The 125,866-nt window shown below is 36.4% G+C and overlaps 1 protein-coding gene and 1 long non-coding RNA gene across 2 annotated transcripts; one reads left to right on the top strand and one right to left on the bottom strand.

The window, feature by feature from the left end:
- Window positions 1-48,484: 48,484 nt before the first annotated feature.
- On the bottom strand, window positions 48,485-84,383 carry LOC122532532 (ecdysone-induced protein 78C-like). The gene is made up of 7 exons (XM_043661347.1): window positions 84,365-84,383; window positions 84,046-84,170; window positions 57,631-57,772; window positions 53,330-53,727; window positions 52,229-52,528; window positions 51,450-51,846; window positions 48,485-50,470 (listed from the first exon to the last, which is right to left on the bottom strand). The coding sequence occupies exons 1-6, from the start codon at window positions 84,381-84,383 to the stop codon at window positions 51,454-51,456; spliced, it is 1,377 nt and encodes a 458-aa protein (XP_043517282.1). The 3' UTR covers window positions 48,485-50,470; window positions 51,450-51,453.
- Window positions 84,384-97,651: 13,268 nt separating this feature from the next.
- On the top strand, window positions 97,652-114,874 carry LOC122532533. The gene is made up of 4 exons (XR_006307527.1): window positions 97,652-97,665; window positions 109,403-109,409; window positions 112,914-112,920; window positions 114,761-114,874. It is a non-coding gene; the product is annotated as an uncharacterized LOC122532533 (long non-coding RNA).
- Window positions 114,875-125,866: the final 10,992 nt, after the last annotated feature.

Raw genomic sequence — 125,866 nt, 5'->3', positions numbered from 1 at the left:
ATAATAACATAATTTAATGATGCTATATATATATATATATATATATATATATATATATATATATATATATGTGTATATTTATAACAAGTAAATATACTTGCAATAAGTTTCTATAGTACATTGGTCTCAAATTCGACCAATACAATCGCGACAACCGCGTCTCGTTATATAAATCGCTAGCAAAATCCCCGAAATGTGCACGCGGGAGATGTGTGTAAAATTTGTCTAGTGCGACGAGTATTCAAATACTTGCAAATACAGCGACCGTGGGAAACATTATGCTGAACAGAGCGTCACGTCGTGTTTCTTTTTGCTCGTCTGTTCTTTGCGTCGCTTCTTGTCCGTCGGTGAGGGAGGTGTTAAAATTTTCGCAAAAAGAAAAGAAAAAAAGGAAAATAAAAGAAAAGAGGAAAGACGGCGCAGAGAGAAGAAAGATGAGAAGAAAAAGGAAAAAAAAAAAAGAAATGAAGGAACAGCACCGCGTTGGAAAATGCCTCGCGATTTGACATTGTTAATAAAGGACGCTCGCCCCGCGATGTTCACCATGAAAATATAATAACGACGTTACTTTTATCAGGATGGAACTTACACACGTCGCGTTTAACAATGCAAAAGCGCGCGAGCGCGTTAAAAGCGGATAACGCTGCGGAATAGTTGACGAAATACTTCTGAACTCGCGCATTCTCGCCGACGACTGGGAAATTTTAATCACGTACCCCGCGGATCATGTGTTTTCCACATGATTATAAAAATACAATAAAAATGCCAACGAAAACTAACGGCGAAAACTATTTTTTACTTTGACTATCTGCTCTCTGGTGCTGTAACCAGGTTGTAGCGCGCCGTGTAATAACTAGGCTTTTCACGAAATTCAAATTTATGCAAACATGCGCAAAACTATAGGAAATGTTCAAAGCAGAGTGCTCGTTAATCCTTGTACGTCAATCTGACACTTTTCTCACAATGTGCTACGCTATTTCGCAATTACTGAACGTAGGTATAGTTACAGAAGTAAGAGGTATGTCGTGACATGTGTAAATATATATTTCTGATATTCTTTTGGTAAATTTTCTTGTTGCAAATAATTCCAAGTTCAACAGGCAGAATGTATACAATATAATGTGTTCTAACGAGTATATAGGCGTTTATAGTTAATAAATGAATGTTATACCTAATTGTAGTAGAAATGCAAACTACTTACTATTATTAGTAAAAGATAAGATTATACTACTTACTTACTACTATTAGTAAAAGAAAGTGCAAGTTATTTATATTCTCGCAGTCACCCGTTGCCACTGTAAACTGATATCAATCTCGGTACCAAGTTAATTAAATTAAGTTCGAATTAAGTAAAAAAAGAAAACAGAAGAAACAAGAAACGGTGAGATATTCAGTTATTAAACGTTATTTGAATCTCGTTTCTTTAATTATGAATAGGCTCGTTCAATTACTATAAACTGATCGATGGTTATAGGTAAATTTTCCTGTTGCAAATAATTCCAATTTCAACAGGCAGAATGCATACAATTATGTGTTCCACCGAGTATATAGGCGTTTATAGTTTTGAATATGATTAATCATATCTGTGAATGTCATACCTAATTGTAGTAGAAATGTAAACCACTTACTATTAGTAAAAGAAAGTGCAAGTTATTTATATTCTCGTTGCAAGCACTCACCCGTTGCTTGTAACTGTAAACTGATATCAATTTCGGTATCAAGGGAAGTATCAAGTTAATTAAATTAAGTTCGAATTAAGTTAAAAAAGAAAACAGAAGAAACAAGAAACGGCGAGATATTCAGTTATTAAACGTCATTTGAATCTCGTTTCTTTAATTATGAATAGGCTCGTTCAATTACTATAAACTGATCGATGGTTATAGGTAAATTTTCCTGTTGCAAATAATTCCAATTTCAACAGGCAGAATGCATACAATTATGTGTTCCACCGAGTATATAGGCGTTTATAGTTTTGAATATGATTAATCACATCTGTGAATGTCATACCTAATTGTAGTAGAAATGTAAACCACTTATTATAAGTAAAAGAAAGTGCAAGTTATTTATATTCTCGCAGTCACCCGTTGCCACTGTAAACTAATATCAATTTCGGTACCAAGTTAATTAAATTAAATTCGAATTAAGTTAAAGAAGAAAAAAGAAGAAATAAGAAACGGCGAGATATTCAGTTATTAAACGTCATTTGAATCTCGTTTCTTTAATTATGAATAGGCTCGTTCAATTACTATAAACTGATCGATGGTTACAGGTTATACTCGATAAAAAAAAGGGGTGCACAGCACACAGGGTGTAAACGTAGCACGCAACGAGTGAACGTCGCCGGGATCAGTAATCGAGATACGTGACAAAACGCAGCCAAGGAATAAGCTTACCGGCGATTAATTCTCGGTGGACGTTCCATCGCGATTATTATCTGGAATTAATATCGCGAAAGAATTGAAAAAAAAGAGAGAGAGAGAGAGAAATTCGCTGGCTCACATCGAGCGATCGCCCATTGCCATGAGTGTAAAAGCGTGATCGATACGTCGTCGCATTTTATAAATTACCGTGCGCATCCCCCTTTCGCCCGTTTAGATCGCCGCCACAGGCGAACACATTCAAGTGGCCAGGCTAAACGAAATGGAATGCCGATACTCACGCGACCCTCCTATCTTCCCGAGAGTTTATTTCTTTCGTAGTCACGATCGCATGAAAGTTCATCGCGTTTTCCACTTCGTTTCCAATGAAATTTCCATAAAATTCACGCGTGGCACGCGACCCGCCCGCGCCTCGTTATCGTTCAATTTCGTTTCCTATCGAATTTTGCTACACGCGGTACGTCTGCGTCGGTTCTCTTATTTAGAAAATATACCTAGGTACGTGTTTGTACGATGTTTGCTCGTGTCGGCACGGTTACGTGGACGATACAAGGAAACTTGTGGAGAAGATCGAGAAAGCATTCGAGCGGTCCCAACATTTTCTCGTCTAATTCTTCGACGGTTTAATAAAATTACGAATTTCGCAACTCGAAAATGTGTGTAATTGTTTCGTGCGATGGCAAATGTAGAAGAACATATTTTCCTTCTTATTAATTATAAATATTTATTATAAAGATATATTATAAAAATTTATTAATTACAAAACATTATTATAAAAATTTATTTAATCATAAAACATTGTTATAAAAATTTATTTAATCATAAAAAATTGTTATAAAAATTTATTATAAAAATTTACTAATTATAAAACATTATTATAAAAATTTATTTAATCATAAAAGTAATTTTTCAGCAAAACTTTATTATAAAAATTTATTAATTATAAAACATTATTATAAAAATTTAAAAATTATAAAATATTATTATAAAAATTTATTAATTACAAAACATTATTATAAAAATTTATTTAATCATAAAACATTATTATAAAAATTTAAAAGTTATAAAACATTATTATAAAATTCATTCAATCATAAAATATTATTATAAAAATTTACTAATTATAAAACATTGTTATAAAAATTTATTAATTGCAAAACTTTATTATAAAAATTTATTTAATCATAAAACATTGTTATAAACATTTATTATAAAAATTTAAAAATTATAAAACATTATTATAAAAATTTATTAATTATAAAACATTATTGATTTGAAGACATAATATAAAAAAATAAATAATGATGTAATATATAAATGAAATAAAAATGAATAACATAAAAAATTAATGGTATTAAAACACGTAAAGAATGATAAAGAAATATAATAAAAATAATAAAAAGATTTACATATAATTGTAATAATAGTAATAAATTAATCGTTAATAGTAAAAAATATTCCTCTTTTTACCTCTCTACAATTCTAAATGTAAAAACATTGTTACAATGCAAGTCTACGAAGCTTCAGCTATAATCAATGAAAGGAATACTCAACGATCTGCCAATTAAACTAATTTTCTTACCAATCAAATGGAAGTCACCGCGAGAGATTCACTGTCAATATACGATCGCGTTAAGTATATATTCAGTCGTATGAAATTCAAATTCATTCAACGCGCGATCGTAACTCCTCAAGTGTAAGAAAACGAAATATAAATACGTGACGACGTTTTCGAGTTGTCGAGGCGCGGGCGAAAAGATCATTCGAAGACAACGTTGAGTCACGGGGCGTTGGAAATTTGGACAATTCAACAAACTCACTTCTTCCTTTCCTTCCTTCCTTCCTTCCTTCCTTCCTTCCTTCCTTCCTTCCTTCCAGAAGCGTTTTAAGGCCTCGCGCGACGAATGCCGATGATTCTGAACGCAGCGTTCAAATATTTGGATCCCACGGCACGTACGATTCGAAAAGGAGGCGTATTCCGCTCGAGAGAGCGAGTCGAGGAGAAAAGAGGCCTAAGACGGAGAACTCCGGAATCGTCTTGTGGAGGATGAAAACGAAAACAAAAAGAGAAAAAAAAAAAAAGGAAAAGGAGAAGAGAAAGAAGAGTAAAGAAGAGTAAATCAAAGTGCGTGGACTTGACGACGCGCCGATATGATTACAAACGCTGGAACAACCGAACCCAATCCAATAAATGGATTTCAGATTTCCTTTCTTGTTTCGCTGTTACTTGAAAGAATGCGGACACTTTTGTCGAACGTAGACTTCCTTTTAAACACAGACACAATTTATTTTAACGATTATTATTTAATTGTAACGATTAATATTCTGATACGTTTGATCGAAGGTTATGGTCATTCTGGCGTTAACACTGGGACAGTTGGCCTTCCTGCAGTTGGAAATTTTAGGTATTAAGATAAACAATCTTTATGATTATAATCATAAAACATTGTTATAAAAATTTATTTAATCATAAAAAATTGTTATAAAAATTTATTATAAAAATTTACTAATTATAAAACATTATTATAAAAATTTATTAATTGCAAAACTTTATTATAAAAATTTATTAATTATAAAACATTATTATAAAAATTTAAAAATTATAAAATTTAATTGTTGTAGATTATTAAAATTATCGAACTATTTTATTAAAATTATGGAACTATTTTACTATTATTAGATAGAACTATTTTATTATTAAAATTATAGAACTATTTTACAAAAATTGATGTAATTGTGATAGAATATTGTGCGTAGAGTAATTACTATATAATAAAAGTAGAGAATATACTTTGAACTCGAGAAACCTGCTCCTATCAGTGTCTTAAATATTTCAAAACAGTTGAACGATACAGATTCTTTCTTTAACAGAGTGATGCATTTCTATTTCTAATTTAAGAGTAATTTATTATCATTGACGAGTAGCAATCCTTGTTCGAAAAAATTAGCGAATGACTTCGTCAATTTTGACATTAAAAAGAAATTTAAATCTAGTCAGAAAAATTGAAATTCATCGTTCAATGACTATCCGCCTTGAGAACTTTATTTTTGATTAATTTATTATTAAATTAATATTAATTTAATATTTTTTATCAATTTATTTTTGAACAATTCAGGATGGATGCTGTTAAATTGTTTCTTGGACGCAAATACTGCAATTTTTAGTAAATCTCTGTTAAATGAAACGTGAACTTGGTATCTATATGTTTATAAAAAGAAATAAGTTGATGAAATTGCATAAATAAGCGTGAAATCCGACTATCAGCTTTATCGCCGGATAAACGTAGGTTTTAATCCATCGATTCGGTGAATTTAACTTTCGTGTTCGAGATAATAATCCAATCTACGAAACGAGAGGCAAACTTATACATGTGATTAATATCTTAGATTTCAAAGCGTTATAATCTTATACTCTTGCATTATGTAATACAAAGCTCGTATTATCTTGGCTGAATAATGTCAAATTTAATTCTGCGTTTGTAACGAAACTGTGTGCCAATGTATTATAAAAAAAAAAGAAAAGGATGTGACAATAGAAACATTTAATATTTAATGGAAATACTACGTAATAAATATTTAAAAATAAAGAAAGGAATATTTAATATTAAATTTTTCATTATACTATCCCATAGCGTTTGCCAGATACAACAAAGCTGCAACTTGCAATTAAGTGCAATTTAATAATTTAATAATTCAATAATTTTCATAATGGAATAATAAAAAAAAGTTTCGAAATTAAAATATCGCCGAAAGCAACGATGAAAAAACGCGCGGAATTTCGAGCGCAGAATTTCAATTAGCCCGATATTAATAAAATGGTAAAAAAAAAAAAAAAAAAGAAAAAGAGAGAAACATTTACATTAAATTTCAGATATCAAATATCAAATTAGCCGGAATATTTGCATTCAAGCTGTTTTCTCAACGTTCATCAACGAACGAACAACTGAACATCCAAACAGGATAATGTTTATCCCGTGCTTTAAAAAAAAAAAAAATACGTACACCATGCAAACGGGGGGGGGGCCAAAAATATTCGTCGGATTAATTTACCGTTGTAAAATGTTTTTCCCGGATCGGGGGTAGCGTTCGCCGAGCTTCCTGAAATTTCGGGCGTGGGAACGGAGAAAAACAGCGCAAAATAAATCACCACACTCGGCAGAATGTTGAAACTCATCAACGTTACTATCCTTCGTTAGCAGGATCCCGTCTTTTTCCCGCAACAAATACCGCCGTTGGAATATCCGTGGTTTTGATATTAAATGAGGTGGATTTAACAGGTTCTTTCTTTTTTTTTTTTTGTGGAAAATTAAGAAAAAAAAAAAGAAAATCCCCTCGTTCACCAAGTTTGGGTAATAACCGAAACTCGGTAGCTGGCGACAGCTTCTTTGTCTCGCAATTCCTTGGAAATTTCCCCTCATTCGGTAAGACGGGCCGGGAGGAAAGAAGGAGAAAAGAAAATTACGAGGGTGAGGAAAACGTCGACGGCAATAAAGTCGAACGCGACGTCCCCCGATGAATTTGCGACTCAACAACCCCAGGATTCGATCTACGCCACCGTCAACGCCACGTGTTTCCCATTAGGTGTACGTTAGGTGTAGAAACAGGAGGCTGATAAATAATACGCACGCTTGATTACTTCAACAACGAGACGAGATTCATTAAGGGGATGTTTGAAAAAGAAATGGAAACGGGACGAAAGTGATAACCAGTCAGATTCGATATTTCAGACGTGAGAGATTGCACCCGAAAAATAAAATGAGAATAATTTCGGAATGAAAAGAATTATTTGAAGGAAAACTAAGAATGGAATTGGTTGATTAAAAATCGTCGTTAGATTCTTATTTATGGAACCATTGTTCTATTTGTATTATAGATAAAAAAAGTTTTTATTCAAAGAATAAAACGAAAATAAATGGCGCGCATGTTCGATTGTTTGAAGAATTATTTAAGAAAAAATTAAAATGATAGAAATTTGTGAAATGGTTGTCTTCTTATTTCGGAGTGCAAAAATTAAAATTATTCATGAAAAAATGCATCTAAATATAAGTAATGAAGGAGAATATAGAGAGAATATGATTTATGCATAAAAATAATAAAAAAGTGAAAATAAAAATAATATAAATATAAAAATAAATATAAAATAATAATAAAAATATAAATATAATAATATAAATATAAAAATAAATATAAATATAATAATATAAGTATAAATATAAAAGTAAAAATAATATAAATATAAAAATAAAAGTGTTTCGTACAAAAATATGAAAATAAAAAGTAAAATCTGACAAGAAAATAGTTCACATCAGATAATTAAAATCTACGGCATTTGATTTTATTTTACATCCTATTTTTGCAGGAGGTATCGCAATATATTCAGGGATGGTATATGAAGTTCGGTTGAAATTAACACGTAAGTCAAACATGAAAGTCTGTATGCTGTTTACGTTCAATTACAAAGTATCAAAGTATTAAGGGCGGGGCAAGTTATTTAAGAAAAGCAACTTTATACGAGCAAGCGAATCTCTCAGTCGACGGGCACGTATCATTACACGAGTTGAATTCTCTTGTTATTAAAATTAAAATCCTCTTTTGGAATCATATAAAGAATATTCAGCTTTCCATTTGAAATTAAATGGTACTCTCCGTCGATTTAATTAATTTAAATGGACGATTGCAATATGCATATCAGCAGTCCGCTGAAAATGAAACACACTCGTCATTATAATTCTTTGATTCATAATATAAACGTACAATTTATCCGGCTAATAATTATAACATCGGTGATTAACGATACGGAGTGCAGGAAAATAATTGAACAGCAGAGAATTGACAACAGCCGTGTACGAGTCGGCTAATTTTGAAAATCGAGCGAAACTAGAAATTTAAAAAAAAAAAAACTTTCGCGATTAAACGTGGCATAAATTAAATTCTGCATTCACCGTTGAATCCCCGGTGTTTATGCAAATTTAGTTCTGTCGCGAGTTGTCCCCGTTAAAGCTTATTTTCGTTATTATCTCTGCGCAGGGAGGATCACTGCAGGAGATAAAACGAAAGCAAAGTAACAGAAACAACGAGAGAGAGAGAGAGAGAGAGAGAGAGAGAATTTTTATGGTAAATATAAAGTTACAAGAGTGAATCGTTGTAAAAATTACAGTATAATACAGAAGTATTATATAGACAGAAAAATATGGCGTGATATCGATTGACGTTCTCAGGTAAAATGGCATCGAATCTGATAGAGGGAAGTAATAAAGAGACGAAAATGGAACGTATTGACGGGTTTATTGCGACCGACTGTACATTATTCGAACAATCAAACGTAATCAGAACTCGACGACCACGCCGGGCGAGGAACTTTCCCTCAACTTCGGACGAAGTTATAATCGAAGTCAACTTAATAGAGCTTGGGGATGGAAACTGATAATTAGGACATCGGCCCTCGATACTTTGCCACCCCCTAATCGAATGGCACTCTGGTAAATATTCGAACGATGCCTCGGAGTTTACGTCACAATTGCCCCTCTTGCACGATCTTACTTATTTGTCATTCTCTGACGTTCGAATAAAATTGTATAACAAATAAAATATATAACCGATATGTTAATAAATTAGATAATTGTAACACGTATAAGAAAAAAAAAATTATAATTATGACTATATAAATTGTATAATTATATAATTACAAATACATTTATATAAATTGTATAACTATAACACGTATAAAAAAACATAATTATAACTATATAAATTATATAATTATAAATATGATTATATAAATTAATTATAACACGTAAAAAAATCATAATCATAACTATATTAATTGTATAATTATAAATATATTTATAAATATAACTATATAAATTGTATAATTATAAATATAATTATATAAATTATTTAACTGTAACACGTATAAAAAAATTATAATTATAACTATATAAATTATATAAATTATATAATTATAACACGTATAAAAAAATTATAATTATAACTATATAAACAATATAATTTATATAATTATAAATATAATTATATAAATTATATAATTATAACACGTATAAAAAATTATAATTATAACTATATAAATTAAATAAATTATATAATTATAACACGTACAAAAATTATAATTACAACTATATAAATTATATAATTATAACACGTATAAAAAAATTAGAATTATAAATATATAAATTATATAAATTATATAATTATAACACGTATAAAAAAATTATAATTATAACTATATAAACAATATAATTTATATAATTATAAATATAATTATATAAATTATATAATTGTAACACGCATAAAAAAATCATAATTATAACTATATAAATTATAACTATATAATTATAAATATATTTATAAATATAATTATATAAATTATATTTATAAATATATAATTATATAATTATAACATTTATACAAAACATTATATAATTATAACATTTATACAAAAAAATTATATTTTTTACTCTGTCACATGTTTGTAATAATATTGCATAAGTTATTTATCTAATCTTCATCTTCGCTTTAATTCACACTTATTTTCCATCAATTAGGGCAGAATTACAGAAAGAGAAAATAACAGTGAATTTTTCAACTCGTCATCGTAGATTTCTCTTTTCCTTTTCACAGTTAGGCATTTGCTCGGTTCACTTTTTAAATTATAAAATTTCGTAGAAACAATCGCGTGACAGTAACGTTGCACGAACGGTTCCATTAGCTGGAAGACAATAAAGATCGAATTGCAGATATTTCCACCTGTTTCAGAATATTATATTAATCCACGCGAAAGAACGGCAAAAAACAAATCGAAATATTTTTAAAAGAAGGAGGACGCCCGGTAAAAAGCACACTAAATCATCCTTGCGATTTCACGATCCGAAATCTGAAAAACTGCCGAACCGTCAATTTTTTGGACATTCGTGGAAATTCGGCAATTTGGAAAAACCCATGGAAACGCGAAAATGTACCAAATAAGCAGATAGAACGACGATATGAGTTCTATCGTATTCTCGTGTTCAACAGGCGAAACGAATCCATGGTCGAGTCCCTCCTTAGTAATTATTTTCAAAAGGAGGTAAATTTGCGTAAAAGTGCACAGCGCGGCGATTGCGCAGGGTGATTACGAGTGACGTTTAAAAGTGGTCGGATGGGTAATTTAGCAGGTAAACCGGTGGCCGCGGTAGACACACGCGGAAGGTGTTAATGGGAAACGATCCAGCCGGCGATATATATATATATATAATATATATGCGGAGGTATATATTGAAATTGTCACGTGACAGAGTATACACAACATACTGGCGGCAGAATACGCCACAGGGAGACACGTGAAACGCGGCAGAGCGTGAGTGTGCGCCAGGAATGGCACAATGGCAACGGCACTCGACTGACAATGAGCACGAGTGGAGATCGAGCTCTCCCATTGGAGACCGTCTTGACGTACTACACACCACCGACACTACGAGCATTGGGTTAATGCGCTATTGTCCTGCGTGCGTACCTGCCGAGGATTACACGCGTTTCCTCACCGGCTCCCCTAAGGTGCTTGCATAATGCACGTACATACGTACACGCGAATACCTGCACTCCACCGGATTCTGCCGTATCCTTTCAGCCGACACGTGACCCTGGCCTCCAATCACTGTCCGCTTTTGTCCACCGTTTGTTCGGTGCAACTGCTGAAAGCTGAGTCCCTTATTATAGCAGCCAGACGTAGGTACGATGCGAAACAGCCAGATAATTTCATCGTCAGCCGAATGATAAAAATAAATTTTCTATAAACTTGTGTATATTTCACATCGAGGAAATTTATGTGTGAGGAGGATGTCTTCTCGCTCTAGAAATTTGAAACGTTTGCTAAAATTTAAATAAAAAAAAAAAAAAAATGAATGAACAATGAACTCCTCAATTATAAATCAAAGTTACGATTGTAACGTTTCTGCTTTTAGCAGAAATATAAATTGTATAAATTTATGTTATATATAATACGACATTTAAGTTCGAAAGTTTGAAGCACGTTAAAAATTGAAACGAAAGAATAAATAAATAATGAACTTTTGTTTCAGAGAAAAGGTTCGTTGCGATTGAAACCATCGGTGAACAAATAAAAATTTTCTACCGAGGAAATTTGTACGTGTCGAGTTTACATTTGTCGCTCCAAAAATTTCAAGCACGTTGAGATTGAAACGAAAGAATAAATAAACAGTGAATTTTTCAAGCAAATTAACTACATTTCAAAATCAAAGTTACGACTACAATGTTTCTCTGCTTCTCTAGAAAATGGGTAAGCGAGAAGTTCGTCTTCGTAAATTTGGAAGACTTGCTTCGGAGCGAATTACAATAGATGAAACTCCTGTTTGCGCGATGCCTCAGCACGTATTACAAAACACGATCCTGATACCGATAGGGAAACAGTTCCGTATTATTTTCAATTAACGGCGTTGCCCGCGGCACATTCGTCTCCGTTATCGATCAGCTGTTTCCTCTTCACTGTGCTTTTCTTCGGGACGTCCGGCTAATACGGGCCGTCGACATTCACCTAGGGATGGGCTCGAGTCCAACACGCACTCACGAGTCCGAGTCAAAATAAATTTCGTTTCATGGATTTCGAACGTCACATTCGGAGATCAAAATATTTTACAAAGCACAAAATTTACGCAGGCCGCTTTCGAATCCTGGAACGAGTAGCTGCAAGTTTAGAGCACAAGACGTTCATGAGATTCGAAACTTTTACGAGTAGTAGGCGAATTTTGGAAATCTTGTTCTCGCAGAACCCAAAGGAAAAACCCGAGGATTCGACATGAAAATGGTAGCACCTGTGTTGTATATCTGTGATTCGTTTAAAATAAGATTTCCTTTCAGTTCTCACGCCGAGTGAAGCCGATTGAAAATAAAGAATTTCTTTAAATAAACTTCAAGTGGAACATATTATTGTCATATCCAGTGTAGAAAACAGACATCAACTGAACGTAAATCCCTTTTTGAATGACGTAACCTGAGAAGATAAAGAATCGATTCCAAAACTGATACATAACCTCTTAAAACAGTCTAACCTATACAACAAACTGTCGATTTAATTATAAACTGCTAATAATTCACGCAAGCAATTGATGCTAAATAATGAATTTAGCGGTTGACTGAAAATAACGAGTTACTTTAAATAAGCTTCAAGTGAAACATATTATTGTTCAGTGTAGAAAACAGACATCAACTGAACGTAAATCCCTTTTTGAATGACGTAACCTGAGAAGATAAAGAATCGATTCCAAAACTGATACATAACCTCTTAAAACAGTCTAACCTATACAACAAACTGTCGATTTAATTATAAACTGCTAATAATTCACGCAAGCAATTGATGCTAAATAATGAATTTAGCGGTTGACTGAAAATAACGAGTTTCTTTAAATAAGCTTCAAGTGGAACATATTACTGTTCAGTATAGAAAACAGACATCAACTGAATGTAAATCCCTTTTTTAATGACATAACCTAAGAAGATAAAGAATCGATTCTAAAACTAATACATAACCTCCTAAAACAGTCTAACCTATACAACAAACTGTCGACTTAATTATAAATTGCTAATAATTCACGCAAGCAATTGATGCTAAATAATGAATTTAGCGGTTGATTGAAAATAACGAGTTACTTTAAATAAGCTTCAAGTGAAACATATTATTGTTCAGTGTAGAAAACAGACATCAACTGAACGTAAATCCCTTTTTTAATGACATAACCTAAGAAGATAAAGAATCGATTCTAAAACTAATACATAACCTCCTAAAACAGTCTAACCTATACAACAAACTGTCAATTTAATTATAAATTGCTAATAATAATAATTCACACAAGCAATTGATGCTAAATAATGAATTTAGCGGTTTATTGAATATAATGAGTTTCTTTAAATAAGCTTCAAGTAGAACATATTATTGTTCAGTGTAGAAAAGAGACATCAACTGAACGTAAATCCCTTTTTGAATGATATAACCTAAGAAGATGAAGAATCGATCCTAAAACTAATACATAACCTCTTAAAACAGTCTAACGTATACAACAAACTGTCGATTCAATTATAAATTGCTAGTAATTCACACAAGCAATTGATTTTTTAAAATAATGAATTTTAAATTTTAAATTTTTTAGAATAATAAATTTTAAATTTTAAATTCTTTAAAATAATAAATTTTAAATTTTAAATTCTTTAAAGTAATAAATTTTTAACTTTTAATTTTTCAAAATAATTAATTTTAAAGAAGTACGCAGATAGATAGAATTATTGTTTCTGTTCGAGACGCTGCTTGCGAGATACTCAATCCCATCTCTACTTGCATTCAACGTGTTTCCGCATTGCGGTGGGGAATAAAGTCGAGCGTCGTCGTCGTCGTCGTCGTCGTCGTCGTCGTCGTCGTCGTCGCGGGTTAAGGAGAGAGCTTTCGTGGCTACCTGTCAGAAGGGCAGCTTAATGAAAGAGCTGAGGGGCGTCTCTCCTTAATGGCCTCGACTTATCCTCGAGACAATCTTCTCCTTCGCTGTCCGACTGCCGGCCCGTACACTAGCAGAAGGCACGCGATTCTTTCGCACCCGACGCGCCCACCTAATGCCATTACACGCCGCGCGATCCTCGATGATCTACAGTCTCATTTCTGGCCGGTTTGCATCGAAAGCTGCTCCGCCGCGGAACTGATCCGCCGTTCACCCTTAGCTCCCTCAAAAACCGAGATTTAAACTATTTTTCTCCATCCCATCTCGCGAACCCTGCTGACCTTATTTCTTCGATTAACTTAATCCCCAAAGTGATATTACTTTACCGGAGGGACGAGGGAAGACGTTATTGTATCGAGGATCACGTGGGTTTGCTTCTTTCAGCTAGCTTCATGGGCAAGCTTTTACACATATTTCTCGGATGGTAATTTTTGCGAATGTTGTGTAATTTTTGCGCAATGGTTCGTGAAGTGGTTTGTGAAAGTATTTGTTTAATTTACAGAGCTTCTGTTGTAGAAGTAGCTCTCTTCTTTCTTCAAAAGAGAACTACACTTTGACATTTGAAGCAACATTATTTAACACTGGAACTACCGACGATTAAATATTGAACCAGGTATAAATACTTGTAGCAGAGAAATTAAAGTGTAAGGTGCAAGAAAAAGTTGACAATTTTATTAAAAATCAACTCGTGAAAATGAAAAAAAGCACACTGTTGCAAATATATAAAATTTCCATAGAAAATTATCAAACTGGTCACTTTGGTAGTTCTATTGTTAAGTATACACGACAAAGTCATTCTCTTCGAATCTCGTTCACCTCAATCGATTTCAACTAATTCAGCAAACTACACAAATCTGAGAAGAGTGAATAAATTTACAAAAAGCGTTCCTTACAAATTTTCCAAAATATACGTTTGAATATTTATGTATCTGCAATATATGTTCGATAAAAATTCAATACAAAGTCGAAACAAATAATCGTAATAAACGTTTGCAAAGACGGTTGAACAACGATCCGACAATTCTTCCCTTCAGGGTAGAAAGTTGTTTTTACTCCGGCAGACACACAGTTCGAGTTCCAAGTTCGAGTACCCGGCGTAAGCCGAGAACAAGACTCCCTCTCTCTTGGTTCAGGCTTGAGTAAAGACGCGTGGAACTACCACGGGGGCCAGGTGGTTAACTAACTGCGAGCCGGGGCCATTAGCATTTATAGTGCAAAGTTGTTCGGGCGTTAAATCCACTTTACGTTTTATACGTTTTTCTCTTGGCACGCGCGATCCCAATCTGTAATTACCCTCATGGAACACTTTCGAATGACTTTCGAATAGCGGGCGGCGCAATAATTTGAACGTTAAATCGCGCTGATTAATTTTCTCCACGGCCGCTCTGACCAATTACGCTCACGGCCAATTAACAGTGTAAGTATATCGGCACCTGTCTCTGCTTCTTTTTTTCTCTGCCCGTCTAACTTTGTCCTACGCATTTGTCGAAACGAATATTTATTTATTTATTCTTTACTTCAAATTATGCGAGATTAATGCCATTAAATTGGCACGGAAATTCAGCGTGTATGGAATCAAGATACGTTTATTCGAGGTACTCGAGGACAAATTTTAAAAGTTGCGGTGTAAGAGTTATTCTGCGACTTGTGATAATATATCTAATATACTTGTACAACTATTTATATAATATTTAATATCGTACAATATTTATTTAATATTTAATATTGTATATTAATATGTTATACACATTAGATATTTTATGTGTATAATATATTCTATATTAATATAATATTAAATATATTATATTTATTTATATATTTTAATTATTATATATATATATTATAATATTAAATATATTATACTTATTTATATATTTTAATTATTATATATATATTATAATATTAAATATATTATATTTATTTATATATTTTAATTATTATATATATATTATAATATTAAATATATTATATTTTTATATTATATATTTAACATTATGTTATATTATACAATATTTGATGTATCACAGCAATATTTCCAACTTAAAAAGTTTCGATTAAGAAACAAAACATCGCAAGTAACTAGAAAATGACTATAAACATTATAAACAACTAGGCTTACACTACAAACGACTGTAACACGAATGACAAATTACAAATGACAATAAATAGTCATTATAATCGAGATTTCTTCTCTCCACTAGTTGTCAAAAGGTAATTAGGAATCGTCTTGATTCGAATTTTATTCCCGTCCCTCAAATTCCCCAAAATTCCAACTCCAAGGTCTCCAGAAGAAAGGAATTTCCACCGTTCATAATGGTTATTCCTATAAATGATCGGGACAATTAAAAAAAAAAAAAAAAAAAAAAAAAAAACAGACAGAAAATCAGCGTGCAGAGAGTGGATTTCTCGTTCCACTGAGATATTCATCGCAGCGGCCCTCTGCACGACCGTAATTTCGCTGACGAGGCGACCAGCGACGAATTACTCGAACCTCTCCCCGTACCCCGTGGTAAAGACCGAAACGAGCAAGAAAAAAAAAAGAAAACAAATGAAAATTCCGATCGTTACACGCCGAGTGCTTCCAATCTCTGACAATTTTGTTTCGCCAAACGCTCCGTCCGTTATTGCAATTCCAGATTTCAGATGAATTTTTTTCTTTTTTTTGGCTCGATCGAATTCAGATAACTTCTTGATTGAACGAGTCGTTGCGGGATTGATACGAATGAAAGGCAGACGTGACGTAAACAAAATCAACTCTGTCATATATAATGATAAATTGTTAATTTCAAAGACAGACCGTGGAGATATCTTCGTGGAGAGTGATTTCGATCTTTCTCCAGGGCCATTTCACGGATCACGATTCTTGCTTGTCAATTACACATAGAAATACTCGAGAGGTATTCCAAATACCTTTCGTATTCCAAGAGTTATGGACATATTCAGATATTTCGTACAGATCTGTCCTCTGCAAGGACAAAGAGAATCGATCGGCAAATTCGAACCACTTGGTTGAATTATTAAATTTTACATCAAATGTCAAACGATGCAAAAGCGGCACGAAGCTATTGGCGATTCTGTTAGCTATTGCGTACAACGTGTGTCAAAGTGGTCAAAGTAGAGTTTCAAGTTCCTCGGGGAGATTCGACCCTCTAACCTGTCATCTTGGAAATAGTTCATATTATTCTTCAAGATCCTTTGAGATCTCTTTCATTCTTCCGGCTCCTGTCGGGAAACGCAAATTCCCCGAAAAGAAAGTCAACGCGAAAGGCGTGCTGTTAAAGCATTTCGAAGAGCTTACGAGGGGGATAAACTCGGGGTCGCGCGGTCGATAAACGGGGGCTTCGATTTCTATCGAGCCTTCGTGACAAAGCGGCGTGGTTAGCTCGCCTTGCAAATCCGGAAATCGAGACGACCCGGGCCGGGAGTTAGATCTAATGGCCTCGCGTATTATTTCCCACCGAATGTCACTGGCAGCGCGTGATAATCAATAGCGGTCACCGACCGCCTGTATAATACGCACAGCCAATCGTCTGGAACGTGGCGTGATGCTTCTGCAACAGCCTGCCAAATCGGCCAGCTAAGCTTGACAAATCGATGTCCCGTTGCTAGTCGGAGGCAGCCAGAGTCTCACTCGTCGATTGCAACGAAGTCTGCTGCACGTGTAAACATATTCAAGACGCGAGGCAAACGAGGATCTGAGATCAGTGTAAACTGACGTACTCGACGTAGGAACAAATGCTGCAAAATTCTCGAATCCATTAAGGGCTGAGCAAACAATTTACATTCTCCCAAATGTTGCGATTAACGTACACGCGTTTTTATAATAAAAATTTTTCCGAATATAGATCTTGGGTCTGCTATTTCTTCTTTCTGGTAGAAATGTATCACTTCCTCAATTGGTTCCGAGGCCTAACCTCAATCAACTCGATTCCGAACCTCACGAGGCAATATCGTAAATGTCCCTCCTAGAAACATCGAATTTATCCGACGTTATAAATCCGAATTTCTTTCGAATTTTTTACACCGAAAACTTTTTAATATACTTCCACGCAGACTTCGATAAGATTTTACAGTTTTGTACACGCATTGTGGACGCATTAATTAGCGTAATTAATTCAAATTAGTTTCTACAATTTCATTGTAGAAACGTATAAGCACAGGCGCGTGCTCGTAAAGAAATTCACGCGTATGGAGAAACATGATTTATAAATTTGCTTGTTGAAAGATTGAAATATGTATTCCAGCGACTTGGAAGAGAGTTCATTGGGGGTAGGGTTTTGTGCAGATATACTGGGGCTGATACGACGTTATCGATCGAACGCTGCAATGTGACTTGAATTCTCACGCTTCTTTAAGGATTACTTATTTCGAGGGAGAAAGTACAAGCGATGGATAAAAATCTGGTTTACGGATTTCAGTTTTTGTTCTCGTTTCCTAGAAAATAGCGGCTGATCTAGTTTACCAAGGTGAAAGGTGGCTTCGCCATCTCGGCTAGGAGACAAGCGTCTCGGGGCAAAATCAGGGGACGCCAGTTTCGTGAAAAATTTAGAGGAACCTAATTTCTGACACACAGGCATTTTCGTCACGTTTGAACGCCGAGCTCGTCCCGAAAAATCTTGAAAATTTAATTCGGGAAAGTTCCTCTGTTTCCTAATTCTAGTGAATCTGCGCCGCTGCGCTCTATAAATAGTGCATTATACGTTGGCTGCGAGAGAGCCAACGAAAATGTGATTTCATACGACTTTCTGAAAAGCTGTCCAGCGCGGACAACCTTGGAGAAGCTACGCTGCTTTTCTCTCGGTTCTCGTTCTTTCTTCCTCTCGACATTCTCTCTGTTTTGCAATGTGGCGTGGCACGAAGGTTCGAGGAAAGGAACACGCAACATCGTGTAAGAGGAAATACCCGAGCACAGAGAGTCACCACCGTACAATCCTCCTAAAGTCGATATTCTTCAACCCTACGACGAAACTATCCTCAATTACAAAACTACCAAGATACGTGCACACGTCTTTGTCGTAAAGAAAGGTAAAATCTGACGCCCGTGATCGTTTGTGCGACAACGCGTACCTTCCCTCTTCAATTCATTAAAGATACCGGCGTTCGACTGCAACTCAAAGCAACGTTGAGGCAACAATACGATGAAACGAAATACCATCGGGCTTCTTCATCGTCCGCTTTGAGTCCGTGTTTCATCGGTGTTCGTGCGCGCGCGCGCGTGGTAACAGTTCTCAACCGCGTTTATTCATGATTCGATTTCGATGAAACGCGGTGTACTCCCTTTGAGGGAACGTTGATATTCACGAGTGATTGAATTGGGACAAATGCGCCGAGAGGGAACACTTTGGAAACCGACAACGTATCGGCAGTTACATATACGCTTTCTGCACGGTTACGTACGAGTCTGCCTCTGTGCGTACTTCGGGCGAACTTTGCACGCGATCGACAATTCGTTGGATAAGACAGAAAGCCAACTAACTGAGGCTGTGTTTAAACTGGTGTATAATTTAGGCTAGAGCCAATCTCGGTAGATTCGTATCTTCTTAACACTTTATCTAACGCTCGTGATGGAAATTGTCGTTCACTAATGACCGACTCGCGTGGTATATACACCCTACTTTGCCCGTTCAGCGAGAAAGATTTGAAAATAATGAAATAAATCGAGATTCTATTTTATCTGTAATTTGTGTTTGAACATATGGCATTCATAAACGAATGTTCAAGAAAATTTGTTGACATTTGCTTGGAAGAATTTATCGAAAATACGATTTTTTAAATATATTGTTTAAACAGAAGATTTTTTTTTGCAAAACGGTATACAATTAAAAAACACTAATTTTCATCGATTTACACAAAAACGATATCTTCAGTAATTTCCGAGCTATTTGACGAGATATGTTCCGCAATTCCAACTTTAAGGGTAGTTTTCACCTCTTTTATTTTATAATAAGTATTGTTTAAATCGAATATGTTTTTGAAAACTACATTCGTGCCAAATTTCATGAGAATCGGCGATTCTAGGTTCGGTGTATTCCCTTGTCACTTCGGCGCGGATTTGTCAAGCTACTAAGCTCAATATAATTATTTGTAAACTAATATTAAGGTACAATAGCTTGAACCTTCACTAAAATGAACTAACTTTTTAAATGTTTCTGTAAAACGTGATCGTAACAATCACCCTTATGTAACAGCATACTACAAAATGTACAGACAAAAAATGTTCCGATGCACATTACAATAGTAATTAATAAGCTATCGATCGATAATTCACCACCGAAAAGCCGATTAATCGTTTAGCGGTCGATGACCATTAACATAAAAAGAGTCGATTCATAAGCTTCCAATAGGCAAAGTGTAAAAGACGGTTGTGTTTTGCCTCGACGAGTTTCCTTTCTTCCGGAGGCAGGCGGCGATCTATCGATCGCGATTGTGTGCACCGTTCCTGACGCGAGTCAATACGAGAAAAGCTCTAACAGGAGATACGCCTTTTCAAGGCGAAACGTTTCGAGCCACTCTCCGAGGTTCCATCACGATCGCACGAGAAATCCTTTTCGCGCTTGGTCAACTCCGAAGAACGATCTCTCTCTCTCTCTCTTTCACTCTCTCCCCCTCTTGTTATCTTTTATTTTTTCTCCTCTCTTTATCCGCCATTGCTTCCTTCGCTGTCTCATTGCCCAGTTATCGGTAACGTCGAAGAAGTTTCCATCCCTGAGAGATAAACGCGTACCTTGCAACACCATCAACCATTTTTCTTTCTTCTTTTCCTTTTTCTTAATCCCTCGCGCTGGCAATTGTTGCGCGAAGGCGCGTGACCAAATCATACTTGTACAATTTTCGTCCTTCTCGTTAGACTTATCAGTCTACATCAGTCTTTTCCTTTTTGTGATGTGACAAAATATTATTTTTTGTTATCGCTTGTGATTTGTCGTTCCTTCTTTTTTCCCCCTTCGAAATCCGTTGGAATTGATATCACTATCGTAAGTTCACCGTCGCTTTCGACTTTCAAGTACGCGTAGAAATTATTTTCAGAAGTAACAAATTTATTATTTACGCCTGGGTTGTAATTAAATCTGTTGAAAGTTGAGGGAAGATTTGCGATAGATGTACATACTCTATGAAAACTATAATGTGTTGCTTACTGTATCCCTTGGAAAAGTTTTACATTCGTGGCGAGTAGGATACAATGCAAAAAGAAATTTTCACCTTGAATTTCTTTCGTATCGCTTCGAAAAATGATCTCAGTCGACAAGTTGTTCTTATCCTCGAGATCGTTCTCGTCATTTTTAATCTTGAACTGATTGAATCGACGTGCGTAGCACGTCAACTCCAATTCTGAGACAAAGAAGAAAAAAAAATTTTTTTTCGACGTTATTCCAGCGCAAGGGGTTAAATTATAATTATAAGCGGATCGTTCGAAAAAGTTAAGTAACAACGATAACGATAACGCGCTTAGACCGGGCAACTGCAAGTTTAAGACTTGGTCGGAGACGAATCTTTCGCGATTGGTAAAAGGGTTTCCCAAGGTATCCTAATTTGCGAGAGCGCAAGCTGTGCCGTACACCGCAACGCGGTTACAAAGGGAGAGCCGCGCCATTACATCACCGTGTACACAGCGTGCCGCGCTAATGAACGATAAATTATTATCGCCGAAACTTTCTCCCCCTTGCTGTTCCATTTTCGTTCGACGAAACCTCAAACGCGATTCCCTTGGTTTTCTTTCTTTTTTTTTTTTTTTTTACTACGTCGAGTCTGTTTTCTGTGTTATTAGATATTAATTCAGGGCGACACCTTCTTGACATCGTAAATCTCGTTTGCCAAGTGACGTAGCCGAAGCAACAACTGAAATACGTATAAACCGGATATTGGAGAAAAAGGAAACATTGAAATTTCGTGCACGCCAACAGTCTTCCCGACTTTGAACGACCGCCGCCGGAAATCTTCGATAAGTCGAATTTGAATACCGTTACCATCCACATTGATTGTCCATGATGATTAATGAGACGTTCGGAGAACATGCTCCGCTGTAACTACAGTACTTGACAACCGAATGCAAATTAGGTTAACATGCCCTCGGAAATGAAGGATCGAGCCAGAGCTACCTGACGTCCCGTATATTGCGTCCCGTCGAACAAGCTAGTATGGAATTCTCAGTGGATCATTAAGATCGATCCATCGACGGGCTGGTATTATTCAGAGGACTCCTAGGATCTTCTCCTTCGTCGGCGTGATTTCATTAAGCGGAAAAATGATCGTTTTACCGAGCTGAGACTCTCGTGGTAATTATCTTCGTGAAACGATTGCGTTATATCGATTATACGATGAGAAAATAAATTAATTGCTCTTCTTCTTCCTCTTCGGTGAAGCATCCTTGCTCAATGCTCTTTATTTACGAGATATATATTCAGTGGAAAAATAAGTTTTCGTTCACTGTGAACTTTGAGGCTCACCACGAACGTTTTAGCTTCGGTTTCTTGTTTAAGTAAATAAGAACACTGAATAGAGTAAGTTGATTACGTTCGAGAGATATACAGTCACGCATCTTCATTCATTGGTTTGAATTATCCGCGACTGTTAATGCAGCGAGCGGTTGCATTTTCAATTCAGAGGCATCGAGACGACGCTTCTTCCGTGCACCTGCATAATCGATAGTTTCATTAAGGAAGACAAAAAGCAAGAATCGGGCCACTCCGAATGGCGTCTCTGCTTTCCATTACGGATTCGTATAATAGGTTTACATGCGAACGGCAAATTAGATCGCGGTGGATCGTACAGGTTAAGGACCTCTAACGCGCACACACACACACACACACACACAGAGCTTTGAAAGTTTCGTGGGCACAACTTATAATTACCTTCGAATGCAATAAGTGTCTGTCACGATTGAAGTGGGTGAAGATAATTACAGCAACTATCTCCCAAGTACTCTGAAACAATACCTGCTCGTTTTAAAAGTTGGCCCTAATCTCTCAATTATTGAGTATCAATGACTTTCGCGAATCCAAGTATAGCAGATCGCGGAGCTGAAAATTAACAGCTAACTGATAACAAAATATTGACAGTATGGATGAATCGAGAACAGGAACTTCGTGAACGTTCTAAATAATTTTCGCACTCGAAATGTCCGTCTGCCGCGGACGTCTGATAAATTTGAAAATCAAGGAACGTCGTGCAAGCGGTACGAGTTTCGTCATACTGGGCTACGTGTCAAATCAATACGATAATATATTGAAATAGCATGCATTGCTCGTGACATAATTGCTGAGAATGTACATACACACGATGGAATATAACGACGTAGATAATTCAACGTTAAAAGCGCAGGAGAATGAGTCCTGTCACGAGTTTAATCTCTAGGACTCTCATATTTCGTACTTCCAGAATTTCATTGTCCGGAATTTGTTCCAATCTTCTAGGCTTTTGGATCTACAGTTAATCTCTGACTTTTTACGTTTCTGGTTTCAGAGGTCTTGAATTCTCAAAGTCTTCAACTCGTTTATTATCTGTGTCCTGTCACCTTCCTGTACCCAAACATTCTTGAATTCTTGAACTCTTTCGAATTTTGGAACTTGCAACTTTTGGTCTCTGCTTTCATATGTTCTTGGTTTCAGAAATCTTTGACTCTCAAAGTCTTCAACTCGTTTATTATCTATGTCCTATTACCTTCCTGTACTCAGACATTCTTGAATTCTTGAAATCTTTCAAATTTTGCAACTTTTGGTCTCTGCTTTCTTATGTTCCTGGTTTCAGAAGTCTTTGACTCTCAAAATCTTGAACTTTTTTATCATCTGTGGGCTCTATTACCTTCCTGTACTCAAACATTCTTGAAATTTTTTCAATTTTGAAACTTGCAACTTTTGGTCTCTGCTTTCTTATGTTCCTGGTTTCAGAAGTCTTTGACTCTCAAAGTCTTGAACTTTTTTATCATCTGTGGGCTCTATTACCTTCCTGTACTCAAACATTCTTGAAATTTTTTCAATTTTGAAACTCGTAACTTTTGGTCTCTGCTTTCTTATGTTCCTGGTTTCAGAAGTCTTTGACTCTCAAAGTCTTCAACTCTTTTATCATCTATGGGCTCTATTATCTTCCTGTACCCAAACATTCTTGAATTTTTGAGATCTTTCCAATTTTAGAACTCGTAACTTTTCTTTGTGTTCTTCGGTACAAGTTGACTTTTCGACCTTTGGATTTTTGGACTCGTGAATTCTCAGATCCTTGTATTTCTGGTTTTCAGATGGTCACAAATTTTCAGTATCCGTCTCTCTCGAATCAGTGTATTTGGTACGATACTTTTATCAGGTTTCATACGTATATATTCGATAGCGTCTCCAAGAGAATCCACGTTCCTAATATCGTCCGCACGAGCCCAGTTCCATATTGTCCTTATTGGGTCACACATGTGTCAGGTCATTTCAGAGGGACCATATGGTCTCTATTACAGGTCGGGTTAGGTGTACGCCACATATCAGAATGTGAAGATTCACTTTTGAGCAAAAGTCTATAATGCATCACCCGTTCGGAGAAATATCTCGAGAGTCGAACTGTAAAAATACACAATGAATTCCATTTGCTTTTCTTTACTTTTCACGTACAATGTACAAATTTCACGTGTATACACATTCGTTCAATCATTCATAGCGACCTTCTTTTATACTTCTTTTACACCTTCTTTTATATTTATATTCCATAATCCTCGTGATATAATCCATCGCGTTGTTTAATCTAATAACTCTCCAGAAAAAGAAGTTTCGGAGAAGGAGTATCTGAATTTGATTCACTAGCCACGCTGGTTATCTCTCACCTTTGATGTTTCGTTGATAAAACATTCAGTTCGTTCATATCTCGCGGAATGTCTCGAGGAGAAACGTTTCACAAACGAAACCAATGGACCATTGGATCAGAGAAACACGCGCTTTGAAACGAAAACGGCGGAACGGTGGCAAAAATTACGACGTTTACGTGTTTTTCCCAAACTCGACACCGTTTAAAATACGATGCAGAGGTTACCAGGCATTATCCTCGAGATAGAACACGATTATAATGGGCACGAACGCAATTTTCTTGGACCGCAGGTTCGCCAGGTTCATTAATCTTTCTGCTTAGAAATTATACGTACGTACATTGTACTGATGCGAAAACTTTGGGGATCGTTCGTTGCACACCTCGCAACGTTGCGATCTCGCCGGAGAACTGCATCATCAAGATAACGTCGCGAGCGTGACTGGCATGGTTATTCCGCTCTCGCGTCACGAATTTGCATTTCTACGGGTAATTACGGGATCAAGTATCTATGTTTCCAATTCGCGTTGCAGCAAAATCGAGATTCGAGCCGCTTTCAACGACACGTGCGCCTCTGTTACGCGTTTAAGACGGGGCCTGCGAGACGTGTCTCAAACTTTGCGCGTTTGTACCTTTCAGCCGATGGCTTACGTCTGTTTCGTCCGTTCGATATCAGCGTGATCTGCAACGTGTCAGGGTTTTAGTTTTCGATACTTTATCAGGATGTTTGTCTGACATTGCTAAACAAACACTTCTTCGGAGATTGGATGACCCAGTACCCAGTATCCAATATGTTCTCGAAACTACATATGCAACGTGTGTGTAACGTTATCGATAACCTGCCCCTGATCCTAATTGCCGGGATACATTAAACCGCGACCGCGAGATTCACGCAGCCAGGGAATAGCAGATTGATTTATCTACGATTCAACTTCGCTGCTCCGCTCCGCGTGTAATATTTAAGCAGCTCCGTCGGGAACTGGCAATGAGTTGAGAAGCGTTATCGATCACTCTTCGATGAAACGAAGCTCGAAGGAGAAAACCAGCGAGTAGTTGCTGGCGATAGAATATTCCCAGATTGCGAGGAGTGGCCGCAGTGGAAATCGATACTCGAAATTCTCTAATTTCGCCGACAGTCAGAAAAAGAGAAAAGAAATTGAAAATCGAGGAGAAACTCGAGGAAGCGCGACGCGCGTGACAATTCTCACGGCGAAGAAGAAAACACTCGCGATGGTGCCATTCTCTGGGCGACGTTCGATCGATCGTCGATGCAACGAGGGCGTGCGAAAACGAGCGGATCGGATAAAAGGGGATTACAAATCGCGCCCCTGTTACCAAGATGGAACGCCTTTGAATATTTTATATCTCCGCGGGGCTACGTTATCGATTGGTTTTTCGCACCATTCCGCGGTCATTCAATTAAAAACTCGGTCAAGCCTGTATTAACAAGTGCCGCGTTATCAGCGGCCGTGTGAAAAGAGTAAAGCGGCCGGAGGCGCTTAAAAGAGAATCGGCGGAAGGGAATAGGGAAGCTCAACGAAATTAGTCCCGCGGATCCCCATCTCGATGAATAGATACGCTCTCTCTCTCTCCTCTCTCTCTCTCTCTCTCTCTTTCTCTCTCTCACTGCCTACTCTATTCATCGGCTTCCAATTTTTCTTTTCCGTCTTCCCTTCCATTTTCTCCCGGTTCTTTCCATCTCCCTCCGCCTCCTCCTGCCGCTTTATTCTTTTCTTCCATTAAAAGGTCGCCACGGCGTCGAACGGCCGGCGCTCGACCCGAGCATCCATCTCGGAGAAGAATCGCTCGCCACATCCGGCGCCAAGTAAACTGCACAAAACGCACAAATTGCCGTTCATTCGTCATTCGCCGAATGAAAAGGAAAGAGAAAAAAAAAAAAAGAAAAATGAAAATGTCCCGATGTCGCGTGGACGCGCGATCGCGGAAATTTTATTTTACGGCTGTACGCTCGCCAGCCACGAAACTCTGTCTCCTTCGAAGAGAACTCCTGCAAAATTGATAGGCGTATCAATCTTGCTTGCAATGCGCGACGACAACGCAGATAGAGACGGCCGTGTTTGTACAGTTAACGCCTTGAGCGTTTAGTTTGAGTATACTCGTCGCGAGATTTTTTTTGTTTAACGTCGAATATAATATACTCGTCGTGTGGAAGAAACATTCGTTTTTGCTGTTTATTGTAAAATTTAGGTAAGAGATTTATATATATATTTGTAATTTTAGACGTTATATATAGAATCATGTATATTTGTAATTTTAGACATTTTAGAGTATTTCAAGGCGAAACAAACGTAGAAAATACGCGCTTGAAAATAACGGGAATTGTTCGGGAGAAATTTGACGCAATCGATACGATGCGAAAACAAATTGAATTTATCTCTAATCATTTTAATTTTGCAAATATTTGATCTTTTACTTCGTTTTACGAATTAATGAAAATTCAAGTTCTTCTCTCTGCATTTTGAATTTTTAATGGTTTTTTTTTTTAATGCAATAATTTTCAAAAAAAACATTTTTAATGTTTCCACGCGCGTTTGAATTCTTACGATTTCCAAGACAAAAAGAAAGAGCATCCTCACTTAGCCATTACGCGATGTAAAAATTATTTCCAAAAAAGAAAGAGGAAAGAAACGAGCTGACGACTGTCAAAGTAGAGGCTTGATATTGAAATCAAGAGACCCAGCTGATCGTTGCGCGATCTTTCTTCACGGAATTTAATTTTTCGTAATTTTTTTAAGTTTAATTTTAATCTTTTTCATTGTCGTTTGTAGACAATATCTTCGTGCAACTCGTAAAGTACGAAGCAATAACACGAGCGATCCGTAAATAAGTGGACAAGCGTCTTGATACTTCCGTGCGCGGTACACGAAGCCCGTGAAGTATCGCATAACTTTTCGACTCTAGAGATTCGAGAGAGGGTTTGCCGGGTACGGCTTCGGAAAACGGCGAAACGCCAATAATCATCGACTTGTTCTTGATCTGTCGCGACGACACTCGGAAATAACTACGAGGATAGAACGACAAGAGTAACGCAAAATAATACTTGCTCTCCGTTTCAAAATAAGTGTCCCATTTACACGTTATATTTGTTCCGAAATAAGTGTCCACCTTTCAGAATGTAATTTGATTTGTTATTATCTTCTCTTTCAACAACTTTTTATGGATTTAAATATTCTTGAGCTACGAGAGTTTAACACTAATTATTGACAATCTGCCGAGCAATTGTGATTGCTTCCTCGCTACAAATGATATGATTCTCTTGATAGTGTTAGGTTAGAGCGTAATCTACTTTTGGTTAGAGCGTAATCTACTTTTGGTAACATGTGGTAGTTTATAATTATTTCCTCTTTTGTGATCGTAATAATTTGTAACAATAATGTGATATATTTATAATAATAATTTGCAATCATTTCTGCTGATAGCTTTTGCAGACACACCTCATTCTCCGCTGATGCTTTTTATACAGCCATATTGCGGTTTGTTGGTTTTCAAATTTTGAAGAAGACGTTGCAAAACACTTTCTCTTCGTTATTATTATCAATAATGAAAGAAATTGCAACAACAGCGGGCAATATTTGCAAACCACACTTTTTTGAAGCTTGTCGACTCTTCTCACATAACCTAACCTTCAGCTGGAATGAACATTTATAGGTTAGAATGTAACCTATAAATCTTGAAAGTCTGTGTGCTTGCTACGCATAGCATTTGACAACTGATTCCCTTTCAGTCTCAATATAATGAAATGTGGACATTATAGGACATTTATATATTGTGGACATTTATATTTTGGAACGGAGGGAGTAATAAATCGAGAGGTACGAACTGTTTTTATAGCTATCGGAATTGCAACGCTTTGCACGATCGAATAAAACTAACAGAAACAAAAACTTCTAAAACGTGACGTACGTGCGTTCGTCGACCAACGATCTGTCAAATAACAATTTTTTCCTTTTTCAACGAATGAGGCATTGCGCGTCGCGGTGACGTTCGCTTTCGACAAGCTTCAGCCAGTGAAAGTTTATACTGGTCTCTTTCGTTTCAATCGCAATATTACTTCGAATCTATTTTCGAATAATCGTTTCCAGTACTTATAACAGCCGTGAAACAAAATTACGAGTTAACGAAGTTCAGCGATTATTATCGCTGCGGCAGCTATAAATGCTCTAAAATTTCTAGTCATTTGCGAAACGTTGCACAATTGTTTAAACGAGCTTTATAGCTGACAACGTTGATCATTAACGAAAGACTATGCCACGCAGACTGGATATTAAACAGCATGCAATTATTGGCTGGGAACTTTGTTAAAATGCGAAACGTTTGAAATTGGAAAATCATCAGAGAATAATTAGTAGACGGCAGATTGTTGCATGCTCGTTTTGAAAATAGCGCGTGTACGTTCATTTGGGAAATTCGTTATCTTCACAGGAACGTGTAATTTGCTAGTTAAAATTTTGTTACAACGCCAAAGAACGCGCTATCGTTTCAACAAAGTTTTACAATTATAGTAGAACTTTGATTATGGGAAGAATCGATCATCTGGCTGCAGGGGAGGATCGAGAAACAAGTACAGGAACTAAAACGAAATTGTTAATTGTTCGACTGTCTGAAAAATACGTAAACAAATTGAGTTTTGAATATCGTGGTCACTGAGAAACCGAAGGGTTTGAAATTCAGTCCTAACTTGTTCATTTTTATTTTCTCTTATAGTAGGTTATAGAAAAAAAATACTGAAATAATAAAGAATTAAAAAAAAACATGTGTTTGTAAGTGTTATTTTTGTTTTATATCATTCAGTCTTTCAGTGATCACCCTATAAACAAACTAAAAGCAAATTGTGTACGCGTCATGCACGAATCCAAATCTGTTGGCAATAACATCTTACGGCAGTTATAATACAGCGTCTCGTAAATGTCCTCCAGTAGGTTGTAGTTCTCCTCCGTGCCGACGTTGCACAGCAGCTTCTCACTGGAATATCGAGAAAGACAGTTTACGATTACGAGAGACAGAACCCTGCGCTCCAACAATAAATTCATTCGACTAGTTTGCTTCGAACACGGCGCATAAACAATACGAGTTAACGAGTATTCGGACAACGTTTCACTCGCTTCTCGGTGAAATTCATTTAACACGGATCAGCTGTTCGTGGAACGATACCTTTCGTTTTCACCGGGGTGATCTTGTTACACGAACGAGCGTAACTCACTGTGTAATTCACTGTGTCGATCGTCGGAAGAACGAGGAGGGAAAAAGAAATGGAAACCTTTCCGTTTCGCGTGAATTTCCAGAGTGGTACGAAGTAATGTACAGACGACGTGAAAACGATTGATCGAAATTTCAGAGGGAGAAAGTTGCCCTTTCGTCATTTCCGAGCGTCGAGGAACAAATTCATGCAAATTAAAGTAAATGTATTCTCGCGGAATATATTGCCTGCCAATATTAAATTTCAATGCGCGTATTTCGGATTCGATGTTCGATTTGTTTCTGCGCCGGTCGAAAGCAGCTGAAAGTTGTCGAGCTCCAAGCGTCCAGAAAACAGTTCTTTCTACCGATACAATTACCTTAATTAGCGTCTATTATAAATTTCCATTTGCAGGGATATTTGTTAAGCTTCCATGTATTCGAGAATATCTCAGAATGAATTTGCAAATCGACGACAAAACAGCATGTGACGCCGCGTTTAATATGTATCTCGTGGAGTGTGCTTTAAGTCGAGTTTGTTCAATCGATGATAATATAATTCGTCGAGTGAGAATTTTCAGAAATAAATATATCAATCCTCTGTTTCTGTTGCTGCGTTCTGTTCGACGAGTTCGACGATTCGACGTGTTTTAATCGACTCGTCACTCGTCGACCCGCGTAGAAGAATACAATTTGCATGATGAAAATACTTACAGGGACTTACTCGTGGTTGGAAACAGTTCCTCGCCTTTGCTCAAGAGAGCTCCCAAAGCCACGGAAACTACCTCGTTCTGCAACAAAAGCGAAAGTCGAAGTGACTGTACAGACAGATAGAGGAGGAAGATATCTCTCGAGTCGGACTCGAGACGTGCGCTGCGTACGGAATTTACGCTCGAATGATAGTGATTACCGACATTGCGACACTTATCGCGGGATACTTCGAGGTAAATTTCGAATGTTTACACTTTTAACAGACTCAGTAGATTCAATGTCTCGCATCGGGATAAAAGATTGATCCAATCATTGTGAGTTTCAAACGTTTTTTGAACAATATATTTCGTAACAGAAAGAAATCGAAGGAAACTTTGTACTTTGTTTATTTATACTTGGAGTGGATCGCGATAGATGCTTTTAATTGGAAGCAACCTGTTAAGAGATATCGAAATACTTGTACTCGCTTGGTGAACACGTATCCACCTGTGTGTGCCACGTGCGCATACTCAGCTGTTTAACATTTAAACTGGAAATCGAAGCAATTACACTTACAATTACACTTATAGAGAATTAAGTCTTACTTTAACTCTATTTAGAACGTAAAAGAACTGTTGGTCGATCGCATTTTTTACCAATTGTTCGCTACTGAAGGAAATCAATATAACCGTAATAAGAAGAACGGCAGTTTTTTCTCGCGGCAGTTTTCTCTCGAGATGCTCGCATATACTGCATCTGTCACTGGAGGAATCAGACTCGTAAGAAACGTCCGTTCGCTTCCATCCTCTGGAGAACCTATAAAACGATCCTGCTGTCGGGAACGATTACGACCGAACGATTACTCTTTTTCCTACTTTCTTCGCAGGTGTTTTTTTTTTCTTCTTTTTTTTTTTCATCTGCGTAAACGTAACTTCCCTTTACGTAGATCGCAACGGAATTGATAATCACTCGATAGAGGTTCGCTCGCGAACCAATCCAGCCTCTAATCGTAAATCATGACCGAGTACTTCGCGCCAGAATTTATCGTTCCACTTGGCGGAACGATAACCACCGTCGGGTAACTTTCCATTCTCCGAGGGCGAAGGAAAGGAGAGAAGGCAGAGAGAAGGGAAGCAGTGAAAATTTCTACCCGCGAAGCAGTTATGTAGGACATTAATTTGCCCGGACGACCTTCATTGCTCGCCAGGGTTAAAACGCCGACTCGCTCCCTGACCGGTTCGCCGTGCTCAGTCACATTGAATTACGATTTGCATTATATCTCGCCGCCCATCGACGAGAATTTTCCCCTTAACTTCGACATCCGATCGTGCCTCGTAAATGAACTTCCGTTCGAGAGTAAGCTCGCTCGCGATTCATCGAATTAACCAGCGAATCGATCCCTCGTTATTTACGATTTCGTCGGAGTAATTTGATCAAACTCTGATAGGTTATTCTCTGCGATCGTCAGCAATAACAATAATGAGAAATTATTATCGCTATAGATTATAGACCGTTATTAGTGTCTCACTGTCGTTAGAATTAACAGGTTTCGATTCCAAAAAAAGAAAAAAAAAGAAAAAAAAAAAACTGGAGCTTCGGTGAAGAGATACGCGCACACTGGGAAAAGTTTCTACGTACCGATGTTGTGTCGCGCAGCGTGCGGCATAAAATTCTAATTCGATGGCACCGGTTCGTAAATCCTCGTTACTCGCCGGTTACGCTTGAAGCAGCCGCAAGTATATCGCGACGTATAAATCACGAACGAAAGGAAAAAAAAAAAGCAGAGAGACAAAATCGTATATATATGGGAAAGAGTTTCGAGGCAGAAATTGAACGGTTATCGCTGGTGAACGGAGATTCCTAATGACGTTCGCCGTCGTTTGAGATGTATCAAACGAAGAACGCCGAGGAACAAACATGAAAAACAGTAACGCTTAATCCTCGCGAAATTGGAACCGTTCACCGTTTTAAAACGACCCAAGTTGGCTAACGAGCATCTCATGGCAGAGTTCCCAGAATTGCGAGTGGAGAGGGGTTTAGTCAACAAGCTAGCAGCTCCGGGGAAAATGTACCACGTCGATGCGGGTGTGGCGACGTGCAAACGCGTTTGACATCTTGTAAAAGCAGATCGGGCGTCCCTTTGTGCGGCGGCTTTGCTCCCATCCGATGTCTTAGATGGAAATGGCGAATTTTCAGCGGCGAACGGCTGGGATACCAGGAGACAGGAGGTCGTGAGTGAGCTCGATCGATAACATAATCTCTATTGTCGGCCGGGTTCCGTTACTTCTGTTTGACTTCGGCACGATCGCGCTTGATGGAAAGTTCCTCTGTTTAAAGGCAAGGGGCGTTTCCGCGACCTGGCTAACTTCGAGTTGATTAAATTTCTTTATCGCTGGCGGGACTGTTAAAAAGGAGGGTAAACAGCCGAGTCGGAGGCGGGCAAATTGACGAGAATTTTATTTCCTCTTCCTCCCCTCCACCGGTCGCTTTGGTTTCGGAGTACTCGGAACCAGATCAAGAGAGTGCCGCGCTCCGATCGAATCTCCAGCTAAACTTCAACCCCTGATCAAACAATAGCTCTCAGCGGAATTTTCAGCTCGCTAAAAGCCGACCATCTTCCCGATGGGTCTCGAAAGAGGGAAAGTTTTTTCATTGGATGGTCGAAGGCATTGTCGACTGTCGCAAGTATTTGAACATCGGTGAAATTCAAAAGTCTTCTCATCCTTTTTGAGGGAAAGGAGCACGTTCGCGACGAGAAAGAAACGAGAACGTCGCTGGGTAAATTTACCGAATTTTGTTATTCGATCTCGGCCTATTTCTGCCTGTCCGTCGAGATAATGTATGGGAGCGGTTATCGAATTTATTATGTTACGTGCTCGACGACATCTTTTACACCTTCTCCCTGTGGGGCGTGACAGTTTTTCGATGCCAGTTCGCAACTGTTTTCGCGCATGATTGATGACAACCGTTCAACCATCGACGCGTTACGCGCCTCGCGGTTGCCACCCATCGGGAAGAAATATTCGAATTTCCACCAGTTCTGCCGGATCGCGTCATCAATCGTTCGACATCGAACGCGACCGTGGTCATAATTAATTCGCGTGGCGACTGATCACTCTTCGATCGACGAGAATTTAAAATTTAAAAGCTCGCGGGATGTCGAGACCGACTAAATAACATGATAACTCGCCGGTGACTCTTCGAGATCGGATGGACTCGATTCGGCTGAGACGGATTGGCGCGATCGACGAAACAAGTGAGAGGCAACTTGCAACAGTTGAATTTCGTGGAATTTTTCACGCGATCATCTTGCGCGCGACACTCTACGCCGGTTGTTAACGTGCAGCGCGTTAAATCGAATTTGGCAGAAGTAGGGATCGTTCGGATACGCAAAGTCTCGACGAGCGATGCTCCAATTTTAGGGCGAAAATCAATAGGAACAATGGGAGAAGGTCGCTCGAAAACCATTCGCGTTTCATCGTAGACCGGTTTTTACGATTGAACGGATTCTTTCGAAGTTTTTTCCATTCCTTTCTTTCTCTCTCTCTCTCACACACACATCCACCCACCCACCCACCCACACACACACACACACACACACACACACACACACATCGCTACGTGACAATACGCGTCGATTTTCCACGACATGCTGCAAGATTTTCTATGCGCTTCTTCCACTTTCTCGTCTTAATCTCTTGCGCTGGAATGACGCAAAAATTGCAATATTTTCTCAGTTCTAAGTATATTTAAGTATAACCCAGGCGAAACAAGTAATAAATTTATTACTTCTTAATAATTTCCAGTGATATCATACCGACGAGTTGAAAAGAAAAAGAAAGCGACGGAATTATTGTATACGGTTCGGTCACTCGTTACGGTCCGCAATCAATTGCCAGCGCAAGTGGTTAAATACTCGTACGTCAAGACCTTTCGCGCTTTTTCTCGTATATTCGAAATATACGAGACGCGTGACTTTTATGTACTTTTATTACGCGAATCTAAACGTGACGCATCGTGCAATGAATGTGATGTCAACGTCAGTTATTCCCCTTTTCAATCTAACGAAATTGGAATATCGTAATTTTCGATCGACGATCGGCGTATTACCTTCGAAACAGCTTGGACTTTCATCACGTTACGAACACCCATCATTAGGCTTCTCATTTTCCAATCATCTAAATAAAATCAATCTAAATAAAAATTGTACAATTTAGATACCATCAGAGTTATTATCACAAATAACCTCTCTTCCTCCACGAAACTTTATGAATATCGTACGACAAATTTTCCAACGTGGTCGTTCGTAAAATTCGGGTCGAAAAACACGGACTGGAGGATGTGAATGATGTGAATGAATCCTGGGAGAAGGCTCTGACGTGAAATTAATTGTTCACCTGCCAGTGACTGACGCGGAGACAGAAACACACTTGGCGAAACCCGGCGAGGAAGGGGGCAGGGATGGTGAGAGAGGGACGACGCGTAAATTGATTCGAGCTCCGTTCCATTTCGACGAATTGGACGGACGGGGGGCCCGAAACTTCGTTATTTAGTCAAATTTGCCGGGAATCAAGTTTTCCGCGCGCGTGCACTTACAGAATCGCCAGTCGAAAACGTGTCCGCCGTCGCCACCGAAACGACATTAAGCACGGTCGAAGGTTGTCACACGGCAAGCAATCTCATTTCTTATCAATACCGAGAGGTCGAGGAATTTTAGTCGACCAGTCGTGAGTCTTGGACTTATTCTCCGCGTGTCTGTCGCGCGCGTATACACACACTATCAAGGTTATCGCACCAACAGCAAGTTTCTCTTTTAGGAAGATGGAATTGAAAATATTGTGGTTTGCAATTAATTACGCTTTTCATGTACAGAGGTGGAGACTATTCTAATTAATTACGCTTTTCATGTACAGAGGTGGAGACTATTCTAATTAATTACGCTTTTCATGTACAGAGGTGGTGTCTATGTTTTAAATTGTTGCAACTTTATGAGAAAAATGGCGTATCACATTAAAGCATGAACCCTACGCTTTGACAGCCAGTTATTTTTCTGTTTTTTTTTTTTTTTTTTTTTTTTGGTAAAAAAGAACAAGGTACTTTTATTCTCGAGGATTGTGAAAATTCAAATGCCTCTGGAAATATCGAAAGATTTCTTTCGTGATTAAATCTATCACGGTCCTAAAGATTAAAGCCACTCCTTGAAACTTTTCTCGGTTCATCTGGGAAACATACTTTTTCTAGTTGTGTCACTGTTTAAGATGAATGTTTATATTGTATATTATCTTTTTCGGTAAATTCGTGTCTACGGTAAATTTAATAATTCGCACAATCATCTGTTTTTTCATGCACGTAACAACGTTTCTCGCCGACTCTTCAATCTTCTCTCTCATTTTTGAACTTTGGTTACGCTGTACCGCGTTAATGGGTGGTCTGTACTACAGATATGGTGTCTCACTCAATTAATTATGGCGCGAGCTAACCTTGCACGTGACATCAAACATAATCTGATTGTCTAACTGTGGTAAAAAGGGCGTAGAAGAATGTGTGTTGTAATTCAATCCGCAACTGAAGGGAATATTTGAAAAAAAATTTATCAATGTCAAACAGTTACGCGCGATTGGAAGCATTTTACGAAATTCCATTTTCCCTTACTTTTCGCTTCATGTCATCTTTGTTATTCCCTCCGGCAAGAATGTGGCCGTAACAAAGTAAAGTTGCCGAAGTATAAATCGTAGATATTTGACAAAGGAAGCATGCAACAAATCATATGGATCGAACTTGTACATACGTCCTACTTTAGACCTGCATTCAACGTCGGGAGCGACACAAGGAAAAGTTTCGATAAACTCCAGATTTTTCTTGGAACTGCCGTACGTTCTTCGCAGAATGCCTTCAAAACAAATTTCGAAATTTCAAAGAATGAAATTTCTCTTCTCGCAACTAATTTCGCTTCAAGACCTCGTCGCTTCGAGCGTAGCGTTCAGCTTTAACAGTGAGATACGCCGTTCGAAAGAGAGGAGTGATCGGAAAATAAAACGGGCGGCGTACACGCTCGGTTGGAATATTAAATAGTATCGGGATGCAACTCGGAATTAACATTTTACAAGCGAGAGATCGTCCCCCGCGATTTCGAGTTTCATTCGTACGTGCAAATATTGATATAATCGAACGGAGATTGCAAATTTTAATATACGCGGTGTGTGTGTGTGTGTGTGTGTGTGTGTGTGTGTGTGTGTACACGATTGAAAATCGAGCAGATCCGCCGTGGAAATCTGCTGCGAGGCAAATGTACGAAAATCATAGCGGGTAGCTAACCTGAATCTGAAAGACGTTCCGCTGCGCTGTGTTGATTTCCGAAACGATTGCAGCGATGGAAAAACAACGTGGATTACACTTGCCAAGAGGCAGAGCATTGGGTTTCTGTACTTTGTCGTTCGTTGAAATTGAACTGTGGCAAAGATACGCTTCTGGTGTTAAGAGGGACGAGTTTAACCCCCTTTCGTTAGGAGCCTCGGTGATTTGACGATTGTAACACACGACAATTTGTGTTTCTACATGCCTATTGATGTATATATATATTTTTTTTTTTTTTTTGAAATAATCACATAGTAAAAATATACTTTATATATACTTTATATATATTTTATAATATACTTTAGTTATCAAGACGAGTTTTATGTTTTTAAACGATTCTTTTATGCTAGGCGATTCCTCTATTTCTTCTATTCGACAGTGGAATATCTCTACGATAAGGAATCATTGGAATTGTAATAAACATTCTTTCTTGATCTATTGCAATTCGGAAAACACCGACTACAGGTACAACTGTTCATCTGTTGAAAATTTAGATTAGAGTTTAGGTTCTAGGTTAGTAATTTTTAGTTAGGTGAGATTTTTGCTCGAAAAATTAAAGTTTGTTTAAGAAAAACGTTCTAGGACATTGTCAGAATGTTACCAGGAAGTTCAAAAGTGATTCTGTTTCGAAACGGATTAACAAGCTTGGAAAAATGATTCGATCAATGCGTTTCACTTTTAATGTGAAGTCCCGTTACAGTGGCGGCGCTCCGGCGGAACGGATTATCATAGCGAAAGGGTTAATAAAAAGGCCATTTTCCCTCGAATGTGGAGAAATGCCAGATTCTACCACATTCTCGTAATTTCCAAGCCTCTGCCATTTGCTTGTTACTACGTAACACGTTGCAAATTTATTTTTCGATTCGTGTATGACATTCGTGAAGGTTGATTAGGTTTCGATAGCGAAAAGCTGAAAAAGCGAGCAAACGCAAGCGAAACGAGGTCGAGATGATAGAATTACGAGACGAAGAAGAATCACGTTCGTACGTCAAGCTGAATAATACATATTTATTCGATCTATGGTTCTTCCCATCTGTTTCTCGAGTGTCCCGACGCAACAAGAAAGTCTCTGACACATATATTCGTGCAGCTGCTCGAAGATCTTACAATTCCCCAGTGACGAATAACGAATATGATATCGCATAATTTATGTATTACATTATCATATATAATTATAAATATCAATCATTCGAAGATTAATGAAGGAACGTCACATCCCCATCCAATTACGTGATTCGCTGGTTTCAATTTGTATCAATGTCGCAACGTTCGATGGAGACGTATAATTTTCGTCGATAATACGAGGAAAAATGTGAACGGAGCATTTATTAACCTCTTGCATAATTTCGTCACTCGACGTTCGTTGCGTTCGATTTTGCTGCAACGTGCAAACATTTCAGAAATCTGTGAAACACGACGACTCTGACGAGTTAACTTCTTGCGCTGAGATGACGTGCCACGTCGAGAATATATTATTCCCAAAATTGCAATATTTTCTCAGTTCTAAGTATATTTAAGTATAACCCAGGCAAAACAAATAAATTTAATAATAAATTTATTACTTCTCAATAATTTCTATCCAGTGATGCCATACCGACGAGTTCAAAAGAAAAAGAAAGCGACGAATTATTGTGTACGGTTCGGTCACTCGTTATGGTCCGCAATCAGTTGCCAGCGCAACTGGTTAATTCGCGATGTACCGTGGGGTGAAGTGGGAAATTGCTCGGTGCTTCTTCCTGTGCGGCCTAAGAGCAAGACAATCGTCGTCTGCTGCGTGTCTGGTGTGAAGAGAAGCCGGATTTGTTTAGTTCCCCAAGTTTTAAGACTTAAAATACGAGGGTACTATTTTGTGCGTATGTACGAAGAATGAAGATTTCAAGAATGCATATTGTGCATATGAAGAAATCAGACAGAGAGTAGCAAGACGACCGAGAGAATCGCGAATTATATAGAGCGTAGCGTACAGATCTAGAAAGTATTACAGCGGGTAGCGAGTTATGATAGCGTGAAAGTCAGTCGTAGTGGAAGATTAATATCTTTTGTCATCGCCGTATCGAGACTTTTCACTTCATCTGTTAGTTCCTAAATTAATTGTATTGGCACTGTTTTTCAACTGACCGATGATCGCGATCGCACGTGTTGGTCAAAATTTTCCTCGCGAAAAGCAGCTCGCTCGTTTACGGGCACGACGATGCCGAAATTTCGCTTTTCAACGGAGGGAAAAATAACGCTTAGTCGCGCTTAGGAAGAACAGGGCGCAACACAGGGTGGGAAGACGATTCCCGAAGGCAGAATAGAAACGGAAGCGTAGCTCGGGGCGCTTCACCGCGGGTAAATGCAATTGAAACTGCACTATACGAAAAATAACGAGATCTGTCGAGGACAGACACAGGCTGAATGCGAATAACGCGACTCGCGACTCCGTCCCCCTCTTTGTTCGAACGTTGAACGTCGATTTCCTTCGATGCTTTTATCCGTCAGCCGGGGGATAAAAGGGTAACAAAGGCACGCAAGAGAGCGAACGTAAGATATCGTTGATCTCGTTGCCTCGTCGAAGGTTGCATTGGAGGTGGAAGATGCAAATGAGCAGGTGGAACTGAATTTTGGAATTCAGAGGAGAGTTAGACGGAGCGGAGACGCATTAAAACGAGCATGCGATATTTCAACGCGAACGAGGAGAGGAATAATATTTTAGTTTCCCTCGACTAATATTCGAGTTTCGTTCGACTTCAACCGATTTATCAGTTCAGCTTGCCTGATTACGATATTTGCGTGTACGTCGATGTGCATTCTTCACGAGTAATATCTACATCTACGTTGGAAATCGCAATGCCACAGACACGAGTTGCAGCAACGTTTTTACTTGAGTTTCTAACGAACCGATATTGTTGGTTGGCAAGAACGAGGAATCCTCTTGCTTTTATTTACGCAAAAACAACATGCGCGAGGTTGCACTTAACCGCCGAGAGCTAGTAAACGATACTGTTTTTGCATCTTTGACTCCGTGTTCACAAACTAACTAGGTTCGTACAATCTACTCAAGACGCGTAAATGGAACATTCGAATTCGGGAGTCTGCGTCGTTCGTTTAAAAAGCGTCAGTTTGTTGCATGGCAATCTCTTAGCGGTATGTAATTTCCAGCCCACGGAAGGTAAACTCTCCAGAGAGTCTTTCTTCTTTTTTTGTGAGGGTAAGAATGCTATTAGAGGCGAATATTGGTTGCTTCTTCGAGGTATCGCGCTTCGTCTTCCAACAAGGAAATAGTTTCTTATTTTAGGCGAGGAATGTAAGAACGTCGATGGAGCGATCGCTTTACGAGCAAAGTCTGGGCAAACTTTAAGACAAAATTACGCGAATTAATACCAAAATGGGGTGAGGTGATACCGCAAGACTATTGGCCCTGCTTTTTCGTTTGCGATATTTCTGTTAAGGACAGTGTACCTTTGCTTACATCATTTGAGGTTCAAAGTACCACTGATGTGGGAAATGAATAACTATAATGAATCTTGCCACTCCTATGATTTATTGTTAATTCAACCATTTCACTTTTACTATAATTTTCTCGTAATTTCTTTGATTAACTGTTTAACTGCGACAACTTGTACTGCTGCACTGATTATAAAAGCTATCGATTAAACACTATATGTAACTGACTAACTTAACAAGTTATTATTTTTATCGAGCCCTGGATTATCCTTTTCGAAAGACTCTGAAGAGTTAAAAATAGAACGGGGGACGTGTTAGGATCAATCAGGAAGTATGGGAGAAGGTTTCCAAAATTTCCTATCGTCGTCCGTGAGAGTGGAGCAGCATTTTTGAAAATGATTCCGTTGCATACACCAGAGGTGGCTAAATGGCGGCCTCGCCCCTACTTTCCTGATTGCTAGCGCTACCCCCCTCCATCTCTCCGTTACGTCAGTCTGTTGATTTCCCTACCAAGCAAGTGGAGGGGATAGCGCTAGCGAACAGGAAAGTGGGGGCAAGGGCCGCCAGTTAGCCGACTTTGGCCTACACAATTCTTCGATCTCTATGGATCTGAAAGACCTCATCGCACTTGAGACTGGCCCAAATTTATGAGGCACTTTGTTTCGAGTTTTTTAACAACAAGTGGTCGAACACCTGATTTGCCACGCTGAGTTGGAGCGCATCCACGTCATAACCGATTTATAATATACTCTTGGCTCCAACAATTTCAAATTCACGCGTTTGATCGAGCAACGAAACACCTTTGCGTGCATTCTCTCTGCCGTGTAAAATGTTTAGCTGCGAAACTGAACAACGATGCCGCCGTTTTATTGCCCATTAATCAATCTCCCTTTCAACGTAATGCGTTATTGTGTTCTACCGCGGAACACAACAGAACGAGCAACCGCGAAATCATGACGAAAACACAGAGTTTCTCGTCGTTTTGTACTTTGTATAGGTGATGGATGCACGCGTGAAAGAGTGCCACGTTGAAGCGGCGAAACTGATTCAAAGTTTCGAAGAGGTGGGTTGAAAAATTGAAGCGAACGCTACTCGCGGAGGCGTTGCATCGCTGAAAGTTTACGTAACTTCTCTTCGCGTTTGGTGAACGAGCGTTCCGTGTCAATCCGCGAGAGAAGAGTGCGTTAGAAGCTCGCCGTATCGTTAGCCTCGCTAGATCATTCGTGTCCTTGCCAACTTTTGCCATTCCCTCTCAATCGATAGCGTTCATGCCTCTCTGTGTCGTGTCGTGTTGAGAATGAAACGCGCTTCGCTGACCGATTCGTATAAATGACAAAAGACACAAGAGAAATTGCGTTCTTATTAATCCGAGTGAGTAAAAGAAAGGGAGGAAAAGATCATAGGGAACACAAGGTAAATGAGAGGGGGAAGTAATAAATGATGGGAACACGTACGTGACGCGATAGGCGAAGATGAAACGTAAGTGAGCGATTGAAAAACGAGGAATTTCGAAACGATACGAAGCGGCGAATTCGACGACACTGACGAAAAGCCGCGAAACGATGTTTACAACGTGACACTCGGGAATGTAACGCGCGAAAATTTGTTGGCACACAGTAAGAGAAAAGAAACTTCAAACGAGTTATTGCTCCTTTGTAACGATAGCTAAGCTTATTACTTTTTACGGTCTTTTGCATACAGCAAATCTTTTCTTTCTTCTTTTTTGGAAGTGGATTCTTTTCGGGAATGTCGACCACGATATTCGATTTTGGACCGCGTCAAACGAGTCAAAGGAGAAAGCTGATTACAGAATTTCGAGAGACGCGCGCGCGAGAGTGTCGTTGCAAACAAACGTTTGAAACAAACCACCGCAATGGATAAATAATTATTACCAGAATGAATACGTACACTTGCTCATCCATAAATTCCAATAAATTGCAATTTGACTGGAAATTTCCTCGTGAAACGCGAGTGGAGATTAATCAAACAATTGTGAAATTGTGTTGTCGATGTAAATCGCGGGAAGCAAGAGCGACGACTTTTTCTTTCGACGAGCTTCGCGAGAATGCGCGTAATTTTTTCCCTTTCTTTTTTTTTTTTTTTTTTGTTTCAAACACTATTTAAAAAGTTCATGACAACTGATACTGATCGAATTAACAGCGAACGATTTTGTCAATGTAAAGGCACAACTGCTGGACGTTGTTCAATCACCGTCCAACAGCTGTTCTTATAATGGAAGAAACAGAGAGAAGCGTTCCCCGTGCTTTTCGTATTTCTCGTTCGAGCATCGAGGAAGATCCTCTGCACTCTCAAATGGCCAAGCACTCTGTCGTTCGACAAACGTTGTCCTAGTATTTTAACTCTCTGCCGTCTAGCCTGTTACTTTCCTATTTCCTTTCTTCTTGTTTGATCGCGACGATCCGTTGCAAAACAATTTTACGTTTTACGTGACGTTCTATCGGCAGCGTGAACTTTGGGATGAAACATCGGTTTCTAAAGAGCTTACAAAAATACGATCGATACGCGCGCACTTGCAAAGAGCTAAAGTGGACAAACCTTTGTCTTACAGGGAGAAATATAAAATGTCGATCGATTATTGCGACGGTATATATATTTATATATATGTACGATAGAGAGATATACACACCTTCTCAAAAGTCTCAGGACGCTTTTTTTTACTTTTTTATTAGTCTCATTTTATTTTTATTCTGTAATAGTCACTATATTCGTCGTAGATGATCAAGGTTTTTCAATTTTTGCACGTATACTTCGTAATAGAATCGTTAATGTTGTTATAGACTACTGCGCGAATTCTCTGTCTCGTGCGAAGTATCGTTTAATTTTTCTAGTTTCGAAAAACGAATACAGATATTCCAAGACTTTTCAGAACGAGCGTGTATATACATTTTGTTTCTTCATTTGCTCGTGCATCCGTTTGATCGCTCGAACGAACAGCGTGACAATGATCCATCTGATTTTCCATTGTATTTCCTTTTTTTTTCGGATTTCAATCTCAGTTTTCAATCCCGTGAATTGAGCTTCTACTTCTTTCCTTTCATTCCTCCCGTTCTTTTCTTTATTTGCTCAAACTCTTTGCGTTCGTCGAACCAGCGATCGCTTGATTTTATCTCGAACCAAATGTCAGGTGTAATAATCATTTATGCTTCGCTAGATGTTCATTAGAGATGGGATCAAATTCAATCCGTATCGTCGGGTACACGAGTTTCATTTTTGTAAATTTCGAATTCTATACTCGAAAGTAAAAGATGTTTCAGCGAGTGCAACTTGCGACGTATACTTTCGCACCGTTGTGATTCTACGGAATGAATCTCTGCCCTCGAAGGGTGGAGTGAAATTTCAACAGAGAAACAGAGAAACGTGCTTCGCTCAAAAAGTTTCGGACGCAATTTTCCCATCGTGAAAAGTTCGAGTCTTACTTTTGACGAATTACTCGACTCTGCTCCCTGGAAGTAATCATTTGTCGTTTTCATTTCCTGAAATTACTCGCGAGAGACGAGATTTTACCTCGCTATAATTCGTTCGACTACTCGATACACTCGCAAATGACACACGAATTCACTCGTCAAAGTGTCTGAAGCTACTTGTCTGAGGTGCTCGATCTCATCTCTAATACTCGTAACGGAACAGAAGCGTGTGTATTAATCGAACGAATAAATTAATGCAGGCCGTTTGACGGTAGATTGGGGAATCAGATGGATTGGCCATCGGATTGAAACGATACTGACGCGATTAAGTACGAACGCGGGCGAGGCATTATACAAAATGAGCGAAACAAACGATACAATGAATATCCATGAACGTGAATGGAAAACACAACGTAATGCTGAACGTATTGTGACCGCAAGCGACGACAATAATCGCGTGTTTCTCGAATCAGCAATAGCAAACAACGTTGCGCGCCGCGTACGAAGTTACATTTTAATTCATCTTTGCTCGGAACTATTATATTTACTCGTAGTAGAGACTGCGTATTAAAATTAGTGTCTTTCTTTTTTTTATTAGAAAAATATTTTCCACGCTCTTGTGTGTGTGTGTGTCTGGTAGTAATCGTTCTGAATTAAAACGTGAATGTTCCTCTGAATGTTCATGCGTTCCATTGCTCTCGATAAATTGAGCATGAATGAATTAAAACATTCCACAACGGCGAAAATCACTCTCTGTCCTCTTCTTTAGCAATTGTTATTAATTTTCATGTCAATGTTTCACGAATACGCACGTCATTGCCGTGGCTTGATCAAACGAACCAACGTTTCCCAATTTATATAAAACTCCGTTGCGAAGAACTGGGCTTGGATTTCAGAGCTTGGAAAATAGTAAGCAGATATTACACGAGATTTTCTTTATATTGTACATATATATATATATATATATATATATATCTTTCACGCTACAATATGTTTATAATTGTAATTGTCAAAAATTCGATTAGAGAACATCGAGCGAGAGGTCAATCGGCGAAAATGAAAAGAATTGGGAAACGCTGTGCGAGAAGAGCCATCCTGTTAACTACAGCTTGCGTCAGTTACATTTCCTGTTTCGGCATCGATCATCGGACACCACCGTGTTCATCATCCGTGTGAGGGGTGTGTGAGGGTGCGATTGGAGTCGGTTGAAGAGTCTGTGCGTGTTACGACGAAAACGACGAAAATGTTCATGTCCATTGTTGTTGTGTGTATCTGTACGCACCCATACGTTACTTAACTGTCACATGTCATGCGAGTGTACACATAAGTACGGCAGGAGAAGACGTGTGAATTGCGCGTGAAATTAGACGTCGTCTGTGGTGAACGCGAAATGAGCGAGCATGAGGCGTATCACGTTATTGCATTGTGCGTCGTTAGGACGCAATTATAGATGAAGGGGCCATATTATTATGAGCAGAGAGAGAGAGAGAGAGAGAGAGAGAGAGAAAGAGAGAGAAAGAGATTAACAAATAAATATAATTACACGTACATCGCGCGCTTGAGCGTGCACGCATTAAACCTAATCTCTAACAAATCGATATCGTTTCTTTTTTTTTTTTTTTTTTTTTAAAAAAATTAAAATGAAACATTTGTACTTTAGCAGTATAGAGCAGTCGTTTTGTCGTACTTATTTACCTTAATATCATTATCGTCGTTTATATTATTTTATACATATATATGTAATATTATATTTTTTTTTTCTTTTTTCTTTTGCTTTTAAAGAACAATTCCCGCCTTGGCACGCCGTCATCCATCGTCGTCGGTCATTTTAATCACTCCGATATATATATGTATATATATATCGTGCTATACGTTGGACGATCTATAAATCGCGAGTCGCGACGAGAAAAAAAAAAAAAAAAAAAAAAGGAAAAGAGTAAAATCACGTGGAGATCTTCTCGCGTCGGATGTACGACGATTTGACTCCGAATGGCTTGACCAGACCGCAATGATCCAGACGTGCAAGTTTGACTTTAGAAGCTACCGATCTCGATTACCCGATCGCGCTTCCTCACGTGTCAATGACGCGAGGGATTTCAATTTCAATTAATTTTAATTGGTTATCATTGTCTCGGGAGTCGTCTTACATCCGGCCGTGGATGTACACACTTCGTTCCTCGCTGTTTCGCGATTTATAAAAACACCCCGTATAGGTACAGTATGCAGTCGATATCTCGCCTATATAAAAAAGAAGAGTATGTATAATATACGTGATACAGCGTACGCAACGAGATGCACGCTTGAGCTCAACTTATCTATAAATATACAATCATAGAATCAATATCAAACAAAATCATGATTATTGCAGTGTCCTGTTTTACGGGCGGAATATATGTATATATTTATATATATGTATATATATATATATTTCTTTTTTTTGCTATATATACACACACACATATATATATATATATTTATCTCTGAAACGAAAGGAATCGCCATTCTTCCTTTTTTTTTTTCTCTCTTTTCTTTACGTAAGCGTTCCCAAATATGTTCATGCGCAACGAAATTGCCAGACATGTTCGTCAACTGACGTATGCAACTGTTAAACGTAAACGCTCATGTAAATATGAGTATCGATAATATCAAAGTAATAAAACAATAATAATAATAATAATAATAGATAACCATATTGAATACGATTATAGTTCGAATAATATTAATAATAATGGTACATTGATTACGCAACGATTCCCACCAGTATTATGTACAGATATTATAGCACCATGACCGAAATCTCGAAGGTTAAAAAATAGCATATTACACTTTTAAGAGATTAAAATGAGATGGGAACGGGGGGAGAAATGGAAGTGAGGCTGGGCTCGATGGGAAAAGTGTGAAGAGAGGAGAATTGGATGATCTTGCGCTTCGGTCGGAACACGAGATGAGGGAAAGAAGAAGAAGAATAATAATCAGAAGAGGGGGTATGATGCTCTAAGAGTAAACAATATTACCTCAATTGTCAATCTTACTAGCTTTTTGATTATGCCAGTCAATCGCTTATCCATCGAGTCTCGATAAAATAACAATTTACAAGAGCAAATGAATTCAAAAGCTTGTTCCTCCACATTGAGACTGATACGTTTCTTACAGCAGATTCTTACGCGTGATTTAATTATCGTTCGTGTACTGTTATTACCAGTTTTGGACAGCAGGGAACTAGCGGAGACGAAGATTGACCGGCGTGATCGACTAATCGTTAATATTACATTAATATCGTTATTTAAGTATTTGGCCGTTTCAATTAACGTGTTTCCAACAACGTTTACGCATTGCTAAACTCGGCGAATAAGTCGCGGCGACTAGAAATTTTGAAAATGGAAAACAAAACAGAACGAATCGCAGAAATTCAGATATATATAAATATATATATATATATCACAGGAGGAAAATGTCGCAACTGTTTCTCTCTTCGTTTTCGTTTTCTAGTTTAATAGTCAGAGATGATTAGGACAGCCACTAAATCGATTCGAATTACAGAATTTATGTACACATAAAAATTCTCATTACATTATACATGTCGTATCGAGTGACTTGACTTCTTCTCTTTTTTTTTCTTTTTTTTTGTTTTTTTGTTTTATACATTTTATTGAAATTTTCCTCCTTTACGTGTCTCGCGACGAAGAGGACAAGATGGTTGTAATAATTTAAAAAGTATTTAAGCACGACTCGCTTGCACGCGCTTTCCTCTCCTATTACATCTTTTGGCGCAGATCTGTCTTGGTAGATGGTAAGGGAACCGAGAGAAGCATTGTTGCTCTCACTCTTGTCAGGGCAGAGTTAGAATTGGGGGAGGAAAAAAAAAAAAGAAGAAAAGAATATTATAGTTGCGTAAATTTTGTTTACCTCAGTAGGTTGAAAAATGGCCTACCATTGTAGATCTACGCTCATTCGACGATAATGCGTTTAATAACTATTTCTTCTTGCATATAGATTTATAATCTTTATATATATATATTTTAATATATATATAGACTCATATTTATATTATATTAAACGATGATATCCCTTCTTTGTTCAATATATTAATTAGGTATGATATGTTTATTCACAACTTGATGTGAGCGCTTAGAGTTGGAATTTACTTCCTTCCTTCCTCCTAGTTATCGTGAAGATAGTCTTCTTTCACATTGTCTTCCCTTTTCTTTTCTTTTTTTTTTTTCTTGTTTAGCGACAGTGATATACCGACGATATATTATATTTAATTTAAGTACGACGCTAGATAAAACATTAATTTCTCTAATAGATAAACTTACATTTTCATCATTTCTCACAATGAATATATAATATATACAGCGGTGGCTGAAAGAAAAATTAAAAATTCATATTCTCGTACATTTGCGTAATTACATATTTTATACTAATATTTGTATAACTGATTTGTGAAATTCCCACGCGCTGATATGTAAATGTTCATTTATTTGTAAAGTTTATTTATACATGCAATTAAATTTGTTAAATTACCCATAAATTGACGTCGTAAAATTGATGATATGACAAATTGAATCAAATCGAAAGAAAAGTTTTGAAAGTATTGTATCCCAAGTATTTATAAAATATATTTGTGAAATCAAACTTATCATATTTATATTATTGTATCTAATAAATCTTACACTTTTCAAATAAAATATTCTTTGACTAAAATATATCTCTTTCTTCATCTCTATACATATAATTATCTGTTCCGTTCTTCCTCAAACCGTCTATATCCTCGTACTATACTGTGATCCATGTTTATAAAATATAGTTCCTTCTTAATAAATTATACCGTTCAACATTTCACCCTTTAAATGTTCTTTCATCCACCACTGTATATATAAATATGTATATGTATATTAATTACATATCGATACACATTACATGCTAGTCATTGTCAGAGAATTATTAGTGTTCAAGAGTTCGAAGATTCAAACATGCTCACTTCAGGATATAACAATCGGAAAACAATTTTCGGCCGTGGATCGATATAACAAATACAACAGTTCAACGCAACAAGTATATTATATTATCATTAACATAACGTTCAACACCTTTCATCCATCCCCTTTGTTTCTTCCTTCCATTTCCCCTTTTTTTCGTTTCCTTTCTTCTTTCTTTCTTCGCATTTTTCGCACGCGAGATATTTGTTCACTAAAAAATCTTACGTCGACAATTTTTGTAAAGTCTCAACGAAAGGACAACCTCGAACGTGTTAACTCTCAGTTTCCGCGACGCCAACCCTGAAGCGACGCAACAATATCTATAAAGGTAATTCGCTATGCTACTTGTCAAGTAATAAAAATAGAGATTGCATAGATTGAGATTCGTAGCGGATGCATCTAGATAGATACGTCCTATAAAGATTTCCCTTTTTTGAGCTTCTTTTATATAGCGTGAAACTTTTTTTTTCTTTTTTACTTTTGTATATGTATATAAGTGTGTAAGTGTGTGTAAGTTGTACGCGCATGCGGCTGGCAGCATGCGTGTATCATTTTACATGTACGTACCACCATATTTATTTATTTATTTATTTATTTATTTATTTATTTATTTATTTATTTATTTATTTATTTATTTCCCTTCGCGAACGGTGCAGCTATTCATTGAGTCACAGTTTTCACATTGGAGAGGACGACGGAAACGGTATTCTCGTGTCGATTGCATGAAAAAAATACGATATTACGTTCTCGATATGTCTACAAGTTCAATTCTGTGAAATTTCTCCATTACTGTTTTCCTCGACAGGTCGTTGCACACACCGTCTCGCTCGTCTCGTTCCAACTGACTCGTACGAATCCTCGAATTAGCCAACGTTCCCGAAATGACTCGCTCGAAGAATTAATTTTTACTGGATAAAAACCGTAATAAATAAACTGTGCCTTGTAAAGTGATCACCGCTTTTTGTGCTATATATCTTATCGACGCGACGCGTGTTCGATCACTGCGTCGCTTTATTGCAATCAACGATATGCGCGAGACCACCGTCGTACCACGGTACTTGATTCCCTTCATCGCCGAGTGTCTGAGTATTTAAAATGCTTTCGGTTGGAACAGTGAATGATACGAATCCCTTTTCTACGTGAAAATCACCCCCCCCTCCCCCCCATGTTTCACACTCTCTGTCTACCCTTGCACGATTTAGAACAATCGAAGGTGGGGCTAATCGTCGTTAGTAACTACATTCTCGAGGAAAAAGAGTATTTTCCTTTCGTTCTTTTCATTTTTTTTAAATCTAGTAACTTTTTAAAAGTTAACCATTCGTCGTATATACATATACATATACATATACATATACATATACATATACATATATATATATATATATATATACGTAATTATCGATTGTACAACTATCTTTAATCGAATAAATCTTCTTCTCCCCGTGTATCGTGTCAAGAGTGTTGTTTTCGATCGGCAATCTGTAAACCTTTTGCCGTTCTGCTGGCCTGCGCGATGGATCGCGTAAAGTCAGAGCCGCCATCTCGCCTTTGCCAGGATCCTCCTCGGCGCGTTTCCAAGAGTCGAATCGAATCGAATCAGTCGCCAACCGGCCAACCAGCGAAAAACAAAATCGTCCTCGAGGTCCAAGCTGCGTTTGTGCGATGAACACCGGCAATTAGAAAGACTCATCCGGCAGGGCCGTTCGTTCGTTCGTTCGTTCTCGTCGAATTAACTCGATGTACTCTGAAACATTCTTCAAAGACGGGGTCTGGCCATTAAAATTCCCCGGTATCGCGCGGATTGCCGCGTTGAATTGCAAATCGAAGCGGAGCTGCAGGGGGCGTGGATGAAAATGCAAACGTGGATTTATGGAGTGCGAGCTCGCCGAGTGGATATTACGCCCGGGCGAAATTGGAGGAACAAAGAGGTTTCGAATTGTTCGAGATTCGTGGCAACCTCGAACGTTGCGCCTGCACTTTCTCAGATATCGAGCGTGACGGGAAAATTTGATTCACTGTAGTTAAAAATTTGCTCGACAAGGATAATTACTATCGCTGATGAAACACGTAAGAAAGTATAGCTTTAATCTCGGAAAATGTCGAATTATGTGCTTATAGAGCTTCGAGCTTCTGGGTGGAGGCAAAACTAGGACAAAGCCACTTTGCGCTGTGTGCAATTGTTTCGAGTGAAAATTCGCAAAATTTCATACACGTATAACTTGATACCATGCTACATTGTATATATCATTAGACGATAAAATATACAACTTCAATCTATATTGACTATAAACTGCTAACAACTGATAAAATAACAATGTTAAAATTGTAGAGATTGTAGAGATGTATTCATGGGATATTCAGGATTGAAGTGGTTAAAAAATAATCGACCAAACCACGAGGAATTGATACGTTAACAGGACACAAGACAGCAATGAAAAATTATAGATAAATTGAAAAATTATAGATATTTTATCAGTGGGTTAAACCACTTGCGCTGGCAACTGATTGCGGACCATAACGAGCGTCCGAACCGTATACAATAAAACGCTTTTCTCTTTGAACTCGTATTATTAATAAACTCATCATTCGTTTTTTGCCTGGGTTATACTTAAATATACTTAAAACTGAGAAAATATTGCAATTTAAAAAAAAAAAAAATGATTCTCGACGTGCGTGGCACGTGATTCCAGCGCAAGAGGTTAAACGACACAAAGGGTGTATGATGATAATCACCTCTTCACTGAAGATCTTCCTCGCACTTAGGAATGTCGAATATCTCGGCGAACAGCGGTGGCAATTTGAGCTTGGTCCAGTTCCTTCTGAACCAGTCGAGGAGATTCGCGTGTCTGGCACCCAGGGCCCTTAACTCCGGTATCCTTTGTGAGACGCTCGAGACACCGGAACAACCACCCGCGGATGTTGCCTCGCCGGAAACCGTGTGATTTCGTAACGCTTGCACCTTCAGCGCTTCCAGCAGGCGATCCTGAAGCCTCTGCACCGCTTTCACGTCGTTCAGACCCGGCCTCTCGCCCAGAAGAACGGCACCGGAGAAAAGGCCCAATTCGGTGTCCGATAGTTGGTGGGCGTTCAAGGCCGATGTGAATTGCATCAAAGCGGACACAAAGTCTGGCTGTTTTTCGTTTCGTATTCGTCGATTAATCGATTGTTGCCTCGCTTGTTCTCTGATTTCTTTTTTCTCTTTCTTTTTCTTTTTTTTTTTTTTTTTTTTGTCATTGTGATTCGTTCATTACGCGATTGCGACGAAAATGTTGTTTCGACGACAAATATTTGTGAAAGTTGTTTCAGGTTCGAAAAGTTCGTAGAATATGTTCTTTCGAATTTTGTTTCCTTTCTCGCTTCGGAAATCGCGTAACCGAGTCATTTATGTCAGAGGACTGATAACACAAATCGAATGCCAAAACGAAGCTCAAAACAAAGATCTTTCTACGATCCTTTCGCTCGCGCTCGCGTGATGATTTATTTATTGGATCGGAGTATTGTTTCTTGCTTACCTCGTACATCAATTCCATTTGCTGCCTAGTGATATAAGTACCATCCTCGAATGTCATCGAGCTGTCAGTGGTCATCTTCGAGATATGGCTTAGCCAGACTTCAAAGAAACCGACCTTAATCAGGATCAGTTGATCGTCCTGCGAAAGATCACAAAATCCTGGCACCCTTTTGGCAAACTCCACCACCCTTTGCACCGATGGCGTTATCCTGGTGGCGAATTGTTGCCAAAGCCAGATCCTTTGCGATTCAACTGTTTCAGCTGTCGAGGATGCCGCCTCTGGGTCCTCTGGACTGGCGGGCTGCGAAGAAGTACTCGCCTAATCAGCAGGATTATAAAAGAAACAGGCGTTGCTGCCAGTTCCAGTTCCACCGTGTCATTCTAACATAGTAGCGAAATAATTAGAAGCGGACACGACGCTTAGCCACAATTTACGATAATTATAAACTGATCGTGATTCCTTGTCATTTCTTATCGATTCTTTTCAAAGTTCTTAACAGATAAAAAGAAAAAAGAAAAGATTACGACTTTATTGAAACTGTTTCTTGTCCAACGTTTCGCATTTTAGTAATTTAACACTGGAGCTACCAAAGTGGTCAAAACGACCAATTTTATAACGTTATTTATGGAAATTTTGTATACTTGTAACAGTGTATATTCAGATGAGTGTCTAAAAATAATGATCCATGAGTGATTTTTAACAAAATGTATCAATAAAAGTTGATGTTTCTTTATCGTATTAACACTTTCATCGATAGTTCTGCAAGTGTTAAATTCAACTTAATTCTAAATTTTAGTAAAACTTTCTAATATTCTCAATGCTTCAATTCTAAATTTTAGCTAGATTTATATAAAATATTCTTCAACTGGCGAACCAATAATTTCAAGTGTCAAAGAATTTGATTTAGACCGTGGACTGTTGCCGCCATCATAAGAATCTAATTATTATCTCTTCTTTCGTGTGTTGAAATTTATTTGAACGCAGTTTCATTGAACTCTACGCATCGTCGGACCAACGAAAGTCCGAAACGTTTCGTCGTGTCCGCCGCTAACGTGTCCGTGCTTCAGCAACTTCCCTCCCCGAAATTTCCAGCAGACTCACCGGTATTATCATCGGTTTCCGGACGATGCCCCTCGTTGACTCCTCGGTGAAGCCACAGTGAGCGTGATGCGCCTGAGATACTTGAAGTATCACGTCGTAAACCGCCAACTGTTTCACGTCCGCGTCTGACTGATCCGCCTCCACCACCGCAGCCGGCGGCACGCACGGTATAGCGTTCTGTGCCTGGTTGTTGTTGTTGTTGTTGTTGTTGTTTTGACTGCTGGTGTTGTTGTTGTTGTTGTTGCTGGTGGTGGTATTGTTGTTGTTGTTGTTGTTGCCACCAGCAGGAGACGTGAGCTGTTGCACGTCGGTGGTGGTAGTGGTCGTGGTCGTGGTCGGCACTGTGTCTTCGGGGCCGCGTTCTCTCGAACGTTTCGGCACCCTGCCGTACCTAACGGCTAAAATGAAGGGAACGATCATTCAACCGAGCCAAAGACAGCGCAAAATTGCTAATTCTTAGTGGCAGCGACTTTAGAATTTAATTCCATGGCAGTGGCTTTAGAATCTAAATAAATAAAGTGAATCTAAATATCTTTATTTATTTAGAATTTAAATAAATAAAGTAAATCTAAACGTATTTATTTAGAATTTAAATAAATAAAGTAAATCTAAACATATTTATTTAGAATTTAAATAAATAAAGTAAATCTAAATATCTTTATTCAGAATTTAAATAAATAAATCTAAATATCTTTATTTATTTAGAATTTAAATAAATAAAGGAAATCTGAATCTAAATAAATAAAGTCACTGGTTTTTAAGAATAAGTGGTCTTAGAATGTTAATTGTCAATTTTCATATGTTCAAAGAGCAATTGTTGATTTTTAGAGGTAGTGATTTTAGAATCTAAATAAACAGAATCCTTGATTTCTAAGAATAAGGGATCTTAGAATGTTAATTGTTAATTTTCATAAATTCATAGAGCAATCGTTGATTCTGAAAGACAGTGATTTTCGAATCTAATTGTTCAGTTTTAAAGGTAGACATTTTAGAGTAAAAGGTAGAGATTCGAGACGTAACGTTTCAAAAAACATTTCCATAGGGAAGGTAATACTAAAATGCAATTATTGATTTTAGGTTTAGAATGTAGCCGTTGATTTTCAAAGGCTAGAGTATAAACGATTTTCGTAGAGGATGGGTTTAAAACACAATTGTTGATTTTCAAAGGGGGTGATCTTAATTATTTCATACAACGGTCCAGATAAAAAGTCATTGTTATTGAAAATCCAATTTTCGTGAAATCTGTTATATTGTTATATTGACAGCGAGAGTTTATCGACGACGAACTTATTTTTCAATAGTATCTAATTTGGTCGATTTAACTCGGTTATACAGCAATCGTTATTGGTTTAAATAAATCAAGCTTGAATAGAGTTAAAGTCGAAACCGAAGTTAACACCAAAGTTAAAACATTTAATACCTTTTAAATTGACAGCCAAATTAATATATAACCAGCGACGTCAATATTCTCCAATATTCTCTGTTATTTCCCCCCCAAAAAATATCAGTATAATAACTTAAAATGTAAATAGACTGAATAAAATTTATCTCGATTTAAAAAAATAACCTACTGCAATAAAATTACAAAGGAAAATCCGTGGAAAATCGTATAAAAATTACTTCGAAACGTAAACGAAAAAAAAAAAAAAAACAACGAAGAAGAATTACGTACAAGTTCTTCTTCAAAGTTAAATTATATGGCTCAAAGGAACTGTGCGTGTACTTAAAATTCTATTCGAGAAAATCAGACTGCTTCACGTGCACCGATCTAATGTGTTTCTAGACGTTCTACACACAACACACACGGCCATACGCAATTCGTGTTAACATTCTGTCTCAAAAGCGGTTTGCGTATTTACGAAAGATTAATATTTTACACGATGCTCGAGAGAATTACTCCGGACAACACAGGGCGCGGAGGTTTCGGGGCCAGCTTTATCCCGGTTACATCCGCTTCTTAAGCGGATCACAAGACTAGCGGAGGCTTATTACGATTTCGCTCGACAATACGAACCCGGCAAGCGCCGACGGTTTTCCTATTATACACCCACCGCATATTGCGCGATGAAACTTTGACGTTTAATTATGTACGCAACTTCGTTTCAGTTTACTTTACCATCCGCCCTCGCTACTCGACGGATGCCAGAAATTCCCCGGAAACTGAAAGACGCGCGCCCGGTTATTGCCACCGGGTATATAAAGAGTCTGTGCCCCGCTGCAAATAAATTCGAACCTCGAGGTTGCAACTTTCGCGGCAAAGAACTCGGACATCACCCTGCGCTTCATTATGTGTTCAGATTTTATTAAAAAGAAATTACTTTCAGACGAAACAGACGACAATCGAATGAAGTTGATGGCAATCTAACAATAATCTCGCAGTGAGTTAATTTTCTTAATTGGAGTTGTTGGATCATTGGTGGTCATTTTAACATATTTGACTGTATTTTATATTATAAGATTATGAGAGTTTATATTGTATTTTATATTATAAGATTTTATAGTATTATAGTATAAGTATAGTATTATAGTATAGGTATAGTATTATAGTATAGGTATTAGTATATTATAGCATTATATATATATATATATATATATATATATATAACATATACTATAATATACTATAATATAGATATTATAGTTAGTTGATATATAGTTAATATATATAGTGTTTTATATTATAATATACTATAATACAGATATTACAGTATTTTATAGTATTTTACACTATAATATACTATAATTAGTTGATATATAGTTAATAATATAGTTACTATATATAGAGTTTTATATTATAATATACTATAATACAGATATTATAGTATTTTATAGTATTTTATATTATAATATACTATAATATAGATATTATAGTATTATATAGTATCATAATATTATAGTATAAATATTAATAGATATTATACTATTTTACAGTATAAGATTATTAACGATTTATTCTATGATAGAATATAAATATAATTTACTCTAGAATGCGATTATACTATACAAATACGATACCGGTTTAAAATTAATGAAAAATTTCGTAGGATTATTAATCTTCTTAATTGTAATTACTGTACCACTAATGATATACTTTGTATTGTACTTTACATAAAAGATAAAATGTATTTTACATAAAAGATTGTTAATGATTAATGATTTATTCTATCATAGAGTGTGATTATGTCATACGATTTACTTTATGACAGAATGTGGTAATAAATATGATGTCGGTTTGAGAATTTACTACAGCGAATGAGAAAATATAAAAGTGTCAGGGAAACTTTGCGTATACGTGTGAATTCAAATATAGTATGTCAGAATCGATAAATAGATATCTTCAAATCGATCAATATTTAATTCTGTCATTACTAAACTTCATCAAATAAATTAAAGATAGATTTTTAAATCAAGAGAAGAGAATTTAATTCAAAATAAGAATACGAACATTTGTAAAATGTTCATGCATGTAAAATGTTTATGGCTAAAAACGGAATATTTTTACGAAATTGTACCACGCAAACGTTTTGGGAAAATATTCTCGAAGATCCTCGAATATTACAGTGCAAGTACTCCCAAGATGAAGTTTCATAATTTATGTTTACTGTTATTTAAATCATTTTTTTGTTTTTCACCTCCATTAAGTTCTCAGTGTATAATTAACAAACCAAAACGAAATAAAACAAAATTTACACAGCCGATCGGGTTGAGACGAGTTAATTAAATTCCATTGTCACATCTCTCGCGTTAAATTGAAATTTATGATGTTGATACATCGTGTACAGGATAAGTGGATACTTGTTGAGCGTTTAGATTTATTATTACATGCGGTGTATTAATAAATTTGCGGCACGTCATGTGCATGCGTGTCATCATTTCTAGAAATAAATCGACATTTCAAATTATCTACGTGCCGTTAATAATTATTACCACTGCAATAATAATAATTCAGAAGGCTTATTTGAAGTTTCGTTGTTACATTTTTTGGAGAATAATGAAAAAGATGTAAAAGAAATTACGATCGTATGAAATTGTTGCGAAAAGTGTAATCGAAAAAGGAAAACTGAAGAAAGAATAAGTATATTTTCTTAATATTTTAAATTTTTTTAATAAGTATATTTTCTTAGTATATCTTTCTAAGTATATTTTTTTAATAAGTATATTTTCTTAATTAAGTAATAATAGTCGTATGTTATTATAAAAGTAGTAATAAATATTATTGTTTTGATAACGCCCTCATAAATTTTTCTTTGTACGATTCGAGTGATTTAACAGAGTAAATACTTGTGTAAATGGTCACTTACAATCCCTGGACATGCCGACAGCTAGGCACTTCTTGAATCTGCAGTACTGGCAGCGATTCCGACTTATTCTGATGACCAAACAGTTGCCGTCCTTCAGGCACCTGTATTCTATTTGCTTTTGAATACTTCTCCTGAAGAAGCCCTGGAGAAAAGGGAGAAATGGCACTTAGTACTTTCTTTATTAGAATATTAGAGAGGAACATCAGAAGTAAAAATTTGCAGAAACCATTTCTAACCTAGTGTAAATCTTGAAAGATAAAAAGATACTGTAGTAAAAATGAAAGAATTCGAAAGCAATCGAAACTTCAACATTTCAAAATACAAAATCCAAATACCAATTAATTTCTTTCCCCGAAATTTCGTTATGACCCCTCTCTTAATCCCTTCGAAAGAGTTTCAAGAGAAAAATAACGCCTGTCTTGCGAATCCTTGACACATTTATACTTCCTTATGTACTTTATCCGACTGATATAGTATAGCAAAGTATAGCGGAGCAATAAAAGTTTCGTCTGTGTCAACCAACCAATATAAGTTACCCAGCATCGCGCTCGACGGTTCTCCAAGTTTCCTCGCTTTCCTAATGCCGAAGCTTATTAATACAAAATGAGAGCATCAAAGCCAAATCGACGAAGAGGTAACAACCAAAGATTTCACAGACTGACGACATCACGAGCTTTCAACTAGCATCCCTTTGCTTTCCATCGTTCGTCAACTTCGTCAGCAAGTTCGTTCACCCCAATTAACATGAATTTCACAACACTCGACTTTTGTCTATACTGTTCGATCCTTCCTCCTGCAACAGTTTCTCCTCTCGAATGATCGTGTAACAAGATCGTTCAACGTTTCGAATACCGCCGATATCAACGAGCACGATTGTGTGAGAGAGAGAGAGAGAGAGAGAGAGAAAATTGCTGACAAATATTAACGCGTGGAGACAGCGGTGGAAAAGTTCAAAGCGATTATAGGATTGCATCAAAGGCTGCTCGAGCGTCGAATAGCCTCGATTCATCGGTCTCCTTCGGCGTCTTCCGAGGGCAAGAGAAATCCCTTTTCATCGCGCGATATTGCTTCGACAAATCCAACAAACGTTATGGTCGAGCCGGCCTCGTTGAAAATTGAACGTCCGCGATTTCTCTGTCTCGAGCGATACGCCGTTGGTAAATCCCATTCGTTTCGAACCGGATGCTGTGTCATACGATGTGAGATAATATAAAAATAAGAGACGGCCACTTGGGAAATTCTTTCGGATTGCTTTCGAGTCTCGCGGACGTTTCTCATCGTTGGGCACAACGTTGCTCCTACTTTTCCTGTTCGTTCGATTCCTATTCGTTGATATTAAGCGAAAATGCGAAGAAATTGTTCGCTCTTAGCTGGTTGTCAGCGAAGACTATGACGACTCGAGTTTGGAGTTTTGTAATCTAATCTTTGTAATATACTCTAATCTTTTGTAATTTAAAACTTTCGAGTTTTGTAATCTAATCGAATTTTGGTAGTAATCTCTATCATGGAGAATGTATTTAAAAATGTATTTAAAAATAAAATTTTAATAATAATACACATTATTACAGTCTGTAACCTAACTTAACTGTACTATTCCTAACTATATTATTTGAGGGTTTATACGAAAAAAAATATTACAATACAATGCAAATTGTTGTTTTGTATTCTTATCATTTATTTAATTTCTATTTATTATTTTTGGCATAGTTTCAAGATTATTTCATTTGGCATAGTTTAACGACGATGTCATTATTCTTTGAAAGTTGTCAATTTCGCAATTACACGGTCGAATCTGCACGACATTGATCTTCAAGTGATCAACGATTTCCAACTTGGTCGGTCAATTTCATCAGATACGGTTAGTATGGTAAAAGATTATGGTTCAGAGGATAAATCGATCGGCAGATAGTCGAGAGTGAAAGCTTGCCGATGCATCGCTGAGAGACTGAGAGAAGTCTGAGAGGCATAGCTCAATAGTCGGGATCGATCTAGCCTTCAAGGATACCGAATATATACCAGCACGATCGGCGATTAATTTCCTCAGGTCTCAGGACTGGATTTAGGGATCGTAAAAATGTCGTTCGCGGAGAAAAACGATAGGGAAAAAACGAGCCTTCTAAAACGGCAAGATAGTCCCGTACAACCATTACCGGCGCCACTTCTGCCGCCTCCGACGTCCCTCATTGATTTACGGCGATCGATCCGTTTATCGCCTTTATGTAAACGCTCGGCAAATAAAGCGACTGAACGGTCGCATACACGGAAACATAACGCGAATTTATGCCGTGTTAATCCATCGAGGAACAACGACGCTTCCCAGAGTAATTTATTATCTTTTTTTTTTTTTTTATTACTTTCGTCACGGTTTTCGTCGACGCTGTTCGAAATAAATGGCGCACAAAAATTGTTCGAACACTTGCTTACCTTTATCTTGGAATTAGAAAACTGAGCTACAATGGTTTCACTTTTTTAACATGTGATTGTTACAGATGCGCGTGGTGGAATATTGTGACGCGATTCTAAGACTGATAAAATTATAAATAAAGTGATAAAACTGATAAAATTGGTACGTTTTAGTTTTCCAACTCTGTTGCTTGACGAGATAGAATTTTCAATGTTCATGTAAGTATTCAAACAGTAAATGTATGTACTAGTGTACATAGTTAACATAAAATGATTCTAAAACTGATATGACAAAATTGGTATTTATAGTTGTTTAACTTTGTTGCTTGACGAGATAGAATTTTTAATGTTCATGTAAGTATTTAAACAGTAAATGTATTTACTAGTGTGTATAGTTAATATGCAATGATTCTAAAACTGATATGGTAAAATTGGTATTTTTAGTTGTCTAACTTTGTTGCTTGACGAGATAGAATTTTCAACGTTCATGTAAGTATTTAAACAGTAAATGTATGTACTAGTGTACATAGTTAATATGCAATGATTCTAAAACTGATATGGTAAAATTGGTATTTTTAGTTGTCTAACTTTGTTACTTGACGAGATAGAATTTTCAACGTTCATGTAAGTATTTAAACAGTAAATGTATGTACTAGTGTACATAGTTAATATGCAATGATTCTAAAACTGATATGGTAAAATTGGTATTTTTAGTTGTCTAACTTTGTTACTTGACGAGATAGAATTTTCAACGTTCATGTAAGTATTTAAACAGTAAATGTATGTACTAGTGTACATAGTTAATATGCAATGATTCTAAAACTAATATGGTAAAATTGGTATTTTTAGTTATTCAACTTATTCGATTTGACGATATTTTTCAAAGTTTATATATAAGTAATGATATTTAAACAGTAAATGTATGTACATACAGCTCACAGTAAATTACATTATTGTTAGGTTTCTTAATATGTAAATTAAATTTACAGATTTATTTGCTGATTCTACAAAAAGATATTCCTTGAAAGTTTTTCTTGTAGAAATTATTCATACTTGATTAATGATAAAAAAAAGTTTGCACCTATTAGTATAAAACTACGTATTATAAGAGTGAGAGAAGCTAAACTGGTGGTAAAATTAACAAACCTGGATTTCTAATTTTAACGGCATTGTTTTGCAACTTTTATATTCGACGATTTATTTTATAGATACAGAGCGCTGTGTTTTGTCATTTCGAGATCGATTAGTACAAATCGAAAACAAGCAAACCCAGAATTATAAAAGCAAGAATTGATTCGATACGAGAGAAATCAAATTCGATATGTGTACACGTGTATTTATGATTACATTATTAATTATTAGGAATAGATTTGATCAATCTTATGGGTTCAAAATCATCATTCAGAAATAGTAGTAACCATATACAGAATACAGTAATATAAAAGTTTACAAGAAAGTGTTAACAACCTACTAAATATTATATTCTTTACGTTGAAACGACACCAATCTGTTCTGACATATTTATTCGCAATATTATTTTTTCAAACACACGGTGTTCATTTCCTTACCATTTATCTCTCAAACTTCTTTTTTATCATATCTTTGAAAAATATCACATCCTTCGCTCCCCGTTTCGTTTCAGCAAGAATTTCTTATGCATTCGAGCTATTTTCTTCCCGATCGACTTCGTACCCTAATACGGGCACACAAAAGCCACTCTCGATGAAAGTACTTCGCGAACGTTCGCCGTACTATGCATCTGCAACGATACTTACGAGATAACTGTTCGTACAATTTCTCTTCGGTGTTATAGTTCGGCCATTATCTACTCTGACGAGCCACGTACGAGTCCTTATACGAGCCCTGTCGACTATCGACAATCGGGGAATTTTCGAAAGTTGCAAGAGTTGCGGAAGAGTTATCGAGCTGCTTTTCGCTTTCGGAGAAAGTGCGAGAAATTCAGCGCTAGATAATGCAGGCTTTCCTAATTCCGAGACAGTGCACGTTATTGCAAGCGAATCTGAGCGTAATTAATTTGAACGTCGAGGTTCGTTCTGCAAGTTCAGCCTTTTGCTTTTCATTTCCGAGTCGATCACCGTTTTGTATTAGATTTGAATTATCGGCGGGTGCCCTTCTTGCTGACGAATTTCTGAGATTAACTCGGAGTCAATTTTTCTTTTTTCTTTTTTGTGGAACAGTGTTTTTTTTTTTCTTGTTAGTACACTTGTAGTTCAGTTCAGCGTTTCTCAATTTTTTTTTCGTCGTGCAGCGTGATGACAGCGTTTGTAACATGAATTTTTAAGACTCTAGTATAGAACATTATAAAGGCACGAACAAGAAACGTGATTTTTAACTTATTAACTTTCGTGGAAATTAATTCAATTTAATTTAATTTATGAAATTTAATTTAATTCATTAATTTATTAGAAAATTAATTAGTTGCACGGCGAATCAATTAACATTGCGTGAGATTTCTGATGGAGGACGACAGAAACGCAAACAGTGGTATTTTGTTACAATGCTGGGTGGAATTATTATTCGACATTACGTGACGTGTTTCTTTCACGGTGAATTACTCTAGAATTCATATTTGTTTTATTCGATAGAAAGTATTAATGAAAACAAGGGCAACTGCTAATATTCAGAAATACTCGCTATATATTTCAATTCAGGCGAAGCTTCGCTTTTAAAAAATGAAGCCTTGTATTTTCAAAAAATCCAATAGAATCACCTCGATTTACTTTTTCCGCGTATATATATCAGATAATAGAATGTTCACCGGAACAGTGGAGCGCACGAATCACGGGTAGGTTTGTCTTTAGAAATTAATTTCCTCGTTATACGGTATCATATAATTGCTTCTCTTTTTTCCAAATAAAAAGGTATCGCTTTCAATCAATCTGTCGGACAGAGCGATTCCTCAAAAATTCTGAACGAAGCGCACCGGTTTATTGAAATATTTCGTATAAATTTTCCAATGAATTTGCAGCGGGTACCGTTAAATACCGAATTGCAGATGGAATGAAGCGGGGAAAAAAAAAAGAAAAAAAAATGTGAAAAACGAGATCGTGCGATTCGAAACGGACCTGAAATTTTTTTGACTCGAGCGATGTTTCATTGTAAGGTATATATTTTTTAATATTTCTTTCGCAAAGATATAGTACGAATTCTCTATTTTCTTCGCTTAAAGATAATCTTTTTATCATTCGTTCAAATAGGAAGTTTTAATTGTAATGAATTCGATTCGATATAGCAGATAATAGAATGAAAAGAAAAGTAATTATTAGTAATTATCAATTTATCTTTCTTCGTATTTTCTTTTTTCGTTATTTAAAAAAAAATTTTTTTAAAAATAATACAATAATAATAATTTTATATTAATATAAAATAATAATTTAAAAAAAATTATATTATTAAAAAAAAAAAAGAAAGTACAGTGCAGTGAAATTTGAAGCAAAGTTCAAAATATCACGGAAAAATTTTTATAAAATCTAGTTCCGAAGGAAGAATATAGCTTTTACCACAAATTATTACGTGGAATGAGAATTTTTTTGTTGGAATTTAACAAACGAAGGGCCAAATACGATTGATTAAATTTTCCCATACAAACGTATACGCGCTACATACTTCAAACTGCAATATATGTTACAAGAAAATAGAGAGAAACACGTATAATAGAATGTCTCGTTAACAGGGTTGTACGATGTATGGAGAGGGAGAATGCATCTTCTCGACGCTTGTTCGAAAAGAAACGTCGTTGAGTATCGATCGAGCAGGGGAGAATTTTCAAATCGGTGCCAGCTGATGCTGAATTATTTCCGTGCGAGACTTTTTTTCCTCTCTTCGACATCGTACCTATCTAGGTCAACGAAGCAATGCATAATTCAATTTTATTTTCCATCTTGGTCGAATGTCGACATTGGACCGATATCCACGAGATATTATATTTTTCCTCCCCCTACCAAGAAAGCGAAAAAATATTGTTTCCACGGGAAGCACGCGAGCCGCTTGCGAAGTATAATATACATCTCGAATCGACCGAATGAAAATCGACTGCGATGCCCGGTTTACAAGCGAGAACTTCTTTTCCTCTCTTTCTGGGAAGATTCATCGGATTAGCGAGTGATTTTCGTCGTTCTTGCACGCAGCCATTTTGGTTGGGAACAATACTGAGAATCGATTTGAATCTATTTGGAGAATATTGAATTAGTTAGTAAGTCAATTTGACAGGTAAAAAATCAGAAAAGTAGAAATTCACAGAGCCGATAATATGAATTTAAACGAATTTGAACGGAGATATAGGAATTAAAGAAGTTCCTTGAAATAAGAAATTAAAGAATTCACGGAGAAATAAAAAATACAATATCTACCCGCAGTAAATGAAGAAATTAAAATCAGAGCCAATCATTTCTGTTTTTATGTGAATTTCCATTTAGCAAGAAATGAACAATATTGAAGATACAGACTTCCGACTATTTGAGAAGTGTTAAATTAAATTAACTCGAGAGCTGAAAGCTGAAAAGTTAAAATTAAAAAATTCACGAAACCGATGATGTTCTTAAGGTTAACTTGAATTTAAATATTTAAAGAAGTCGATAGACATTTCAATTTTATACGAAATCCTCGATAGTTTAAATAGAAAAAAAAGGAGGTTCGTTTGGAGCAGGATGGAAAATTTTATGTCACTGCGAATCGCTACATGGAATTATCGGTTTCAGTCGTTTCTGTCTTTGAGATCTTTTTTGAGCTTTCATTCTCATCTTTCGAATCGGCGAACTTTCTTTTATCTTTGCAATGTTTAAGCTTTGAAAATCTTTCGACCGTTTCGAGTTGATCAAGTCTTTCTCTTTCTTTTTTTTTTTTTAATTCCTTGAAGTTTTCTCGCAATTGCCCGAATCTTTAAAGAATCGTTGAACACGTTCTGAATCTGTCGAACCTATACAAATCTACAAACCCTCGAACCTTCGAATCCCTACTTTCAAATCTTCCTCCAAGTCTCTCAAATTCAATCTCTCAGAAGTTTTTAACCATTAAAAATCGTGTTTAAAAACTTTTCCCACTCCCCCTGAGTTTCAGGCTTTCGTAACTTTCGATATTTCGATCACTTGAAAGCTTCTCAATCTCTTCAAATTATTAAGAATCTATTTTACCCCTGAATGTCAATGATCGTCCATACAGCTGTATCTTCTGACGAAAAATTAAAAAAAAAGAAGAAAGAAAATTAATTAAATTGAAAAATAATTAGCATTCTTAATAACCAATATATTTTGTATGTATAAATATATTTTATTTTTTTAATTTGTATGTCAACCAATTTTGTATGTAATAAATATATTTTATACGTGACAGTTATACAGAAACTTAATTAATATGTTCAATTAAGAAGAAACCAAAATTTTGAAAAATTGGTACTTTCTTTAAACTCGTTAAAAGTTTCAAATATTTTCTCATATATATACATATAAAGGAAAAATCACTTTTTATTACGATTGGAAAGAAGATCGGCAAATAATTGCTCTCGCAATGAAACCCAAAACTTTCCCCCCTCCCCCCAATTAATTCTCAATTTCTCTCATCCCGTGTACAAAACAAAGATTGAGATTTCATCGCGATACTTTCAATATATGTACGTGTTCCACGTCTATTTATACGGAGGAGAGAAGCCGCAGAAGCTGTATAAAAAAAAAAGGAAGAAAAAAAGTCATCTCGCTGCAAGACAAATTGCTGCAAGATACACGGGGAACGGAAGGAACTTAAACGAAAAGAAAAGTTAAATCCCTCTCAAATCCCGCTGTTAAATTCCCACACGCCCCATGAAACATTCAAAACTGAACAATCTGCCAGTCTGTTGGCCCCGTCCAACTGGTTTCTAGACCGACTTAATTGTAACCGATGTGCACGCGGAACGTAATATACCGGGCGTGACACGCGCGCACACGCATGTTCACGTTCACGTTTACGTACATACACGCGGGGTTGGCTCGAAATTAACCGAGGGTCGGTCAGGGGCTGTGTTCCGGCTATGAGTCGGGGTTGACCTCGTTGCCGCGGCCAACGGGACGACGACGGGTCTCGTTTAATAAGCGACGTATTATGATTAATGCGCTCGGCGTACAAACGAGCTACGAGAAGTTTCGTAGTCGTACGACGCCACGTAGAATATGGCCCCCCGCGCAGCCAACCTCTTTATCGCGTTTACAAAAGAGGCCAACGCGACGATCGCTGGTCAAGATTAACGCCAGATAATTAATAAAACTCGCCTAAAATCGTTCCAAACGCAACCGAAGGTAGAATCGATTCGAAACCCGTTTCTCTTCCCCTCTACGGTGGCTCATTTTCTTTCCCGGAAAATCCCGGTGGATTTTAAATGGAATGTGAGAGAACGTCAAGAACGAATGAAAAAATTGTTGACTTTTGTTGTTAATGAACTGACGACATTTTTCTGTGTGAACTTTTCTCCTTATTGTTCCGATTCCTTTTTTCTTTGCACAGAGTGCATATATATATATATATATATATATATATATATATATATATATATATATATAGATACTTAAGAAAAATTAATATATATAAATATATATAGATACTTAAGAAAAATTAATGTATATAAATATATATAAATACTTTATATTACAATTGTATAAATATACATACATACATACATATATATATATATAGATACTTTAGAAAAATTAATATATATAAATATATATAGATACTTCAGAAAAATTAATATATATAAATATATATAGATACTTTATATTATAATTGTATAAATATATATATATATATATATATATATATATATAGAGAGAGAGAGAGACTTTAGAAAAATTAATATATATAAATATATATAGATTAATATATACAGATATTTTATATTATAATTGTATAAATAAATATATATATATATATATATATATATATATATATATATATATAGATACTTTAGAAAAATTAATTTCTCTATTAAGAAACCAACAGATAAGTATTATATTTTAAACGTTAACAGAATTATCGTTTGGCACCAATTCGTTGTCCATTTATTCCCGAGACAGCAGGTGTTAATTACAACGATCGATATATGAATTCAACGTATTTTCGTATATTTCCGCGCAGTAATTCAATGTTTGCTGTATTTGTTATATTAATTCGTCGTATTAACCCTTCAACCCCGCCGCAAATTTAACATTTTTCTACACGAAATCGTGGCTATCTATCGAGGGAATTAATCGCCATGCAGAAAAGGGAAAATTGAAATTAACAGAATAATTATCTGTTTATATGGAAATTCAAAGATATGAAAATACGAATCAGAACGCATCCGTGTCTGTATAATTTACGAAGAAACTGAGGAGGGTAATCCAGATTCGACGACGTCGCCCGGAAATGAAAGTTGAACCCGTATGAATAAGTCGGAATAATTTATATCGTGGGAATTAATTCGATGAGCTGACGAGCGCGTTTCTGAGGATATATAACCAGCAGATTCGATGAAAATCGTATTGAAATTGATAGGTGGTTCGAGTGGTTGAAAAGTTGATTCGATTGGATTGGTTATCGAGTTGTGTGTGTTTCTCTCTAATTTAACTACGAATGTATGCACCTTGGTTACGTGTGTAATTGCACGCCTGTAGATTTCCAGCTTGTTAGATACTTTATGTTTTTTATTCCAACGATTTTAAGGTGAACGTTTCGAATGAAGCATATCTTTCTTAACCAATCACGTCAAATTTTTGTTTAAATTTTGCTTCTCCTTTCGAATTTATTATAGTAACTAAAAATTATTCTTTCATCCAAATGGAGGAGTGGTTTACAAATTAATTTCGAAGATTATATAACTATGTGTGGTGATATTTTTATGAAAAATAAAACTTCGTTTTATTTTAAAAAAAATCTTGTTCTTCGATTTTTGTATTTGTATTTTCTATCTTGTACCGCACATCACTTTTATGTGCAAATAAGGAACATATCTCATCTTATTTGCAACCTAAAAATATACTGTTTTAGATTAATCACTTAAGAAAGTATCCGATCTCACATTACAACCGACAATCATCCAATCAAATCTTATACTATACGCCTCACGTAACAATTTGTATAAAATCCATGGTTTTTTTTTATACATTTTAGATGTCTCACCTCCCGTCGAATATTTCGATCGTGGAAGTAATTGAATAACTAATTGATTCAATCAATATAATTCGCCGATCGATAGATTCGTTGCGTCTAAACTCGGTCGAATTTCCCACCCTCGGTCCATTTTGCAAATTGCTCTCCAAAGTATCGGCAATTCGGCTCGTGCACGATCGATCTCCGATACTCGCGCAGGCTATTTTCGGCGTGACAATTTTATCACGATCGTGATTTATTTTTTGCCCCCGTTGGTCGAATTATTAATCGCCGATTTCATCCCCCTATCGCGGCGCGCGCTCGATCGCGGTGTCCCAATCTCACTTCGATCGTTACTTCGGAACGCGCGTTGCACGTGCTGCACGGAAACTTGTTTTCTTCAATATAAAGACCGTTCAAAGGGTTATTTCATCCTGGGGAGAAAAAAAAAAAAAACTTGTCGAACGGTCGAAGGTGATAAAATTATGTCGTCGAATCTATTATTAGTGGGAGAATCGCCTCGGGAATGGAAGGACAGGTGCTACCAACGCTGCGCTGCAGTTCATCCAGAACGAAAACGATGTTTTTAAAATATTCAACGCGAGCATGTAAAATACGTGGGTGTCGGAGGGTAAAAATAACAGGCGGGGTGGATTTTTTTTTTTTTTTAATTTATTTCATTCAGGTTATTTCATTCAGTGATTAATTTAAATTGACTTGGTATAAATAACTGCATACTGCAATCCTACGCAATTGGAATTTCTATATTTGCAAGAGTGAAAATTGTATCATCGTCATCTGCAGTTTCACACTTTAAAAACATTCTAATTTATCCCCAATTCCCATAATGCGTTTAAGATTGTAAATCCTTGCGACGAAAATCTCCAACTATTTCCACGAGAAAACGATTTTCATCGCATTTCGTTTTAATTAATAATTGCAACACGTTCACATTATGAATAGATTGCTCCAGATGGTAATGGGATACAGACACGTTATTATTTTGAAAATGATTTCGCAGAGAGCCCGACGTTACAATGGCGGCGTATCATTTACGAAACGCACACAATATCTGACTGGCAGGCTCTTTTATCCACGATCAGATCTCAATCATTCACCTTGGGTTAGTTAATTTCAAAATCAATAACGGCTGACATGTTACACGCATGTTTAATGTCATAATCTATAATCAACTGTGAAAGTTTGTCGTATTCAAACAATGTTCCGTGCAAGCGGAGCAGTGTACTGTGTATTTTGTGCCGTGGAAATTCAACTTTTTGGAAGCTGTCGTCATTTCGCAAAGTATTGTACAAAGTAACACAATAGATAGGAAATTTTCTCGAATTTCCTTATTATAGTATTTACAATACCAGGGGCGAAACAAAAGATAATTAATTATTGAAAGCAGCGTATCTTGAAGGTTGCTTCATAAAGTATATTAATCTTTCGATGAATGGAATTTTTCTTCATGAAAGGTTTACTTACTCGTACTGTTAAATTGTCCATTTCTTTCAATTCACGTTAATCTGAATAATATTCAGAGTTGCGGAAGCGTAACGAAATACCAAAACAGTGAATCTCGAGTTACAGATTTGAAAAGTAATTAGTTGTCTTTCTCATTATATTTTTAGAAAATAAATGATACTTTTAGAAAATACATTAACAATTGCGTTAAGCGCGATGATATTCGAGATGCGAAATTTATAGCGCTATATTTTATACTTTATCCGAGTCTTTCTCACGTTACAGTGTAAATACTATCCAAGTAAAGATCACTTTGAGAAGAGATATCGTGGCGAGTTACGTTAAAACGAATTTCACCGAAATCCATTTTTGTTTCCTTCACGCTGATACTCAACAAACGAAACCAAAAGAAGTGGAAAACTCTGTTAAATTTTATATTCGCTTATATAAATTTGCAAGCTGGAGTAGAAGGTGTCAAAAATTTATGAATTAAAATAAGGAAGGAAAAAAAGCAGAAAATATACAAATCGTTAGTTTGATCGATTTCACGTGTTTTTTTTTTTTTTTTTGAATCGGTGTTATTGAACTAAAGCAAAAGTGTGTGAAGCGTTCGTTCTCGATGCTATTTCAGAATATAGTCAAGTAGTATTATGTATTAATGACCAAGTATTTAATTAGAATCGAATGACGTTACCAAAGTCGACGAGTGAACCGACATATGTATGTTGCTCGTGTTATTTTTGTACACTCTTAGAAATCGTCGAGGAGTAATTGAATTTTTCTCCCTTTATCGTGTCACTTTAAAGTTTCAAGTTTAAATTACATTTAACACAGAAAATACCGGCCATTTATTTTTTACCTGTTTTGGCAGTTCGTTTATTACGTTTTCAATACTATTTCTTTAATAGTAAGTGGAACGAGAGGCTATTTCAGGAATTTTCAATATTTTATTCTCACATAATGAATTTTCGTATTCGTCAATGTGTCAAATATGTCCCCTCCTTCTTCAATTATTTTTAACGTCGCGTGGAAAATTTTATCATTATCTTTTCAACCCCTTTAGAACTTAATATATTCTGACCTGAGATTTAAATCTTCTTTGCAGCGATCAGTAGTAATGACGAGTCATCAAACACAGGTACATTTATTATTTATCTCGACAGATCGTTAAAAATTTACTAAAATACATAAATAATAAATCACACATATAACAATTTTGCACCTGCTTCGTCAATTCGAAGAAAAAAATCTCAACTCGATATTCTTTCCAAAACATTTAAAGAACTAATTCAATCTAATTTATCGTTCTTCATTTATCTATCTCTCGATATCTTAACAATAGAAGTACATTTAAAGTCGAATCAATTGAAAGTATACGTACGTGCAATAGAAAAACGAGAGAAAAAGAGAGAGAGAGGGAGGACGAACGAGAAGAAACAACAGAAACGATAAGTGACAGGGTTGAAGGGCCCTCTAGGCCTTGCCACTCCGACAATGCATCGGAGTAACGAAGCAACGAAATAATGGAAGAGACTCGTAGGCGTGCTTCAACTGTCTGTTCATTTTATCAGCGGACGGTATCGGTTTATTGGTCTACTAACGATGATATTAATTAATTTATTGAACTTGTTAGTAACGATGCGTTGCATCGACATCGATGCATAGCCGTCGGCTGATATTCTGAAACAGCCGGATAGAAGGCGGCCAGTTGTGCCCTAAACAATTGGTAATACTATTTTGCGTGATCTCGGTTCGTTATTAGAATCGACGCGTTCCATTGTGTATTAGTTTGCAGCTCGAACAGCGTCGGAACGTAACTGCCAAATAATAAAACCCCCTTCCGGTTTGCGAGGTGAATAAGCGAATGTACAGGGTGAGTTGATGCGACGTTATGCTACCCATATGTAGATAATGCTTTTAGCGGATTCTTTCGCGTTTTCGTAGTTTTAAAATAAAAATAATACGAGTATTATTAGTATTTATTTTATAGTAATATTATTTTATATTTTATAGAGTATTATTAGTATTTATTTTATAGTAATAAATATAATACGAGTATTATTAGTAGTATACGAGTATATTTTATAAAATACAAATAATACGAGTATTTTATTATATAAAATACAAATAATGGGAGTTGCGTAGTGGTTTCATCTAAAAATTATAACGAGAGTTCCACTGTATTCTATAAATTCGTTTCATCTAAAAATCATGGTGAGAACTCCGCTATGACCTATAAATTTTATAAATTCTTCCCTCTATAAGAGATTTTTACATAAATTACTTGTTCCGTTTATTTTGAGAAACGTTTCAAGAAGCAAGCGTTGTATGGTGTATTAAAAAGATTGCGAAATAATTGATTTAGTGTCTTTTCTTCTTTTTTTCTCGAAAGCACGAGATGATGTCGCGTTCAGTTGTCTAAATGCAACGTATAACGTTTAACTGTTGCGATTCGACAAGAATTCTTCTCTTTTCAAGAAGTAAGATTAAATTAGAAATCTTCGAACTTGGGTAGTTAAAAGTTCTTACTCAGCACTCGATACTTTTCTCAAATTAGAGTTTTCTCACGTTCGAGGCAAGAATTCGAGAAAAATTGGAAATTTCGAAATGTCGAAAGCGTTGATCTACATTTCCATAACCGGGTCAATAAGAAAGAGAAAGAGAAATTTTTCCTTTCGGGAGATATCTGAATGATTTATAAAACGTATTATCATTAGTTCAATTAACGTGAAGTAATTATTAAAACGTACAAAAACTTGATCGATATCAAAAAAAAAAAAAAAAAAAATTTAACATCTAAGAAATTCATCTTGTAGCTTACAGCTACATGTCTAATTACGTCTACAACTATTACGTCACGAATTGAAAAATAGACTGCAATCAATCGTAGTAATATTGCTCTGTGAGGGAACGAAGAAATTCCAGTTATAATGGACTGGAGCCAGCGGGATCCGGATTAATTTTCGTTGGTGATTCGTGATCGATAACGTTTGCTCGCGTTTACACCGGGGAATATAGTACGTGCGAATTTTCAACGTTAATACCACGCGTCACCATTTTCGGCGAGCTTGAATCGCAGCCGGTAATTGGATCGGGCTTTCCATCGCATTAGGAAATAATAATAAGTATTTTATTCCGATAACGAGCCTGCTAATATCCAAATGGACGCAATGCCGTTATGGCCGTCGGTTATTTACGACTTGATATATTAAACATTGGCTCATAATTTCGCAACGTGTTTCGCCCGGTTTGCGCCAACGTGAAAACGAAAATGTGAAACGATATTTGTTCCATGTGAAACATTCAACGAAATAACAATACCATTTTTCATTTCGCGAAACCGCGAAAATAATTATACCGAGGAAAGGTTCGTTGTTTGGTTATTTGTTTCGTTATAACGTAATATTATTTAAATTAAACAGTTCGCTGAATATGAAATGTGAAAACGGAACAGAAAAATACAGAGTCCAATAAATCTTCCAAACACGTGGTTGTTTAAAAGAACGATCTCGTAAATGTGAGACGGAATTTTCCAGCTTGACCTTCGCGCTTTCTAATTACACTTGGAATATTTGTGTATCTCTGTCGCGTCGTGTGTTGTTAAAAATTCCAAGGATAGCTGCAAAAATTTACGAGAAATCAATCTGCAATTTATAAGTTCTTCGTTTCGCTCGACTCCACGAACGATTCAATATTTCCTTTTTCTCAGATATATCGATGCATTGTCATTCTTAAAAATTGATACAAAAATACAATTAAATCGAAAAGGAGACATTCGACGTACGAGGCATTGAAACGTACATCGAATGTTCAAAAAAAAAAAAAGAAGAAAATTAATTCGCTGAAACTAGAATCCAGACGGCTGAATTTTCCAAAGAACTTCGACAGAAACGAAACGGTCAGTGGAACGATGCGTAACAAATCGGACGTAAAAGAGGCGGACGCTCGCTGCCAGTAGAAAGGCTTAAATTTAATCGGGCAAGACGCAGGGGAGCGTTCAACCTCCGCGAAATGCGTTTAACTGAATGCTGCAAATTGGAAACGCGGCGTTACACGTGAATTCAAAGCATCGCAGCCAGTCTGATTAATTAATTTTCGTTTCGTATTTGCAATCGGTATTATTCCGATCAACCGGTTAAATTATTACAATAAGGACGCAACCGGGTTCAAGCTTGCGATTAATTCACCGTTTGATAATTACGCTGTGTTTCTGAAAAACTGACTGTTCCCCTATATTTCATCGTATTGGAAATATTGACGAAACAGCCATTCACATTAAACGCGCACGCAAACGTTTTGTTCCGAGCAACATTCCGTCAAATGCAAACATTCACTCGTCGATCAATCGTTGCGTGCGCCGTGGAACACGTTCGAAAACATTTGAATGCATCTACATATCTATCTCACGTTTCACATTTCCTATTTTTTTCGCTAAACAGCAATATTTTAAAACTCAGCGCTATCTATGTGTTATAATAAAACTGTATTTTAATTTAATTTCGGCGATAAACGTTATGCAAGGAGTTATTATAATTCTTAAAAGTTTGCTTCGGTCGATAATTATTATATAATTATGTATCATTTATATCATAATTATATATGTGATATATATCTCATTCATAAGTATTATAATTATATATCATTCTCACGTGTATAATTATATATCAATTATATATCATTCGAATATCGACTTGCTCGTCTTAATAAATTATATTGCAAAACTTCAATCTATCCATTTATGTCTTATTCATTCTCATCTTCAAGTATGAAACTGTTAAAATACACGTGTTAAACATTTTCAGACAGAAGGATCTTGATACTGTTCCACAGAGAATAAAAGAATCGCACCAGTTAATAAAAAGATAGACAGGAGTCTATCTAAAAACCATACCAATGAATCTCGGAATCTTGTTAAAGAATGACCTTGAGAAGAAATCCTTTTCATCCTTTTCATCATTGCACGCGTTTCTTGAAACAACTTTATCCTAAGACTTTTCACAACAACCGCGTGTATTTAAACCATCTCTCGTTTACCTTTTAATCCACGCTATATATATAAAAAAAAACCCATCATTAATCACAAAGTGAGCCGAGAAACGAAAAAGAGAGAGAAAAAGAACCAACAAGGGCGTATCTACAATGTTTTTCTCCTGCGGTCCTCATTTTGACGATAAATGGAAAAAAAATTGTTAGATCGATCGGAATAAACGGGGTACAGTAGCGGCGGTCGTTACACGGTCAGACACGGTGAATTATTTTTTTTTTTTCTCGCGGAACTGCTTTAATGGACCTTGTTATTGGAACAGCTATTGGAAATTGTTTAATCGGAGAAATAGTATATTCGTTGTAATAATAGATTCTCTCTCTTTTTTTTTTTTTTTGTCAGGTTCGATCTTTTCGCTGGAATTTATGGAACGAGGAAATACGCTCGCTGCTCTTTGACATTTATTTATTTATTTTGTTTCTTTTTTCATTCATACACTGGACACAGATAAATGGCAAATGAATTTTACTTCGAACGTTGAGGTTTCAACGAACAAAGCCTGCGTTTACGCTTCGTTTATCGTGTATATACTTGGCCATCGGTTCTTTGACACTGCACAGACTGCGTGGAAAATTTTATAGAATTTGAAAATTCACAGAAGCAACGATTTACGAGATGATCAATGACTGTATCCAGTCCATTTGTTTCGAATACTTGTATTCACCAGTGTTTGTCACATGCCACTTTTTTCAGACAAACAAGGACAAATGCAAATGGAAATAAAAAAGAAAATCAATTGGACTTAAAAAAAATTGATCCAAAGTCTTTGTCGTTTGTTTTCTATCTTTTTATTGCAATTAGAAAGTAATTATAAGTTATAATTAATTTAGAAAATACTACAGATATTAGTACAGATATTAATTTAGAAATTACTACAGATATTAGAAGATATTAAAAGATTTTTATTTCTGCATCGAAATTAATATTTTCCTTTTAAATCACTTTCCAACTATGAATAAAAGGAGAGAAGAATTCGACAGAATATTCAATTAATAAAAGCTGAAAACAACGTTTCGAAAAGTATTTCACAATTGCTGAAACTATCAAGTTAGCTTTAGCTCGAACAACTATTTTATTTCAATTCTCCAGTTCAATCAATAGTCTCGTTCTAATTTCCCCGTTATTCGAAGATACCTCGACTTGACCTTCGATTTCACGATGCAGTTTCCTGCGACTTGTGAAATCGTTACGCGAGAAAAACGGCAAAAACGGCGAGAAACGGAAGTGCATTCGTTTCCTAGCCAGGAAATTAGTTTCGTCGTAATGCAAACGTGTGTGTTCCTACGTGTACATTGTTATATAGTCGTGACTATGTAACTAGATATCATAATAATCAGATTGCAAATTTTTGTACATTTATAAAAAATTTATACGAAATATTTGAAGCTATGAATTATTTAATATTTTCGACGAGATAATTAAAAGAAGCATTTTACGCATTATTATAAACGTTACAAAAAATACTACGCGCGTTTTGTATATTTTATGTATTTCATCGTATTATGCGCCATCTGTGCAATTTTTCGCTCTAAAGCGAATTTTTCCTACAAACGCGCGAAAATACATATTAATAATCTCCGTTTGAAAAAGAAGAAAGAATTATAGCGTTTCGTCAGTTAGACACCAGAAACCATGTTTAATTAAAGTAGACCTCATGTTTAGCAATTACTAAAGTCATCAACATCATATGATAGTTACACTACCAAAGTCACGAAGTTATAAATTATAAATCGTTTCGTTTCGTTGTTCATCTATATAATCGTCTATAATCGTCTAATAATAATCGAACTGATGCGACTATATATAAATAAAGTCAAATCAATCGATCAATAACATCCGTTACATTCGCGAGGACACAAATAACAAAACATTCACAATTATTGCACCGATTCAACAATTTTATCGTGCATTTTATTACTCAATTTGATAAGCACGTATTTGTTTTTAAAATTACACCGAATTGTTGCCACGCTACAAAGATATTATATCGTGCTGGTTCAACGTTTCGTTTTTTTACAAAAAGAAAAAGAAAAGAAAACATTACATTACGATTCAAAGACGTTCGATCTCGAGATCCCTGATCTTCGAGTTGGGTCATCGTTGCACAACAGCAAAATGAGCGACATGTGCACGTCGTGTATCTCGTCCGTGTATCGCCGCGAGCGCGAGAATGTACCAATTCACCGTTAACCATGGCCTCGGGGCTTCCGTGTTTCAATCTGAGCGGAGGAGTACCCGGCGGATGTGTATCTCGTGGCAAGATTAAGGCACGTACACATCGTGCCGAGGCCCGGCCTCCGGAGAGCACTTCCTCACGGGGAGATGCGCTCCGCCGGGAAATACGAAACGAATCAACGATTTCTCTGAATCGCTACATTTCCCTCCATCCCGCCCACCGCCATTCCTGTCCCTCTTTACACAGACGCCAGAGAGATTCGCCGATGAACGTCCGGGAGAATTTTCGTCTCGTTCGAATGTCGCTGGAAATTGGAACTATCGGCGAAAAATGAACGCCGCCGCGTTTGCCGATTTTGTTTCAAAATACGCGGGGAGGAATTACTCCACAACAACAATGCTGATTGATACTCGTTTTTCAATGTATGTATGTGTGTCTCTCTTTTTATTATTATTATTATTATTATTATTAAATTTCTGCGAATTTTATGTGACACGATTATCTTCTTGAAGTTAATTTGACTTATTTTTTCACGGAAGAACGAGTTCTTTCGAGATGTTTTTTTTTTTTTCTCGTGGTAAGGTTATCGTGTTTAATCGTGCGTGATTCATTTATCCTTCATTTTAGAATTATTTACACCTAAATTTAGAATTAGAGAATACGCGTGTGATATTGTCTTTATAAAAATAATAATTTACGAATAATGAGACGAGAGGGTAGATATGAAATGTTATTTAAGTTGACGTGATGGTTGGGTGTTCCGAGTATGATCGATAATTAAAAAATATTGTACGTAATGCTATTTTTAATGTAAGTGTACGGGGTGAGTCACGCAATCGAGAATGCGTTCAGGTAATGCTCGTTAGAACTGTAGAATGGCAAAGAAAACTGTTACGGGGCGATAGTATTCAACGAATAAAATAAAATAACATTTTACAATTTTCTAAATTTTCAAAAACATACAAATTAACGTTTCAGTGCAAAACCGTTTGGCGATGCAATTGTAGAATTGTAAAGAATTTAGAGTAAACTCTCAAAATTTCTGTTATCACATATATGAAAAACAAAAAACAAAATAAAATGTACACACTGTTTCCAATCCTCCACAGAACATTTGACAAGTTGACAATTTTTCTGAAAATTCCAAATCACTGGACAAAGTTACAAAATCGAATAGCTGGCTGTCAGAGAAACGACGTAGGAAGGCTGAAAAGGTGGATTACGTGATATAATAGTGACGTTGTTAGAACTGTAGAATGGCAAAGAAAACTGTTACGGTGCGATAGTATCCAACGAATAAAATAAAAAGCTATCTTTCTGTATAAATAACACTTTACAACTTTAAAAATTTTCAAAAACACTCAAATTAACGTTTCAGTGCAAAACCCTTTGGCAATGCAATTGTAGAATTGTAAAGAATTTAGAGTAAACTCTCAAAATTTCTGTTATCACATATATGAAAAACAAAAAACAAAATAAAATGTACACACTGTTTCCAATCCTCCACAGAACATTTGACAAGTTGACAATTTTTCTGAAAATTCCAAATCACTGGACAAAGTTACAAAATCGAATAGCTGGCTGTCAGAGAAACGACGTAGGATGGCTGAAAAGGTGGATGACGTGATATAATAGCGACACGACGACGAAATGACTGCTACCTACTGTTAACAATTACTGATATCACCGGTGGTATTCTCTCTCCGTTTCTTGCAAAGGCTTCTATTAGGCTGGGTTATTAAACGTAATTCACGTGGTGTCAACAGTCGCGTGTTTGCAGTCGGAATTTCCTCGAAACGGAATTGAGAAACGACGTGCAAGGATGAGAAAAAGCAACGACAAGCTAACGATGTTATAACGATAGGACAGGGAACAACCGTGGTCGGTCTGATTGCTCTCAACTTTAACTGACTGAGTGCGTTCAGCGTTCAACTAGGAGGCAGGAATTCAAATTTTCCGGATGATCCCTGTCCGCTATGAAATTATATACTCGTCCGCGTTGCACACAGGATGGAGGAACACTCTCGGTCTTTCCACTTAATGCATTCCTGTGTCACTCGTTATTAACCCCTTCGCGGCGCAACCGGCTCAAGCTGTCGAATATATAGTAATGTAAATATCTTAAATGTCATCGTTACACATGTGTATTTTTATCGATGGCACGGTATACGCGCGGGATATAAAAACATACAGGGTGTTCAAAGTACGATGTTCGTTTAAATAACGTTTAATACACAAGATTATTTATTTGAGCCTCGTAGTATAAATATTGGATTATATGCAAGAGGTTGAAATCCTCAACAATGAGAAAATTAATTAGTTTTTGAAACAATTCATTTTAAATCTCTAATATTTTGTTACACTGTTAAACAGTTAAACAGCAATTCTCATAGCTAGATAAGAACGTTCTAGTCCAACTGACAAATGTTCGGGCGAAGAAAATATTTTTTATATTTCAAATTTTGAAGAAAAAGAAATTTATGTAACAGCAGATCTCAGGCTTTTGTTGTCTGATATCATGTGTAATTATTGAAATTGACCTGGCAACAAAATCAATGTCAGTGCAATGTGTCATTTGATTACCAGTGAAACTGACTGCAATGCTGATGAAACGTCAAGATACATTATCTAGAATGATACAGCTTCAATCTGATAAAATTGAAAAACGAAAGATGCATTGGATTAACTGCTAAGAGATTGCAAAATGCAAATATCCTTATTGTTAATGAAAGATGAAATAATCCAACTGAAGCTTCACTTACTCAGGAAGTATGAAAGAACCTTGAAATTATCGACTACTCAGCGACATTGACACTGATTATCACTTAAAGATCGTCTAAAGCCTTCCTCTATTATTATCTAGATTATCCGACCAATTAAAACACCGTGTCTAATGAAAACCAATGTCTAAAAGAGAATCACGAACACTTTAAATATTCCCAAAATTCTTGCAATACTTATTCTAACGTGTTAAAACCTCTTCATGTATGATCTCTCAAAAATATTAATCGCACCATGTATTATCGTACCATGAAACTAGAACAAAAATTTTCTTTCTCGTCTGATTAATTGTAAATAAACTTCTATTATACGAAAGCGAAACCATAGGTGGTATAGAGAAAATCAGTGAACATCTATTACATTACTTCAGTATGTAACATATGCAGGGTGTTTCGTAACTTGTGGGACCCACATGGGGATTGTACGCCTAAAAATAATGAAAGAAAGTCATATAAATATATGTCCTATCTGTCTTCGTTTATGAAATATAATGAATTTTCTGTTTTAATTACTTTTACAAAAGATGCTCGAAATGACCACCTTGCATTTGAAGACAAGCATGCACGCGTCTTGTCATTCATCTGGTTACTCTCNTATTTGCAAAGTGTTGATTTAAAAATTGCCTAGCCACTCGGCTAAAATGCGGCGGAGCTTCATCATGCATAAACCGCATACAAAGTCTAATATCGACTGGAACTTCCTTTAATATTTCGTGTAAACGCGTGCTCAAAAAATCAACGTATTTTGTGCCTGTTAGTTTCCCATTGAGAAAAAAAGGTCCAATTAAAAATTTATCAATTATTCCTGCCCATACATTTAAACTAAACTGGTGTTGATGTCTTGAATGCACAATAACATGTGAGTTTTCTTCATCCCAATTATGATTATTATGAAAATTGAATGTATCATCCCTGGTAAAACTAGCTTACTAGAGTTTGCTCTGTTTATAAAATTCATTATATCTCATAAACGAAGACAGATAGGACATATATTTTTATGACTTTCTTTCATTATTTTAGGTACAATCAGCTCTCGAAGTGGGTCCCACACACAAGTTGAACGAAACACCCTGTATATTCTTACTATATGACAAACATAAACGTAAGAAATAATTCGAAATAAACAATTACGCAGCGAGAGATGTGTCAAATCATAGTATACGTACCAGTATCCTTCTTTCGTTCTTGAGAGGACTCAAAGGAACAAAAGGAAATAAGAAAAAAAAAAAGAAGAAAATGGAATGAAACACACAAAAAGATGAAAAAGAAAAAAAACGTCGTAAAACGCGTATTGTGAATCGTACGGTCGCGAACGTAATGAAATATTATTGCAACGCCTAGGACGACGTTAATCGATCCACCCAGTGGAGCCGATGATCTCGCGATCATCAACTTCTTTCGCAAACCGTCCATGGCAGGGGCAATTCGTTTCTCCGTGATATAGTCGCGATCGCCAACGTTAATTACAGTCGAACGTTGGTCAAGATGTATGACGCGGGCGATTAATAGCGATCCCGGACAATGCTCAATTTACGACTCGTAGGAGACAACGCTTTTAACGACATTGATACGTCGTTGCGAATATTGCTTGATGGAATGCAGCATTCGACCGTGTCTCTGTAGAATGGACACACGCTCGATAGCGTGGATTATTGTTTATGGCGATTGTCTGCGACAGACTGTGGATCAAGTTTCCCTTTTGTTCTACATCTTTCGCAGGGAAAAATAATAGAGAGTAAAATAAGCTCGATTTTTCGAAGTGAGTTGATACCTTCGAGGTATCAAGTTCCGAGATTTATTACACACATTTGAATATTCAATTCTTTGAATTTTCTCGAATTCCCGAGCCTTTCAAAATATACAGGATTTAAAATTTGTTAAATCTCCTATTTTTTAAATTCCCAAATTTCCAAATGTTTTCAAACCCTCGTGTCTTTTTAACTTTCAGACCCCCGAATCTTCGAGTTCTCGTATATATATTTAGCCATACATCGAATGGCAGAAGTATATGTCTCATTTATTAACGTAAATAGCTGTCTTTGACATCTACGCGCAAAAAGGAGGAATAGGAAGAACATTGCAATAAAGTTGTAAAACAAGTGCAAAACCTGGTGTTCGCCAGAAGAAAAGAAAAAAAGCACGAGAATATATCGGGCCGCCCCGAATCTTCGAATCCACGTTTAACGAGGGATGCTTTTTGTCGAGGCGAGCACGCCTGGTAAAGTCAAATAAAATACGAGCGATCATAGGCGTCGTATCTTGTCGGCTATAAATTCGCTTCTTCGTGTCGATTTATTGCTCTCTCTCTCTCTCTCTCTCTCTCTCTCTCTTTCTCTCTCAGTCCGTTCGAAAGTCGATCGCAACGAGCGTTCCTCCCTTCCGAAACATCGCCACCGCGAAGAAAGAGAGAAAACGAAAAAGGGAAAGTGGTTGTTTAACGCAGCAAATAAAGATAGAGAAAAAGATAAGAAACGAAGAAAAATAGAAAAATAATGAAAATATTATTAATATATAAAAACGTAGAAAGAGAGATATAGAAGTGAAAAGCAGTGATGTAGAAAAAAGGAAAATACATAAATGCATAAATACATTTATGTAGAGTCAATACGTAGAAGCAGAGAAAGTGAACGTTGAGAAAAAAAAAAAAAAAAATAGAGGGATAGAAAATAAAATAAAAACGAAGATGTAGAAATTTTAGAGAAGAATGGAAATGATAAAAGATGTAGGAAGAAAACTAAGAAGCGAGAGAGCGATCGAAAGTAGTCGATACCAGTAATGGACAGACATATACGGACGAGTCGAAGCGGATCTCGCACGTATTATACGTGGAGATAAAGAGAAAAATCTGTGACATGTAATTATGTTTCACGGCGTAGAAAGTTTGGTGAAAAGCCAAGGATTTCTCACGTTGCATCCTCAATGTATTACACACATCACGATTTATCTAATTCGTTATTTGTTTTACCAATCTTTAGAGGTGTGCGAGAACCCGAAATATCGAGTCGGGTCGGGAACACGAAATTTTTTCGGGATCGGGATGGGTATCCAAAAATTTTGAGATGCTCGAAAGAATCGGAATTCCCGAAAGAGGTTGGATTTGGGAAAGGATTGGAAACAAGCTTAAATAATTCGTTAAAGCCCACGCCTTCAACTATATCGAAAGGTCGCAGATCTAGAACCATCATTCGAGCAATTCCTTCTGTTATATCTTTTGGTTTAACAATCATTCGCGTATCATTTTGTACATGCGACAAATTTTATGTCGATTCAGTTTCTTTTCTAATACATCTACTAATGTTTGAATGCATACGCTTCAAATGGCGTAATAAACCAGTAGTGTTTGCATACCTAGTTTTAAATTCATGGTGACAATGCGTGCATTCCGCCTTTCTATCATCTTTTTCTTGAAAATGTTGCCAAACAGAGCTTCTCTTTACCTTCTTCCTTTGCACGATATCTTCTGCACTACTTCCTGCTACCACAACTTTACTCTCACTATCACTCGACATTTTTTTTTAAAGATTTTTAATCTTTATTAAATTCACACAGATTTTGAAATATACGTCTGAACTTGTTGAATGTCTCAGCGATACTGATCAACAGCGTACATAATGTCCAAGTACTAAGCGCGCAGTCACACGTTTGTATACATCAGGTCGCACGATTCTTAGAATCCGTGTTTCCAATAATTTCACTGGCAGAAGAAATTGAACTGTGTATTTACATATTTTGTAAGCTGCTATACAGTGAGCAGTTTGAGAAACGGTAGCCGAGTTCTCGAAATTTTCAGGAATCTCGACTTTTTCGGGAAACCCGATTCTTTCGGGAATCTCGAAATTTTCGGGAACCCGACTCGATTCGACTCAACCTCTTCCCGATCATTAGGTTCTCGATATTTTCGGGATATTTCAGGTTCTCGCACACCCCTACCAATCTTCTATTTGCATTATTTTACACTCAAGATATTGTCGTTCGTTTCTTCAAACGTTAGAATTTGAAAATCTAATAACAATTTCCCGAATTTCGGTTCTTTCGAATCCTCAAGTGTCCAAACTTTCAAATTTCCAAAATTTCAAAGTTTCGAAGCTCTTAAACTTCAGAATTTCAAAACTTTCGAGATCCCAAAGTTCCGAAATTCCGAGTTTCTCCTCATCTCCAGATTTCCAAATTTCCAAATTCCGAAACTTTCAGATTCGCAAATATACAAATTCTCAAATTTCCAAGTGACAAATTTTTTAGTTCTCAAATCTCTAAATCAACTCAAATATCTCTATATTTTTTTTTTTTTTTCAAGAAATTCTATATTCTAGAATGTGTCAATTTTTATATTTTCCAAGTGTTTGAATTCCAAATATCCAGATTTTCCAGACTTTTCGAAATCTTTCGAAGATTCGACAACAGTTATACTGTACGATGTACTTGGTCATACTTACTTTGCAACCCTCGCAGCTGGTCACGCCGTAGTGATAACCGCTCGCCTTGTCACCGCAAACTCTACAGGCCACGAAACTTTTCGCGGGCGTCGAACTGTTCGAATCGGCAGCCGCGTAGTGTTGTTCTGGAAAAGAAAACAGGCAGACAAATTATGCGAGTTGGTCGTCATCCGTGGAACTGGGTAAAACGTTCCAACAAACCTATCTCAATTCTCTCGCAGAAGCGAGAGAACTATGCAACTCGCGATCGCGAAGCATAAAAACAAGCTTGCGTGTCAAACTGTGTCACGATGTCACGAATTGAACGCAAACAGAAAACCAAAGCCTTGATCATCCATTATTTAAAATAATATTAGCACCAAGTCTGGTATTCATCGTTTATCAGTACAGTCAGATTAAATGTTAATGTGATGTTATTGCCAGACTGCGGATTTTAAATGCATTTTTATAGGAAACTTAATCCTTTGCACTCGACTTACGAAAGTTTGAAAAACGGTGGGTGGAGGATCAGGAACTATGTATCATTAACTCTTGCATATTATAATACTTGTTCGCGACGATTGCTTCAAATGATTCATTAGAAATACATATTAGATTGCTTTAAATTATATATTAGATATACATGTTAGAAAGATATGATCAACAAAATTTCGTGTCGAGTACCATTTGAATGATTATTTTCAATGCTATGTCATTTTATTTGAGGTGATGCTTCGTAAATAAATTACTGGCAGATGATACGAAAGAAGTTTGTCGAGGGCAAAGGGTTAAATAAGTGCAGTGCAAGACAATACGAGTAAAAATATACACGAAATAGCCAAAATGTTATAATAAAATGTCGAGCAAAAATTTGAAAGAGAAAAAATTTTTATTTAACTTTTTTTTCAATTTCTATTGTAATTGTGTTTCTAAAAATTTAAATATGCATAAAAACTTGCACTCAACTTACAATTGTGTCATCTCCTTCCTATCGTGCTATCATTTTATTTTCGTTTTACACACATGAGAAACATGAATTTCCAGAAAAATGGGGATAAGAAACATCGTGCAAATCCCGTCAACCGTTCCGTGAACATGCGAGTCTCAACGTCGAGTTTTGACGTGATCATCGCAGATCTTCCTTCTTTCTAACGACCAAAAAACGAGCATCGAGCGCGTGGATGTAACGGAATCGCGTCTGGATGGAAACGGTCACGCGTAGACAGACACGAGAGGGAAAAAGGGCGGCCGTCGTTTCTAGCCAAATGGAGTCGAACGTCGGCGAAACAGAGAGAGAGAGAGAGAGAGAGAGAGAGAGAGAGAGACAAACGTTGGAAAAGTCAGAGGTGCAAACAGAATGGGAGAGAAGACGGAGAAGCAGATTTTTAATCAAATGGAATTATTGACAAAGTGGGGACAAGCAGAGTTAAATACGAGGGGAGGAGAGAGACACAGAAGACACGATGGAACAGCGAGGAACGAAATTTTAAAATAATTCGATCGTCTCGGTGATAAAATAAAATTCCAACATTCGAGGTATTGATCGAAGTGACCGGCAGAGGCAGAGCCGCAAAAATATCGAAAATTAGACAGGCGACGGAAATAAGGATGGGGAAAGAATCAAGGATGAAGAGAGAGAGAGAGAGAGAGAGAGAGAGAGAGAGAGAGGAGAGAGCAATCGATTCTGTCAAATTTAGACGTCGAGTCGAATGTAGACAAAAATATACGGGAACAGAGGGGACCGCTGTCAAGCAACGGGAAAATAAAAGGAAGGAACAACCACAGATGGGGAGGGAAAAACGCAAGGGGGTGTTATCAACTAAATTTAGACATCAAACCGCGCAGGAAGCAAGAAACATCGAGAATCGAACGATCAAACGAGGAGGAGCAAAGATTCGGGAAAGAAGCCAACTGAAGTGAGCGAGGAACAGAGAAAGGGGGAAACTATCCATCAATTCTACCCGTGCCGAAATCGAACCGTTCGGTCGGATCGAACAAAGACACGGCGAAAGAAGACCAAAAAAAAAAAAAAAAAAAAAGAAAAAGAAAAAGAAAAGAAAGAAAAGAGAAAAAAGAGGCAGAGAAATATCTGAGCGTCCGGCCAGACGAAAAATAAGAAGAGGCTTAAGAAGCGGGGATTAAAGGAAGAGGAGGAAAACGAGGAGCAAAAGTGGACGAAGAAGCATAAAGAAGAAGGGAGGGCGGCGTAATGGTAGGGCGAACGGTGGCATGAGAGAGCCACGTTCGTCCGGGACACGGGCTGGTTCTTCCATTGGACGAGGAGCAGGCCCACGGTTGCATCCATAATGCAACGACGACCGGGGACGCCACCGAGGAAGGGAAAAGGTTGCTCCTGCTGGCGCGAGCACGCTCTGCGGTGGTTCGTGTAACGGAAAGCCCGCGTCACCGTTACAGAAAGAGCGACGGAGAGAGAGAGAGAGAGAGAGAGAAAGAGAGAGAAAAAAAGAGAGAAAGAGTACACACAGCGGGGCACACAGCCTAGGAAGAACAGCAAGAGCCAACAGGAGGCAGAACGAGCTGAACGAGACGAGCGGGGCGAGAATGGGAGAGGAGGAGGAGGAGAACGCGAAAGAAAAAGGAAGAGGAAAAAGGCGAAACGGGGCCGTCCGCAAAGGGAGCGCACAGGGAACCGTATAGGAGTAGTCCGCAACATTATATATACCGTTGGACTCTCGTGAAACCCCTGCCAGAAGACGAGTCGTTACGTGGCCAAGGAGTTAGACGGAGACGGATGGATATAGGTAGATGGATAGGAGAGAGAGAACGAGAGAGAGAGAGAGAGTGAGAGAGGTAGGATGGTGAGGAGAAGAAGCAGCGACAATGAGAAGGATAGGAGAATTACAGCGTGCAAAAGAAGAACGACAAGAGAGAGAGAGAGAGAGAGAGAGAGAGAGAAAGAGAGCAAGGGAGGAGAGCGTAGTTGATTGTAGCGTCTGGAAAACGCTAGCGGGGCCCGATCTCTCTGACTGGTACGGCCACCGATGCGATTTTATGACGGCTGCAACCGTGTTCCGCCATCGAACGGTACCGAACATCTCGTCTCCCGCCACGACCAAGATTATCGTCGAGGACTCTCGACGACGAGTGACTAGGGCGATGGCCCTAACAGAGCCGTGTTTAAATTAGTCACGGTACGGTTTAGTTGCAGTAACGCGTTCTTCAACTTAGGATTTTCTTCGTTTACAATGAAACACTGCAAGTTCCCCCTCCCTCCCACACACGACCAAAATATTATTGTAGAATCCCGTGCCTTATTATTGTATAATAAATAGCACCATAGTTAAAGCAAAAATGAGCGCTAGTTTATTATTAATGTAGCAATAAGTGCAAGTAGCAAATTTCTATCTTACGATTGCGCGTGCTCCAGGGCTGAAGTCTTTAAGCTTTTACGCGTTATGCTTTTTACGTTACATATGTAAATATTGTATATACTGGCACAAAGTAAACGCCTGTTTAATAATAAAAAAAGAAAAAGAAAACACTGCAAGTTGTTTCTCCGACGATTAATAAAGAGGACACTATCGAAATAATTTACAATGAGGGATGCTGCCAATTTCGAAATGTACGCACACGCTGTAAACGCACGTTGTATATTTTTATACAAAACGAGAGAATCGTTGGGACGATGAAATCAAACGTAACGAGCAAGTATAAATAAATTAACGAATATATATATATATATTCATGTATCGAGAGAGAAATCGGTGTGTTGCGGTTCCGCGGTGCCTATGCAATAATTCACAACGTCGTGACGTAATGCTAACATTTATGCTGCGAAAATTTGCATAGCCGTGAGGCAACAATTCACAACGTTGTAACGTGTTGTGTTAAAATTCGCGTAAAGTTGCAAAACCAAAAAATAAAAAGAAAAAAAGAAAATGAACCATCTATCTATCCGTACACTATCGAAGCTCTACTGAAACCCTCGTAAAAATTACGAATTTGGCCTTTGGTTTCTTTGCACTGTCTGGTTTTAGCTGTTTCGGTGTTAAACGATCGAAGGGACGAGGAACGCAGGCCTCGCGCGTTCGCACGCCGATACATTGTAATTTATCGCGGACGGTCTGTAATTTCCAGGGACGAAGGCGGAAGTGAACGCGCCGCGCCGCGCACGTAATGACGTGCACAGGCGGCCGCGCTCCGTGCACCGGCGAACCGAAGTTTTTCGGTGCTTCTTCATGGGAATTCGTTAAGGCGTACCGTATTAACGACGGCCTTAAACGGCCGTACCCAACTTCTTTCTTTCTTTTTTTTTTTTTTTTTATCGAGCTCGTTCCCGTCTTCGAGCACCGAGATTCATCGCGGCAATAGCGTTCCACAGCGTATGCAAATTCAGAACGCGAAACGACGCCGTCGCAACGTTGTTCACTTCACTTTCCGCCGTTTCCCCTTCGATCTTTGGCTTTTAAACTCGTCCTTTGCTGCTCGCGTGTGCCTCGAGAAGAAAGGAAGGATTCCGCTGAATTTGTTTTCCATTCGAGAGAGAAGTTGATTCAGTTTCTGGCCTATTATTCGGGGGAGTGGAGATAGATTTATTCGACGCAAAATCGTCACCACAATTAGACATTCCAGGTTCTAAGTTAAATGCGAAATTTGAATTGAATTTCTAATTTGTACGAGGACAATTGGTACAACCGTTGAATCATATTAAAACGAAGATAATATACCTAAGAAGTTACATTTCTACTTGGAGAATTCGTCGATCGAGTACGTGTTATGAATAAGTAATACACATTTGCAATTAAAAGAACTAAATTCTGCTAACTCTCAAAGACGGCAGTTTTAAATATATTCGAGGCACTTTCTTAAAATACAAGCCACTGTGCTTTGAATCTATCGGAGAACAAATTTCCAAGAGCGTACAATCGTGTTTCGAAACGGCCGAAAAAAGGCTGTATCGACTACTGCTGGAAGTACAATCGGCTATATAAACTACTGTTAAAAAAAAGTGAAATGCGGAGCGAAGAACAATACTTTTCGAAAAAACAAATCTCCCCGCTTTCCTTAGTCACGTTCATGTTAAAAATTGAAATACACATAAAACTGTGGTCGTATTTTGTTGTTGGACTGCGAATTTTTACTTGTGTACAATTTAAATCTACGAAAATCCACTAAAAACACAAAAACCTATAGAATACATGAAACACATACGATAATATGTTTACTAGATAAAGCAAACTTTTATTGAAATATCATTCTTCCATTGAGAAACGTACGTAAAAATACGAAGTTGCGTAAACATACGCGAAAATCTATGAAAGTGGATTTACAGATAAAAGGAAAAAATAAACTTCCGATGAAGTGTCATTCCCTCGTTGAAACCTACGCGTATACATAAAAATATGAGACCACGCAAACGCGTTTTTTGTAAAAAAAAAAAAATCTGTAAAACGTAGTACAATTTAAACATTTATTTGAAATTTCATTCACCCACGTACGGAACGTACAGCAGCGTGTAAAAATACGAAAATTTCGTAAACGTCCGCAGTCTGCTAACAAGCTTTCCTGGCCAAGGTTTTTCGCGAGTGCCCACCCTTACTTCCAGTATCCGGGTGAAATATTCCCCGGGTGTTCGCGGCCACGTACAGAACGTCCATCAATCCGAGGTACTCCCGCGAGGAGAAAGTTCGTTCGGCCGAGCGGAATTTATAAGCAGAAATAGAAATTGTGCCTCTGTTCCGCGGAATATTACCAAAGGCCCGGGGTGGTAAGTGAAATGTTAAGAGTTGCACGATTACCAAGCAAGTATATACGGCCAACTATAAAAGATTTACGATCGCGATACAACCGACTACACAACCGTGAAAGTCGACGAGAGAAACCGGCGAAGAGCGGTAGATAAGACGCCGTGCGACTCGTCGTCGTGATCAGGTTCCATCCGACTGTAATCGGCAAGTTTTATCTTTGATATCTTCCGATTCGTTCGGCAATGAATATCTACTAATATATAAAACGATATATAAGCAAGCCTGCCGATATCAAAAAAGATTCTTCTTATTTATTATTAACCTCTTGCGTTGGAATGACGTGCCACGCAATTTGTCCAAAATTGCAACATTTTCTCAGTTTCAAGTATATTTAAATAAATATCTAAGTGTTTAAGTATATTTAAGTATATACTACTTTAAGTATATTTAACCTAGGCAAAAAACAAATGATAAGTTTATTACTTTTTTAATAATTTCTGTCCAGTGATATCATACCGACGAGCTCAAAAGAAAATTATTGTGTACGGTTCGGTCACTCGTTATGGTCCGCGAATCAGTTGCCAGCGCAAGAGGTTAATATTATTGACTTTTACAGTGCAGCACTCTTTGTACGTAGAAAACGTTGTATTTATATCTTCAGACAAAAACTGCTGGATAAATATCCTTTTATAAAACATCTTGCAATTATCGAGCTAATCGATTTCTGTTGCTATAATTTCAGTTGATGAGATTCGACGAGAGAGATGTTATTAACTTGAAAATTCCCACGAAAAATTGCGAATTACTTTTTTTCCCGACCGTTTCCAAGTAATTTTGATATTATACTCAAGATCGATCACTGCCTTCAATTTCACGCTTACGATCTGTAGATTTTTCAATGCGTATTAAATTTTCAAAATATGGACGATACCTCGGAGTTAGTGAGTTCGCGTGTGCCGTTTTCAATCCTCTTTCGTTTATTGAAATCTGTTCTACCGATCGAACATCGAAATTAATTTTTCTCTTGAATTGAAATAAACGCTTCTAATGAACATTTTTCGTGCTGCTCAATTTGCTTCAAATAATTCGAGACGAATAAGACGAACAACTTAATCGCTGGTTAAGTAAATTGTTTGTCTCTCTTCTCACGTTGCACGTGAATCCGGCGTACGAGCCAAGTGGTGTTTGTTGAAAAACAGAAGACAGGAGAATCCGTTACTTCGTTTCCGTTCTTCTCGTGGCAAAAACTTCCGCCGTTGCAACGGAGACAGGGGGCAACGTGCTAACTTCTTTCACGGTTTCGTCCAGCGATTGATTGGCACTCGGAGACATTTATCCTTCGTTTTGTAGCGAATGATCTTGGAAACAACTATCAACCTTCATCAAACATCGGCGCAATCTCTCATCTCGAGCTAGTTGGCTCGCAGACTGGCGTTTCACTTGCAATAATTGAAGCCTGCGCGAAGATAGAACACCAGTGGGATGCAACAAGACAAATTTGTCTGTCGCTTGATTCATACGTGTTGAAATACGTGTGAAATACGCATTCATACGTGTTCAAATTGATGCCGTGATTCGCTTTTTCGTCTGACGGGTTTAATTGACGTGCAATAAAGTAATTAATTTGGAGTTCCGCCAAAATGTGAATTTTTAAAGGAAAAATTTTACACGTGATAATGTTATATCATGTTTTATAATAATTCTGTAAGATATATTCTTATTCATAATTAACTTCATATCAGAGATTTGTATTGTTTTGTTTAATTTACATATTAATTTTATGTTAGAAATTGCTTTTAATCTTTTCTACGAGAATGAAGTGAAAATTAAAACGTGAAATGAAAGAAGAAAAAAATTTACTTCGAATGCCAACTATGTTAAAAATAGATATTAACTGTTGCGTGAGGTATAATTTTTTGTAAGTTTTGAGAATTACTCATATCAAAATACTTTTTCTATTAAATATTATAAAATATAGATATTCATACATTCTTAAAGTACTCTCTTTAAATGGCACTCTCGTCTTCAAGTTCATTAATATTAGATCTAACGTTTAATGACATGATTTATTATCCTATTCTATTCAGCAGAATTCTCATCTCAGATTGCACGCTCTACACATTAGCAAGTTTCATGAGAAATAAAATGTATCAAAGTGTATTTAACGATCTAATTTCTCTCGTAACTTGAGTCTGAATCTTCTGAAATATACTTCAAATCACTTTTAATAAACCAAGCTTCGCTATATTTGACACGAGAATAGAGAAAATTGATTTGAAAATAACTTTTAAATTTCCAAATATAGTTGCTTCCAATAAATCAGACTCTATTATAAAATTGATACAGAAAGTATTTTAAAGTATACGCTCGATCAAAAATTGTCGATTTTAAACTCCTATAACTTTATAAAAAAGAATCATGTAAGAGGGAAATCTCAATCTACAAAACTACAGTGAATTTAATTACGAAAAGAAAACAATTTTTTCCACAATATTCCTCAAGAAATGCATACCTTTGCAAAGTTTTCGAGAGGAAAAGTATCTTCGAATACACGAAAAGAAAATTTCTCACAATTAAATTCATCTAAATCGATCGTGAAGATTGAAGTATTCTTTTCAGAACTTCTTTTTCACCCACAAAGTTGTAAGAACTTGGAGCATCGAGAATTTTTTTTTTTTACGGATACTTCCCTGCTGTACATTTTCCTCGTTTATACGTTCGCGATAGAAAAACGAGGACCACTCATGTGAGGAGCGGCTCACGTCTCGCGTCAACCGGCAATTTTCGTTATCGATCGTTCGAGCGAGATATTATTTTCCCGGGGCGCGCATACGCGATGTTAGCAAACATCGAGGCCGAAGGAGTTTCCCTTCGTCGAAGACACGATACATAAATTTCGCGAGAGTACTTGCATATATTCAAGAGCGCTTTGAGCCGCCGCGTTCAAAAGCTCGCTCGGAAGCCAGCCAGCAAAGCAAGCTCCCACTTTTCTCGTTCCTTGCGCGCCTTCATCTGCGCGTTCGTCCCGTCCTTTCTCCCTTGTTTCGTTCATGATCTCCGGCGTTCCTACATCCTCGAACTAGGTCGTCATGGTATACAGAAATCAGCTTCGGTCTTTTTCAACGAGACTGTCAATCCGTCGTACATTAGCAGTTTGTGTTACTTCTATATTCGGTAACGAATATCGTCCGACGACTCTTACTCGTGTAATTATTAACCCTCGCGTTAGCCGACACTGGGTCACCGTTGACCCAGAACTTGATGCTACATACGTATAGGCAATGATAACAAATATGGTACCAAGTGTGCCAAATGTTGACAATTTATATGCAAAGAACATGCAATGAAACGCAATAACGTTGTGTGTACGCAGTGAAAAAAATATGTTTGTAAAATTTTACACTTTTTAAACAAAAATTCCTCTCCTCCCCACGAGAAACATTATTAGATAACCTCCTGTACCAAAAAGTTAGATGCAAAGCAAGTATGGTAAAAATTAGAGAGAATAAAGCTTTTCTCGTGAGAAGCTCCGTTGGTTGTTGAGATTACTATTTTACTTTATCGAATTTATTCCTCGTAAATTGAGAAATAGTTTTTCAAGTTGTTTATATCATCGAAACGAACGAGCGAAGATTTCTTTACTGTAACCATAGAAAACAGAGTACTTGCGCATATTCTGACGTTCCAACGATGATTTTACATTTTACTTAAAAACGATTGAAAAAAAAAAAAAATTATGACAGAACGGTTTCATCTAACCATCGAACATGATCGCACGTCCAGTTGATAAAGTGGAAAATGTTTATAAAATTTCGCGTTCTTAAAAGAGTCTGTACGTCGAACAATACGTTACGTTCTCACCATAAAAGCCTTTTACGATCGTGCATAACATAACATAACTGGAGGCTGGATTAGACTTTCATGTCAGCTTCGACTTTGAAAAGAAAGGAAAAGAAATTTCCATGTTACGTGAGAATGACGGATAAACAATCAGCGGATTCTGACTCGAGAGGCAAATCGTGGAAAATATTATATTGAAACACGGAGCGGCATGATTGACGGTGGGTGTAACCAGCGGACAGGTAAGAAAAGCCAGACAGGATTTCCTGGCTGCAGATCAACGCCTTGTTACATTCTCATTCATTACATAATATTTACGGCGAATTAGATGCAGAAACGTAACATTAATGCGATAAATTCCGATCGGGCCGATATGATTGCACTTTCACGAGCCAGTCTCTAAACACGTTCGACATTATACAATTAGGTATTACGTGTGTCGGCGATTACGTGAGTGGAATATATCTGCGACGGAGGTTCCCATCCAAGTGTCAAAGAAAATTTGTTTACTTCAGAGAACTTTTGTAACAACTCTCCAGAAATTTCTCTGTTATCTCAAATGAAGAGAATATTCGAAGAATTACAAGATCGAAGGAAAGTGTATAACACGATGGTGATAGTTTCTTCGCGAATGAAAATATACAATAGAAGATTAGAGATCAATATTAGATTTTTAAATAGAGTGTTCTAAAATTTCCCTGAAATGAGACTAAAGTTGAAAAAGACGCTAATAATTTCTTTACGAATGAAGACGCACGATAGAAGAGGTGTGGAGATCAATTTTAGATTTTTAAATAAAATGTTCAATTATCATTCGTTGTGTTCAAGTTCGATGAAGTGGTTAAATATCTTAAAATTTGCTTGAAATTTATTTTAGAAAATAAAATTGGTCTCCAGATTTCCTATTGCATCTTAAAATTTATTTTAGAAAATTGCATCTTTACTATGCTGTCCCCACCACCGTTAGGATTCTTTTTTAACAAGTTTCAACGCGGAATATTTTCGTTCATCATTCCTTACAATAAACAGAAGATACTTCAATGGCACAGTATCCTTATTCTCATCAGAGTCGAATAATCAAATGGAAAGAACTTTCATCGTTCACGAGAAAAAGTTCCACTTCCACATGAGGCAATTAGTTCAACAATAGGCAAATTTAGCAATAGCAATTATAACTAGACGAGCAATTATAATTAGAGTACCGTTTCAGCGTTACGTGTTCCAATATCTAATGGATTGCGCATTTAGATTGCGTTTTCACGTACAACGTGAGCTATAGAACATTTGACAAAGGCACATAATTTTGAGCTAAAACGGCGTCCGGCGGTTCGAACGGTTGCAGCACTTCCGACGACACGCGCGCGTATATTTACGCGCAGAAATCGGCTGCATCTTCTTCGGTGTGCGCATAATTCATCAAAAGTCTACGCTGAATTAACACAAATATCCCCCAAATAAACGAACCAGACGTTACATATAAATTCCCTCAGCTTCTACAATTCCACCTCTTCCTTTTCTTTTTACTTTTTCAAATATGATAAAATTAACACGTTTGGCATAGCAAAAGGCGAAATTCTTTTTTTTTTCTTTTATTTTAAATGAAAGAGACATTCGTTTAAAAATATTTTCAACTGTTATAAAAAATATAAGAGAAAACTTTCACCTCGTGCTACTTTGACTGAGAAGCAAATCTTCGATCGAGAAAATTTCAGTGTATTGATCGGTCCTTCTTTCGTTGAATGAAGAAACACAATCGGACAAGTTGATACTAATTTCAAATTCCACGCTCAACGTTCTGCGTAAGTACATCATCGTCGAGAAACGATCTCACCCCCTTTGAACCGGCAGTTACAGGTCGAATAATCGAAATATTGTATCAGGGTGTCGACACCGGCGGGTCCCGTCCACATTCAATAGGGAAATAAACCTAAAATTATTAATCGAAGGTTCAAGCGAGGCTTGCGAAGCGTTGAACGTTGACTTTTCGCTTCGAACGCTGGCTACGCGCTGGGCTCGTTTTAATGCATATTCGATGTCGAGCCGAATAGCCGGTGCACGACGGTTACACACATCGATTCGCCGTCGTTCCAACGTGTAATGTCAACGATTCGTTCGTATGTTTACCAGCGCCGAAAACTGCTGTATTCTTGCAAGCACCAGCTGCTTCCTGGCGTAGAAACCCGTTCCAGCAAGTGTAATTCTTCCCGTGTGAACGCGCAACTTCTGAGCTTTTGGATTGTTGGGAGGAGCGATGCTTTCAGGGAAGTTCCTTTCGGTGTTGGAGTCCGTTCGTTTAACACGAATTTTAGAAACGTGGCTCGTTATTTCCGACAAGTTTCCAAAAGTTTTCCAATTCTTATGAAAGATACTTCCAATTTCGAAATTGAAGTTCCTTCCGATTGAAGTTGATTTATTAAATTTGTAATCAGTTCTCAACTTTGGGGACGGCTTTTCTGCTTGGAGTTGATTTTGAGCTTTTGAATAGATTGGATCTTTTCTACTTCGAAGTTGCTCGCTCGAGTTTTTCTTACACACAAGTTCAAAAAGAAAGCGACGAATTATCGTATACGGTCACTCGTTATGGTCCGCAGTTAGTTACCAGAGCAAGTGGTTAACACCAGTACTACCAAAATGGTCGAGATGTATAATTTTCCAATCTACAATTTTTTAGATACTTTAGACATTTTATATATGGCACACTACAGTCAGTATAATTTTGACAATAATATTCTAGTGATATTAACCTCTTGCGCTGAAATGACGTGTCGCGCACGTCGAGAGTTTTTCGTTTCAAAATTGTATAATAATATTTTCTCAGTTTTAAGTATATTTAAGTGAAACAAAATGGGTGAAACAAATAATAAATTTATTACTTCTCCAGTGATATGATATCGACGAGTTCAAAAAGGAGGCGACGAATTATCGTATACGGTCACTCGTTATGGTCCGCAGTTAGTTACCAGAGCAAGTGGTTAACACCAGTACTACCAAAGTGGTCGAAATGTATAATTTTCCAAAATGTATAATTTTCCAAATGTATAATTTTTTAGATACTTTAGACATTTTATATATGGCACACTAGTCAGTATAATTTTGACAATAATAATATTCTAGTGATATTAACATCTTGCGCTGAAATGACGTGTCACGCACGTTGAGAGTTTTTTGTTCTAAAATTGGATAATAATATTTTCTCATTTTTAAGTATATTTAAGTGAAACAAAATGGGCGAAACAAATAATAAATTTATTACTTCTCCAGTGATATGATATCGACGAGTTCAAAAAGAAAGCGACGAATTATCGTATACGGTCACTCGTTACGGTCCGCAATCAGTTGCCAGCGCAAGTGATTAAACTCATAATTTTGTGTTTTGTAAGTTTGGCTTTATTTTTCCCCACTTTGAAATTGCACGATTGAAGCCTTGTTTCCTCCCGATTGAATCTGACTTTTTAAACTTGTAGCTGATTAATTTCATTTCAGCATAACTGTTACAGAACGCCAGTCTGACTGTGTATCTGAATCTACTTATCACTCGATTGATACTTGTGTATGCACACACTAACGAATATCATTTTGAAGCACTGGCTAACTTTTTAATGTAACCACGAATTTCATCATTGTATGTTCTATGTCAAAATTGAAGCAATGGCGGCCGGTATAAATTTAATCGATCCGAAATGTCCGTACGAGCTAATTTATTAATCAAGATGAATAATTAGTACCGGATAATAGTCGGAATGGAAGATGATCGATCAATGATTCAAATAATAATAATTGAAGTAATGATGTAGGAAGTTACGGCCGTATCAATTACACGAACATTGACTTCGCTGTGCTCAATTATCCATACAACATATTCGATATCGCTTTATGTTTTAAACATCAAGCGTTACCTGTTATATTCATATAGAATGAATTTTAAGCCTTGACTGGCATATCATTGGATAATGGAAGTCATGAATTGAGGTTCAAGTCAGGTTTCACAGGTATAAATTGAATTGGGTTTAATAAATCTGCAATAAATTTGAGTTTAAATTAAATTTAGATTTTACACTACCTTGCATTTTGTACCTTTTAATTTGACTTTCTGGTAATTCCTTTACCAATTTTCATCAAAGAGAATACAAGATACAAAATAATACGATCGAATATTTAAATGACTGAGTAAAAATTACTACAATCATCTGCGAGCTCGAGAGTTAAAATCAACTTGGATTGAAATGCAAATCTGTTGTAAAGAAAGTTAAGAAACCTAAATATTTCGTTCGTCTTCGAATGATAGGCATCGTTTGCCACGAGTGATATCACGAGCGCCGTTTTAATTATCGTGGAATTCTCGTGACGCGATTACGCAACAAGAGAAGTGAAAGTCGCTCGATATTTGAGAACGCGGGGCGCGGTGCACTGAGACGTCGAGATTTCTCGCAGACGTTCGACCTCTTCGTCGTCTCCCGCCCGAAACGGCAAAGCGGAAGTGAAACGAAATGAGATTCTGCCGGTGCGAGATCCGAGTCTTATAATACGAATTTTTTGACGTTAAACAATTTCTCTGTAACAATGTACAATGAAAATATTAACTCTCAACCGGCGCCAGTTTTTAATTTAATTGAACTTTATTATTAAGACTAGAGCTACTAAAGTGGCCAAAAATGACCAATTTATAATTTCTGTTAGACATTTTATAGACGTAACAACACTGTGTTTTTAAAGATTTAAATAATTTTTTGTAAAATATATAAATGAAAGCTCATATACATTGTATTATTATAAAGTTTCTCTATTTTTTTGACTCTGATGGAAATTTTATGTTTTAATCATCGATAGTTCTAATGTTAATAATAAATAATTATAAATAATAAATATTTATCACTCTCCGTGATAATAATTAAATAATTATTATTAATTATATTATTATTAATAATTATTACCACGGAGAGTGTAATTTAATTGAACTTTATTACTTATCACGCAGAACGTAAAAAATTTGTAATCACCTAATGACATAACTCAGACCAATATAAATGATATAATATGTAAAATAAAAATAATATAATTTATAAAGTATAAAGTATAATAGTAAAGAGTAAAAATAGTATAATTTAAAGTAAGTAAAATATATCAATATAAATGATATAATATGTAAAATAAAAATAATATAATTTATGAAGTATAATAGTAAAGAGTAAAAATAGTATAATTTAAAGTAAGTAAAATATATCAATATAAATGATATAATATGTAAAGTAAAAATAATATAATTTATGAAGTATAAAGTATAATAGTAAAGAGTAAAAATAGTATAATTTAAAGTAACATGAATTTCATATTACTCATCTACGATGCAACGACGTTATTCGAGGATTAATATTATTACAATTTGCAAGGATCGAAATTCCTCCTTTATTTCCCTCCTTCTATATTAATCCATCCTCATTATCAGATCGTTGAAATCAATTAAATCAAACTCGTCGAAGCATTAAACCAAAGAACGATCAATCTCCTCGATTCAATCTCAAGACGCATTCGCACACTCGCGCCCGCTATTAAATCGATAATTCCAAACTGTAATCACCAGTTAGGCTAAACCGTAACCTCTCTAATAACCAGAAACGGCCGGCGAGAGGAGGGAGGGGGGGGGGGAAGATTGGATTCGCGAGACGCGAACGGAAGTGAAACGAAATGAGACTCAGCGCCGGTGTATTCGGAAGTGTTCCTTCTCTCACACGGCCGGGATAACCCGTGCCTTTTCGGTTTTATTTCGTCTGAGTCCGGACTTATTCGTCGTGTTCCTCGCCACTTAAACATTTTATCGGCGAGCGGGCACCGAGGTCGACGATGCTCGATTGGCCACCGAACGATAAAAACCCGGACGTTCCGCGTTCGGTCCAGACGTTCCGCAGGAAAAATTCCCTTTTCCCGCGAGAGGAAACGCGGCGATTTCGCTTCTCCTACGGCGCCATATTTGCTTACGAGCTCCCCGCGCTTCTCACGAACTATCGTGAGTGCCATTTCCTTTTTTTTTTTTTTTCTCTGCAGCGAATTTTCCATGGTCCCTTGGCCCGTCACGTTCGAACGACCGGTTCGATCGTTCACCGTTTCGCGTCTTCTTCTTCCTCCTTCATTAACGAATTCTTGTTCTTTCTTTTTTTCTTGTCTTTTCGAGCATTGACTATCGTTTCTGAGGGAGCGTCACGTGGATAATTTAAAGATTTACAGTTACAAAGTTGTAATCATCTTTTTCATTTTAGGTAGTCGTTATCTTTTGTCAAGATTACCCAAGGTTAATTCACAACTGAGGAGTATTTCGCTATGAATCAACGTCGAAACTAATCGTCGATTTCTCGTTTTCTTCGTGCTTTCTCTCGCTCGCGATTTAAAAGCTCGGATAAAGTTACGATCTACCTTCTTACAAAACACATTCAAACATGTATATTATTCGAAACTTTTTCATGTTTATTTCATTTCAATCGCTTCAAAACGATTATAAAGATAAAACCATCTACGACAGTCAACGTCTTCATTCAAATTGGAAAGAAAAAATGGTACACGTAATTTAACGAGGCATGGCTACTTGTTTCAATTTTATTTAATATGATAAATAAAAGGAACGTTGCACGAGATTGCGATTTCGCCTTTCAATCGTGGAAATAAATGTTGGAACTGGGCGGAACTCCTACGTGAACTTTGGTACACGAGCTTCTTTGTGCGTTTGTGCATACATTCGAGGCACAGAGATATACATATGTACAAGGTGTTGTTTGTTTGCATGTTACAGCTTTCAAACGAGCCTGTTTGTCTCTTTATTTTCATACCTTCGTGCGTCTCTTTCCTCTGGTAAAACTTCCCTCTCTCCCTCTTTCTCTCTCTGGTTTTCATTTGTTCACGCTCCTTGACTTTCCCTTTCCATCCTTTCCCCGTTCTCGTCTCGTTTCAACCCTCAAGCTTTTCTTTCACGATCGTTTCCCCATTCTTATTTGTATTCTCCACTGTTTAACTTTCATTCTGTCCCGCTGATTCGTCCCGGCTTTTCACCCCGTTTATGCTTTTATACGTACACTTCCGCTTATACAGCCACTTTTCTGCCTTCTTGTTTCTTTCATCGTTCCAACCCCCCGTTCGCTCTGCGGTTTCAATCCTCCCTTTGAGCGTTGTCTTGAAAGTTCTTGAATTTCTTTTTTCTACGTTGTGTTCTTGGACAAGGTAGAAAGTACTACATGCATTTCTTTTTGACAGATTGTTCTACTTCAAACAGTGTTTCGTTAAATACCTCTTCGTATGTTTCTCTTTAGTTACTTAGTCCCTCGACGGCCTAATTTTTATCATTTTCGCTGCTCAGAATTCTCTTTGTTCACGTGAATTTTTTATTCGGGAAATATTGTAAAACATTTTTCGGTATTTTGCACAAATTATTCGGTTTTGTTGAGTATTTATATATACCTATATATTTTGACTAAATATATCTGTAAATTCTAAATGATCCTAATCTAAATTTATAATCTGTAAAATTTATTCAACACCCAGTCAACTATTCCAGTCAAATATTAAACTTATAGAAGTGAAAAACACCTAAATCCTGCAAATTTCTAATAAACTTTATAAATTCTAAATAACTTACAATCCAAATGTATAACCTCTAAAATTCAATCGTCATGATACTATATCAACCGAAAAATAAGCGAAAATCTAGCAAAATCCTCCTGAATTCTACAAATTCCCAACAAAAAAAATTCTAAATAAACTCTAAACAATTTACTCTAAACGTGTAATCTCTCGAGTCTGATCATCACGATCAAACGATTAGAAATACTACATCAGCCAAGAATTAAGCTTGTACAAACAGACGTCCTATAGAACCAAACCTGTTCAAACCGACTTTTGGTTTGAACAAGATGAAAAGATCGATCAACAAGCATCTAAGAAAATTTCCAAAAATACTAGCGTGAGATGTCCATGATTAGATTTAACCGTCCCGTGTAGGGAGCTAATATCCACTTCCTCCTTAAACCAACCCTCTCTGTTTCTCTAGCTCGCGCGAGTACACACACACACACATACCCAAAGAGAGATTGTCTCGAATGGTTGGAACTCGCGAACAGGTTCGGCTAACTGGAGATTGGGCACGTTGTCGAATACAAACGGGCCAAAGGCCTGCGGCGTTGTGTGCAGCACAACGAATGCAATTTGCCGGCGCCGCGTTTAATTACATCCGAGACGGTCACAGGCCCGCGTGGTCGAACCCGCGCGCGGACACGCTTCTGCCATCGAGCCGATCGCCTCTCCATTCCAACGATAGGTCCTACCGTGCTTGGTGCAACTATGCTCGATTCGACGTCCCCGTTTCCTCGGTTTGAAAGTGAAACGTTTAAACAGAGATCGTTTTCGCTTCATCATTTTTAGGGTGTTTCGCGCATTAACATATTACAGATTGTGTAATAAGCTCGTTCGACGATGAAATTAATGTGTATCACACATGGTGTTGATTGTTTTTTTTTTTTTTTAAATTAAAAGCAACTTTAGAAATTTTGTCTTTTTATCGAAAGGATTGCACGTATGCAAAGTGTTGTACGTTTCTTTGAATTATTATAATTAAATAATGGGAAGAACACTTTTCTCGGGCTGAAATGATTAACATTTCAACGTTAATAGTATTTCAACAAACTACGTTCGTCGATCGTAAAGCCAATATTTTCTTTTCTTTGTGATAATAATAATTTAATCTTTGAAATATTCCATGTTGTATTTTTAATTTCATATTACACTTGAAATATTATACAGTGTTCGTTTTCTCTCCCGTTTACAATTATGAGCAATGTTTACCCATGCTATGCGTAAAACACGAATGAATTATAAATAGATTGCACATGTTTATGCATCTATGAAAGATACAAAGAGAATGCAAGAAACTAAACATGTAGAATATCAAATGTAAAATATACATTGTAAAATATACATTGTATTATTTAGTATAAATCTTCTTGAATCTTCCTCTTCATTGCCTTCCTAAGTTCCATTTCTTTCACTGACGTCGGAAAAAATTTTAATTTGAATAAACATTCGCGACCTAGAATTGTAGAACACGGTTTCTGCAATCTGCAGACGTGTCGTTTATTAAACAAATCAAACCCTATAGTTTTCCATTTCGACGTATACAAATTTCATGGTGATGCTAATTATAAAATATCAAAACTTATATCGAATTTGCATTTTGAAAATAAAAGAAGTATCGTCAGGTAAACTCCGACAAGAGTGATACGTAATGAATTTATTATCGAGAAGAAAGTATCGATGATATGCTCGTTTTAAGAAAAACTTTGCTTTAAATGGAGTTTACTCGTTCCAATTGAAATTCTCCATCAATCACCATCCGTATTTCGTTTGGAATATTACAGACGAAACACGAGAACGCTTTTATTGAATATCGATAGCGAATATAATATGTATAGTTATAAGCGTTTGACGATCGTTTATCCATTATCCATACAATTTCCAGTTCTTACTGAAACTATATAAAGATTATTAGTTACACGCCAGGATTTGGAGGGTTTCTGAATTTTTAACAGTTGCAGTTCACCGAGGCTGTCACTTTTAAAACAAAGTTTAACAGGTTTAAAGCAATATCTAGCGTTTAGAGATTTAAGCAGCTCGGAATTAATATATCGATATATTTTATTCGAAACATTGGAACCGAGAAGAATTTCCCCTCTAATAATCGATAAATTTCTCAATAATAAATATTTCAATAATATCAATGGTAGGATATGAACGCGAAGTAGAATACAATGTAACGTAAATGAATTTGAACGAACTCTTCGATAGAATTATTTTATTATTACTTTACGTGCCGAAATGTGAAATTAATAAACGGAAATGGAAAATAATTAAATGATTTCAATAAAATTAACACGATGCGATGAATCAAAACACGAGTAAAATTTGCTCTACATTTGGAATTGAAATAAAATAATAGCAAAATAATAATAAAATAAAATAGCAAAATAATAATAAAATAAAATAGCAAAATAATAATAAAATAAAATAACAAAATAATAATAAAATAAAATAGCAAAATGATAAATTAATAGCAAAATGGTAATAAAATAAAATAGCCAAATAAAATACGCAAACTCTAATTTCGTCTGATTCTAATTCCATCTTGATTTCGTCGAGTATCATTTCGTTCAACTTTTCAAGATGCATGATTTCCAACTTGAAAAAAATGTTAACTTCCAACGCCACGAAACACAATTAAACTTTACATGTTTTTCAACAAACGTTTCAAGCAAACAAGCACGCTCGTTACACCTGCGCTGTGTTCTCATTATTTTCATTTCGTCGTGCAACAATTGCAGAACAAAAGTGCCATAATTTTTTCCACTCGCACTTCTCCCGTCGAAACTTTCGAACAGAGATGGGATGGTAACGAATTTTCGCGTCGGTGAAAATCAGCGGTCGACCATATAAAGTAAACTCCATAATTTCATCGCGGCAATGATGAATCGATGACACTATCGGGGAGGGGGACGCCCTTCTCGGCTTTGTTTCGAAATCAGCCGCGCGGCGAAGAGAAGAGACAGGTTTGAATAAACGCTGCCACGGGATACGCGACGATATCATCGCGTCGGATATTATCGATCTCTATCGTTATGCGGGCTGCGTATTTATCGGAGAATTTTCGCGAGGCAAGCATCGCGTTTCACGGAACCGTTGCTTCGTCCATTAACTTCGTCGGCTGAAGAAAGCAAAAAAAGCAGCAAAAGTTGTACATTGAAAACGTTCCCTTCCCTCTTCTTGTTTCTTTCGCGAATTACTGGTTTGTACGGGCACTTTTCTAGAAAGTGGGACGAGCCGCGCTCCTTTTTTTATTTTTATCCTTCCCCTTTGCAAGTCTCTCTCTCTCTCTCTCTCTCTTTCTCTCCCTTCTTTTAGCGCAGACCAATAGAGAAACATTGACAGGGAGAAAAATGTGGAATTTTACGGAGCGAGGTTCGTGACGTTGGAATAATTTAAGAAAACAATATTTTATAATACAGAAACAATTTTTAAAAACTTCTAGTCTCCCATTTTGTATAGTGCTCGAGTGTATCTGTCGCACCATTGAAAATTCGACATTATCGTTTCGTTAGAAATTTCTTACGCAGTATAGAACATTACAGTTACGAAGCAATTATTTGCTAAATACAAGTTTTTATTATCTACAATAAACGGACGTGATAACAAGCGATCGATAACGAATATATCTGAGAGTGCAAGTCGACGAACTTAAGAGTAAATTTTCGAGTAATACCAGATAATTAATCTATCGCGGGATGTAGATATAAATTTTCAATTGCGTTGGAAGTGCAACGGCGACACTGTGCGAGATATTTTAGCTTTCATCTTTGTATGCAAACGCTCGATCTTCTTGTTGAAATTGTATTTACTAGATCACGTAGCGCTGATGACAGTGAGTATGGCTGTCACGTATCTGCAGCCTTTGGTTTCAATGGATGATACGAAACGTGGAATTAAAACTAATTATTCAAGCGTCACAGCCGTGTAACTTAGAAATGCGATGGGAAATCTACAGAGAGAAATATACATATTTGAATCGTAATCAATGGAATGGTCTGAATGCTTGAGAAAGTTGTGTTACATAAAGTTATAATAGAAATATTTCTGTGTCTACGTACGTGTACTAAAATCCAACGTAATAAATAAATACACAGTAAGAAAATATTAAAAAGATACAGTTCCTACAAATTTGTTAATTAATGCAATTTTAAATTCAGACTTTTCACAAAGAGATGCACAAAACTATCATAAAATATTTCCGCGTAGTAAGAAATAATTTGTAGCTACCGAGGAGCTGAAAAAGTATGTCACGAAATTTTTTATTCTTCAATTCCTCTCATCTACCAGTGCAGAGGGAGAAAAAAAAAAAAAAAAGGGAAGAAGAAGAAAAATGAAAAGTTACATCTCGCCCCAGCTTCAACAGTTACTCAGTAGATACTTTATCGGTGTTTTCCTCCGGTTTGAAACGGTCCTTTTCCCTTTTCCTTTCAGCTCATTCCTCCTTACGTAATATGAAAACGGCGAGCCAAGAATTTTCTCTCGTCGCGAGAGGGTTTTAATAAACACGAAGCCAGCGGGAAATAGAAAGAAAGTAAAAAAAAAGAGAGAGAGAGAAAAACACACATACATGTATATAAAAATGAAAGCATCAACTGGAATTTCATTTCGAAAATGCATCCTTTCATACTGAGAGAAAATTAATAAACATTCTCTCGTACTCGAAAACGTCGAAATGAAAAAAAAACCGAGCGGGGGTTCGTTGCCACGAGAGACGAACGTCGCTCAAGGACGCCAATTAATTAAGAATCGAGCTAATAATTAACGAAACGACCCATCGCGAATGAATTTTGTCGAACCAATTTCATTAAATGCTGGGTCAATTGGCTCGCGAATCGTGGCTGCGAATTTTTCGAGAAAACCTCGGCCTCGGATTTTTTTATTCGAATTATTTAGATCCTGTTTCCTTCTCGAGCACGAGGGGATTTTACCTCTATAGAAAAGTTTTCCACGGTAATGTAGCTGGCACATCGATGGTCGTGGGATTTAACATCGCGGTTAGGTAATTAGCACGATTGGTTGGCACGTGGATGATTTCAAGCAAAGCCGAGCTCTCGATGATTGAAAGAGAGCAACGAGAACATGCTCGATGGATTCGAATGTGGAGTATTTTTGGATTAAATAGAAATTTCGTTGGTAAGTTTGATCGATCGAAGATTACAAATGCATTCGTTGTACGTTTTTATGTAACGTTTTTTGTCAAGTTTAGTATAATTCATCCATTCTGAGTGCCGTCTACGAATCCTTCCATATACATAGAATATCTTTCTGATTTTGTCGACGTATTCGATCAATCGTATATTCGAAATAAAGTATTTTAAACTAATTGATCGGTATCCAAATTTTTATTCACATTTAGTCACATTTTGTCCAAGTGCTCGGAATACCATACAGTCAAAAAATAAGAAAAAAATTTGTTATAACATTTTTTCATTTGGGGCTCGATTTTTTCTCTCGAGAAAATCGACTTCAAAGTTTGGTCATCTTTGAGTTTCTACGCAATGAATTGCCTTTGTTGTTAGAGGATGTATCCTTAGCTAGTATAAGGAGTATGATTTTCCAACACGACGGTTGGAAACTGCCACATTACACGAGGGAGGTTAAAAATATTTTAAATCAAAACGTATTAGTGTTGGATCGGTCGCGATGCCAAGATCTCCGGACCTCACGCATCTAGATTTCTTTTTTACCAAAAAAGTTTATAAAGACAATATTTCAAATATCACACATTTAAAGCAATATATTATGGGGGAATTCGAGAAATTAAGAAACATTAGTTTCATTCTGTTCGGATGTCATTAATTCGCCGAGCAAACTTATGTATGCAGCAACGAGGACGACATTTTCGACAATACTTGTAATAGTGTGCTGTATCGTGGTATTGCAATAGAAATTAGTAATAATAAGGAATAAAAAATTAATTATCAGTAGGAACACTTTGTTCACTTTGTACTTAATTATCAGTATTAGTAATAATGTACTGTATCGTAGTAATAAGGAATAATATTTGTAATAGTGTACTGTATCGTAGTATTGCAATAGAAGCTAGTAACAAGGAATAAAAAATTAATTATCAGGAACACTTTGTACTTAATTATCAGTACTTGTAATAATGTACTGTATCGTAGTAATAAGGAATAATACTTGTAATAGTGTACTGTATCGTAGTATTGCAATAGAAACTAATAATAAGGAATAAAAAATTAATTATCAGTAGGAACACTTTGTACTTAATTATCAGTACTTGTAATAGTGTACTGTATCGTAGTATTGCAATAGAAACTAGTAATAAGGAATAATACTTGTAATAGTGTACTGTATCGTAGTATCGCAATAGAAACTAATAATAAGGAATAAAAAATTAATTATCAGTAGAAACACTTTGTACACTTTGTACTTAATTATCAGTAGGAACACTTTAACCACATAATAAATAACGTTTGTAAACACTATCTCGGACGGAGACAACAGACCGCGGTAGAGTAACAGACAACTAAATCGTTCACAAAGACGAACAAACTTTAAAGTCGATTTTCTCGAAAACCTAGCCCTTCCCCCAGATAAAAAAATGTTACGCCAAATTGTTTTCTCATTTTTTGAGAATCACCCCCCCTATTACAAATTTCGGCCCACCCAGTATACAACGTGAATGCTACAGCATCCACGTCGATACAAATCAAATTTATATCGTATATCGTGAACGTGTTCAATTTTCTGCACTCTCATTTCGCTTCAATTTGCAAGCGAATTAATATCGATTGACTGACGCAACACGAAAAATTTAAATCTCCTCAAAGACGGGGCTTTCCCTGTCTGTCAAGTGTCCAGAGGATGGCCGATCGTGTCGGAAAAACATGTTTACCGTGCGAAACGTTATCGTTTCGTGCGAATCTACGCGTAGAACGAGAGAGCGTGGTCCGAGAGGCCGGCCATTGTTCGAGGGGGCAGCGATGCGTGCTCTCGCCGCGATGCCAGACGTTCCGGAAACGGAGGCAAGGATGAAAGGAGAGCGGAGAGGCGCAGAGGCTCGAGGAGGCGCAGCCACCCGCCGCCGCCGCCGCCGCTCGCTGTTTCAGATTTACGGGCTTCGAGCCCGTGCGAAAGACACCGGGAAACGTGCTCGTGTGTGACCCACATCGTTAACGAGACGTGTTTCGCTGATTAAATAATGGGAGCTCATTGCTTTCGGATTGGGAGACGGGCGAAGACGAGCGCGCTCTGAATGGAGGCGAGCGACGCCGATTCTCCCTCGCCAGGGATCGCCTCGATAAAAGATCTCACGATCGATCCTCGCGGCCCGGTTGTTTGCTTTTGTTTCAAATAACGGATCGTCGGACGCTTCGGCTTTCACGGGACCCGAGGTTATTGCTGTCGGTTGACAAGTCGAGCGTTTCTGCTTCCGGGATCGGGGCGCGTCTCTTTGGGAAAGTGTTGTCTCTCCGCTCTCGGTTTCGGTAGGAAACGAATTCTTCAATCTCCAACCTCTCAATTTCAGCTTCCCTATCTTCCGTATACTTTCATTCGAAAACATTTCTCAACCTGCGTGTCTGCTCGTATCGTTCGAGATTTCTTGTCGTCTGGGATTCTTTTTTTTTTTTCTTTTTTTTTTCTTCTTCATCGCCAATACGCATGGAGCGAGAATAATTGAATTTCACTTGTTACAATTTGTTTATTTTGTAATTTATTTGTAAATTATACTATCAATATTATGTTATAGTATATTTGTAATTTATTTTGTTCAAGTCTATCAAGTAAGTAAATTAATTATTTCGAACATCTCGAACGAATTTAACGGATCAATGGATTTAATGAATTTAAGGGAACAACAACATCAAGTTAGACTTGCAGGTTAGAAGTTGTAACATTCAAGAGAGAGATCCACTTTTAACAAACTCTCGAATTTCAATTTCAACCTTTCAGACTGATAACATCAATTTCAAGTTCCAAAGGAAATTCAATATATTTTTCATTGCTCAAGAGTGGTTGAATACTGGTTGCTCAAACTGCGACTGAAATTTCAGTTTCAATTTTTCAGACTGAACACTATCGACTACAGCAATGTCGATTTGTTCTAAGGAAAACGTCTCGCTTATGTTACAATTGTGTCGCGTACGGAGAAAGAGAGAGAGAGAGAGAGAGACGGGTTTATTTCTCTTAGAAAATTCGATATATTTTAGTACCGTGTTTTATTGCTCGACGAGCGATTGGATACTTTTAAGTTTCTTCGTTGCATCGTCACATTTGGAACAATGGCGAGGTAGGTGTTCGAAAGCGATATTGACGATGTCGTTATAAATAGACTCGGTTGTATTTTGTTTCTACCTTTTATCGGTTAACGTGGTTCGCCGCTAATACGATCTCCATTATCCACAGTGCTCTGTACGTTTCTTTGTTTTATTATTAACGTGCATACAATTCGTTGGCAGGATATTTGCCACGCAACTTCATTCGTATTGTAAATTGGCAGCGCGAGCAAGAGAGTGTTGACATCGCTTTCGCACGGAAGCTGTTTCCACGTTACAGAGTATGAAACTTTATGTTTCAACCGAATTATTATAAAAGTTTTTATGAAAACTTCGCGGCTTTTCATGACCAAGTTTGTCGATCGTACATCATACATCCGTAAGTTTCAGGATACTTGGTTGGATCATTTACGACGTGGATGGATGAATAAATGCTGTGCCTAATTATTCTAAAAGGAAAAAAAAAAAAAAATAGAATTGATACTTATTAATAGACTGCGGATCTTCGTGCAGTTTCATATTTTTGTCAACACAGTCGCTCTTCGCTGTTACTTCAGCAAATACTCTATTTTCGATATTTCACTTTTCACTGTCGCGAGTATTACTTTTGAGTATCGTGAGTGATGTATAGAAATATATATCACTCAGAAATATATAAAAATTCCCAGTCTCCTTATATAATATGCCTCACACTATCAGTAGAAAAGAAATAACGCTAACGTTACAAAGTTCTAAAAATTAAGTCGCATTATACTTTCGAAAATTCTGTTTTAATAAACTCTATACTCTTAATAAATAACATAATATAATAAATAGTATAAATATAATAAAATATAGTAAAATAAAATAAACAATAATAATATAATATTATATCATATAATAGAATAAAATACATAAATGTGACGATGGAGAGCTCACTGATTCGCTTGAATTTGAAATATATACTTGTGGAACTACAAGCGCGTACTATCTCAAGAAGGGGGAAGAAAAATGCTCGACACGTGAGAATTAGAAAGTGAGTGCGAATTTCGCGGATCGTGAAAATAGAATTTTAGAAAATCGAAGCGAATGATCGACGATAGCGCCAGGGAAGCTAAATTACAACTTCAACAGAGACGTAAGAAATACGATTGTACCGGACGCGTTTCGATTAGTCATAGCTCGGGTGAATTATGGCGTTGAACGCGAATGGAAACGAAGCAATGATAGATCTCATTCAATCTGTGAGTTTATATTTAACGGTACGGTCAATTACGATCAATACAACGACACTCCATACTTGTACATTTAACGGTACGTGTAATCACGTGCAACAGAAACAGGCAATTCTACCACTGTAGGACTAACATTCGCGATATATTTTATAGAGTAAACAACGAAAAGTGGAATTTAAATTAAAAATAAATACTAATTTATTGACTAATTTATTGACTATTATGAACAGGTTGCAAATTTTCATGAATACTAAAAACTAGAATTTGAATATACTGAAAAGAAGAATTTGAATTTAGATTTTGCTATTAAAGTACGTGACACTGTTATAATTAAAAATTATATTGTTATAATTAAATAAAAAAATGTTTCTTAAAAAACAATATTATATAAAAAATTATATTATAGGTTATAATATTATATACAAAATTATATTATATGTTATAATATTATGTAAAAAAATTATATTACATATAAATTATACTGTTCTAATTAAAAATTTACATTAGCTATTAAAAAAATATATATAAATATCGTAACACTGTTATGAGTAAAAGGATAGGACTAGATAAAGGTATCTTGAAATTTATGAAACTCGAACTAGATAAGATCAAATACGTTTCTCTTCCATTTCGTGACACTTATTCATGCTACTGTAATTTATATATATATATATATATATATATATATATATATATATATATATATATATATATATATATATATAGAAAATAAATTGTTAAATGGTAATTCTTGGCTGTGATATTAAATTAACGTCAAGGAACACCGAGGGAAATACATAAAACACAGAAGGAAATCTGAAAAGAAAAAAAATGAGACGAAAAGAAAATGATAAAATATGAAAATTTCATTTCGTGGCATAGTCATTGCAGTTAGATTTTCTTGGTCGTCATGGTCCATTTATCTCCAGAGTACCCTCAGCCTTAGAGTTCTCTTGGTCTCAGGGTCGTTAAGATATCAGAGTCCATTTAGTCTCAGAGACCATCTAAGTCTCAGGCTCCCTTTGACCCTGAATTATCGCAGCTTTAGCTGTTAATTTGACGCTATAACCTCCTTTGTCTCAGGACTTTTTTGATCTTGAGATTACACTCCCTTGGATGGTCGTACAAGTACTTGAGAACCATTCAACATCAACTCTGAAGTGAAATTTGTCTCTAAATTTCTTTCGTTTCAGAGTCTTTTTGTTTCGAGGCTGTCTTCATTCTAACATTCACGTAGCAGACTTGGCTTTAGAATATTCCTTCCGCTTTTGAGATTAGTGCTTGACACCGAAATTCTAAAATTTATTCATGATTCAGAATTTCGTTTTTTACATTCATCTTAATTTATCGTACATATATACAACTTTGGCCAATTGCTAATATTAACGTACCTCGACTTTTCTATTAAAAAATATATTAAGGTAAATATATAAAGGTAAATATATTAAGGTATTAAAAATATATTAAGATAAATATATTACCAACTTAAAAAGTTAATCCTTTAGTGTAAAGATTGTCTGATTATTGTTTTATTTCTAAAGAACTCAAGGCTTTAGGATCTATATCTTCTCTACTTTTCAGAATTTTGTCTCAAGGTTTTTCTTGATTTCAAAACTTTAGGATTCTTGTCATTACATATTACAGTTCCAGACGCAAGATTTTAAGATCTCTTGACTTCAAAATTCTAAAATTGACTGAGCCTGCTGTCAGAGTCTTGTCTTGTCTTACAGCCAGCCTAAGTGTTAGAGTTTCTTGATTTTCATAATTTTGTTCCGAGATTTTTTTGACACAAGTTTGATTTCAAAATTGACTAGCGAATTTCAGGATTCTAGCTTCAGAATTATCATATTTTGACATTTTCTTTCATTCATTTTATTTCCTTTCTTTTCAGTCCCCGGGTCGTCTTGATTTCAAGATTCAGCCCGGAGTAACCCAGTTTTCAGAAATTCCGTAACTCCAAAATTCTCCGAGTTACTTAACATCAAATATCAATTTGAAATCAGCACGGTTAAAAGCTCGGTGGTTAGCTTGGGCTTGAAACCAAGAGAGATTTTAAGTCTAATTGCAAAAGTGCTCTTAAGAAGAATTCGAGGCTAAGAGAACAGTGACAATGAAATCAACGAAATCCTGGTGTAAATCCAGCGATTTCGGTAGACTTCGGTTCAAGAGTTCACTTTCGCTTTGAATGTCTTTCATCTAACAGTTTCCTTGTATTTATTAAATTCCTTTTTTTTTTTTTTTTTGGAGGTAATTACATCCAACTAAGTATCAAGTTATCAAGTAATGCATACTAAATATTACAAATGGACATCTTATTTTGACCATTATACGTGACGTCTTTGAGTTTTTGACGAACTTTCCACGAACACAAGGAATTTTGCAGTTTAATTAATTAAATTGCTATGTCTTGCTTGCGAAAACAACAATCTCCAATATTTATCATCAAACGTCAACGTCACAGTTGAAAATTTAATCATTTCGATTAAAGCACTAACCGCTTTGTAAAAAAACCAAAAAAAAAAAATGGTTGATCGAAAAAGTTTGTTTTTTTCGCCGATGTAACATTTAAAAATGCCGAAGCTTCCATGTGTAACAAACGTTCAATGGCTTTTTCGCTTTTTACCGCGCAGCATCAACGATTATTAATAATTCGCCGAATAACAGATTAAATTAATTCGCAAATATTATTCGTATTATTTGCACAGCCGTGGGATCTCGTGTTATTATCGGATGTTGTTCTTGCCAGAAAAATCATTATTTATATATATATATATATATATATATATATATATATATATAATGATAATATTAACATACATATTATACAATACACGTACGTATATTATATATATATTATATATTATATATATATAATATATGTATTATCACACGTACGTGCGTCGTATAATATGTACGTTAACATTATCGATCTCTCGACACACACACACACACGGACTCGATTTATATTCGGACAACTGGGGAAAAGAATTGGGTCGTTGGATGGGTGAATAGGCGAAAATCGACGGGATCTCGTTAAGCGAAAATCGTTGATTATCGAGAGGAGAAGGAGAGCCGACCCTCCGCCAACATTGCCTAATTAATTTCACGATTATTCGTGAACCGCCCCCCCCCCCCCCTCGTGAGACGCGAATCGTGACAATCGAGGGACAATATTTTTTTCATTAATTCAGCGTGATTAAGGAGTTACCTCCTCGATATCTCTGTGTGGTGACATTCGACTGATTAGATTCTAAAGTAACGACGCGATTATCGTAATCGACGAAATTTCCTCGCGATTCAACGCAATGTTGGAAGAAAAATGTGAATTATTTTCTCCCTTTCCGCGCAGCTTTCCTTCTCTTCTTCTTTCTCCTCTCTTTCGGCTGAGAGACAATTTACCGAACATACTCTCCGTGTATAATGCGAATTCTTTGCGCGTTATTTGATTAAGCATTCGAGGCATTTCGCTTTCGCTGGAATTCGCTTCGGCAATGGATTCCAGGAGAAAAGTGGCTGGCCTAGTTTCGCCGCTGTTAATTCCCTTTTTCTCTGCTTTTTTTTTCTTTTTCGCTGTTGTCTCTGACGAATTTGTTTGGCGAGAGGTGGCTCGGTTTTCGAGAGGTTTCGGTTGTGACTCTGCTTTGTCCGGCAGATTTTTGTTTCAGGAACGTTTTGTCCGTGTGGACGCTGCTTGAATTAATTGAGAAGCTTTGGGGCGAGGGGCTCCGATCATTTCGTTTCGGTTATGACAGCAGTTTAATGCTGTCGCATGGTAAATGAAATGCACACACCTTTGAGTGTTACGTTCGTTGCAAAATTTTGACAATCTTTTTCATATTTATTATAATCTATAGTGTATATATTTTTCACATATATACTTTATCGTAATTTAACGTTTCGTGATACAAATTCTTAACAAAATAACTAGAAAATAAAAGCAAGAAAATATCGGTACATTTTATTTCTAAAATTTTCCTCTTTCTTTATAATTTAAAGTATTCATATCTACAGATTAGATATGAATACTTTAATATTCACGATCAAGAGTGTACATATACCGCTCACAAAAATTAGGGGAATTTTCAAAATGAATATGAAGCGATTAAAAAAAAGAAGCAAGACAAGAAACATCAGAAAAGCAAACAAGTCAACGGAAGTTGTTCTTGTTTAATAAAAAAAAATAAATCGAATGCCTCTTTTTTTTATTCATTTCGAAATATCCCCTAATTTTTGTGAGCAGTGTAATCTAAATGCTCAAGTTCTTCTTTCCTCTTGTGCCGTGTCAGCAATTAAGGTAGACTCGAAACGCGAAAACAACCCTCAGTTGATATCGATACCGTGGGAAAGGATATTTGGCTTCGTATTAACGAAGCATTATCACAATAAACGCTTTAGGGGGATAGTTAGAGTTACGGATTTCTGTTTCACGGCAACCAGCTCGTACATACGTAGATATGTATTACGAGGACATGTGTACACGCGTCCCTGTAACGTCAATGTAACGTCGATGTAATGCGATGACGCTGCACGACGGGCAACGCGTTAAATGGCGTACAGACTGGTTCGTTAAGGAACAACGAACAATCTTTTCTGTCTAATTATACTCTGACTAATATCAAAGCGCGCGAGTAACGTGAAAGTGTTTCTCTCGTTGCAGGAGAAAGTTGAAAAAGAGCAACGAAAGAAGAACTTCTAGGAGAAAATTAAAGACCGATTATACGAAACAAATATGGCGAAATACATTTATAACAACACGTAACCTCCTCCACTTTCAAGAGAACACACCGAAGTCGGAATCGTCGAACTCTGATGAAATAACTATAGTTTTCGCAAAAATATTTGACACGTATTTTTCTTATCGGTAATGGTCAGTATTGAAGGGGTGTTGCGAACTCTCAAAGTTGAAGATGCAAAATATATTTTGTCAAATGTCTCGGAAGTTATATGTCAATTATTATATAATTATTTTGAAGATACTGTTTCTCCGTGTAAATCGATGAAATTGGTGTATTTTAACCTCTTTAATTTTTAAAGTATTTCAATTTTTGCGTTGGAACGACGTGTCACGCACGTCGAGAATCTTTTTGCTCCCAAAATTGCAATATTTCCACAGTATTTAAGTATATTTTAAGTATAACCCAGCCAAAACAAATAATAAATTCATTAATAATTTCTCAATAACTTCTATCCAACGATATACCGACGAGTTCAAAAAGAAGGCGACGATTTATCGTACACGATTTGGTCGCTCGTTACGGTCCGCAATCAGTTGCCAGCGCAAAGACGAATTTAAATGGTGTATTGCAAAAATCGTTCGTTTAAATAATACATTCAGAAAACCGTGTTCTTCTTAAATTTTTCCAAGTAAATGTCGTATTCAACGAATCTCCCAAATATTTGTTTATGAGTACATTCAAAGACCAAATCATTGACAAAATGGAAACTCGATTTTTGCATTACACACACACACACACACACACACACACAAAGAATTCATTATTTTCAAATCTTTCGAATTGTTCTCCGTTCGCAAATGTGTTTTGAAATATATCTTAGCTTCTGACGAAAGCTGAAGTATGGCGAAGTTCGGTCAAGTTCCTCGACCATATTTCCCCGGCGAGTGTTCTCGACGAGCAATTCGCGCGTCAGAGGTGACTGTTGATCCACGTAGTCGATGAACGAAACGGGCGGAATCCACAGGATCGGTGCGGAATAATGAAATTAGCGGAGCAAGGAGAAACAGCAATGGAGAGGGAGGGTTCAACTGACAATAGCGGAAACTCGTTCGAGTTATCGCGCTTCTGCGTTGGGAGTTCTCGCGAGTAAGCAGCACCAGCAGCAGCAGCAGCAGCAGCAGCAGTAACAGAAGCAGCAGGAGGATAGTTGTACGACGAAGTTTGGAACGCGCGGCCTCGACCCGAGAGCTAGAGAGCCACTTCACGGCATTTAGCAGCCCTTGTTTACAAGGAAGCGGCGCGCATCGCATATATTTGCTCGGGTCACAGCATTCGTATTCCAGCCGGCTGTGTGTCCGTCCGTTCGTACTCCGCCATGCAGAAGTGCAGTGTGCGAGTGTGCCTCTAGTGCCGATACGTGCTGGTATTTCGACGAGCCAACCGATTCCACCGGCCGGCCACGAGAGCCATCGAATGCTATAACGTACCACCGTTCTTTAGGAATTGTCGATCGGCCTCGATTTTCCTTTCTTCCTTTTCTCTTTCTCTCTTTCAATCTCTCTCTTTCTTCTTGATTTTCGTTTACTGTCGAAGTGAGATTCCGCAGGTAAATAGCAGCGAATAATTTTGTCGTTTTTGTGACGTACTTTATTACTTGAAGAAAGACTGAAAGTCGCGTTCGATCGGTTGTCTAAAGAAATATTTGCCTCCGAACGAATTTGTTAGAACTGCTTGTTAATGTTGACAGAGCTAGCCATTTATCAAAACAATGATGGGAATTAAAATAATGATCAATCTGTACGACTGATCATATGTAACTTTGACAAATGTAAGTTTGATTGTATGTAATTTAAATGTACGCGATTGATTGTATGCAACTTTGATAAATATATTATATATGTGATTGATTATATATACGATTAATTATACGACTGATAAATGTATTATATATATACGATTGATTGTATGTATATATGGATAAATATATTATGTGTATATGATTGATTATATATACGATTAATAAATGTATTTTATATATATATATATATATATATATATATATATATATACGATTGATTGTATGTAACTTTGATAAATATATTATATGTATATAATTGATTATATATACGATTGATAAATGTATTATATATATACGATTGATTGTATGTAACTTTGATAAATATATTATATATATTTGATTGGTTACATATACGATTAATTATGTACACGACTGATAAATATATTCTACGTATACGATTGATTATATGTAATTTTGACAAATATACGATCATTCTCTGTCAGCTTTTTCCCAGCCACTTTCCAGAAATTTTCATATTAATTCCTCCATAGAAGTTCGTAACTTCGCCAGAGGTTTCTAAACTTCTAAAAGTAGAATATCGTTTTATCGACGAGCTAACGCGAACCGATAATTAGAAGTTAAACACCAACGTTGGCGAAACTGGAGATTGTTCCAGCTAAATCTTACCGTATCGAGTTAAGAGCCGCGCGTACGTTTAGCTAACAAACGAAGATTAGCAAGCTCGATTTTCCCCCGTGTTCGAAGGATCGGATATTTTTTCCAGTGTTCCGTTCGTTACCTCACTTATTACGTGATACACACCGGGACAATAAAAGTTAAACGCGGTTCTTATCCTTAAATTGCCGCATTACGCAAGGCAGAAGAAGAAAATTATTACATCATGCTTGTTGAATTTAATCATTCAGGTTTCGATATCTTTACGACGTGAGGAAAATTCTTCTTTTCAATAGAATAAATAAACAAACAAATATTGTAAATAAAATAATAATAAAATAAATAAATTTTCCATTTTAATAAAATAAACAAATAACACAATATAACGAGTGATGTACGAAATATTTTTAAATAAAATAATGGAATGGATTTCGAAATTTCTTCGTTCCTTTCATAGAAAAGTGTATAATGAATCAACTGAACATGACACGTCAACCTGCGACAAATTTATGGTTATAAATATCTCAACGTCTCGTCGTCTGATTCTACAATATGAATATAATTTTCACTATTCGTGTAATTTAGTTAAATAATGTTAAAGGTGAAAATAAAATTTTTAAATGTGCGAATTTCATACTACACGGTATTAATTTTCTTCGGTTTTATAAGAAATTTAAAACAATTGAAGTCGAAATGTTTGTTGAATTGCATGGCAACATCGAATCGAATATTAAAAAATTCTCGGTATACATTGCAGAATTAAGTGAAACATAATATAATACGTAATATACACAATATATATGTATTAATAATAATATAAATAAAATAATATACACAATATAATGTATTAATAATAAAATAAAATAATATACACAATATAATGTATTAATAATAAAATAAAATAATATATATAATTATATAATTATATTATTATAATTATATATATATTATATATTATAAGATACATAATATATTATATTATATTATTATATATTTATTATATTTATTTATATATTTTATATATTATATACTTATAATATAATATATAATAATATACGTAATATATATATATATATATATATAATATATACAATCTTATACATATATTATACATATAATAAACGCGTAAAAGCATTATATGTCCCGCTATCGGCCTCTTTCATTCCATCTATCAAATTGCAAGCTTCCCCAATCCCTGAATCCCGGCATCTCGTCTACGAAACTATTATATATGGCACACTGTACACTCCATTCTGGAAAGTTCGCCGCTCTCGACAATCTCTTTCAGCAGCGGCGTGCTGGAGCTTTCAGGTTCTAAACCTCGTTAAATCAACTCGCCTGTTCTAATAAGGAACAACGTTTGTCAAAGGACGAAGGCTAATCTTCGAGTCGAGTCGAAGGGACACGCGAGAGATGCATTCCATAAGCGTACACACAGAGCGCCAGACAGATAATTTATGGCCGCGTTTATGCGTCCGCCTCGTTCGCTTTCCCGATGTGCACTTTCTACGGTCCGCCGATCTACTCTAGCCCCTCTTGCGCGTTCTCTTTTCTCTTCTTCTCCCTTCCTCCTCGCCGTTCTCACTTTCTTCTTCTTCCTCTTCTTCTTCTTCTTCTTCTTCTTGCTGTTTCTTCTTCTCTCGTTTCTCTCTGTTTCCGCGCGGCTCTGGGCGCACGTTACGCAATTCCAAAGATATATGGTCGCTTCAGGAATATCCTCGGCCGGTCTCGCGTGCGCCATCATTTACCGGGTGGCAATTTTGACTTTTATCTTTGCTTTCGACTGCGACGGAGGAACCTTCACTTACGTTCGAGGGTTCGCCATTCTTGAAAACTGAATCGCGAACGGGTGAAATTCGGTGAAAGTGAATGTGAAGAAGCTCTTGATGAAGCTCGTGCTCTTAACGTTTGTTTCTCGTTTCTTCTTTGGCGGAGGATAATCGTGAATTTTATTATCTCGAGGGTGGTTCTTTCGTCAGAGCTTGAAGCAGAGTTTGTTGCTGTTCTCGTGCGAGAGAAAGTCGAGGCGTGAAAATTTCAACAGCCAACTGGTGGAATTTCTTCTTTCCTGTTTAATTTGCTAATTTGAAAATTCTTATTTAAGCAGGACGAAGCAAGTGAAAATGAAAATGTTCCACGCTGAACACGCGCGGAATTATTTTCTTTTAAATTTTGCAGTTTGCAGACGGCGATCGTAAAGTCTACGTGACTTTTTCTTCGGATTGGGAAACTACAGCAATGTTTCGTAATTTCTGAGAATGTGAGAAATACGAATTGCGAGCAGATACGCCGCGTGTAAAAATGAAAAATAGATTTCAGACATAAAAAGGCTGAAATTCAGTCGAAAAAACGAAACCGTTAAAGTTAAAATTAGTATACGATGAACGAAATTCTCTCGTACATATATTTGGAACTTTTGACTAACTTCGTTTTGAAATATTTGATTAACTTCATGTTTCGACTTAAACAGCACATTATCAATCAAGATAATTATAAATAAATTCTATTCGTGAGTAAACGCGTTGTGTACATCCTTTGATCATTGTGATATAGAAAATTGATTGAAAAGAAATAGAATTCACGTTGGAGAACAATATATTTCAAGAAATGTGTATCTGCTTAATGGCAGGTTTAACAAAAGCTTTGATAAAACGCATAATAAGCCTCCCACGAGCATTTAACATCGCTCTTGTCACGTGACAGATTTATTATAGTAATATTTTTCGATAAGAATTATTTGCAGAGGAATAGACTGCAGGGAGAAACAATGTACGTGTTTGTAATTTGTGAATTTAGATTTAGTAATAATAAGAAGATGCTGTGATATAATTGAAATTTGATCAATAGATACGTTGTAGTTACACTTTTTATTATATATTCCGATTATAAGGAACTTGGAAAAGTTAAAAATTAATAGAAATATAAATAATATACAATGTTTGTATCCTGTTCTATCGTCGAACTCTTTTGAAAAAGAATGTTCAACACTCTCGAAGTGTGTCTCGATCTTAACGCTTTTCGTCCCCTTGGAAAACCGAGGAACCAATATAAAATATAAATAGCATCTGACTTTTCAACATTCCCTAAGCTTGTAAATCAATAAAAGTACAAATAACGTGGAACAGAGGTTCTAATTCTAATCCGTGCTTGCAAGCAATACCTAAATTCTTCTAGAAAAGAAAAAAAATAGTATCAGTAAATAGAATGTAAACGATATACAATGTTATTTAATTAACTCGTCGCGATCCAATTCTGGAGAAGGCTTTCGAGATCCACCAGAACACTTAGCATCAGTAGATCAGTAAAAATTATAAATAACACGATCGTTAAAAATTTTCTCTTCCAAAAATATTAAATTCCCAATACTTTTCCACGTGAAGTTGCAACTCTAAAAACTCCAAGGATCCACTCTAAATTTATTTAATATATAATATAATATATATATAATGTAATATATATAATATAATATGTATAATGTAATATATATATATATAAATATAATATAATATGTATAATGTAATATATATAATACAATATGTATAATGTAACATATATAATATAATATGTATAATGTAACATACATAATATAATATGTATAAAGTAACATATATAATATAATATGTATAATGTAACATATATAATATAATATGTATAATGTAATATACATAATATAATATGTATAATGTAACATACATAATATAATATGTATAAAGTAACATATATAATATAATATGTATAATGTAACATACATAATATAATATGTATAATGTAATATACATAATATAATATGTATAAAGTAACATACCTAATATAATATGTATAATGTAACATATATAATATAATATGTATAATCTAACGTACATAATATAATATGTATAATCTAACATACATAATATAATATGTATAATGTAATATATATAATATAATATATATATAATATAATATATGTAATATAATTGATCGACTTGAGAAACAATGACTCGTACAACAGTGTGGATATCTGAATAAAATGATGACGAAGACGAATTTCAACGACCAAACCTAACCCAAACCTAACCCGATGGACGATTACGGACTTTGGACGATGGTCACAGAGGTGGATTATATGGGCAGTGAACAGGTGTTGTGCAACGAAAACGCGGAAATGCAATGTCGATAAACTCGCCTAAGCGAGAGAACCCCAGACGACCGGCGTCGCCAGACTCTCACTTGCCCTCCCCTATCTTCTCTTGCCGGTTTCTCTGGCACGTTACAGAAATACACCGGGAAAATTATGTCACTAATGCGACTGGATATATCTCTAGACGTGGAAACGTCGTTTAGATGCGTCGCGGGGCCAGCTGGAAACATCCTCAGCGGCAACGCGCGTAATGCTTCTCGTCGTCGCAACGATTGGGGAAGGTGGTGGGATTATTTCGCCACGGATTATTTATTTTCGCGAAGAAAATCGCTGGACACGTTAGAATTAATATTAGAAAATTGCTGTCAGTTTGTTGTTTGGAATTTTCTGTTTTAAAATATTGAAATACATATGTATATATGTAATTAGAATTTTTTAGTTTAATGTATTAGGGTATATATATATATATGTATACACAAGTTAGAATGTTAAATTAGAATCTTCTGTTTTAATGTATCGGAATATATATAAGTTGGAATGTTAAATTAGGATACTAATATTAATTCAGCTAAAATACTGTAGTAAAATAGTTGGAATTGGAATTTTTATTTTACATTAAGTAAGTTGGAGTATTTTAAAATAGAAAATTTCAACGTGAATAGAATTTACGTTCAGTACAATGTTAGAAAAGTTTTGTTAATTTTGGGATAGCGTTACAAGCTACATTTGAAAATAGAAAGTCCCAATTTTCCAGCGATTCTACGATCGATAATTAAAATTGCTACAGCAAATGCTAACATTGCAAATCGAATTGTTCCCAAATAGAAAATCGATAATACTTCACACTGTCTTCGTGAATGTGACTTTTTACAAAATTAAATATAGTCACTGGTGTTATGTCCCTTTTTTTTTTTATTCAGAATTTCATTTAGGATAGATAGAAATGACACAAGACGACGAAGTTAATGAGATTGAGCGAAAGAGATATCGATCGTTCATGATGGAATCGCGTTGAATTGTGTTCCAACACAGATATACGAGAACACAAACTTGGCGTGAATTAAATTCTATATTTTGAATCGAATGTTCCAATTCTGGTTACAAAAAAGAATAGTAGCCTTGATTAGTAATCTTTTACTCGCAATAATTTATTACCAGAAATCTTTTAACACGAACCGAAGAATTCGAAGAATATAATTTTCGTCGTTAATCGTTGTTGAAAAATTGAAAGTATCAATCGGTGGAAAAAACAGAATGAAATATCTTTACGGTCGATAATTTTGAAGATATTAATTATCAAAAAAAAAAAGAAAAAAGTTGTTCAGAATAGAAATTCCACGATCGTACGATCGACGGTTTTCCTTTCGAAGCTATTAAAGTTATTAATTGTCTAAAGTTGTCTGCGCAATGAAACGTCGCGCGGAAAATTTTTCTTAAACGCACGACGCTGAAACAACGACGCTGAAGTGGAAGTTTTGAAGCCGCGCATTCCACCACGACCACCGTCTCATTAACGATCATTGTACGAATAGGTACGGCCGTTGGTAGATTTTATTCTCTTTTAATTACGGAAGATGATACGTCATTAACGGAGGCAGTGAGCTGGAAGGGAACAATTTCAAGAGAGAAAGTCCCCGATGGCTCGGTGCGTCGTAAAGTCGAAGAGAGTATATTGATGAATAAATAATTCGCCGGCTACGGCTTGTTAATTCCGCCGAGCATAAACTGTATTACGGGTACATTAGATTTAGAGGAGAAAGTAGCTAAGTGCCGTACAAATGGCTTTAATTTGAATGTACGTGCTGAGACGTTCAACAAACGTCGGCGTGAAACAGAAAAGAAACTGACAGCAAGCTTTTTATTTTCTCCTTTCCGTCTGCAAATTCAATTCAAACTCGAAATCTCGTCGTCTATTTGAAAATTTTCAACCAGTTGAACAACCGATTTATATTTTATTTGACAGACGTAAGAGAAATAGATTGGATAAATTATCGAATAAAGTTCAAAGTCCTAAGTTTCTTCTTCGTCTCTGCAAGTTGAAAATTGATCATATCATTTATTTATTGAAACTTTTTATATTCGTCAGTCTAACGACTACGAGTAATCTGTTTATATCTTATTTGATATTGCAACGACACACGGTGCAAGAGAACTTCGTGGAGAACTTTACAGATGTAAGAATAAGAGAAAACGGATTAGGCATATTTATTGAATAAAAATTCGAGCTCGACGCCATTTACTTCGAATCTCTCGTGTGACAGTTTTTAATTTTCAGTCCAATGACTGCCCAGCAATCTATTTATATCTCATTTAACATCGACGTTATAACACGATGCGAGATAAGAGCACTTGACAGAGAGAGAGAGAGAGAGAGAGAGAGAGCTCGACAGTCGCAAAAGACTTAAGAGAAATCGATCGATTTCTTAGTGTGTGCCTAGAACTAGCTGAAACCAGCTATCTCTATAGTCGTCGAATACTTGCTTTAAAACCTCGCTCTCACGGCATTGACTACTCACCCTCGTACACGCGTACGTACGGAACGTCTCTGCAATTACCTCTCGGCTGCTCTCTCACGCATTTGCAGAATCCAAACTTTCCATGGTTAACGTCTGTCGCCGTGAAGATACCTGGTTCTTGGACAACTTTCATATCTCTGGTATATTTGAAATGTTAATAGGCGATAGCAGTAGCTGTCTGTCACGCGAATTTTACCGGCGAATAAATAGCTTCTGTAATTGAACTTTGTACAATAGAAACTTAGTCCTCTCATTTATAATTTATTCGTATCGTTATTCTGTTCATCATTTTATCATTCATTATAATTATACAAAATTATATCGTTGAAATCGGATAAACATTTTTTCTCGTGCTCTCGCTCGCTTTAGAAGAATATTAACAACGTTAATTAATTAAATTGAAATAGCACAGCAGATATCATTCGTTTTCTAAAAGACACCGTACAATGGATTTACGCTCTATCTTCGAATTTATCAGGTTACATTCTGAATTGTACGATGCTGAATTTGACTGAAATACTTTTTATTTAATCATCAAGTGACACACAAGTCAGACAAAAATGAAATTCATTATATTCTTTTTTGGATGATTTTTTGTGTATTAAAGATGCACGTTCGAACTAGTAGATCTGTCCGGCGGGAGCATACTTGATCAGACACTGATTATGACTTTATTAATAAATGAAGTTCTTCATTAACAAAGAAGTTTTAGTATATATATAATATTTATATATGTATTTGATAAATAATATATAATATAAATATTAAATATATATATATTTATTTATTAAGTGAAATTTTAGAATATATATTTAGTCTACTGAGTTTCTTGGATTATTTAATTTGTACGTTGAGAACAAATTTCTCACGAGTTCCCTAAGCAAAGGAAAATTACTGATACGCCTGGTTTCTCATCGTAAGTGCACGTCAAAGTTTTTCAGGAAAAATTCCGAAACTTTTTGCTCGTCGAAAAAAGAGGAGAAATGCAACAAAGTTAATAACGCAATCATCGTAATTAGTTAAACTACAGTATCTTCAATTCGAAAGTTGCAGCGCGTGGAAAATAACGAAGCCACTGCAGTTGTTGATATTACAAAATTGCTGCTGCGAATTTTGCTGTTTCAAATCGACAGATTCCAACGCAACGAAGCGACGACGACTATTCGGAGCCAGACTGTCGATAGTTTAGAATTTGAAAAAGACATAAAACCCTCCAGCCTGAAGTTCCTCGGTTTCTATTTTTCTTTCAAACGACGAAACAGTTTTATTACAACTCTAATCTGACCGGTGAATCGTCACGAATTTCGTGACTGCATTCGCGATTCTCATTTTAGAAACAAAAAAAAAAAAAAAAAAAAAAAAAAAAAAAGGGGGGGAAAAAAAAAAAAACGAAAACAGAAAGAATATATAGCACGAAGTCAGTGGAAAGCAAGTCCGATTG

This window comes from Frieseomelitta varia, unplaced genomic scaffold, assembly GCF_011392965.1.
Source record: "Frieseomelitta varia isolate USP_RPSP 00005682 unplaced genomic scaffold, Fvar_1.2 scaffold_458, whole genome shotgun sequence".
In the NCBI taxonomy this organism is placed as follows: domain Eukaryota; kingdom Metazoa; phylum Arthropoda; class Insecta; order Hymenoptera; family Apidae; genus Frieseomelitta; species Frieseomelitta varia.
This window is presented reverse-complemented; position numbering and strand designations above follow the sequence as displayed.

Coding starts and splice junctions, on each gene's coding strand:
- LOC122532532 (XM_043661347.1), bottom strand. Junction 57,773..84,045: donor CCAGCTGCGAGGGTTGCAAA/GTAAGTATGACC, acceptor CCTTTTCTCCAG/GGCTTCTTCAGGAGAAGTAT. Junction 53,728..57,630: donor TGTCGGCATGTCCAGGGATT/GTAAGTGACCAT, acceptor CCTTCATTTTAG/CCGTTAGGTACGGCAGGGTG.